General features: G+C 42.8%; 2 protein-coding genes across 5 annotated transcripts in view; both read right to left on the bottom strand.

The window, feature by feature from the left end:
* Window positions 1-26,050: 26,050 nt before the first annotated feature.
* LOC137372381 (activin receptor type-1B-like) lies at window positions 26,051-128,177 on the bottom strand. The gene is made up of 10 exons (XM_068036270.1): window positions 128,171-128,177; window positions 94,753-94,998; window positions 83,588-83,821; window positions 77,668-77,898; window positions 65,453-65,620; window positions 63,055-63,211; window positions 44,791-44,915; window positions 41,531-41,661; window positions 29,943-30,046; window positions 26,051-26,072 (listed from the first exon to the last, which is right to left on the bottom strand). Exons 1-10 carry the CDS (start codon window positions 128,175-128,177, stop codon window positions 26,051-26,053), a joined length of 1,425 nt encoding a protein of 474 aa, XP_067892371.1.
* A 12,951-nt stretch (window positions 128,178-141,128) lies between these two features.
* The window catches only part of LOC137372021 (activin receptor type-1-like), a 138,199-nt gene continuing 135,148 nt past the window's right edge, over window positions 141,129-144,179 (bottom strand). For all 4 annotated transcript variants that reach the window (XM_068035291.1, XM_068035290.1, XM_068035292.1 and 1 more), the window contains one exon: window positions 141,129-142,492. In XM_068035291.1, the coding sequence (XP_067891392.1) occupies window positions 142,358-142,492 (135 nt within the window). In that variant the 3' untranslated portion in view covers window positions 141,129-142,357. The remainder of the gene's footprint in view (window positions 142,493-144,179) is intronic.

Raw genomic sequence — 144,179 nt, 5'->3', positions numbered from 1 at the left:
GAGACATGATAGAGGTTTGCAAAGTTATGAGTGGCATGGACAGAGTGGATAGTCAGAAGCTTTTTCCCAGGGTGGAAGAGTCAGTTACTAGGGGGCATAGGCTTAAAGTGCAAGGGGCAAAGTTTAGAGGGGATGTGCGAGGCAAGTTCTTTACACAGAGGGTGGTGAGTGCCTGGAACTTGCTGCCAGGGGAGGTGGTGGAAGCAGATACGATAGCAACATTTGACATATACATGAATAGGATGGGAATAGAGGGGTACGGTCCCTGGAAGTGCAGAAGGTTTTAGTTTAGACAGGCATCAAGATCGGTGCAGTCTTGGAGGGCCAAGACTGTTCTTTGTTCTTTGTTCTTTGTACTGCCATCTGCATAGTTCAGCCTTTCTAACCCCTAAGGTAGGCACTTTCATACATAGGGTTTGCCACATTTCATCCGTCACTGTCGAATAATCAAGGCATGCTTCTATTTTGGCAAAACAGACAGTGTATCATTACAGGACTATGGAGAATTCAGCCTTATGGAAGATACCTAGCACTCTGGCCATTTCTCCCTGGGGTCCTCTAGATGTACTGCTTGTATCTAGTGAAGAATACATTGATAAGTTGATGAATGCAGCAATGCATTGACGATTGACTGATGCTTGCAATAGCCCCCACTTGATACCTCGCAAGGCAAAAGAAATTCAAGATTGTAACCACCTTGACTGACTGACAATGCTGTGCTAGCTGTGGAGTGTGACTGCACATCCTCCTTCACAAGTCAGAAAGCTCTCAGACTACCCCCCAGTCGAACCTCAGCCTGTGAAGACACTACTAATTGTTAACATGTAGAAATGTACTGTGGGCATGATAATTTGGGTGACAGAGTGACGCCGTCTTCCTCCTTTGATGTCTTATCAACCTTCCATCCACAATTCCTTCCTGTGAAGTTTCTTCTTCCTCCAAATAAAATATAATGTGATCCCCATAGGGATCCCCACACTGCTGAAAGGCACCCTCCAACAATCCCCCAGCTGTCTAAAAAACGTTGGGTGGAAGTGCACTCATTGTGCAGTAGCAAATGTCATCATTTAAGCAAACCCCAAGGTTCAAAATGAATTTTGCACTAGCACAGAACTAACGGTCTGCATCTTTAAAGGACATTATTTTAAAGACAATGTTGAGAGCTTCAACAAGGAGTTTAAATGAGAATACCCTATATCTTAATTGTAACCAATGGAAACAAGCAAATGCATCACCGGGGCATAATTTAAAAGCCATTTTGAGATTCAACACTGCAGCCCCTGCTCAATCCGCAGAGGAAGTACGTGGGCAGCACACACCCAGTGTCATGTGTCTCCACCCAATTTTCCACTGCATTGTGACATGAAAACAGACTCATTTGAGACATAAAAAAGAGGAATAGTGCTTCCTTTCCAATTTATTTCTCTATCGTGCTGAACAAATTGCATCATTCAAAACTAAAATATTTCTATAAAACAAAAATGTGCTTTGCTTTTTTTATTTGTAAGGATAAAGCAATCAAAACAGTAAAGTGCATTTTTAAAAAGGAAAATGTCATATTGATCCCATGAGGACAATCAGCTTTAATTAGATCACATATTATTTCATCACATCCTGAATATTTGATTACTAGTACATAAATAGCCTCTGTACAAGGTCATCAGCAAGTCAACAAGCAGTTTTACATATTAAGACATCACTCAGACTAATTATTCTCACACTTTATTGTTTTGAGGTGGTTACAACATCTATAGAGAATACATACAAAATAATATTTGGGATCACTCACATAGCAGAATATATTATCATCGATCCGTATCAAAAATGTATCAGTCCATGTTTATCACCATTTGAGAACTGCCCTGGAAATGATAGGATATGACCCTTTCTCCTGGAAATTACTACCTGCTTGGAAGGTCATCTTATCAGATCTTTTGGGCCTCCTTATCTCGAGAGACAATGGATACGCGCCTGGAGGTGGTCAGTGGTTTGTGAAGCAGCGCCTGGAGTGGCTATAAAGGCCAATTCTGGAGTGACAGGCTCTTCCATCTTATCAGAAGAACTGTAAAATTAGTACGAATAACATGTTTATAAAACTTTGAAGCAAGAAAGACAAGTAATAAAGAAAAATTGAGTATAAATTCTACATATTCTAATCTTTATTAAATCAAGCACTTCAACAAAATTATGAAATTTACAAAAATACTGTAATTATACTTCATATTTTAATACCAATTGTCAACCAGTTGAAAATTACTTTCTTGTTCAATTTGTAAGGTCAGAAAGAATGTTGGAGATTCCTGAAAGATAAAGATAAGTTAAATTCATGTGTAACCCTTTGTTTACATCTAAGGCCCAATTTTAACTCAGTGTGGGAAATAAGCAAGCGGGGATGGAGACAGAGGGCAAACTGTCGACAGCATGAGACCCAAAAGATTTTAACGTCCAGACCTAATCTGCTTGACCCAGCCAGTTTCTTGATTGAAACTGGCAGGCAGTGGCAGCTGGACAATAGGCGGGAACACTCGCAGGAGCTGCCCCCGGAATTCAGTTGAGTAGGGTATCTTTTGCTGCACTTCATGATTTGGGTAGGGGAGAAGCCGAGGCATGGGAACAATTTTGCTTCTCCTAGCCCACAAGCAAAGCTAAAAATCAAATAAATGAAGATTTACCTTTAGGGCCTCTTCTAGCCCAGAATCCTCTTCCCACAAGGTGGGAAGGAGCTAGTGGTAAAACCATAACCAGGGCTATGGTTAAAATAGCTGTTGGGCCTCAACCTGAAATTTAAAGGACTATGACTGCTTCCAGGACATACCTTTCTTATCTGATCAGACTACAGATATGCCAACTTATCGCATGAGACACGATTTGTCTGCAAAACTAAGCCTTTCTCGCAATCTCATGCAAGGGGTCTGAAGTTTTGGGGCTTTTCACAGGCTGCTACATCCTTAAGGACACGTTTTCTACTCACACAAATACGAATGACTCCTTTCAGGTGGGAGACTTCTTAGAAAATATTAATTCACTTTAGAGGCACAACATTAAATTGGAAGTTCAGGGAACACATTAAAGCTGTTAGCAATTGTTAAATCATTGATCAGTTTGGCTGACTCCAGCACAACCTCTGCACCTTTACATCAGGTTAGAATTGAAGTGAAAACAAGACAGTAGCTACTACTCCACATTTTCCAGCATTTCCTTTCCATTAATATAAAATCAAAATGCTGCAGATGCTGGAAATCTGAAATAAAAACAAAAAGTACTGGAAAGACTCAGTAGGTCTGGCAGCATCTATGGAGAGAGACGCAGAGTTAACATTTCAGGTCTGTGACCTTTCATCAGAGGGAGGACCTTCCACTTGAGGGAGGAGGTCCCGCCTCCGTGAGCTGCCAGCCAATCAGTGGGCCGGCAGCTCTTAGTCCCAGCAGCGCCACCGAGAGCGGTGGCCACTGCTGGGACTGCAGCCCAGCCGACGCCAAGGAGCCTGGAGGGAAGGTAAGTTAAGGTTGCCTCACCAGAGGGATTGGTCCTTCCCTGGTGAGGCTGGAGTGGTTGTTTGGGGGGAGGGGGGTGTCTTGGGTCCCGGTGGGTTGGAAGGTGGGAGCGGCCATGAATCGGGAACACTGTGCCTTATTGCCGGCAGCTATCGCTGGGCAGCCTTTCACGTCCCCAGCATGCCCACTTGCCACAGGTAAAATACCCGTGGAGGCGGGCGAAGGCCCTTAAGTGGCCGTTAAGTGGCCACTTAAGGGCCTTGATTGGCCTCGGGCGGGCGGGCCGTTTCCCGCCACCCGCCCAACGCCGTAAACCTGGCCAGAGGCGTAAGCGGGGCGGGTAGGCCTCCCGGAGCCTGCCGCTCAATTTTACATCACTCACCACGCCACCATCCGACCCGCTGGAGTGGCGTAAAATTCAACCCACTGGTTGTATAAACAATTGCAGCATTACAATTACTGAAGAGTTTATACATGTTTCTTAACCCAACTTTTGCATAACTATGCATAATATGACAGCAACTGGTATATTTACTAAGTAAAACAATATATATCATTGAACATATTTATGGCATTGATCGATTTATAATCAATTTTTTTACGATGACGTTCATTTAACGCTACGTCCGTACTTTAAAATGGTAAAATACCGAATATGATTTTCTGATCAAAATATTCATCTAAACACAAGGAAAATAATGATTTTAGTGTCCAGATGATTAAATGCTGAAGCATGGTCATGTCAATGTCATTTCTATCTGCTTATATGGCTTCCATTACTAGGATGGTCTATATTGATGGAGATGGAGTGCCATTAATGGTATTTTCATATTAGTGACCCCATAATCTGGAGATCCAATAGTACTGGAGACCTAGTTTGTCCTGAGTCTTGATGATGACATTAGGCCTCCATTTACAACTAAACACGCTTCTAAATTTGGCTCATTTGCCGTTCTTAGGATAGTAGAGTGACATCTGTAGCTTGGCTTCCTATGTTTACAGAGAACAAAGCAATCCCGCAACCAATGGATCATATCAAAGCTCTACCACATCCAGTCATGAATGGTGGCGGAAAATTAAACAACTAATAGGAGGAGGAGGCTCCACAAACATCCCCATCCTCAATGATGGAAGAGCCCAGCATGTGAGTGCAAAAGACAAGGCTGAAGCATTTTCAACCGTCTTCAGCCAGAAGTGCTTAGTGGTTGATCCATTTTGGCCTCCTCCTGAGGTCCCCAACATCACAGATGCCAGTCTTCAGCCAATTCAATTCACTAACATAACACCAATAAACAGGTGAGCACACTAGCTACAGAAAAGGCTATGGGCCCTGACAACATCCCAACTGTAGTGCTCCAAAACTAGCCACACCTCTAGCTAAGCTATTCCAGTACAGCTACAAAACTAGCATCAACCCGACAAAGTGGAAAATTGCCCAGGTACGTCCACCAAAAGGAAGACAAATCCAATGTGGCCAATTACCGCGCCATCAATCTTTCAATCATCAGCAAAGTGATGGAAGGTGTTGTCAACAGTGCTATCCAGCAGCACTTGCTCATCAATAACCTGCTCACTGATGCTCAGTTTGGGTTCTGCAGGACCACTTGGCTTCAGACCTCATTACAGCTTAGCACAAAGGAAGATGGTTGTTGGAGACCAATCATCTCAGATCCAGGACATTGCTTCAGAAGCTCCTCAGGACAGTGTCCTAAACCCAACCATCTTCAGCAGGCTCATCAATGGCCTTCCCTTTCTCACAAGGTCAGAAGTGGGGATGATCGCTGATAATTGCACAGTGTTCAGTTCCATTCGCAACTCCTCAGATAATGAAGCAGCCCATGCCTGCGTACGGCAAGACTTGGACAATATTCAGGATTGGACTAATAAGTGGCAAGCAACATCCACACCACCCAAGTGCCAAGCAATGACCATCTCGAATAAGAGAGAATCGAACCACTTCCCCTTGACATTCAATGGCATTGTCATTGCTGAATCCCTCGCTATCAACACACCAGTGACCAGAACTTAACTGGATCAGCCACATAAAGCTGCTAGAATAGGTTAGAGGCTGGGAATTCTGCAGCGAGTAACTCATCTCCCAACTCCCCAAAGCTTGGTCACCATCTACACGGCACAAGTCAGGAGTGTGATAGAATACTTTCCACAGACCTGGATGGGTGCAGCTCCAACAACATTCAAGAAGCTCAACACCATCCAGGACAAAGCTGCCAGCTTGATTGGTACCCCATCCACCACCTTAAACATTCACTCCCTCCACTACCAATGTACAGTGGCTGCAGTGTGTACCCATCTACAAGATGCACTGCAGCAACTTACCAAGGCTCCTCCAACATCACCCTCCAAACCCATAACCTCTACTACCCACAACCTCTATTACATAGAAGTACATGGGTAGGAGGCACATGGGAACACCACCACCTGCAAGTTCCCCTCCAAGTCACACACCATTCTGACTTGGAAATATATCACCATTCCTTCACAGTCCCTGGGTCAAAATCCTGGAACTCCCTCCCTATCAGCACTACTGGGCCAGGATTTTGAGTCCTGTGGCATTTCTGACAATGGGAAGTTGGCTTCCACTTCTGCCATTTTCCCGTATCCCACGTGATTCACTATTCAAATGAACAATGCAGCGATGGGCATGGGAGATATGTGGGATTATATGGTTGGGACAGCCTTTCATTGGTGGAACCCACTGTCACTGGGCCAAGCACCATGATCACCATGGATATAAAGCATTCTGTGCTTGCAGCCTCAAGAATCAGCAGCCTTCCTGTCATGTCTCTTCAGCGTAACCTAAATTAAAGCTTGTACTAAACTCAAAATTCTTTTGTCTCCCTTTATTTATGACTGGTGTTCCTCCCAGTCCTCTGTCTGCAGAAAATAGCCATGTCTCAGTGCCAGGTTGTGGAATGCACAGCAGACAACGATGACTCATGAGACCCTCTCTGGCGTGTCATGATGAGCCCTTCCAGTCCTGTCAAGGCAACATAAGGGCATTTTAAAAATGACAATGCTGTCAACGATTATAGCTTTGATGGATGCATGAGCAGCTTTGCATCTCTCTACAGCTCCACTTTGGGGATGACATACTGGTGTCATCAACCAGGTACAAAGTGGATAACCCTCATCACGTAGGATCCAGCTGTCCACTTAGGCTTGTTCTTCAAAAACTTCTGGCAGTTGTGATTTTCTCGAAATGCATGTGTTTTGACAGCTCCTATTCACAAACCTGCATTATTTTTCTCCTGTGGTTGCAAACCAGTTGTACGTTCAAATATTGGAAGCCTTTGCGAATCACAAATGCAGCAGTCTGCTTCCAGGGAGCCACATGAGTGTAGCAGTTCACCCCTTGCATTCTAGGGAACCCAGCAATGGCAGCAAGGTGCACAGACCTTACTGCATGGCTGTCCTCATCTACAGGTAAGCAGGTGAACTCATTGGCATGAAGAAATAGGGTATAGGCCACCTCTTTGATACATCTATGGGATGCCAACTGTGATATGCCTCATATGTCACCCATTGATCCCTGGAAGATGCTGGTAGGCAATCGATTGAGTGCAGCAGTCACCTTGAGGGAAGGTGGCCTGGGTTTACCACCAAACCCAGATAGCTGCAGGTCATGCGGCAGGATCGTAGAGTTTTCTGTGACCATTTCACGATACATCCTTATGCGTCTCTGGCATTGCCTTTCTGACATTTGAAGGTCATTTTTCCTTGTTCTGAGAATGCGATGACATGCCAGCACCCATTTTCAGAAATGTCATTCCTGCATGTTGTCAGTGGCCCCATCCTCACCTTCCTGTTCTACCTGTTTCTGGCATTCAGCCATCATGCGTTGGGGGAAAAGATCCATCTTTAGTCGCTCCCTGTGCTCCTTTTCCCATGGAATTAGAAAATGAGGGTATGACACCCATGTCGCTGCAGTTTTGCAAATAATGAAGTGAGAAGAACATTCCAAATCAGCCTTCTGATGCCAGTCAGTGGAAACATCCAGGAAATGTGTGTCTTCTTTTTGGTGCCTTAGAAATGCAGCCTGGTTGAGTAAGCACCCACAATCATTTTTCTCCTCCCACTCACCTTGCAATCCTCAAATGGCCACGTGGTTTGCATTATCGGCCGATAAAATGGTGTAGGTTCACTTTAAGGCGTCTCCCTATCTTCCAACCTCCTCCTTCCACCTTCCAGCCTGAACCCAATATGCTTGACCTACAAAATGTAACCTTAACCCTTCCCTCTGTTACCATTGAACCTCTCCCATTACTGTGCACAGTGTCACAATTCATTCACGCCATCTCTCCCCCAATTCCAACCAAAATGCCTACTCTGACCCTTGATTCTCCTGAAATCAAACTGAATATTACTGCTAAATCTCCTTCCCCCCTCCCTATGATGCCATAGAGTACCCAACCCTAAGTCTCGACATCTCCCCCTACAGAATCCATTGGCTCCCATTGACTGTGACCATTCTCTCTGCCAGCCAATAGTCTGAATTCAGCCCACAGGTCCCCGACGTTGACAGCACTCACCCCTTCCTTTAGGTCCTTCATGATCTTCTGTTGACTGTAATACTCAAATCCACCCAACAATCCCGCAGCCACCCACAGCCAGCATAAGCAGCAAAAACAGCTAAGAGGCTGGATGGCCCCCGTCTCCCTCCCATGCTCCTCCATGCACCTGATCACCCCACCCTTTGTTCTACCCCTCCTCTTGCCCCTGCTCCTCCATGTAGACCTGGTAACCCCACCTTGGTTCTCTCTGAGTAACCTCCCCTGGTCCTCCATGTAGACCCAGTAACCCCACCCTTGGTTCTCCCCTCCCCCTGCTCCTCCATGTAGACCCGGTAACCCCACTGTTTACCTCGAGTAACTGCCCCTGTTCCTCACATAGAGCCAGTAACCCCACCCTGTTAACCCTGAGTAATCTCCCCGGTCCTCCATGTAGAGCCAGTAACCCCACCCTGTTAACCCTGAGTAATCTCCCCGGTCCTCCATGTAGAACCAGTAACGCCACACTGTTCACACTGAGTAACTTCCCCTGCTCCTCCATGTAGACTCACCCATGCCTTTGCCACCACCCCCAAAAAGAATTGCTCTTGCTGGTGTCAAGCCTGAAGGCAAACATCCATTCCAATGCTGGCATTCCTTTTGACGATGGGTTTGAAAGAAAAACACTGACCTCAGACTCAACTGCACAAAGCCGGCTGTTGCATGGCACGTTCAAATGAACGTGAACTGGGTGGCATGGGAATAGCTCTCACTTAACCTAGCAGGTAAAACTTAATTGGAACTAAGTGTAGGCTTAGTACAGGGGGAACCTGGAATGCCACAAACATGCCGCCGACTTAATTTTAGTAATAACCTACCATTGGAAATCCGAACAAACACCTCCTGCCTAATGGAATCAACCTGAATGCCACCAAGTCCGCTCTTTCAGGGCCCATAAAATTCCTACACCACCCGAACTGCAGCAGTTCAAGAATGTGACTTACCACCACCTTCTCAAGGGCAATTAGAAATGGACAATAAATTCTGGCCATATCTGTGATGCCCACATACCATGAATGAATAAATAAACATGAGGAGAAGGGTGCATGGAAAACAAGGTTCCTTAAGCACCAAATACTGGGTCTGCTTTTATCACTATGACTAAGTATAACTTTGTAATACCTGCTAAAGATTAAATGAGCCACTATTGAGGTTTATAAACCAATCGTCAATCTATATTGGTTTACATTTGGTAAAAAAAAGCAACTCAAGAATTTTACACCAAATCTCTTGATTTTTTTTTAAAGAGTTTGTCTCCTGATTTATGAGATGGTGGGATTGACATTACTGAGACTAGCTTAAAATGATAGCATGTACAGATGAGTGCTGGCCATTAGTGGGCCAGTCCTGTGGATGATTTTAGCCAACTGCCCAATTTCTACAAGCTGGACAGGGTTAAAATTGCCCTTCTAAACTCAGTAGCCTGAATTTTCCTCTGCTTGAGCACAACGTTTGAAGAGCGTCATGCCCAGTACAGGCAAGTCCTATTCATAACTTTACACATAGACTATATTCGGCATAGCATCGTCTGGAACTGAATTTTCTTTTGATGTAAATGAACCACAATGGACATTAAAAGTGGAAATGGGCTGCAAAGATGAAATCCATAGGTCAGCTGACTTTCGGCTTGTGTATTCAAGAACTGACTTACTGTCTGAAAGGAGAAAGAATACCTTCTAGACTAAGAGGTGTCATCAATGCCCATCCCGAAACCATAGGGAAAGATTCCTAAATTGAAAGGTTTTCTTCTGAAAAAAAGGTGATTGTCTTAACCCTCCTCATGATGTATGTCTTTGAACAATAAACAGAATGAGGCTAATCAACCTAGACTCGCACCATATTTGGAGAAGGAAATGAGAGAAGTCACATGGTGGGGCAGCCATGTTGGGGTCTCCTTTTAAAAATCTTTAAAATACAGACTGCAGAAAGAGCAGTTGGCAGACCAGGCTGTACCATTGTGCCTTGGAGGCTGTAACATCTTAAAGTCTCCAAACCTGCTCCATTTCAATTCCAGCAGTGCAGAAAACCAATCTCCTAGTAATAAGTCTACAAGCAACTAATTTCGTGACCTGCTGAAAATCCACCTCTTCGAGAGAATCCTGCAACGACTTTGATATATGACTCCGGCTATTGAATCCACCTCTGTCCATTTCAGGAATGAAAACGGCTTCTTCAGCGGGCCCGCAACGCATGCCTTTTCCCCAAAATGAGCCAAATCACATGACTTATTTCTTTTCTTGTAATCTTTTTAATGGTTTTCTTCCTCAAATATGTGTGCATTTTTTAAAATTCATTTTGTGGGATGTGGGCATCACTGGCTAGGCCAGCATTTATTGCCCTTGAACTGAGGGGCTTGCTAGGCCATTTCAGAGGGCATTTTTTTAAGAGTCAACCACATTGCTGTGGGTCTGGACTCACATGTAGGCCAGACCAGGTAAGGACAGCAGATTTCCTTCCCTAAAGGACAGTAGTGAACCAGATGTGTTTTTACAACAATCAACAATGGTTTCATGGGAGCATTTAATTCCAGATTTACTGACTGAATTCAAATTTCACCATCTGCCATGGTGGGACATGAACCCATGTCCCCAGAACATTAGCCTGGGCTCTAGATTGCTAGTCTAGCGACATTACCACTACACCACCACCTCCCCGGTGTGTGTGTGTGGTGAGTAACGTAGTGCTAGATTTTTGGGGTGAACGTGTCAATAAAAGTAATGCTCTTTATTTAAACCCATGAAAAGCGTGCCGCTGGTTATTCAAATTGGTCATACACTCAGAGGTTAAGAAACACACACATCTTCCTGGTCAAAAACACACTGATCACGGACAGTAAAGGGAAAAGAACTGGGCATTCAATTCTCTCGGCATGTAATAAAACCCTTATTGATTTAGGAACAAATGGAATATCTAATCATAAATAAATGTATCTTTAATTCATAGCAATCCCGGACCACCTGTTCACAAGCATCTTTACATTGCTAAATTTAGCAATGCCTGCAGTCATTTTCACAGCATGGAACTAAACAAGAACCACAACAGCAACTGCTTAATCAGACCTTTAATGACAGAAAATTTAAAACCAGAAAGGTAGCTTCTGTTAACACTGAAGCTTCTACAAAATTAATAGATGAAAATGGCTTTTTATCAAAAACAATTATAGTGGAACTGGAAAAGAGTACCATTTCTTCAAAATGAATAATTCATTGCTTCACAAATTTTAAAATTATTCCACAGCCAACTTGCTTTAAAAATCAATTTATTATAAACCAAAATACAACGCACAAAAGCTTCTCATATAATGAATATTTATAACACAAATACATTCAGCTATACACAAGAAAAGTAATGCATGATGCAAGATATTTTAAAATTTCAAAATGAGCAGCTGTTTAAAAAGGGTCTGCTTCAAATCCATTAACTAGCAAAGAAATTCATTCGATACTACAACATTAATTTGCAGTCATTTGACTCGACATTAAACATGCCATGTTTTAAATAGAGCCTAGGTAGCATTGAATCCATCAAGATGTAACAAAATAAAGTGCATTTTCCTCTCCGTTGCATTTGGGAAACACTCAGATCCCAGGTTCAACAAAGAGGAAAATGGCAGGGAAACCAACTGCATCAGTTCCCTCCTGAAACTCTATGGCTTCAAGATTTTCTGGCAAATCTCAATTAAATGTAACCAGGCCTACACCTGCAACAGAAGCAGGCACACTATTGCTATCAGAATGAAGAGAGAGGGTGTGTTCCCATCCTTCCTAATTCAGTTTTCTATGCGTCTGCCCATGGGGTGCCAAAATCCCTCAACAGCTGGAAATTGGCCTTTGCCAGGACCCTCTTCATACAAAAGGATCTGAGGGAGTTCCAGGAGGACCCTGAAGATGTTTACTGGCCCCAAGCAGTTGTTGAATTTTCTTCAACACAATAGTTGGGTCTCAGGGCCTTCTGATCACTGCTCTCTGAAGAGTCCTGGAGCTGCACCCCTGGTACTGCAACTCCACCCCCATTACCCAAACCCCAGCCATATCCCATTCCTGACAAAAGACCCTGCCCAGACCATGTTAATGATTTGGGCCTGGAACCTTTCCTGTTAATGCAACAAACCTCAGGTACTCTATGCCTGTCTAGCACTGGCAAGGGGTTAGACAGCATTAATGGCCCCTATATGTTTATCATAAGCAGATTTTTAGGTTGTGCGCAGAATAGGTTCAAAATTGTTGGTGCACCCTTTCCGCCAGCCCACAGACAGTCAGGAGGCCTGAGCCAGTCTAAACAACAGAATGCTATATTCAAATGAAGCTGGCTTAGGAACCCAGGATGATTGAGAGGCCACTCCAGGACTGCAGTCAGTTACTCCAAACTATTGGGGGAATCATTCCTCGAGGTTACTAATTCCAGTTTCAAACTATGAACTTAAATATCACTCACAAATAAAACATTTGACAAAAAAAACTGAAGTAGTAATACAGGCATTTTATTAAAGAATTTGCATTTATCCATGGCCTTTCATGACCTCAAAATGTCCCAAAATGCTTCACAGCCAATGCAGTGCTTTTGAAGTGTAGTGACTACTGTAACATTAGGAAACATACCAGCCAATTAGTACACTGCAAAATTCAACAAACAGCAATGAGATAACTGACCAAATAATCAGTTTTGATGGTGTTGGTCTCTTGACAAAACATATACCTCAAATAAGGAGAATTCCTAGGCTCTGCTTTCAATAGTGCCAATGGATCTTTTATGTCCATACGAGGGGGCACATGGGGGTCTCAGTTTAACGTCTTCTTCAAAAGGTGCCACTGCCTGCACTGAACTGTCAGCCCAGATGTTGTGCTCAAGTCTCTGGAGTAGGGCTTGAAACCATAATCTTTAAACTCAAAAGCTGGTGCAGACACGACGGGCTGAATGGCCTCCTTCTATGCTGTAATTTTTCTAAGGTTCTAAGTCAGAATGATACATCAATCATACACAATTGGCAGGGCCAATGGAAAAATCCAGCTGTGAATGTTTAGCAAAGCCAACAGAAATAAAGGAGTTTGATCATCTCTGTGGAATTACATTAAAAATGATCTGATTACTAAAACCATGGTTGATTTGAATTTCATTCTCCAGAATAGTCACTGTTCCTCTGGGGGGCAATCTAGGACAATGGGGTAAAATCTAAAAATTAGAGCCAGACCATTCAAGGCTGAAAATAGGGAACACTTTTTAGTGGAAATGTGGAACTCTCTCCATGAAAGACTGGAGATGCTTGGTCAATAGAAATTTTCAAGACTAAGATGGACATATTTTTTATTAGATCAGGGTATCAAGAGATAAAGGGCAAAGGCAGGTAAGTAGTCTGAGGTAAAGATCAGACATGATCTAATTAAATCACAGAACAAGATCAAAGGGCTGAATGGCCTACTCCTATTCCTATGCAAAAAATATTGAACACATGCACAGATTTATATACAGGTGAAGAGAAATACCAAAGAAATTAAGAAGCATTCTTCCACAGTTATAAAATCAAAATGGCATCACAAAGCATCTTAATTGATTTTTATGGACAATAAAGTCCATAAAACAATGGCCCAGAAATTGCTGGGAAAGTGAGTGAGTTTTTATTGAGTACATTGTTATTAATGCAAACAATGCAGCAATTTGTGGTGAGGAAGAAATACACTGGGCTGGATTTTGTTTTCCCACCGCCAAGAGTGCAGTGGGCGTAAAATATGGTGCCACGATCCTGAGCCCGGCGGCTCATTCGAATATGCAGGGTGACCGCCCCACCTCCCACCTCCAATCACGTGGCCAGGGCAGCCTCGACAACGCCCTGAACGGTGTCAACTATCTCTGTGCAGGCACTGGCACCATTTTTAAAGGGCTACCAGCCCTGCGTAAAGAGTGCAGAGTTTCCCCGTCCCCCCGGCCCATTACACTGAAAATAAATTTTTGCCCCATTTCCCCCCACCCCCACACTAAAATTGCAGAGTTGGCCCCTTCTCCCCTCAACTGCACTAAGTGCAGAGTTGACCCCTTCCCCAAACCCCCCACAACTGCACAAAGTGCAGTTTACCCTTTCTCTCCTCTCCACTAAAAGTGCAGATTCGCCCTGTCTCCCCACCCCCACCCTCCCCCACTGCACTTCAAATGATGAGTTCCCCCCCCCTTCCCCACCTTGGCGGCGCCAACGTTCCGTGGACGGGAAAGTGAAGGCGCGTGAGTGCTTCCTGTCACGCTGAAGAACTGCAACTGCAGGTAAGATCATGAGTAATTCAATTTAAATGTATGCAAACAGGTAATTTCAATATTTAAAGCACAATCCCGCCGCCGCAGAGTTGTGGAAAGCCTATCATGGTGGTTCCCCATTACTGGTAAGATCTGTCCTTGCAATCCCGGTGCTGGGCTCCGTGGCAGGTCGGTGCCACTCTGATCATCCGGCACCCCCGCCATGGTGCCCGGCATCGGGAGATGAACAAAATCCAGCTCACTGTGAGTTGCAATACTCCACAAATTGCTGGACAAGTTGTGCCACTCTGCTGTTAGCCTCATTGCCAACCTCCCCGTGAATTTCAAGAAATTGCTGCAGTTGCACTGTTGAAACAAATTAAACTCACCACAGAAAGTTAGTGCGGGTACTGAATGACATAAGGACACCTTATACTTGCAAGATTTATGACCCTGCAACACGACTCAATCCCTTAGGCCCAGAAAGAGAACAACTAAAACTGGAGTTTCATTTCTGCATGTCATAAGTTGCTCCAAAGACTTAAAATTTAAAATTATGATTTTTTTTTTCAATGCTTTTCCTTTCTTTTTTCTCTCTTTTAATCCAATATTTATTTTCCTCTTTATTTTTCTTCCTGTATCTAATTTGATTCTAATTCATCTTATTTCCTTCACCAACATTTCTCTGCTTATTTCTTAATCCTTAAATCTTGTTAGTTAAGGGGATAATCAGTTCGGCCCATCACTTATCAAGGTCTCAGATGCACCAATGCTCACTGTGCTGTTGCAAGCACAAAGATATTTGGAGCTGAAGGGTGAGGGGGAAAAAAAAATGAATTGTGAGATTTCCCAGCAAATTCTAGGCAATTAATTCAGTTCAAATTGAACAAGGATAATAAATAGAATGTTATGACCATCCAAAGCATGACATGTGGCACAACTGTGACAATCACAGGTTTTCTTCATGTCATAAGAAATATTTTACTATTGCTTTATGAAGATTCTGTAGTGTGTCAGTTTGTGGTTACTTCTTAAAGGCTTCTGAAAACTACATTTTGGAGGAAATACACTGCAGACTGGATTTCCCCACATTACTGAGAAAGAACATGAACAGAAGCACTTCAAAGGCAGGTGACTCATCTCCATCTAGGTGTACAGCCAAACTAGCAACACAGATGACCAGACCACCAGGGAGCAAGGCTTCATTCTCGTCAGAAAAAACCTGCGATTTACAGTTGCATTTCTGAAAGACAATCTTCTGATCTACCTTTGTCCCAGTGACACTTCGAAGGGGGAGGGAATAATTGGGACCTCATCTCAAAGTTTCTTCAGTGAATATGTGCTTTGTCAAACAGCTATAGGTTGGAGCTAGTGAAATACTCAGTGAATGACTTCTTTTATAGATAAACTTGGCTGGATAAATGTTGGACAAACTATACTTCCAAGGTCTATAACAGTTTGGAAACATTTTAATAGTTTTATAACAATTCTGTAAGTGAAATGAACCACTGACATGTAGCTCCTTTCTGCTAGTTTATGCTCATTTATTTTGTCCTGAGATATGGCCTGGATATTTATGGGAAGGCAGCAAGATGACGGGGTAGAGCAGAATTGAGGAAAACCCAGGGAATTTAATGGCAAGATCTTATTGTACTTTCATTCTTCAGTTTCCCAGACAGCAGACAGCCAAATTGACAGGATGGTCAACTGACAGGCCAAATTAAAAGTGGCAGAAAACCCGAGCCAGGGATCCATGGGGATGGTCCCCAGGAGGGATGGCTCTTCTTGGCTCCCATGTTAGTTGATATTGTTAATGGTTCTCTCTCCTCAGGTACTGCCCCCCCCCCCCCTTTAAATCTGCCATCATCATCTACCTCCCCAAACAAAGACCCTTAACCCTTCCTTCCTTGCAAACTATCCACCCTACCCCATCTCCAACCTTCCTTTCCTCTCCTATGTCCTCGAACATGCTGTCGCCACCCAAATCTGTGCAAATCTTTTCCAAAACTCCATGATTGAATCCCTCCAATCAGGTTTCCTCCCTGCCACAGTACAAAAACAGCTCTTATCAAAGCCACAAATGACATCTTATGTGACTGCGACAGTGCTAAAATACTGCTCATCCTTCTCGACTTATTTGCAGCCTGGCATGGTTGACCACATTATCCTCCTTCAACGCCTCTCCTGGTTCCACTCTCATCTATTTAATAATAGCAAGAATACGACTTGCAATGACTTCTCTTCTTGCTCCCATACCATTATCTCTGGTGTCCCCAAAGGATCTATCCTATTTCTTATTGCTATGCTGCCCCCTTGGTTACATCATACTGTTATGAAAGTGTTTCTATTTTTTAAAATATTTTTCTTTGAGAACTCATATTTTAGAATTATGGGCATTGGTTTATTTGGGAATACTGACAAGACTCCATCGATTTTTTTTTTCAAGGGTCACAGAGAGACCTTGTTTGAAAACAAACCTTCACTGGCTGTCACATGCCTTAAGCTCAATAAACAACAGAAATCTTGGTGACGTGGGGGAGATGTTTACAGAGAACTAGCATGTCACGATCTATGATGGTCATGAGGTCGTTTTTGGGATATTGTTTTGACTTTCGGGTTGGGGTGTGGACTGTGTTGAAAAGCAGTTGGAGGTCAACATGCCAAGGGAAAAACACCCATCTCATCATTCCTGCAGCTCTCTAAGAGACCTGGAGAAATCCAGTGAGTCAGCTTCTCTTTCTCTACCTCTTTGAAAAACCTGTGAATCCAGAGTGGAATACCTGAAACCTGATGCCACAATTCTCCAGGAAAGCCTACCAGACTATTTCTTGACATCTCCAGAACTAACTGCTCCAGAAAAGATCCAAGTGATCCGTCTCCGTATACCCAACCACCAGACCACTAGGGACGACTGACATCCTTCCATATCTTCTCTTTTTTCTTCAATTAACAAGTATTTGACCAAAGTATTCTGTTTTTTTTGTTTTTTTTTGTAACCTGTGTGTGTGTGTGTGTGTGTGTGTGTGTGTGAGTATTTGAAAAGGGAATTTTCATATTTCAATCTGTGTGTTGATGCTTTGCTTTGTTACTGGATAAGTCTTGTTTTATAATAAACTGATAGTTTTGTTGTTTATTTGTTTATTGAAGAAACCTGGTTGGTGTATTTATTCGGGGATAAAAAGTAGTCTATGATTGACCGTATCGGTAACTGAGTAAACATTTAAAAATATGTTGTGACCTGTGGAGAAGTGGAACTAGAAAAGACAGTGCACTCCTCCCACCTTAGTCGTAGCAAAACAAATTAGGAGTAGGAGTAGCCACTTGACCCTTCGAGCCTGCTCTGCCATTCAATAAGATCATGGCTGATCTGATTGTAACCGTGACTCCACATTCCCGCCTACCCCCAATAACCTTACAGCCCCTTGCTTATCAAGAATTTATCTACCTCTGCCTTAAAAATATTCAAAGACTCTGCTTCCACTGCCTTTTGAGGAAGAGAGTTCCAAAGACTCACGAACCTCAGAAAAAATTTCTCCTCATCTCTGTCTTAAATAGGCGACCCCTTATTTTTAAGTAGTGATGCCTAGTTCTAGATTCTCTCACAAGGGGGAACATCCTTTCCGCATCCACCCTGTCAAGACCCCTCAGGATCGTATATGTTTCAATCAAGTTGCCTCTTAATTTTCTAAACTCCAGTAGATACAAGCCTAGCCTGTCCAATCTTTATTCATAAGACAACCCGTCCTTTCCAGATATTAGTCTAGTAAACCTTCTCTGAACTGCTTCCAATGCATTTACATCCTTCCTTAAATAAGACCAATACTGTACACAGTACTGCAGATGTGGTCTCACCAATGTGCTGTATAACTGAAACATAACCTCCCTACTTCTGTATTCAATTCCTCTCACAATAAACAATAACATTCTATTAGCTTTCCTAATTACTTGCTGAACCTGCATACTAACCTTTTGTGATTCATGCACTAGGACACCCAGATCCATCTGCATCTCAGAGCTCTGCAATCTTTCACCATTTAGAAAATATGCTTCTTTTTTATTCTTCCTGCCAAAATGGACAATTTCACATTTTTTCACATTATACTACATTTGCCAGATCTTTGCCCACTCACTCAACTTATCTATATCCCTTTGTAGCCTCCTTATGTTCTCTTCACAACTTACTTTCCTACCTATCTTTGTGTCATCAGCAAATTTAGCAACCATACCTGCAGTCCCTTCATCCAAGTCATTTACATAAATTGTAAAAAGTTGAGGCCCTAGCACTGATCCCTGCGGCACACCACTTATTACATCTTTCCAACCAGAAAGTGACCCATTTATGCCTACTCTGTTTCCTGTTAGCTAGCCAATCTTCTACCAATGCCAATGTTACCCCTATGCCATGAGCTTTTATTTCCCACAATAACCTTTGATGTGGTACCTTATCATCCGTAAACATGGCATCAGTTTCCATGTATATGCTGATAACACCCAGATCTATCTCACCACCATCTTGACCCCTCGACTGTCTCAAAATTGTCAAACTGCTTGTCCGGTATCCAGTACTGGATGCACAGAAATTTCCTCCAATTAAATACTGGGAAGACCATGCCACTGTCTTCAGACCCAGCACAAACTCTGTTCCCGAGCCACTGAATCCATTCCTCTGCCTAGGCTGAGGCTGAACCAAACTGTTTGCAACCTTGGTGTCATATTTGGCCTGAGATGAGCTTCCAATCACATAGCCACGCCATCACTAATACCGCCTACTTCCACCTCTAACATTGTCCGACTCTGCCCCTACTTCTGCTCATCTGCTGCTGAAATCCTCATCCATGCCTTTGTTACCTCTCGACTTGACTTTCCAATGCACTCCTGGCCGGTCTCCCATGTTCTACCCTCCGTAAACTTGAAGTAATCCGAAACTCTGCTGCCCGTGTCCTTACTTGTACCAAGTTCATTTCACTCATCAGTTCAGTGTTCACTCACAGACATTGGCTCCCAGGGGCTCCCAGTTAAGCAATGCCTTGATTTTAAAATTCTCATCCTTATTTTCAAATCCCTGCATGGTCTTGCCCCCGCCCTATCTCTGTAATCTTCTCCAGCCACACAACCCTCCAATATATCTGGGGTCATCCAATTCTGACCTGTTGAGCATCCCTGATTTTAATTGTTCCACCATTGGAGGCCATGGCTTCAGCTGCCAAGATCCTAAGCTCTGGAATTCCCTCTCTAAACCTTTCCGCCTCTCTACCTCTCTTTCCTCCTTTAAGACGCTCCCTGAAATCTACTTCTTTAACCAAACTTTTTGTCATCTGCCCCAATATCTCATTTAGATGTTTCAGTAAGAACAGAGAAGATGGTAAAAGAGGGGGGGGGGTGGCATTGTTAATCAAGGAGAGTATTACAGCGGCAGAAAGGACGTTTGAGTACTCGTCTACGGAGGTAGTATGGGCCGAGGTTAGAAACAGGAGAGGTGAGGTCACCCTGTTGGGAGTCTTTTATAGAGCTCCAAATAGTTCCAGAGATGTAGAGGAAAGGATAGCGAAGATGATTCTCGACAGGGGCGAGAGTAACAGGGTAGTTGTTATGGGGGACTTTAACTTTCCAAATATCGATTGGAAATACTACAGTTCGAGTACTTTAGATGGGTCAGTTTTTGTCTAGTGTGTGCAGGAGGGTTTTCTGACACAGTATGTAGACAGGCCAACCAGGGGCGATGCCACATTGGATTTGGTACTGGGTAATGAACCCGGCCAGGTGTTAGATTTAGATGTAGGTGAGCACTTTGGTGATAGTGATCACAATTCGGTTAGGTTTACCTTAGCGATGGGCAGGGACAGGTATATTCCGCAGGGCAAGAATTATAACTGGGGGAAAGGAAATTATGATGCGATTAGGCAAGATTTAGGATGCGTAGGATGGCGAAGGAAACTGCAGGGGATGGGAACAATCAAAATGTGGAGCTTATTCAAAGAGCAGCTACTGCGTGTCCTTGATAAGTATGTACCTGTGAGGCAGGGAGGAAGTTGTCGAGCGAGGGAGCCGTGGTTTACTAAAGAAGTTGAAGCGCTCGTCAAGAGGAAGAAGAAGGCTTATGTTAGGATGAGACGTGAAGGCTCAGTTAGGGCGCTTGAGAGTTACAAGCTAGCCAGGAAGGATCTAAAGGGAGAGCTAAGAAGAGCAAGGAGAGGACACGAGAAGTCATTGGCGGATAGATTAGATTAGAGATACAGCACTGAAACAGGCCCTTCGGCCCACCAAGTCTGTGCCGAACATCAACCACCCATTTATACTAATCCTACACTAATCCCATATTCCTACCAAACATCCCCACCTGTCCCTATATTTCCCTACCACCTACCTATACTAGTGACAATTTATAATGGCCAATTTACCTATCAACCTGCAAGTCTTTTTGGCTTGTGGGAGGAAACCGGAGCACCCGGAGAAAACCCACGCAGACACAGGGAGAACTTGCAAACTCCACACAGGCAGTACCCGGAATCGAACCCGGGTCCCTGGAGCTGTGAGGCTGCGGTGCTAACCACTGCGCCACTGTGCCGCCAATAGGATCAGGGAAAACCCTAAGACTTTCTATAGGTATATCAGGAATAAAAGAATGACTAGAGTTAGATTAGGGCCAATCAAGGATAGTAGTGGGAAGTTGTGTGTGGAATCAGAGGAGGTAGGGGAAGTGTTAAATGAATATTTTGCGTCAGTATTTACAGTAGAGAAAGAAAATGTTGTCGCGGAGAATACTGAGATTCAGGCTACTAGGCTAGATGGGATTGAGGTTCACAAGGAGGAGGTGTTAGCAATTTTGGAAAGTGTGAAAATAGATAAGTCCCCTGGGCCAGATGGGATTTATCCTAGGATTCTCTGGGAAGCTAGGGAGGAGATTGCAGAGCCTTTGTCCTTGATCTTTATGTTGTCATTGTCGACAGGAATAGTGCCGGAAGACTGGAGGATAGCAAATGTTGTCCCCTTGTTCAAGAAGGGGAGTAGAGACAGCCCTGGTAATTATAGACCTGTGAGCCTTACTTCGGTTGTGGGTAAAATGTTGGAAAAGGTTATAAGAGACAGGATTTATAATCATCTTGAAAAGAATAAGTTCATTAGCGATAGTCAGCACGGTTTTGTGACGGGTAGGTCGTGCCTCACAAACCTTATTGAGTTTTTCGAGAAGGTGACCAAACAGGTGGATGAGGGTAAAGCAGTGGATGTGGTGTTTATGGATTTCAGTAAGGCGTTTGATAAGGTTCCCCATGGTAGGCTATTGCAGAAAATACGGAAGTATGGGGTTGAAGGTGATTTAGAGATTTGGATCAGAAATTGGCTAGCTGAAAGAAGACAGAGGGTGGTGGTTGATGGCAAATGTTCATCCTAGAGTTTAGTTACTAGTGGTGTACCGCAAGGATCTGTTTTGGGGCCACTGCTGTTTGTCATTTTTATAAATGACCTGGAAGAGGGTGTAGAAGGGTGGGTTAGTAAATTTGCGGATGACACTAAGGTCGGTGGAGTTGTGGATAGTGCCGAAGGATGTTGTAGGTTACAGAGGGACATAGATAGGCTGCAGAGCTGGGCTGAGAGATGGCAAATGGAGTTTAATGCGGAAAAGTGCGAGGTGATTCACTTTGGAAGGAGTAACAGGAATGCAGAGTACTGGGCTAATGGGAAGATTCTTGGTAGTGTAGATGAACAGAGAGATCTTGGTGTCCAGGTGCATAAATCCCTGAAGGTTGCTACCCAGGTTAATAGGGCTGTTAAGAAGGCATATGGTGTGTTAGCTTTTATTAGTAGGGGGATCGAGTTTCGGAGCCGCGAGGTCATGCTGTACAAAACTCTGGTGAGACCGCACCTGGAGTATTGCGTGCAGTTCTGGTCACCGCATTATAGGAAGGATGTGGAAGCTATGGAAAGGGTGCAGAGGAGATTTACTAGGATGTTGCCTGGTATGGAGGGAAGGTCTTACGAGGAAAGGCTGAGGGACTTGAGGTTGTTTTCGTTGGAGAGAAGGAGGAGGAGAGGTGACTTAATAGAGACATATAAGATAATCAGAGGGTTAGATAGGGTGGATAGTGAGAGTCTTTTTCCTCGGATGGTGATGGCAAACACGAGGGGATATAGCTTTAAGTTGAGGGGTGATAGATATAGGACAGATGTCAGAGGTAATTTCTTTACTCAGAGAGTAGTAGGGGCGTGGAACGCCCTGCCTGCAGCAGTAGTAGACTCGCCAACTTTAAGGGCATTTAAGTGGTCATTGGATAGACATATGGATGAAAATGGAACAGTGTAGGTCAGATGGTTTCACAGGTCGGCGCAACATCGAGGGCCGAAGGGCCTGTACTGCGCTGTAATGTTCTAATTCTTAAAAAAAAAATCATGTGGCTAGGTGTCAAATTTTGTTTGATAATGCTGCTATTAAGCACCTGGGACATTTTATTACATTAATGGTGTTATATAAATGCAAGCTGTTATGCCCCATCTCACAAGGAAGGAAAGAAACAAAGACACACACAAAATCTGAAGTCAGGATTGAAAAAAAATCAGAAGAGAGTAACAACAGAGTTGTATTTGTATTGAGACCTTACACATTGCTGGAAACGGTCAGTCAAAAACCTACCATAGAAGTCACTAAATTAATTCCACTGCTTTAGCTCATCCCTTTGGTTTACAGCTTCTTAATCTTCAGAACCAAACATAGCTCTAAGATTTTGCCACTGTAAATTGCAATGGTTTTCTCCTATCTAATGATCTCCTTAGCTGATAAAATTTTTTTATTCTTTCATGGGATGTGAGCGTCGTTGACAAGGCCAGCATTGGTTGTTCATCCCCAATTGCCCTTGAGAATAATTAAGACCACATTTGGACTACGTTAAATGATTTATTAAAACTATACCGCACTATTTACTAGTTTCATTGGTGTACATTAGTAACTTTTTAAGAAAATTAGATACTTAACATGTAAAAATTTTCAAAATGTGCATACCAGTCTCTGTGCACATAAGAAAACAAATTTGAAGACCCTTCTCCAAACTCACTTTGCACTTCACATAACTTACCCTTGGGTTTCTACAACCTTTCTCGCTGCTTTGCTGATTTCACCTCCATTGAGCTGACAAAAGTAGGACAAATTAATGCAAACTCTACACCATTATGCTCACTCATGGAATCAATTTTGTTTCACCCATTGCCCCATTAAATCTAATTTCATGTCTGTTTTAGTCCATTTGGACTTAAATATGGGAGGCATGATTGGGAAATTTGATGATGACTGAAGAGGATAACCGTAGACTCCAAAATGCTATCAATGGTTTGGTTGAGTGGGTGGAAAAGTGCCAAATGGAATGCAATCCAGAAAAGTGTGAGGTAATACATTTGGGGAAGGCAAATAAAGCAAGGGAATATGCAATAAACAGGAGGATATTGAGAGGGATAGAAGAAGTGAGAGACCTTGGAGTGCACGTCCACAGGTCCCTGAAGATGGCAGGACAGGTAGATATAGAGTGGTGAAGAAGGCATATGGAATGCTTTCCTTTATTGGCCGATGTATAGAATACAAAAGCAGGGATGTAATGCTGGAACTGTATAAAACACTGGTTAGGCCACAGCTGCAGTATTGCATACAGTTCTGGTCACCACATTACAGGAAGGACAAAATTGCTCCGGAGAGAGTACAGAGGAGATTTACAAGAATGTTGCCAGGGCTTGAAAGTTGCATCTATGGGGAAAGATTGGATAGACTAGGGTTGTTTCCCTAGAACAGAGGAGGCTGAGGGGTGACTTAATTGAGGTGTACAAAATTATGAGGGGCCTAGGTAGAGTAGACAGGAAGGACCCGTTTCCCCTAGCAGAGAGGTCAATTACCAGGGGGCACAGGTTTAAGGTGATTGGTAGAATAATTAGAGGGAAAATAAGGAAAAACCTTTTCACCCAGAGGGTGGCGGGTGTCTGGAATTCACTACCAGGAATGGTGGTGGAGACAGAAACCCTCAATTCTTTTAAAAGGTACCTGGACATGCACCTAAAGTGCTGTAACCTGCAAGGTTATGGACCAGGTGCTGGAAGGATTAGATAAGTGGCTAGTTTGTTTCCCAGCACAGAATGATGGGCTGAATTGCCTCCTTCTGTGCCAACATTTTTCAATGATTCTATATCCAAAAGAGGTCTGGCTTGCTCCTTCAGTTCACACAATGGGGAAAATATAGAGGAACAAATTTGCAAGGAAATTACAGAGATGTGCAAGAACATAGTGGGGGGCTTTACTTATCCTAATATAGACTGGAATTGTAATAATATATAAAAGGCGGGGCAAGGGGAGTTTATTAAGTCTGTTCAGGAGAATTTTCTGTATCTATATGTTTCTGGTCCAACAGGGAAGAAGGCACTACTGGATCTGGTTCTGGGGAATGAGGTGGGACAAGTGGAATAAGTGTCAATAGGGGAACATGTAAGGAACAGTAATCACAGTATCATAAGATTTAAGCTAGCTAATGAAAAGGACAAAGAGCAATCCAGAGTAAAAATAATTAATTGGGGTAGGGTCAACTTCAATGGGGAGAGAAGAGATCTGGCCCAGATAAATTGGAATCAAAGTTTGGCCGGCAAAACTGTAATAAAACAATGGGCTGCCTTCAGAAGTGATAGGTCGGGTACAGACAAGGTACATTCCCATGAGGGGTAAATTAGGACAAACACAACGAGCGGTCCTTGGATGACAACAGTGATAGAGAGTAAAATGGAGCAGAAAAACGGTGCATATGACAGATGTCAGGTAGATAATATAATTGAGAACCAGGATGAATATAGAAAGTTCAGAGGGGATGTGAAAAAAGAAATTAGAGAAGCATAGAGAAAGTATGAGAAGGGACTGGCAGCTAACATCAAAGAGAATCCAAAAGTCCTCTATAAGCATATAAATAGTAAAAAATGCGGTAAAGGAGGAGTAGGACTGATTAAGGATCAAAAAGGGGATTTATTCATGGAGGCAGGGGGCATGGTTGAGATACTAAATGAGTACTTTGCATCTGTCTTTACCAAGTAAGAAATTGCTGCCAAAATTACAGTGAACGAGGAGGTAGTTGAGACACTGGATGGGCTAAAAATTGATGAAGAGCAGGTATTGGAAAGGCTGGCTCTGCTGAAAGTTGATAAGTCACCAGGGCCAGATGGAATGAATCAGAGGATACTGAGGGAAGTAAACATGGAAATTGCAGAGGCACTAGCCAGAATCTTCCAACCCTCCTTAACTATAGGGTTGGTGCCATAGGACTAGAGAATTTCAAATGTTAAATCCTTGTTCAAAAAGCAGTGTAAGGATAAGCCCAACAACTATAGACCAGTCAGTTTCACCTCGGCGGTGGGAAAACTTTTACAAACTATAATTCGGGACAAAATTAACAATCACTTGGACAAATGTGGATTAATTAAAGAATACCAGCACGGATTTGTTAAGGACAAATCATGTTTAACTCACTTTTTGATGAGATAACAAAGAGAGGGTCATGCGGTTGATGCGTTGAAAATGGACTTCCAAAGACATTTGACAAAGTGCCACTTAACAGGCTTGTCAGGAAAGTTAAAGCCCATGGAATAACAGGGACAGTGGCAGCAGGGATATGAAGTTGGCTTCGTAAAGAAAAAAAATTCTTCATGTTGCTATTGCTTCTTTTGCCAATCACCTTAAATCTGTGTCCTCTGGTTCTCCACCCTTCCGCCAGCGAGAACTATCTACTCTGTCCAGACTCAAGATTTTGAAAACTTCTATCAAATCTCCACGTCATCTTCTCTCCATCTATCCACATAACTGAACTTCCTCATCCCAGAACCATTATCGTGAAATGTTTCTGCACCTCTCTAATGTGCATAATGTGCATCCTTCCTAAAGTGTGGAGCCAAGAAATGGACACAATACTCCAGCTGAAGCTGAGCCAGGGTTTTATACAAGCTCTTCATAACTTCTTTGCTTTTCTACTCTGTACTCCTTTATAAAGCCCAAGATCCCTTGTAGTTGTGCAAGTAGTTGTAGTTGTGAAAGGTTGTTTTTCAGATTGGAGGACAGCATATAGTCGGGTTCCCCATGGGTTGGTATTAGGACCAATGCTCTTCTTGATCTATATTAACGATCTAGATTTTGGTGTACAGAGCACAATTTCAAAATTTGTGGATGGCACAAAGCTTGGACGTATTGTGAACTGTGAGGAGGATAGTGATAAACTTCAAGAGGACTTAGACAGGCTGGTGGAATGGGCCGACAAGTGGCAAATGAAATTTAATTCAGAGCAGTGTCGAGTGATTCATTTTAGTAGGAAGAATGAGGAGAGGCAATATAAGTTATAGGGTACAATTCTAAAAGGGGTGCAGGAGCAGCGGGATCTGGGGGTATATGTGAACAGATCATTGAATGTGGCAGGGCAGATTGAGAAAGCAGTTTATAAAACATACAAGATCTTGGTCTTTATAAAGGAGTATAGAGTAGAAAAACAAGGATGTTATGAAGAACTTGTATAAAACCCTGGCTCAGCTTCAGCTGAAGTATTGTGTCCATTTCTGGGCACCACACTTTAGGAAGGATGTGAAGGCATTAGAGAGGTGCAGAAATGTTTCATGATAATGGTTCTGGGATGAGGAAGTTCAGTTATGTGGCTAGATTGGAGAAGAGAAGATGACGAGGAGATTTGCTAGAAGTTTTCAAAATCATGAGGAGTCTGGACAGAGTAGATAGCGAGAAACTTTTCTCGCTGGTGGAAGGGTGGAGAACCAGAGGACGCAGATTTGAGGTGATTGGCAAAAGAAGCAAAAGCAACATGAAGATTTTTTTTTATGCAGTAAGTGGTTAGGATCTGGAATTCATGGCCTGTGAGTGTGGTGGTGGCAAATTCAATAAAGGCCTCCAAAAGAGAATTGGATAATTATCTGTAGCAAAAAAATTTGCAGTGTTACAGGAAAAAGTTGGGGAAATGGGACTAGGTGAATTGCTCTTGCAGAGAGCCAGCATGGACAGGACTAGCTGAATTACCTCCTTCTGTGCTGTAACCATTCTATGATATGAAAAGAGATGTTCAAGTTCCAATGAACACCTTAAAAGATTTGTTTAAATTACATATTTTGTTTACTTGAGGCTACAGAATGTACTTGATTGAGGGGCAGTCATCTGGAACAGCCAAGTTTGAAAATTCAGGTTCAAGATTGCTGGATGATACTTTATATTAACTAGCTGTGGTATTAAAGACATAACAGAAAAACTATAAGTTATAATTTGGCTCAAATATTTTTACACATGTTTTCCACACAATTATTTCCCAATCTCAGCAGCTGTCACAAGATGTCCCAGCTGGCAATTCTTTAAGGGAGGCACTTAAAATTAGAGAAAGGATTTGACTCAAATCACTCATGCACACATTCATGTGACTTATGGTAAAATGATAAAGGCAAGAGATGTGAGGAGGCTGCTTTATTGTAGAGGAAGTGTTACATGATAGTAGGGATAAAAAGCAAGAAAAATTGATATGTATTTTATCTTAGAAATCTGGGAGAATCCCTGAAAGCGATTTTCAAACAGGATTTTTTTAAAGAATAAATGCATCTTAAGATATATTTATGTAATCTGGTACATTGATTAAGCAGTGATAAAATGATGTGTATAAAATGTTATCCCTCTTTCACAATTACAATCTTAACAGAATAGGCTAAAATTTGGAATAATAATTATCAGTACCAGGATACATCAGACACAGTTCAATTTAATTCCAACAGAACAGAGAACAATGTGTTTATTTTGTTTGAACTATCCTAATTTCAGTAATGGTCTCCATGTGCAAGCTAATGAGATCAATCGTGACAAAGCATCAAGATTAATTTATGGATGAACTGTTGAGTTATCAACTCATATTACAATGACATTAAAAACTTCACTCACATGCTCATTTAAATGATTTAACACTGGTCTCACACTTATAAAGCATAAAAACCATAGAAAAATTATAGCACAGAAGGAGGCCATTCAGCCCGTTGTGTCTGTGCCATCCGAAAAAACTAGCTGCCCAATCTAATCCCACCTTCCAGCACCTGGTCCATAGTCTTGCAGGTTACAGCACTTCAGGTGCATATCCAGATACCTATTAAATGAGTTGAGGGTTTCTGTCTCCACCACCATTCCTGGCAGTGAATTCCAGACATGCACCACCCTCTGGGTGAAAAGGTTTTTCCTCATGTCCCCTCTAATCCTTCTACCAGTCACCTTAAATCTGTGCCCCCTGGTATTAGACCTCTCCGCTAGGGGAAACAGGTCCTTCCTGTCTACTCTATCTAGGCCCCTCATAATTTTATAAACCTCAATTATGTCACCCCTCAGCCTCGTTTGTTCTAAGGAAAACAACCCTAGTCTATCCAATCTTTCCTCCTTGTTGCAACTTTCAAGCCCTGGCAACATTCTTGTAAATCTCCTCTGTACTCTCTCCAAAGCAATTTTGTCCTTCCTGTAATGTGGCGACCAGAACTGTACCCAGTACTCCAAGCTGTGGCCTAACTAGTGTTTTATACAGTTCCAGCATTACATCCCTGCTTTTGTATTCTATACCTCAGCCAATAAAGGAAAGCATTCCATATGCCTTTTTCACCACTCTATCTACCTGTCCTCCCACCTTCAGGGACCTGTGGACATGCACTCCAAGGTCTCTCACTTTCTCTATCCCTCTCAATATCCTCCCGTTTATTGTGTATTCCCTTGCTTTGTTTGGCCTCCCCAAATGTATTACCTCACACTTCTCTGGATTGAATTCCATTTGCCACTTTTCCGCCCACTCAACCAAACCATTGATATCATTCTGGAGTCAACATCTATCCACTTCACTACAACTACACAGCCAATTTTTGTGTCAGCAGCAAATTTCCCAATCATGCCTCCCACATTTAAGTCCAAATCATTAATATATACCACAAACAGCAAGGGACCCAACACTGAGCCCTGTGGAACGCCACTGGAAACTGCTTTCCATTCACAAAAACATCCGTCGACCACTACCATTTGTTTCCTGTCACTGAGCCAATTTTGGATCCAACCTGCCACATTCCCCTGTTTCCCATGGGCTTTCATTTCTCTGCCCAGTCTGCCATGCGGGACCTTGTCAAATACCTTACTAAAATACGTTTTGTTTCCCGACAAAAGTATTGCTCTCAATGGAAACAGGCACTTGTAATTGACAATTACAATGCTCTTACCATCACAAATCAGAAGCTTTGTATCATTCCATACTTGTTTTCATAGTGCAATGTCACAAAAAAGCTATAATAATTTGATCAAGCCAGCTAATTTACCCTGAGAAGCTAATTGGCCTGTATGTGTGTTTATTGGTTGTACTTATGCCAAAATGAAAAATCCATATGTGCTTAGTGTAACGATTCTTCTCATGTCAATTACTAATTTCACAAATGCGTTTTTTTTATTGCTGAGTGTCAAATGTTGTTGTTACGCTATTTAATTAACTTGCCCAATCACACTTTTTGGCACCTATTAATCTTCATTCAGATTTGTCACGATTTCACCTTTGTAAATATGGATACTGACAGTACCTAGTCCTCAATTTATCTCAATACTGAGATTTGGACACTTGGCAGTTGTGAGGTAGCATAATGACCATTGGATGCTCCCTATTTCTGCACATTTAATTGGGAGAGGGTTTTCTTGATGCGAAGTGCTGTCAATCGTGCTGCTCCATTGGCATACCAACATTCTCGCATGATTTTACCCATCATCCGTAGTGCCTTTAAAAAAAAAGCAAAGTTATACATTTATTTGCTTCAATTGCTAATAATCAGCCAGCACTTTGTTGGGATTAGAGCAAGCATTGCAATTACTAATAGTTGTAAAAATAGTAAGTTTCAGTATTACCTTTAGGCACTGTTTATATTTCCCAAGTTTGTACTGGTAATTGTTTAATTATAATTTTTAAAAATGGTTGGATCAAACAAATGCAGATCTGATCTCATTCACTTTATATAAATCATATCCATACAACACTTTGGGACAAAAGCTGTTGTGCTCTGTTTTCAGCTCAGTTCTTCTCAAATAAATATCCATTTCTTAATCCAAACAACATTGGCTGAATTCCTGAGAAGAGCAGGATGGTTTTATGGAGTGAGCTGCCAGAGTCTGCTGATGGTACTTGACCTATATTTCCCAGGCTGTAGTGCAGCATGAATGATTATTTTCGAAGTAAATTTGGGGAAATGAACTGTACTTCCGGTATAAACACCTAAAGTAGACCTAATTTTCTCTAAAGACATTTTAATACCACCCTCCTGTGAACCAAATCTGAGCAATTTGTAGGAAATGCTATAGCCAATCAGACAGCACATGGTCAATAAATCCTGACAGGTTCAGTGATGAGGATCTATTATGTGACTGGATATATAACAGGAAGGAGAAAAGAGGTGTAAATTTGCAGGCACAACAGAAAGCTGCAAGAACCACAGAGTAGTGGTAATGGGGAACTTCAATTATCCCAATATAGACTAGGATTGCAACAGAGTAAAAGGCAAAGGTTGTGTGGGTGAGTGGGGGGGAATGAATTCCTGAAATGTGCACAAGAGAAGCTTCCTGATTAGTGTGCTTCCAGCCCAATAAAGTAGGAAGCAGCACTGGATCGAATTCTGGGACTGAATTAGGAGAAGACAGCATATGGGGAACCAGGATCATATCATCAAGTTTAGTTGTTATGGAAAAGGACAAGAAGCAATCAAGTGTAAAAATGCTTACCTGGAGGAGGGCTAGCTTCTGTGAGTTGAAAAGGGAGCTGCCCCAGGTGAATTAGGATCAAAAATTGGTAGGCAACAAAAATAATTGAACCACAGGAGGGCTTCAAAGAGGAGATGATTTGGTACAGAGTTGACACATTCTTATGAGGGCCAAATGGAGGGTAGAACCATAGAAAAGTTAGGGCACAGAAAGGTGCCATTCAGCCCATCGTGTCTGTGCTGGCTGAAAAAACTAGTCACTATCTAATCCCACCTTCCAGCACCTGGTCCATAGCCTTGCAGGTTACAGCACCTTTTAAATGAGTTGAGGGTTTCTGCTTCCACCACCAATCCGGGTAATGAATTCCAGACACCCACAACTCTCTGGGTGAAAAGGTTTTCCTCATGTCCCCTCTAATCCTTCTACCAATCACCTTAAATCTGTGTCCCCTGGTAATTGACCTCGTCGCTAGGGGAAACAGGTCCTTCCTGTCTACTCTACCTAGGCCCCTCATAATTTTGTACACCTCAATTAAGTCACCTCTCAGCCTCCTCTGTTCTAAGGAAAACACGTCTAGCCGATCCAATTTTCCAGCCCTGGCAACATTCTTGTAAATCTCCTCTGTACTCTCTCCAGAGCAATTATGTCCTTCCTGTAATGTGGTGACCAGAACTATACACAATACTCCAGCTGTGGCCTAATCAGGGTTTTATACAGTTCCAGCATTACATGCCTGCTTTTGTATTCTATACATCAGCCAGTAAAGAAAAGCATTCCATATGTCTTCTTTACCACGTTATCCACCTGTCCTGCCACCTTCAAGGATCTGTGGACATGCACTCCAAGGTTTCACACTTCCTCTACCCCTCTCAATATTGTCCCATTTATTGTTTATTCCCTTGTTTTGCTTGTCCTCCCCAAATGCATTACCTCACACTTCTCCGGATTGCATTCCATTTGCACTTTTCCGCACACTCAACCAAACCATTGATATTTATTTTTATTTTTTTATTTATTTAGAGTTACAGCACTGAAACAGGCCCTTTGGCCCACCGAGTCTGTGCCGACCAAGAACCACCCATTTATACTAACCCTACAGTAAGCCCATATTCCCTACCACCTATCTACACTAGGGGCAATTTACAACAGCCAATTTACCTATCACCTGCAAGTCTTTGGCAGTGGGAGGAAACCAGAGCACCCGGCGAAAACCCACACGGTCACAGGGAGAACTTGCAAACTCCACACAGGCACTACCCAGAATTGAACCCGGGTCCCTGGAGCTGTGAGGCTGCGGTGCTAACCACTGCGCCACTGTGCTGCCCCTTTCATTCTGGAGTCTACAGCTATCCCCTTCACTATCAACTACATGGCCAATTTTTGTGTCATCTGATGCCATAGATACATTGAGTGAGTGGGCAAAGGTCTGGCAGATGGAATACAATGTTAGTAAATGTGAAGTCATTCATTTCGGTAGGAGTAACAGGAAAAAGGATTATTACTTGAATGGTAAAAAGAAGCAGCATGCTGCTATGCAGAGGGACCTAGGTGTCCTTGTGCATGAATCGCAGAAGGTTGGTCTGCAGGTACAGCAAGTAATTAGGAAGGCAAATGGAATTTTGTCCTTCATTGCTAAAGGGATTGAATTTAAAAGCAGAGAGGTTATGTTGCAGCTGTATAAGGTACTGGTGAGGCCGCACCTGGAGTACTGTGTGCAGTTTTGGTCTCATCACTTGAGAAAGGATATACTGGCACTGGAGAGGGTGCAGAGGAGGTTCACTAGATTGATTCCGGAGTTGAGGGGGTTGGCTTATGAGGAGAGACTGAGTAGATTGGGATTATATTCATTGGAGTTCAGAAGAATGAGGGGGGATCCTATAGAAACATATAAAATCATGAAGGGAATAGATAAGATACAAGTAGAGAGGATGTTTCCACTGGCAGGTGAAGCTAGGACAAGAGGGCATAGCCTCAAGATTAGAGGGAGCAGATTTAGGACTGAATTAAGAAGGAACTTCTTCACCCAGAGGGTTGTTAATCTATGGAATTCCTTGCCCAGTGAAGTAGTTGACGCTTCTTCAGTAAACGTCTTTAAAGCTAAGGTAGATATCTTTTTGAACAATAAAGGAATTAAGGGATACTGTGGGAGCGCGGGTAAGTGGATCTGAGTCCACAAAAAGATCAGCCATGATCTTATTGAATGGCGGAGCAGGCTCGAGGGGCCGGACGGCCTACTCCTGCTCCTAGTTCTTATGATCTTATGATCTGTAAATTTCCCAATCATTAAAGTCCAAATCATTAATATATACCACAAACAGCAGGGGACCCAACACTAAGCCCTATAGAATGCCATTGGAAACCACCTTCCATTCGCAAAAACATCCGTCGACCATTACCCTTTCTTTCCTTTCACTGAGCCAATTTTGGATCCAACTCACCACATTCCCCTGTTTCCCATGGACTTTTACTTTTCTGACCAGTCTGCCAAATGCCTTATTAAAATCCAGGTAGACAACATCCACTGCACTACCCTCATCAATCCTCCTGGTTACTTGCTCAACAAATGTAATTAAGTTAGTAACACACGACCTCGCCTTAATAAATCCATGCTGACTATCCCTGATTAATCCATGCCTTTCTAAGTGAGTTTATCCTATCCCTCAGAATTTTCCCACCACTGAGTTCAGACTGACCTGCCTGTAATTATGTGGCCTACCCCTCGCACCCTTTTTAAACAATGGTATAACGTTCACAGACCTCCAATCCTCTGGTACCTCGCCTGTATCTAGTGAGGAATTGAAGATGATTCTCAGAGCATCGATATTTCCTCCCTGGCTTCCGTTAACAGCCTGGGATACAATCCATCTAGCCCTGGTGATTTATCCACTTTCAAGGATGTCAGACCCTCTAGTACTTCCTCTCTCATTATGCTTATCGTATCTAATATTTCACACTCCTCCTCTAACTACAATGTCTGCATGGTCCCTCTCCTTTTGTGAAGACAGAGACAAAGTACTCATTAAGAACACAGCCCATATCTTCTGCATCCATGCATAACTTACCTTGTGCATCTCTGATAGGCCCTACCTTTTCCTTAGTTATCCTCTTGCTCTTAATGTACTGATAAAAAATCTTTGGGTTTTCCTTGATTTTACTTGCCAATATTTTTTCATGTCCTCTCTTTGCTTTTCTAATTTCCTTTTTTACTTCACCCCTGCACTTTATATTCTCCTCTAGGCTTTCCTAATTATTCAGTTTTGGCTGCGTTGGCCGACAACGCAACCACTAGGTGGCGCAGTACTGACACATGCATAGATGCAGACTTATCGACTGAAATGTCACTGTCTGCAACATCTCAGGCAGCTGCCAGTATTAGAAATGGTGATGCTCAATTTATCACAAAAATGAATTAAACCCAAACCCCCTCAATGGCTGCAATCGCTGCCTCCATCCCACCCCAAACAGTATCCCGCTACCTCCTGCCATCGCCGCTTCTCTTCACTGCTCCCTCCCACGCCCGTCCGCTCACTGCTCACTGCCTGCATCAATGCTTCCCCTCCTCAGTCACACGGTCCCCACCTCACCGCTTCCCCACCTCAGCTGCTCGCTCCCCGCTTCCACCACCACCCCCCCCACCCCCCACCAGCCGTTCGCTCCTGGCCTCGCACTTCCCACCCTCGGTCGCTCGCTCCCGGCCTCGCCACTTTCCCCATCTTGGCGGTACGCTCTCCCCGTCGCCCCGTCACCCCTCGGCCACTCGCTCCATCCTTGGTGGCTGATTCGCTGCCGCTTATCCAGGCGGCATGGCAGGGAGCAATTGACCAGGGTGGGGAAGCGGCAAGCGAGTGGCTAGAGTGGCGAGGCGGGGGGCAAGCGGCCGGGAGGGGGTGATGGGAAAGTGAGGAGATCTGGAGCAAGTGGCTAAGGGGTTGTTGGGGGTGGGGAGCAGCGAGGTGGGCAGGAAGTGAGCGGCCGAAGCAGGGTACTGTTGAGGGAGAATGGAGGCAGCGATTGCAGCCATTGAGAGGTGAGGCAACGTTCAGACATCATTACATCTGGCATCATTACATGGTGACGTCAGTGTGCACATGCACGGATTCATACCCGTAAGCTGGCAAATGTTTGGATGCACTGATGACATCAGTGATTGCTCTGCCCCTGCTCTGCAGTGTCAGGAGACACTCTGTTAAGCTTTTTGTGACTGTCATAAGCTTTCTTTTCCTGCTTTATCTTACCCTGTTTCTTTCTAGATAATCAAGGGGCTCTAGATTTGGCAGTACCACCCTTTTTCTTTGTGGGGACATGTCTACACTGTGCCCGTAGAATCTCACTTTTGAATGCCTCCCACTGGTTTGCCACTGATTTTCCTTCAAGTAGCTGTATCCAGTCTACTTTTGCCATATCACCTCTCAGCTTCGTAAAATTTGCCTTTCCCCAGTTTAGAACTTTTACTCCTGTTCTATCCTTGTCCTTTTCCACAATACTGCTAAATTTAACTGTATTATGGTCACTATCTCCAAAATGAACTGTTACTTCATCCACTTGCCCTGCTTCATTTCCTGAGACTAAATCTAGAATTGCTCCCCCTCTCATTGGGCTTGTTACGTGCTGGCTAAAAAAGTTCTCTTGAGTGCAGTTCAAGAATTTCGTGCCCTCTGTGCCCTTACACTGTTTGTATCCCAGTTGATATTAGGGTAGTTGAAATCCCCAACTATTCTTGCCCTATTGTTTTTGCACTCAGAAATTTGCCTGCATATTTGTTCTTCTATCTCCCTCTCACTATTTGGGGTCTATTGTACCTTCCTTGTAGTGTGGCTGCCCCTTTTTTATTTCTGAGCTCAAATCATATGGCTTCATTTGATGATTCATTTAGCCTATCATCCCTACTCACAGCTGTAATTGATTCTTTAACCAATAATGCTACATCTACCCCCTCTTTATCCTGCCTGAAAACTCTATATCCAGGGATATTGAGCTGCCATTTTTGCTTCTCTTTAAGCAAAGTTTCCATTTTAGCAATATCATGTTGCCATCTGTCAATCTGTGCCCTCAGCTCATTGCCTTTATTTGCTATACTCCTTGCATTTAAATAAATACCTTTTAATACTAGCAAATTTCTGTGCTGCATGCTTTTAACCTTTGCTTCTTCTGTCTTTCAGAGTCACTTGCTAATTTTCTGCTTCTCGTTATCTGCTCTGTATTTGTCCTATCTGAAACTGGCCTCAGGTTCCCATCCCCCTACTATACTAGTTTAAACCATCCCCAACAGCACTAGCAAACCTTCCTGCAAGGATATTCATCCTGGTCCTGTTCAGGTGTAGCCTGTGCGGTTTGCACAAGGTCCCACCATCCCCAGAACCTGTCTCAATGCCCCAGAAATCTGAAGCCCTACCTCCTGCACCATCTCTCACACATTCATCTGGTGTACTCTCCTATTTCTATACTCACTAGCATGTGGCCTTGGGAGTAATCTGGAGGTTACTAGATTGGCCGAGTGGTTAACAGTGAGGTGGAGTGTCTGAGGTTACAGAAAGATATAGACGGGATGGTCAAATGGGCAGAAAAGTGGCAGATGGAAGTTAACACTGAAAAGTGTGAGGGGATACACTTTGGAAGGAGTAATGTGACACGGAAGTATTCAATGAATGGCCTGACACTGGGAAGTTCCGAGGAACAAAGGGACCTTGGCGTGTTTGTCCATAGATCTCTGAAGGCAGAAGGGCAGGTTAATAGGGTGGTGAAAAAGGCATATGGCACACTTGCCTTTATCAATCGAGGCATAGATTACAAAAGCAGGGAGGTCATGTTGGAGTTGTACAGAACTTTGGTAGGGCCACAGCTGGAGTACTGTGTGCAATTCTGGTCGCCACATTATAGGAAGGATGTGACTGTACTGGAGGGGGTGCAGAGGCGATTCACCAGGATGTTGCCTGGGATGGAACATTTAAGCTATGAAGAGAAGTTGGATAGGCTTGGGTTATTTTCGCTGGAGCAGAGAAGACTAAGGGGTGACCTGATCGAGGTGCACAAGATTATGAGGGGCATGGACAGGGTGGATAGGGAACAACTGCTCCCCTTAGTTGAAGGGTCAGTTACGAGGGACACAAGTTTAAGGTGAGGTGCGGGAGGTTTAAGGGGGATTTGAGAAGAACCTTTTTACCCAGATGGTGGTGACGGTCTAGAATGCCCTGCCTGGGAGGGTGGTAGAGGCAGGTTGCCTCACATCCTTTAAAAAGTACCTGGATGAGCACTTGGCACATCATAACATTCAAGCTATGGGCCAGGTGCTGGCAAATGGGATTAGGTAGACAGGTCAGGTGTCTTTAATGCATCGGTGCAGACTCAATGGGCCGAAGGGGCTTTTCTGCACTGTATAATTCTGTGATACTACCTTTGAGGTCCTGCTTGCTAATCTCTTTCCTATAGTTAAGCTAAACTCAGCCTGCAGGACCTCAACCCTTTTTCTACCTATATGTGGACCATGACCTCTGGCTGTGCACCCTCGCCTTCCAGAATGCTCTGTAGCCTCTCAGGAATATCCATGACCCTCGCACCAGGGAGACAACATACCATCCTGGAATCACATCTGCGACCACAGAAATGCCTGTCTGTTCCCCTAACTATAGAATCCCCTACCACTTTTGCTCTCCTGTTTTTTCTCCTCCCTCCCTGCACAGCTGAGCCACCCATGGTGCTCTTGTCATGACTCACTGCACTCTCCAGCGGAACCCTCTCTCCCATTGGTGCTCAGAACTGAATACTGGTTAGAAAATGGGATGCCTTCCATGGTATCCTGCACTACTTGCCTTGCCTGCTAGCCACCCAGTCCCTCTCTGCCTGCGCTCTCTTAAGCTGTGGGTTGAAATGTGCTACCCACGTATTTCTCATCCTCGCAAATGCACCTCAGTGACACCAGCTGCTCCTTGAGTTCCACGATTTGGTGCTCGAGATTTCGTATTTGGTGGTACCTTCTGCACATGTAGTTGTCCAGGACATGGGCAGGGTCCTGGAGTCCCCACATAGCACAGGATGTGCATTTGATGGGTGTGAGAAGCCTCAAATTAAAGAAAAAAGAAAATAGGAAAGTAAAAAAAGTAAGAAAATACCCACCAGATACTCACTGACTAGTTCCCTGTGCCTCGCCGCTCTCTCTCCCCTCTCGTGCTGTTTGTAGCTCTGAAGTCTCACCCAGCCAATCACCTACCTGCTTCCCTGTGATGTCCACTTACCAAAATTAATCTACCTTATCACTATTAATATACCCTACCAATATTAACATGTTACCAATAGTAGTAATGACCTCAGCAATAAACCTTACTGCTTTAAAATAAAACAGAACACTAGGCTCACCAGCTTTTCCCTTCTGCTTATGTGCCTTAATTCATTAAAAGGTAGTTACATAAATTTTAATTTTAAGCTTTTTTCTAATTTGTAGCTATTTACGCACGCACCCTAACAGTAGTGTACTAACCCAGCTATTTACAGATACTTCCTAACTGCAGTTACTCACCAACCAATCACTTTTCAGCTTTCCTGTGATGTCAATATTCACTTTTCTTTCAAACTCAGGTGTGCCTGGACTTCTGGAAGGTAAGTGCTGTAGGCCGTGATCTTTGGGCTTCGTTTAACTGCTCCCTGCTCCATGTTCCTCCAGCAGGCTACTCCAGTCCGCTGCTCTCCTGGAAAGTAAGTGCTGTAGGCTACAATCCTTGGGCTTCATTTAACTGCTCCCCGCTCCATGTTCCTCCCACAGGTCCACTCCAGTCCACTGGTCTCCTGGAAGGTATGTACAAACGGTATCCAAAGCTAAAGTTCCTTGGATAACTGAAGATATAGAGGTTAAAATGAAATGGAAAAAGGAGGCTTTTGACAATTGTAAGGTTCAAAATACAGTAGAGAACCAACCTGAATATAGAAAGTACAGAGGAGATCAAAAAAGGAATAAGAGGGGCAAAGAGGGACTCTGAGAATCGATTAGTGGCTAACCTCAAATGGACTCCAGAAGTCTTTTCTAAGCAATAAGTAATAACCAGATAGTCAAAGAAAGATTAGGGACCAAAAGGGACATCTTCTTGTGGAGGCAGAGAGAATAGTCGAGGTACCAAATGAGTACTTTGCATCTGTCTCCACTAGAGAAGAGGATGCTGCCAATGTAGCAGTAAAGGAGGAGGTAGTAGTGATCTTAAATAGGATAAAAATGTAGAGAATGCACTTAAAAGGTTGGCAGTCCTCAAAGTAGAAAAGTCACCCTAGGATGCATCCTAGGTTATTGAGGCTTGGCAGCTGAAGTCACGACCACCTATGGTAGAATGATAAAAATCAGGGATGTTCAAGAGGCCAGCATTGGAGGAGCACAGATATCTCAGAGGGTTGCTGGGCTGGAGGAGATCACAGAAATAGAGAGGGATGAGACCATGGATAGATTTGAAAACAAGGATGAGAATTTTAAAAATCTGTGTGTTGCTTAACTGGGAGCCAACGTAGGTCAGTGAGCATAGGGGTGATGGGTCAACGGGACTTGCTGTGAGTAAGGACATGGCTGCAGAGCTTTGGATGACCTCAAGTTTACAGAGGGTAGAATATGGAAGGCCAGCCAGGAGTACATTGGAATAGTCAAGTCCACAAAGTGATTCATAGCCAATGAAGTATTTTTAATGTGTAGTCACTATTGTAATATAGGAAACACAGCAGCCAATTTGCAACTGCAAGATACCACAAACAGCAACATGATAATCACCAGATAATCTTTTTTTAACGATGTTGGTTGAGGAATCAATATTTGCCAAGGTACTGAGAACAACTCCCTTGCTCTTCTTCGGAATAGTGCCATGGGATATTTAATGTTTACCTGAGAGAGTTCAATACTGTGCCCGTCAAACTTTTGCAATGTGGCTTATTTGATGACAGACAAAGGGAAGGAACTACAAACTCCCTTAATAGCTACTGGAGTTATTTGTCTGGGCCTCTATTGAGATACTAACTACTGTTTCCCGTCTCCCCCAAATGTACAATTGGCTCTATGCCAACTGGAATGAAATATGATTCTTCACAGTCAAATCCACCACCTTCCTCTTATTTCCACACCATCAGTCTTCATACTTGTTTATTCTGTTCTTCCACCTATTACTTAGTATAATTGTGCTGCCCTCTTATCGGCTCCCTGCCTGGTAGACTGTGGATGTACCCTGGAGGCCAACAGTGCTGCAATAGATGCTTCAACAGCACACTTTCACAGAGCTTTACAAATCTGATTTGAACTATCAATCTATGATGACACTGACCAATAGCACCTTACAGCCTATGCCCAAGTCCGATAACTGCAAGGGGTGGCTGTTGATGGCAATAAGACAGCTTACTTAATGTCTCAACAAAGCCTGCACATGAGGGAGCTTCAGACATGGGCCCAGCTTTTTTTTTATTCTTTCATGGGAAGTGGGTATCACTGACAAGGCCAGCTTTTGATGCACATCCCTAATTGCCCTTGACACCCGAGTGACTTGCTAGGCCATTTCATAGGGCATTTAAGAGTCGACCACATTGCTATGGGTCTGGAGTCACATGTACACCAGACCGGGTAAGGACGGCAGATTTCCTTCCCTAAGTGACATGAGTGAACCAGATGAGTTTTTACAATAATCAATGATAGTTTCATGGCACCATTACTGAGACTAGTTTATAACTCCAGATTTTTTCTTTTTATTAATTAATTGAATTTAAATTCCACCAGCTGCCATGGTGTGATTTGAACCCATGTCCCCAGGGCATTACCCCAAGCCTCTGGATTACTAGTCCAGTGACATTACCACTATACCACCGTGTTCCTGTCTGCCCATGCTACAAGAGAAAGACTGCAGGAAGCTGATCCCTCTGGGGCATCAGTTTCACTGAGACAACATTCACTTCAGACCAGCTTTAATGAACGCTTTTGTCTAAATCCAGCCTTCTCTTACCATAGAGTTCAATTTTATTTACATTTGCTTCATTTTTGAACTTGAAAGATGGTAGGAGAAAGGTAGACTTCTGTCTTATGAAGGAAATAGGTCAAAATCTATAATATGTTACGGATGGAAAGACACAATCTGAAACAAGAGTGTTATCTTCATCTTGCACATTAAGGAGAAATTAATGGAATACCTGATATGCATGTGTGGTCGAAGTATAATTAATGACTGACAAGATTGATAATTGATTGTATACTTTGCTGATTAAGTAGATGGGAGCGTGTTAGTTCTATTTGAGGAAATTTTTTTTTTGCAGTCAATTAGCATAGCTTGGCTTAAATGCCCTTTTTAAAGTGCGTGCCTTAAATGGAAATTGGTGGTTTTAACCCACTTTTGCAAACTACATTGAACTATTTGGAAAATACATGTTGATGAAAATATACATCCTTGGTGTTAATAAACGCAAGTTGGTAGCTGATTTTGAACATCAATAGGTTCTCCACTATTAATAATGAAGCTAGTTGAAAATTGTATACATCCAAAATTACAAATATTAATTGTTAAACATACCTCAGAGCTTTGCCATTGATTTGGAATGCTTGGCCTAAGTTTTTGATCACAAACTACTTTTTTCATGTCTTCTATGGAAGGATCCGAAGGAACAAGATCATAATAAGGCAACTGATACTCATTGTGGAGACCTATATAAAATTATAGGCACGTGCATCATTGATTATCTTACTGCCACAATGTTGTCACTTTTCTTATAAACATATTAATATTAAAATATTCATATATAAATTCATTTGAAGATACGCCAATAAAAAAATCTATTTTGAACCATTATACAAGCCCCTCCATATGATCATAGATATCTACAATATAACAAATTATGTCTGTATTTACATGTGAGCCTACCTCATGACCTGATAACATCCAGGTTTGAGCTGACAACTAGCAGTCTGCATTTGCACCACAAGTACGCCAACCAATCATCTCCAGCAGGAAAAGGCTCAACCACTAGCCCAGTACCACCATCACTTGAGTAACCACCACCAACATCTCCTCCCGACTCCACATTTAAGATGCCACCATAATTGACACTGCTTCTCGTCCCCTCACCCCACCACCAACCCTTGCAATCCCTGGCTTTCAATCATCGAACCCCCATTTTCTTAGTCTATGATTCCCTTGGGCCTCCGATTCTCATTATTTATTTGTTCATGGATGTGGGTATCAATGGCAAGGCCAGCATTTATTGCCCAGTCCTAATTGCCCTTGAGAAGGTGGTGGTGAGCCACCTTCTTGAACAGCTGCAGTCCGCATGGTGAAGGTTTCCCACAGCGCTGTTAAGTAGGGAGTTCCAGGATTTTGATGCATCAACAATGAAGGAACAGTGATATATTTCCAAGTTAGGATGGTGTGTGATTTGGAGGGGAACTTGCGGGTTTTGATGTTCCTATGCAACTGCTGTCCTTGTCCTCCTAGGTGGTAGAGATTGTGGATTTGGGAGGGAGAACTGCTGAGACGCTAGCAGTGGGCTGATATTCGATCATTCTTTGCTGGATTGATGGTAATGAGACCTGAGGCTCAATGTTGAGAGCATCTTGGGCCCTACCATTCAGACATTGGAGCTGCTATTTGCATCCTCTGCATGCCCAGAGTTTCTATCCCATAGCATTCAAAAAACCCTGTTCCTTGTACACATCAATAGTGAAGAAAATTCAAATAAATCGAGCAAAAGAAAAAAAATTGTTCACGTCCGAAACAGAACCCCTTCCTTAACCTTAACTTCTTTATGTAATCCTTTTCACCCCTTGACTCAGCTACATAGCTTCACACAAAAACATTTTCATAGCATCTCTTCAAATTTGATCAAAGAGCTTTGGTTTTCCTTTCAGTATGAAACCAAAATGTGCAAAATTTGTGTTTACTAATAATGGACTCTATCAATAAGATGAAGATGACAGTAAACTGTACTCGCTATAACCCCCCCCTCCCCCACCCCAAACCAACACTGGCACACAACTTGGAACAGGGTGACACTTCAACACGGCAGGAAACCCTGCAAAAAAAGGTCAAAACATTAATCATGGGGTATTTCATATACCCAGGTAACTGCAGTGGAAAAATTAAAGGGGTTGAATGTTTCTATGGTAATGCAGGATCGCTTCCTTACTCAGTAATGACAAGTTCTTAAATGCCATTAAATTATTCTTTTCCTGGCATCTTCCTGCCCTGCACATAACCAATGTGAAATGAAAGGTGGGCAACCTGCAGCCAAGCAATCTATCAATGTCTCTCTAAACTAACCACTAGGGAATACACAGCAGTAACCCGCAACAACTTTGCTTCCAAGTTTGCCTTACTCTCCTCCCCGTGAGACAGTACTTTGCCTCAGCCCAGAAGTTCCCAGCAACTACATAGAAGTTCAGCATGTTGGGGCTGGGTCAATACTCAGCAATCTATAGCACAGCTATAGCATAGCCTACTGTGCAACAGCCCCAACAAACAAATTTCTCTGCAGCACCTGTGGAAGAGCCTGTCACTCCAGAATTGGCCTTTATAGCCACTCCAGGCGCTGCTTCACAAACCACTGACCACCTCCAGGCGCGTATCCATTGTCTCTCGAGATAAGGAGGCCCAAAAGGATAGCACAGCACACAGGTATTCTCAAGCTCTGTATTCTGTGCCACCAGTCTAGCCAAAAGAAAATAATGATTTTATATAAACGCTCCTGGTAAATTTCACTCTCAATTAAATTCACTGTCAATATTTCCTACTCAGAAAAATTATAAAACCACAAAATATTCCCAGTGTTGGATGGATAATGGTAAACCTTGATTTTTCTACAGCAAGATTCCACCAGTATACAAAGAGAAACAAAAAACTAACAGTTCAACATTGTTAATGTGGAATTATATTGCAAATTATACAGAACACCTTACCAGTTTTATAAATCAAAATAGGTTATCTGCTGTGAATCACACCCAGAACTTTTTTGTATTGTTACACAGTATACTTCTAAAGTATTGGGGCTTGATTTTTATGCCCCGCGGAGGCCGGGAGAAGAGGTGGACAGATGCTAAAAACAGCACCGTTAGTTTGCACGCCAGTTCCTCGGCTCCATTCAGTCCTGAGACAATTACACTGAGGGGGGATTGGTGGGGGGGGGGGGTGGGTTGTGAGGAGGTTGTGGGTGCGGCAGCGCTACCGGCCCACACATGGCAAGAAGCCGACATGGCTCATTAAAGGCAGTTAAAGGAGGCTGACTGGGATTTTCCACTCGGTTTCCAGGTTCCCGCAGGTGGTAGCAGCCAGTTTAACTGCCTGGAGACAATCCCACTGGCAGCATACCGGGGGCCACCATTCCAGGCAGGCCTAGAGGCCCTCCCTACCTGTCTGGGTGCTGCAACAGCTGCAGGCCACCCTGTGGAGGGACTTTCCCCCTCAGTGATGGCCTGGCTGCAAAGGCTATTTTTTAGTTTACATTTTAAAAGTTGGAGAGAGGGCACCTCCATTTTGAAGCGCCCTCTTTCTTACTTACCGTCCAATGCATCCTGCGGCTGCTTTCCGGCTGGAAGGCCTCTGATTGGTTCTCCAGCTTAGAGAGCCTGCCCGCCATCCTTAATTGGACAGCAAGTCTGCCCTCTGGCCATTAATTGGCCAACCCGGGGAAAATCACAAAGAGTAGCATTTTCCCCCACTTAATGCGGGCTTTTCACCCATATTTCAGCCGGACGGCGAGGTTCGAACGCCCACAGGGAAAATCCTGCCCTTGACGTCTATTGATATTTACCTCTCAGTTTTCAAATCTTAAAATTGATTACCTCCAGCAGAGCATCTGTGTGCTATCTCCCAATAAACCAGACCCAAGGCATACATGTCTACACATTTGAATGAATCAAAATGCCTCATATTGATAGTATCATCAATAATTTCTGGTGCCATGTACCTGAAATTCAATAACATATCAACTATTATCATGAACTTCAATTCAGCACAACAATATATGTAACCAATCTCCGATCATTTAAACTTAGGCATATACTGAAACCGTTCCATTTAAATTAATCCATTTCAAAGAGCATAGCCATAAAACTGAACATTTAAAATTAGGAGGAACATTATTATGCATGTTATTTACCATTTCCTGAAAGGCCTTTCTACAAACCTTCTGATAAAATGAGTTAATAAACGGGAGCAGATTTCTTCTGTTCAGCATTTGCGATTCATTATTAAATCCTAATACAACAAATGCATTTACAAATTTTGAAGGGATGATTAGAATTGTCTATCAGAGGCCCAGTAGACATCATCTACTTCAATTTCCAAAAAGCTTTTTAATAAAGTATCACAGAAGAGATTGTGCAAGAAAATTAGATCTTGTTGTTTGAGGAATAAAATAAGAATTAAAATTTTACAAAAAGAGGAGAGTGTACAACTGTCTTTTAGAGTAGCTTCCCAATGCTGGCCACCCATAAATGCATTGTCCCAGGATTCATTGCTGGGTCCCTCCTGCTCTTAACGTTCATTAAAGATCTGGAGGAGGGCATAGACACCACATCAGTTACATTTTCAGGCACATCAAATTATACTGCAGATGAAAATAGATTGAAGCTGGGTTTGACTAGATTGGGAAAGTGATTTCAAGGGAAAAAATCCTTCAAATGTAGTCAAGTATGCAATTAGGTATGTAAATGCACATAATAAGTAAGTGTTGTCAAAACTCAGATAGAACTTTGATGAAGGATGGCATCCTGGAGCCTAGTCCTCATTCACTTACAAGCTTTTATTTACTGAGACACACATTGCATACCATGCACCTCCAACAACTATCCCTTCTTTCAGTCTGCTCCAATATATACAAGAGCAGGTGCATCCCCAATTAAAACCCACCACATAAATACAATTAACACCCAATTGATATACAATTAACACGTCAGTTAAAAGTAACTGTGAAGGAGAATGATTTTGGGAGTGATCATTGGTCAATCCCTCAAAGTTCATACTCAATACCTGGGGCACGTCCAAAGCAAATTAGCCATGTGCTGTATTATCCAGACTAGTCACTACAAGACTGTGATCACAATATTGGGATATATAAAGCATATCCCATCATGGTCCAAATTTGGTCCCCCAAGCTCAAGAAGGACAATGGGGGAGAACATTGTATGACATGCACCTGTTCTTTGGCCATAAAATGCACATCAAAGGGACAAATTTCCAGGGAATCGGCAATTTTCAAGTGCCTGGTCGCCCTGTTAAAACTGGCGTTAAAACCTTGAATAATGCTGATTAGAAGCCTCATACCTGTTGCAGGACTCCGATGTCAAATTCGGCCCAAATTGGGTAAAGCATGTGCCGAGCATGTTCCACTTAGTTTTTGTAGGTCTACAATGACCTAACCACAGTCCTTAAAGAGACCACTGGCAGCTACAAAAATAGGAGCTAAGTTTTCCTTTTTCACTTTGCTCATCTAGTTCAATGTGGAGCCAGGGGGAGCAGGAATGCTCCTCCAGAATCTATACCAATATTGTGGGCCACTGCCAGCTCATTTTCACACCCTCCCTCCCCACCTCAGTCTTATCTGCAAGCAGATTTGGATATTTTGGGAAGTCCCTAACTGCCAAGCTGCATCAGGTGCTCAACTGGTCTCCGCAGCTCACTGGTATTGTAGAGACGAGATCTGAGGCTTAGTTTGCAATGAGCTTTGGGCCTCCTTCTTCTATTCTAGACATGTCACCAATTTCACACTGATTCCCTGTAATAATGAAGTTACTCAGTTATTTATGTCCCAAATTTTCCTCTACTATATGTTAAAGATTTTGGGAGTGATCATTATCAATCCCTCAAAGTTCATACTCAATACCTGGGGCATGTCAAAGGAAATTGGCCATGTGTTGTATTACCCACACTAGTCAGTACAAGCACACTACAAATGCAAGTTGCTGTTGCAATACTGCTGATAATTATAGGATTAAGTAGAACAACTTGCCAACCAAACAAATTGAGAAAGCAGGTGTTGAGGTTGTATGTTCTGAAGCCTTACTTTCCCCAGAGGATGCTGACCTGTGAAACATGATTCACGAAGTGGCAATAAAGTCTGATCTATTACAGCCTTTCAAAATGATGTTAAATGATGTCAAGTCTTAAGATTTTTGACCATTTTTAACATAATTACTTTTGTTATTGGATCTTTATAACATGTTTAGTTACACTATATTTTTAAAGAAAGGTTGAGATGTAATTAAGATGTTGATGAGCTGGAGTGTAAATAAAAGATAATAACATAAGAAATAGGAGCAGGAATAGGCTATTTGTCCCTTCTAGCCTGTTCTGCCATTCAACAAGATCATGGCTGATCTTCTATCTCAACTCCACTTTGCCGCACTAGACCCATAATCCCTTAATTCCCTGAGTATCCAAAAATCTATCAATCTATGTCTTGAATATACTCAATGACTGAGCATCCACAGCTCTCTGGGGCAGAGAATTCCAAAGACTTACAATGCTTTAAGTGAAGATATTTCTCCTAATCTTGGTCCTAAATGGCTGACCCCTTATTCTGAGACTGTGATCCCATGTTCTAGATTCCCCAGCCAGGGGAAAACCTTTTTCAGCATCTGCCCTGTCAAGCCCATTAAGAATTTCATACTTTTCAATGAGATCACCTTTCATTCTTTGAAACTCCAGGGAATATATAGACTTCTGGACTCAACATTGAATTCATCAATTTCAGAGCATGACTGCCTTTTTTAATTTAATTTTATTTTTTGGGCCTGTCTTAAATTTGTTTTTCAGGTTTTTGCTTTGGACAGAGCTGATCATTATTCCGCCAATAACACTCTCTATGGACCAATGCTTTGTATTTTAATACAACTATTAGCACTCCCTTTGCCTTTGTTCTGTGACATCTTTGTCATTTAATCTTTCCTGCCCTCTGCCCTATCACACACCTTCCCTTTTGTTCTTCATCCCTCTCCCCCTTTTCACTTGCTCAAAGCCTTTTACATTTCTAACCTTTGCCAATTCTGATGAAAGGTCACAGACCTGAAACATTAACTATATTTCTCTCTCCAGACCTGCTGAGTATTTCCAGCATTGTTTTGTTTCAGATTTCCAGCATCCACAGTACTTTGCTTTTATTATTATGCATTTTCAGATGTTCAGTGGTCATGAAAGGCACTGTGTAAATGCAAGTCTTTCTTTCTTTCTCTTGGATTCTTAAACAGAAAGGAAGCAAATTTTCAACTAGTGTTTTCGAAAAATGGAATTTACAGCAAATGCAACTGACCATTACTAGATCCTCTAATATGAGCAGGAATAGGAGCAGGAGGACCCCCCACCAGGCCATCAGAGAGGCACCTGCTTTTGTCAGGCGGCTTTTCTCGGGCCTGGAACACCCGCCTGCCAAGGGTAAAATCCCTGTGGAGGTGAGCAGAGGCCCTTAAGTGGCCGTTAAGTGGCCACTTAAAGGCCTTGATTGGTCTGGGGCAGGTGGGGCCAGTTTCCGCTGCCGTCCTGCACAAAATGGCGGCGGAGGCGGGAGCGGGTTGGGAAGGGCCCCGGAGCCTCCCGCTCCATTTTATGCCCCCCCCAACAACAGTGCTACAATCAAGTAATATTATCATCCGAGTTTAGCAAAGCATGTTCCTTGGTGTGGTGAATGAAGTTGTGAAATTGAGGACAGAATATGTTTGAAGTTTTAAGTTAACAAGGCTCAGGGGTATGAAGGGCTATTTGAATTCGAATTATTTGAAGAGACAGCAGAATCAAGAAGTACAAGTATAGCGAGAAAAGGGAGAAGGTAGAAAGTCACTTGATCACTTCAAGGCAAAAGTAAACAAATAACAAAGAAGAAAGGCATTATAGATACAACTGCTAGGATGGGAGGAATCAGATCGATCTACAAGGGCTGATATTCCTCCTTTCCCCCTCGCCCCCTCCCCTCCATCCCACTGGGTGAAAATCAGACAGATTGGATATAAATAGCATTCCACTTGACCTGACACCACCTTTTGTCCTAAGTTCAGATCATTACCCTAGGCCCAGCATTCCTCTGGTATAGAATTAGCCCTTGATGGGGCCTTACATCTGGAAGCTGGGAAAGGAAATTCACTGCAGCCACAGGCCTTTCATCTACCAGAAAACCTCCAGTCCCAAATACTGGGCTTAATCTGTAGAAAAAAGTGCAAACCATTGTTTTGCTGTTTTGTTTTTTGCATGCATTGCAAATGAAATGAGCAATAGAAATCACATCAAGTTCTTATACATCAAAATATTAAGCTAATGGCAGCAGTGTCCAACAGACTTTGCTGACCGACAGATTGCAATTACAAGATTTCTTAATAGAGAATGATGAGCAGGAATAGGGAGGATTAGTTATGGATGTTAGACAGCACCAGAGCTGTCCTATCCACACCAATATGTCACCCACAGTATCTACAAGTCCAGACACAGCTAAGTGGCAACAACGAAGGGAGCTGCCTCCAGGGAAGGCAGTTAGAGTTGTGTTGTCTGTTTCAAGTGACAGTGCAGTACTGACAGCTCTGATAGCTTATGATCCCTGATGTGAGAGAGGTTGGCTGATCTGTAAAGTCCACTTCATATGCAGTGCATGAAAGTAATATCATCAGCTCTTTCCTTAACCAATAATACTCCAATTTCTGTGAAAAGCCTCACTGCAAATCATAGAATCATACAGTGGTTAAAGCACAGAAGGAGGCCATTTGACCCATCGGGTCTGTGTCGCTTCTCTGCGAAAGCAACTCAGCAAGCCCATTCCACTTCCTTTCACCCACAGCCCAGCAAATATTTTCTCTTCAGATAATTATCCAATTCCCCTTTAAAGCCATGATTGTGGTGGAGGCACATTCACTCTCAGGCAAGTGCATTCCAGATCCTAACCACTCACTGGTTCTTTTGCCAATCACTCTAAAATCGCTGTTCTCTGGTTCTCGACCCTTCTACCAAAGGGAATAGTTTCTCCAATATCTACTCTGCCTGGACCCCTCATGATTTTGAAAGCCTCTATAAAATCTCCTCTCCACATTCTCTTTGTTAAGGAAAACACTAGCTTGTCCAATCTATCCTCAACCCAGAACCATTCTCGTAAATCATTTCTGCACCCTCTCCAACGCCTTCACACCCTTCCTAAAATGCGGTGCCTAGAACTAGACAGAATACTCCAGTTGAGGCCAAACTAGTGTTTTATAAAGGTTCACCATAACTTCCTTGCTTTTGTACTCTATGCCTTTAATTATAAAGCCCAGGATCCCGTATGCCATATTAACCACTTTCTCAACCTGCCCTCCTACCTTCAACAATTTGTACACATATACCCTCTGTTCCTGAACCCACTTTAGAATTGTATCCTTTATTTTATTTTGCTTTTCCTTGTTCTTCCTACCAAAATATATCACTTCACACTTCCCTGCATTATATTTCATCTGCTACATGTCCTCCCAATCTACCAACCTGTCTATGTCCTCTTGAAATCTATCACTATCCTCCTCACAGTTTAAAATACTTCCAAGCTTTGTATCATCTGCAAATTTTGAAATTGTCCCCTGTACACCCAAGTATAGGTCACTAATATAGATCAAGAAAAGCAGTGGTCTAATACCGACCCCTGGGGAACCCCACCTTCCTCCAGTCCATAAAACAATTGTTCACCACTACTCTCTGTTTCCTCTCACTCAGCCAGCTTCGTATTCATACTGCAACTGGATCTTTCATTCTATGGGCTTCAACTTTGCAGACAAGCCTCTGATGTGGCATTTTATCCAATGCCTTTCGGAAGTCCATGTCCACTACATCAACCACATTACCCTCATCAATCCTCTCTGATACCACATTAAAAAAACTCAATCAATTAAAAATGATTTGCCCTGAAAAAGTCCATGCTGGCCTTCCTTAATTAATCCACAGTTGTCCAAGTGTCTGTTAATTTTGTCCTGGACCATCATTTCTAAAAGCTTTCCAACTACAGAGGTTAAACTGACTGGCCTGTAGTTGCTGGGCTTATTCTTACACCTCTTTTTGAACAAGGGTATAACATTTGTAATTCTGCAATCCTCTGGCACCATCCCAGTATCTAAGGAGGATTGAAAGATTATGATCAGTGTCTCTGCAATTTCCACCCTTACTTCCCTCAATATCCTCAGATGCATCCCATCTGGTCCTGTTAACTTATCCACTTTAAGCACAGCCAGCCTTTCTAACACCTCATCTTTCTCAATTTTCAGTCCATCCAGTATCTAAACTACCTCCACTTTCACTACAACTTTGGCAGCATCTTCTTCCTTGGTAAAGACAACTGCAACATGCTCATTTAGTACCTCAGCCATGCCCTCTGTCTCCCTAATCGGCCCTACTCCTCGTTTTACTATTTATACACCTACAGAAGACTAGAATTCCCTTTTATTTTGGCTGCCAGTCTCTTCTCATGCTCTCTTTGCTGCTCTTATTTCTTTTTTTTCCACTTTCCTCTGAACTTTCGATATTCAGCCTGGTTCTTGTTGTGTTTCCTTCTATCCTTCAAACACATATTCACCAATCACTCAGGTAGGACTGGTAAACTATATTGTGAGTTCCTAATTCAAAGATTACACTACTATATACACATTAATGGAGAGCTCTTACTGGTATGTGTTGCTTGGTCAACTAATAGTTCAACAACTGTCACATGACAGATGACATCATATCCTGTCTGATGTATACAGATTATGAACACACCCACTTAAAGACAAACTACAACATCCTCCTTTTCTCTAAACTTGAGATTACACACATAACAAATAAACAGATAATAACAAGGCTGTCATAACACTATTTACATTAAGTAAAACTTATGTGCATTGTCAGTTCACAACTTTACTAGTTTATAAGAAGTAAAGGTGGTTTGCTAACATGACCTGATTGAGTCATAGTAAAATTTCTTTGAGATCTCTGACTGTTATCACAGTGGTCTGGATTCGTAGGTGTGTTGCTTTTTTGCACAACGACATCACGTTGGTTGTCTTCACCATGATTTTCCACAGTGCTATGTTCAGTTCTCACCTTTAAAATGTGTTCTATTTGTGTTAGGCCTGCTGGGTGTTGTACAATTGGACACTTCCCTGAGTTGACATCGATTTCTGTGTAATGTCACTTTATTTAGTGTCACTACTTCATATGATTTCGGCTCTCGAAAAACCTCAACTATTTCAGCTGAAACCAGGTTCCCTGTCAGATGTAGAACCTGAACTTTTTGTCCCATGCTCAAACTTGGCAATTTTTTATCTTCATTACGGTCATGCATATCCTTTACCCTCCCCATTTTTCCAGTAAATCTTCTTGTACAACTGTACATTTGGTGGATGATGGCTTGGAAGAGTCGTTCGGATTCACCTCCCAAACATGAGCTTAGCAGGTGATGGTAAACGTGCTCTCAATGGCATTGCCCTTAGATGTAGCATTGCGAACTGGAAATCCTGCTTCATTTCTCAGCATTTAATAATCAAGGACTTGACAGTATGAACCGTGCGCTTCTCATGGCCATTAGGTTGAGGATAATGTGATAATGACGTAATGTGATCAAGGCCCACTTCACACACGTCTCAAAATGGCTTACCCGTGTACTGAGGACTGTTGTCTGAAACAATTTCTTGTGGCGTCCCAAACAAACTGAAAATGGCACTCAGTGTATTGCCAACGGCTGCACTTAATGTATCGTGTAGTTGTAGAATTATTGGGAACTCGGAAAAATAATCCGTCACTAGTAGAAAATCGTCATTACGAACATGAAATAGGTCTGTAGCAATTCTGGTCCATGGGTGCGATGGAATCTCATGCGGTATCAATGGCTCTTTGTGCTGGCTTTGCTGGTGTGCCTGACAAGATGGGTCTTTGGATGTCTCTTCTTGTAATTGTTGACATTTGTGTTGCCCAAAATTCATCAAATCGACTTGCAACACATCTTTGACTTCTGTATCTGGTGTCGGAGGGTTATTGATGGAATTGCATCTTCTCATAGGTGTAAGACTGCATCCTCTTTAAAACTACCGATTGTATTGGACCAGTCTGAGAATTGGCCTTTATAGCCACTCCAGGCGCTGCTTCACAAACCACTGACCACTCCAGGCACTTACCCATTGTCTCTCGAGACAAGGAGGCCAAAGAAGAAGAAGAAGAAGAGTCTGAGTATTTAGATTTCAAGTCGAGGATTGACTCAATGTGGTCGTTCTTGATACCTGGTATCCCCACTGGTACCTTGTTGATCTCATGAATAGTAATGAGCTTAAGGTCTTTGCATGCTGGTGGGCCTGCTATAGCTGGACCTTGTGTATCAATGAGATAAAAGACCTATGACAATCAGTGTTGTCGTAACATTGCAATGAATCGGTGATCCATTCTATGGAGTTAACTTAGCTGAGTTGGTTGAACCATTGTCTCCCAATGCTGGAGGTACATATCTTTAAGTATCCTTAGGGGAAGGATATTGGTGTTCACCCCGGTGTCAATTTTGACATGCAATGTGTGCTTTCCAATCTCCCTCGGATGCACAATATTAATGGTTGAAAAAGCTTCCGGTGGTGTGATTGTAAACATTACCAGGTCCATAGATGCAATGTGGAAAGCTTGCACGCTCTCCCTGGTAAGAACTTGGCCATCATCATTTTCTATGACATCTGCTGTGTTGGCGACTTCGTGCACACGCTCACTTCTATGCCTGGCATGCTCTGTATTGCTGCTAGTGTGCTGCATATGTTTTCTACTTGGCTGTGGCTTGCAGTTACTTCTTGCCACAGTTTCTGAACTGGGTTTCTTACATTAGTGTGCCCAATGCCCTTTAATACCACATGCCTTACAGTGATCCTGGTACGCTGGACAGCTTCTCGCTCAATGCAAATGTTCACATCGTCCGCATGGCTTGTTCGGTTTCACCATATTGGCTACTGTGCCAATCGTTGAAGCCACACCTAGTGCGTGTAAACTGTCAACCTGCAAGGATATTAAGCTGAATTTTACCAGGCCCTCGATGTCGTGGGTCATGGCGGGGGCGGGGGCCCGTAAAATACTTGCAGGAGAGGCTCGCCACGACCTATGATGCCAAGAAGGCCCCATCGCATATTACCGGCGGTGGCGATGCCTCGGTGCACCCCTCACCCCACCCCATCGCCTTCATTTAAATATTACAATTAGTTAAATAAAAATGCAGGTGAACCTATCTGGCCCCTGAGTTCCAAGGCAAGACATTGGTCAGGAGGGAAAGAACTGAAATTAGCAGGGCAGGGGGAGGCAGAAGGAATAACACATCTTATTGGTAGTGGGGATGGTGGGAAAGGGTTGAAGGGCAAATATTAAGAGGTTGGGTGGGAAAGTTCAGGCTGGGAATAAAGATCCTTTAGATGATACTGCCCTGAAAATAAACATTGGTCGGTGGGGGGTGGGATGGGGGCGGTGCAGGGAAAGGGCTTCCAGTATTTTTAATGCTGCACAATATCACTTTAAATATTAAAATTTTTCCTGAGGACTTGCAGTCCTTTAAAAATGGCATCGGCACCTGCGCTATGGCGCCGGATGCCGTTGCTGGGAACGCAGTGGCCGCCCCCTCTACGTCATGGAGGGCGGCCATTCCGACCCCTCCATTTAAATGAACCCCCGCACGTAATATCGCAGGGGCTCAGGGATGGCGTATCGGCGCAGGATGCACGCCGCCATCAGAGTGCGCCGCCACAAACCGCGGTGCACTCGTAAAACTCAGCCCATCGTATTTTTATTTACGCCCATCTTTTAATAAAGCTTCAATGTCGAGGCCTTTTGGCTTTTCTAGGGGGTCCTTTTGAAAAGTTTCAATGGGTGTCGACGCTATTACCAGCTCTGCGATTCTTTCAGATAGCTCAGCTTTGGAAACGTCACAGTCCCTGCCTTTGTTCCTGCAGCGACTGACAAATTGGTTGATTGACTCTTTTAGTTGCTGCCTATATGACATAAATTCCAACTGATATATCCAGAAATTGACTTTCACATGTAATTGGTCCTTCTACAGTGGACCATATTTTCTTCAGGTCTTTCTGACCATCTTCCGATAAGCCTGAGGTATTCAGCTTAAGAAGACCTTCGTTTCCAACAGTGATTTTACTTTGACTTCTTGTTTATCTGGTTCTGATACAGCCAAATCAAGGAACCACAGCTTTAATCTTTGTTGGAAAATTTGAATTCGAAAAGAATACCCACTGCTTTCCAATTCATACACAGGAATTTTACTGACATCTTGCTGATGTTTCCAGGATTTTCCAGGATTTCCTGGGTAGGAAGACGCTTTCCTGCTTTCTTCCACAAGAAGGTTTCAATGTGCTGCAGATCTGGCTGCCTGCAGTATCTGTATTTTCCACACACTATTTCTGAACTGTTACAAGAGTACTTTTTTTTTTGTGAAATATGTTTTGAGGACTTAGTTGAATTATGGACATTGATTCATCTGAAAAGATGTAAAGGTGGTTTGCTAATATGACCTGATCATAGTGAAACTTCTTTGAGATCTCTGACTGCTATCACAGCAGTCTTGATTCGTCAGTGTGTTGCTTTCTTGCACAACGACATCGCATTGGTTGACTTCACAACTCAAGGCTGAACCTTTTTTTTAAAGAAGTCACCAGAAGGTTCCTGGATTTGGCTTGTAAACAAGATTTATTGGAAGGCACCTGTCTGTGGATAATCACCCAGCAGGGTTTGTTTATGACTTGGGGAGCTGTTTACAAAGAAGTGACGGGTCAAGATTTATAGAGGTCAGGAGGCTTGACTTCTGGACTGTTTTTAGTTTCCGTTTGAACTGTTACAAAAGACAGTTTTTTGCCTGCCAAAAGAAGGAGACCCAGCTTTCTCCCTCTCTCAAACAGAAATCCTGCATACAGTGGGCTGAATTTTATTAGTGCACCATGCTCCACGGCGGCGCACTGTGAGAGCAGCGGCCTCCCGACATGGAAGGGACGCCACACAGCCACTGCGATATTACGCGCGGAGGCTGATTTAAGTAAAGGGGGTGAGGCGGCTGCCCCCGATGATGAAGAGCGGGCAGCCGCTGCATCCTCAGCAAGGGCGTCCAGTGCCATCGCGCAGGCGCCGGCTCCATTTTTAAAGGGCTTTGAGCCCGTAACACAGATTTTAATTGATAAAGTTCCAATACTGCAAATTTTTTTAAATAAACTATTACGATATAGAGGCCCTCCCCCAACCACACCCGACCATGGTCTTTTAATTTCCCGTCATTGACAAAACTCACTTTATTCCCTACCCGAACTTTGTCCCCCAGCCTATCATTTGCCCTTAAACCCCTCCCCACCATCCCCACAACTAATACAGTGTTTTCCCTGGTCCTGCACCCCTCCCGCCCTGAAAATTTTATTCTTCCTCCCTCCCCTCTAGGCTCTTGCCTCAGAAAACTGTACAGTGTACTGAAGGCATGCGAAGGATGAACGGCAGCAGTAAAATCAGCGTGGAATGGCTGCCACCATCTGGTAAGTTTGTTTACATATCATTTAGGTTGATTTAAATATGCAGATGAAGGGCCCGCCGCCAGTAATATGCGGCGAGCCCTTCTCAACATCACCGGTCGATGCGGGCCTCTCCCCGCAGAATTTTACCGGCCCCCCACCGTAACACATGGCATCGAGGTGCTGGTAAGATTCAGCCCAGTTTGTCAGCTTTCTATTTCCAACTGTATTTGAAGAAACCCTGTGTATTGAATGTGTGGGAACTGAAACCTCCGTTGCCACATTTCTGCTGCAAGACCTATCGGAAGCCTCTGTAGCTGAATTCCTTGGAAAGCCTACCTAAACTGATCTTCAATATCACCTGGCAACAGCTGTACTAGGAAGATCCCAGTGACAGCCCTCAATATGCATTTGGGATGCCAAACCAAAACCAAGGATAAGTATTCCGCCTAAGTGTGTTTTTTTGGTAACAGCGCTATAAACAAAAATCCCTTTTATTTTCCCCGGTTAACTGATGTGTGTGTGTGCGTGGACGCATGTGTGAGGGGCTAAGGTAAATAAGAGGCTTTAATATTTCAATGTGTGTGTGTATATATTACCTCATCATTGGTTAAGACTGGTTTTATAATAAACTGATAATTTTGCTGTTTATTAAAGGAACCTGGTTGGTGCATTTTATTCTGGGAAAATATGATTGACCATATCGGTAAGTGAGAAAATTTAAATATATGTTGTGACCTATGGAGAAGTGGGACTAGAATAAACAGTGCACTCTTCCTGCTTCAGTCATAACAGAATTCTATAGTACTGCGGGTCTATGGCGCTGTTGTTCCCCTTTGCTTCCTTTTTCAGGCTTCGTCCACGAAGCAGTGTTTTAGTGTGAACAGCACCACAATGTCCCAAATAGCTGTAATGGGCTGCAATGGCCTTTTTTTCCCCTTGAGCCTTTCTTTTAAGCCTGACTTTGAAGCAAGCAGCAGTGGCCTAATGGCTTTTTTTTCTTTTTATGTCCTGATCCAAATCGACTGATCACATCCCTTTGCTATCGATTCCATGGCCCTTTTGTACAGTTACTCACTGTTCCCATCAGAGTACTGCCTGCTGATAGTGCTTCACCTCTCGAAGCTCTGTTGGCAGCTTCTGCTTTCCTCACAGACTACTGGTGTAGTCCCAAGCTGAATCTGATGCTCTCCCAATGTGCCTCAAAAACTCAAAATATTTGAACTCCCAAATGTTGCCACTCTGCTCTGTTTTCTTCTATCCTTTGTCATGCTCAGGAGAAGTGCAGCAATGAAAATACAGGACCAAACTGAAGAGTTCTAGAAAAATTGACTTTTCCTTTTAAAAAGTGGACAATGTGCTGCAAAATGGCCACTGTCGACCAGCTGACTTGGCCTGTATATTCAAACTGCTTTACTGTTAAGGACAAAAGGATACATTCCAGGATAGGCAGCATCAATTACACCCATCCTGAAACCATCAAGAGACATTCCTGAATTGAATGGGTTCTTCTGAAACAAAGAAGGTGTGGAGTAGCCACATCTTAGGCCATTGTGTAGTCACAACAGGGAGGAGGGGGCCATGCGTCTAACAGAGGTTAATGTGGGAGAGTTTTTATCTTAAAAGGTAGCTCTCTGGAGAGAGCAAGAGAGAAATATCACAAGAACATCACAGAAAGGAAGTCCAGCTAGTGGTTGTGGAAAGGCCAGCCAAATCAAGAAAGGAGCCCTGTTGTGAATTCTACACTTCAGCTTGGTGCAGAAAACAATTGAAAGTAGCCAATTCCTCCAGTCTGAAGTCACATGACAGATGATATCATATCCTGTCTGATGTATACAGATTACGGACACATCCACTTAAAGACATATTACAGCAGTTCTCATTTGTATTATCAACCTAACATCTGTCATACGCATGCTTTTTCGGCTTCATCTTATTCTATCTCTTTTGTCATCCAGGGAGCTCTGGGTTTGTTTATCCTACCTTTCTCTCTCGTGGGAATGGATCTTGACTGTACCCAAAGGATCTCCTCTTTAAAGGCAGTCCATTGTTCAATTTCAGTTTTGCTTGCCACTTTTGATTCCAATTTACCTGGGCCAGATCTGTTCTCACCCCATTGAAATTGGCCCTCCCCCAATTAGTTATTTTTATTCCCAACTGCACCTTGTCCTTTTCCACAGCTAACCTAAACCTTATGTTACTATGATCACTGTGCCCTAAATCGTCCCCTACAGATACTTGATCCACTTGTCCCACTTTATGCCCCAGAACCAGTTCCAGCAATGCCTCCTGCTTCATTGGACCAGAAGCACACTGATCTAGAAAATCTCCTGAACACACTTCAGAAACTCTTCCCCTCTCTGCCCTTTACACTATTACTATGCTAGTCTATAATAGTATAATTAAAGCCCCCCATTATAACTCTATATTTTTTGCACCTCTCTACTTTCCTTGCAAATTTCTTCCTCTACATCTTTCCCACTAGTTAGTGGCCTATAGAATACACTCATTTTTTCTTAGCTCGAACCAAAGAAATTCTCTCCTTGACCCCTCTAGGGCATCCTCTCTCTCCAGTACGGTAGAATTCTCCTTAATCAATACTGCCACCCTGTCTTCTTTCTATTGTTCCCTATCTTTCCTTGTATGCAGCAATATTTAATATCCAGTTGTGTCCTTTTTTGAGCCAGGTCTCCGTTATCACAATGACATCGTATTCTTACGTGGCTACCTGTGCTTGCAACTCACACACTTCGTGCATTCACATGCATGCACGATGTGGGCCACATTACATTTCCTCTTACTCTAACCCCGCCTATGTGCGTCTTCCAATTCTTCGTGTACCTTGTTTTTTCTCTCTAATGCTAACTCCTGCTTCCCATCCCCTACCAAGTTAGTTTAAACCCTCCCCAACAGCACTAGCAAATCATCTGCAAGGACATTGATGGCTCTATTCAGGTACAACCTGTCTGGCCTGTACAGGTCCTATTGCCCCCAAATCCAATCCCAAGGCCCCAGGAATCTAAAGCCCTCCCTCCTACACCATCTCTTTAGCCACGCATTCATCTGCTCTATCCTTGTATTTCTATAAACACTACTGTGTGTCACTGGGAGTACTCTGGAGATTACTACCTTTCTGTTCCTGCTTGCTTCTTTTTTTTCTAGTTCCCAAAAATCTGCCCACAGGACCTCATCCCTCTTTCTACCCAAGTCATTGCTACTGGTATGGACCTCCCCCCTCAGAGTGCTCTGCAGCCGCTCAGTGACATCTCTGGCCCTGGCACCGTGCAGGCAACATACCATCCTGGGTTCACGTCTGTAGCCACAGAAACGCCTGTCTGTTCCCTTAACTATAGAATCCCCCGATCACTATTGCTTTCCCAACCATCTACCTGCCCCTCTGTACAGCTGCGCCAGCCGTGAACTTCACTCTGGCTGCACTCCCTAGAGGAACCACTCTCACCAGTATTCAGAAATAAATACAGGTTGGAGAGCGAAATGTACTTAGGGAACTCCTGCACTGCCTGCCTGGTGCTGCTCGACTGTCTGGCAGTCACCCATTCCCTCTCTGCCTGCACACCCTTAAGCTGCCAGGTGACAACCATCCAGAAACATGCTGTCCATGAAACTCTCAGCCTCGTGGATGCACCACAGTGATGCCAGCTGCTGCTCAACCTCTAAAGCCCGGAGCTCAACTGTTCTAACTCAACACTTCCAGCACATATGGTTATACAGGACACAAGAAGCGTCCTGCAGTTCCCAGATGGAACAGGATATGTACTTCATGGGTCCAAGATGCCCTGCCATGCCTCTATTTATTAGACAATTAACTGAATTAACAGAAATAAACTTAAGACTTAAGTAAATACACACTCACCAATCAGTTGCTTCCCTTATGCTGATGTCAGTTTATTTTGTAGGGAGTTAACTTAAATGTTTTTACTTAACTCTCACTAGCTATATACCTCAGATTTTAATTTACTGAAAAATTCTGAATTCTTCAGTGTTACTATCCCTTGCTATTAATTTTTTAATTCCCTACATCTGATTAATTAATTGAACACTAATTTTAATTATAAAGCATTATCAAAATGCCTTTAGATTTTTATGCTAATTAATTGATCTGGTCTTACTTTATAGTTGATTAATTGAAATTAAATTAAATTAAAAGCTGACCAGTTTACTCACACCACGCGACTTTTTGTCCTGTGACATCACTTTGCAATTTTTTTTTTCTTGTCCAGTTCAGACTCGCAGTCCAGTTACAGTCCTACTCATCCAGGCCGCCCCTTTTGGCCTACTCCTCATCTGGGCCTCTCCTTTTGCGCTACTCCCCACCCACGCCGCGCTCCTGTTGGGCTGCTGCTCGCCCAGGCCTCTCCTTTTGGGCTACTCCTCGCCCGAACCGCTCCTTTTGGGCTGCTCCTCGCCCAGGCCTCTCCTGTTGGGCTGCTCCTCGCCCAGGCCTCTCCTGTTGGGCTGCTCCTCGCCCAGGCCTCTCCTGTTGGGCTGCTCCTTGCCCAGGCCTCTCCTGTTGGGCTGCTCCTCGCCCGGGCCTCTCCTGTTGGGCTGCTCCTCGCCCGGGCCTCTCCTGTTGGGCTGCTCCTTGCCCGGGCCTCTCCCGGGCTGCTCCTTTTCAGCTGTTCCTCGCCTGGCTCTCTCCTTTTGGGCTGCTCCTCTCCCAGGCCTCTCCATAGTCTGTGTGCAAAAGGGAACTGTTCACTGAAAAGCCCTGAGCAAATTAGAAGCAGCATCTGAAAGTGGGAAGTGCAAGCCTCAGCATTCCAGAAATTGCTGCACCCTACTGCTCACTTGCTGCCATCATAAAAGGATTTTTCCTCTTGTGGAAGAATCTAGAACTAGAGGTCACTGTTTAAGAATAAAGAGTCACCCATTTAAGACATGGATGAGGAGAAATCGTTTCTCTCAGAGGGTCATGAGTCTTTGGAATTCTCTTCCTCAAAAGGAGGTAGAAGCAAAGTCTTTGAATATTTTTAAGGCAGAGGTAGATAGATTCTTGATAAGCAAGTGGGTGAAAGGTTATTGGGGGTAGGCAGGAATGTGGAGTTGAGGTTACAATCAGATCAGGCATGATCTTGCTGAATGGCGGAGCAGACTCAAGGGGCCGAGTGGCCGTCTCCTGCTCTGAATTCGTATGTTCGTATGTATGTCCGTATGTTCGAAAATGCATTATGCCAACATCGTTTCCTAAACTACGTTTATGTATTTATCATAGAATCCTTTCTTCTATTGTGAATTGACACATTGCAGGAGACTGTAACAGGATGCAGAAGTAATTTCAACAAATAATCACAGAACTTAAATATATTATTTATTTATTTTTTATTTTATTTATTTAGAGATACAGCACTGAAACAGGCCCTTCGGCCCACCGAGTCTGTGCCGACCAACAACCACCCATATATACTAATCCCATATTCCTACCACATCCCCACCTTCCCTATATTCCCCTACCACCTACCTATACTAGGGGCAATTTATAATGGCCAATTTACCTATCAACCTGCAAGTCTTTGGCTGTGGGAGGAAACCAGAGCACCCGGCGAAAACCCACGCGGTCACAGGGAGAACTTGCAAACTCCGCACAGGCAGTACCCAGAATTGAACCAGGGCCGCTGGAGCTGTGAGGCTACAGTGCTAACCACTGCGTCACCCAAGAAAATATACTTTTGTAAAAAAAACTTTGCAGTTTCCCAAAGAACACATTCTGTTAACTCCTTTCATATTGGGCAACTCATCTTACAGCATGTGAATTCTTATTCTTAGCTGAAGTGGGACCAAAGGCTCAACATAAGAGGATCGGCACTAATAGAGTTAGCATTAGAATGCATTAATAATCTTAGAATAAATGCTGTAGTTGTGAAGGACTCTTTGGATGATGGGATACTTGACCACTGCTCTGGGAATGTTCAGCTCAACTGTTGCCTGTGTAAACATGCTAGTCCTTGCCACAGAAAGGAGAGAGATAAGGGGAACTGGAGGCCAGATCAACAATAATGTACCATAGAAATCAACAGACTCAAGGTTGGAGGCTGAGTTACCAGGAGACATCTGTTGATCTTGAACAATCCGGATTATTGCGACCTATAAATGTGTGCTATAAACGTTGCATCATTGAGAAGGCTCTTGGGGTAATGGAGATCGTCTCCCTTACATATGCTCGAATAAAATCTTTACTTGCTTGAATACCGTGGACTCGAGAGTGGATAAATTTCCCATAACATAGCCAAGGGAATTTTCCTTGCACTGCGAGAAAAGATAGACTACTCTCACAAAAAATTTTATTCCACATTTGCAATAAACCTCATTACAACATACATTTTAAAAACAAAATATCCATATATCGGATGCATAAACAAAATAAAACATGGGGAATCGTGGAGTATTGAGTTTATTTTTCCTGTAAGGAAAGCTTCATGACTTTTTCTGGCTGTTTCACTTAGGATTTATCAATGCTTTTTCATGCATAGACAAATAGTTATTACTGAGTACCTTCTACATATGTAAGTAATGGAAAATCTCCAATCTAAAGATGTACAATAGCTAAGCCAATAAGCAAAAAACATGAAAACGATATAGAATGATATGAGACAATACCTCTTGGTTCCCACTCTGTGATTATGTGATATATCGATGGTATCTGTCGCTGAATCATGTCGTACTGCTAAACCCAAATCAGCAATGGCACATGTTCCATTCTTTCTCACAAGAATATTTTTTGATTTGAGGTCACGGTGTGCAATAGCAGGTTTACCTGTTACATGAATCATGATTTATTTAAAGTTGTTATTCAATCACTGGCCTTTACATTGTCATTAATTTACACATAATGGTTCTTTTTACAAGTCTGTGTGGTGGGAAGCAAGCCACAGTAATCAAAAGTGTATGTTGGAAATTTGGAACCCAACTGTTTTGTAAAATTGTGAGCAGTGCACATCCAAATTTACAATATGCGACCATGGTGGGCAAGGCTCCTTGCCTACATTACAGATTTGTAAGTTTAACCTAGAATGTTTGAAAGGGAATAATGTTCTGTTACAAAGGTTTTACATTTTGTACTCAGTACTTAGGTATCTATGTGTTTTTAAAAACTGAGAAAAGGATTTTTCTTGCTCAGTGGAAGACACCTGTAAATATTTGGAATTCCTGCAATGTTTTGAAAGGAAGTTCATAACAAGAGTTAAACTTTATGGGCGTTTTGAAAGGAAGTTGAACTTGTACAAGTAGAGGAAGGCCAGCAGTTTCAAGGAAACCACAGGAGTTTGACCTTTCCTCAGAGCTGTTTTTTGAAGGACAAGAGACACTGGGCTGAATTTTATGCCGCCCCAGTGGGTCAGATGGTGGCATTGGGGCAGCATAAAATTGAGCGGGAGGCTCTGGGAGGCCTATTTGCCCCACTCCCGCCTCCAGTCAACAGCAGTCGGGTGGGGGGGGGGGGGGGAGGGGAAGACGGCCCGCCCACCCGAGGCCAATCACAGCCCTTAATTGGCCACTTAAGGGCCACTTAAGGGCCCTCGCCCGCTTCCCATGGCAAGTGGGCGTGCTGGGTACGTGAAAGGCCACCCAGCGATAGCTGCTGGCCTTTCCACGCCCTGGGGGGGGGGGGTGGCGGGGCTGGTGGTGGGGAGGCCATGGCAGTCGGGCACAGGGTGCCCGATTGAGGGCCACCCACACCTTCCAACCCAAACCCGGGACACAAGACGCCCCCCTCCCCCCCAAACAACCACTCCAGCCTCACCAGGGAAGGACTGATCCCCCTGGTGAGGCAAGCCCAACATACCTCGTCTCCAGGCTCCATGGAGTCAGCTGGGCTGCAGTCCCAGCACGGCCACCGCTCTCGGTGGCGCTGCTAGGACTAAGAGCTGCCAGTCTGCAGGACCTCAGGTGGTATTTACTCTAGTGGTAAATTTTCCCACTTACCAATACGGTCAATCATAGACTCTATTATTATCCCAGAATAAAACATACCAACCAGTTTCTTGGTTGTTTCTTTAAAAAACAATAAAATTATTAGCTTATTACTAAACAAGTCTTAACCAGTAATGAAGTAAAGTATAAACACACAGGTTGAAATATTAAAGTTCCCTTTTTACCTTAGCCCCTCACACCCACACATACACACATACACCGGTTAACCGGAAAATAAAGAGATTTTTGTTTTTAAGAGCTCTACTACAGACAAAAAAACACTTGGGCTGAATACTTGCACATTCTTGAACAAACAGCAGATGAGATATGTTGTGCTCAAAATCTGGCATACAGTCTGGCCTCCGAGCATACGTAAACAAGTCACTGGGATCTTTTCAAACACAGTGGACTTCTCAGGGTCTTTTAGAGAGGTGCTGGAAAGCCGAGCTGGGTTGTGGATTTCTCTTCTTCCTTGGAAGTTCTCTTCTCTCCTTGGAAATCTCTCCCTTTTTATACAGTTCAACCCCAATACAAAACAATTCAAAAGCATAACTGACAATAGGAGTTCAACCCTTTGACTTCCATCAATCTTGACCTGTCACTTCTTTGTAAACAACTTCTTCAGGTGTCCAAAGTCCTCTGTTGTTTATTGAGCTGGAAGTCAGGTGGTTTCCCAGAAAGGCTTGTGGTTGTTGCTGGAAGTCAGGTGGTTTCCCGGAAAGGCTTGTTTTCCTCACAAGACCTCTCAGTGCCCCTTTTAAAAATCATTTCCAGGGACTGTTTTTCAAAGTTAAGTGGCATTTACATGACCCCCTTTGAAAACCCCAAAGTTTAACATTTCTTCAATCTTTCAAAAATGAATCCTCAAAAAATATATTTAACAAAACACAGTGGCACTTTTGTAACAGTATTATTCTGCCTATTCCTATTCAAATTTTGAACACATTCTGACTGAATGAATTTAATCAAACCTAGTTGGTTTTATAAACATTACCATCAAGTAAAATTCTGTAATAGCTATAGAAAAAATACAAACAATAACCCCCATTTCAACCATTTGCTTAACTTGGAAACAGAAATGTTTTACCTTGTGTGCCAACTATTTCCATATGGAGATGCGCTAGTCCACTTACAATAGAGAAGGCAAGTTGCATCATACCATCTACCGTCACAATGTATCTGTTTAAGTAGTCAAACAGTGAACCATTCTCGTGATAATCTGACACAAGCCAAAGCTGAGTCCACGTGCCATTATCTGACAGAAAAGGAAAATTTAAACAATATATACAATTGTTAAGTAACTCAGAATATTTCATTTAAGAACACCACTTTCTTTTTAAAATCTGTAATTAATATATATTGTTTGTTAAATGCTCATTTCAATTAGATTAGTAACTATTCAATATTTAAGTCACACACACAAGTGTGACTTTAAACAATTCCACACAGAAGGCTATTATTTTTTTTTATTCATTCCTGGGATGCAAGCATCACTAGCAAGGCCTGCATTTGTTGCCCATCACTAATTGCCCTGGAGAAGGTGGGGTTGAGCCATCTTCTTGAACCGCTGCAGTCCATCTACAAAGGATGTAATAATATAAGAAATAGGTGAACTAGGACATTTGGCCTCTCGAGCCTGCTCTGCCATTCAATAACATCATGACTGATCTGATTGTGACCTTAACTCCACTTTCCTGGCTGCCCCCGATAACCCTGTACTCCCTTGTAGATCAAAAATCTGTCTAACTCAACCTTGAATATATTCAATGACCCACCCTCCAATGCTCTCTGGTGTAGGTACACCTACAGTGCTGTTAGGAATGGCGTTCCAGGATTTTGACCCAGTGACAGCAATATAGCTCCAAGTCAGGATGGTGTGTGGTTTGGAGGGGAACTTGCTGGAAGTCAGGTGGTATTCCCATGTTCTTGCTGCCCTTGTCCTTCTAGATAGAAGAGGTCGCAGGTTTGGAAGGTGCTGTCAATGGAGGGTTGGCGAGTTGGTGCAGCGCATCTAGTAGATGGTTTATGATGAGGACATGACTAGTATATCAATTTTAGGGCAATTAAAGCACAAAACTACAAATAAAATATGGTGTAACTGAAAAGAATAACCCTTGCTCCAAGAGTGGTAAATAATACTTTGTAATAATGATTGTTAAAATACCATATAAGTTTTTGAAGAAAATATCTTGTGGGGAACTAATCGAACTCCATTCCCTTAAGTCACAATAGTAGCTAACAGTTCAGCTCACATAAGGTGGCCTAGATGTTGCAATTAACACCAAAGTTAAGCCATTAATTTATTTGATTTAATGACAGTATTAAAATAATATGGATTGTTAGGCTAGCATGTCTGAAGTGTGCCATCAGTTCTCATCTTACTTAGAACATAATGGCATCTCACCTATAAATGAGTGTCTCCTGAAATAGCATAGTTATCACAGGCCATGTGAAATCTGTAAACTGTTCTCCAAGCTAACAATCACAGTTGGATGCAATTAGTGGTATGAGTTTAAAAGAAAAATAATGGAGAATATTAAAGAAAAAAGAAATAAGATCAGTAGTCTCTAAAATTGAAATCAAATTCTGATGGGTGTACTAATTTGTTTATACTGTTCAGATCATCTCTGGTTATGCCATCCTATGTGCACAATTTTCGACTGTTCTATATTGAGAATCATTATGAAAATGAATTGATATCAATTGCTATTAGTTTGACACAGGGGACCAGCAATTACTTTGAGTGCAAATTTGATTTCCCTCAGCTTTCGTGTTACCTTTCAACTCCAAAATTTGAGTCATGCAGCTGAATATGCAACTTGGTTCCTGTTCCATGTGATGCATAAAATGGCTACTACCCAAAAGCCTTCATTTAAATATCATGACATCAGAGGTAACATGTGTACAACGTGTACAAAAGTATTTATCCAAATATGCCCATTTTCATTTTTATAAAAGTCTGTTCTTTCTTGTCCTTTTAAAGTTGTCTGTCACAACACATGCATTGCACACATAAGCTTCAAAGTGCTCAGGTCATTTTATGGTATGCGTGCAAGTTGTTGGCTGTTGGTCTGCTGGTTCCTTGAGTGATGTTACTGGTGTTCCTTCTTTGGTGAATGTTGCTGCTGTGGTGGTTGTTGCTGCTCATCTGTTGCGTTGGTTGGAGTATGGTTGACCTCTGGGACTGATGGTTGTTCAGTTCCTTGTTCAGTTGGCAAACTCAGATCTGTCTCATCAGCCTTTGCTATGAAGGAGCAGCTTCTCTGGTTGAGCATGGATGTCTGCGGTTGCAACAATAGATCTGGTCGCTCAATTTCACCTGATATGATCAAGGTGCCAACTTCTTAATGTAAGTCCCAGTTGCCGAGGAGGCTGAGTGCGTGCATTAAATCTTTGTACTCTGACTCTCCAACGCTCAGCTCTGGCAATGATTTGGCAGTTTTATCAAAGTGACATTTGACTTTGTTGTTTCACTATGATTTTGTTCCTCACACCTGTTACTACTTCTGGTTTCAGTAGTTTCTTAGCTGTTGGAAGAGTCGGCTGGGTGCAGCGTGACATTCGTCACTGAGCTGGACTGTTTGCCATGCCTTCAGTCTGTGTGTTTCTCCACTCTAAAGATTTCCTTGTACACATCTGTGCCAGATCTATCGGATGTCTTTATGATCTATTTGGCAATTTTCACTGCTGCCTCAGCCTTTCCAGTATGGAGATGATGTGTAGTGCTGAATCGTTCATGAAGCATCTGAATTCTTCACTTGTGAATTGAGAGCCACTGTCGCTCATCACACTGTCAGGAAAGCCATGAAGACAGAAGAGTGCTTCGATCTCATTGGTAGTTGTTGATGTCAACTGGTCTAACTTCCAGTAGTCTGAATAGTAGTCAGCTGTGGCAAGATAATCAATTCCAGTGAGAGCGAAGAGGCCTACTGCAAGCTTCATCCCTGGTCTGTCAGGAATATCATGAGTCATGAGGGACTCTTAAGCTTGCTCAGCTTGATATTCATTGCAAGCATTGCACTGGCTGAAGTGGTCCTTAATCTCATTGCTCATGTTTGGCCAGTAGAGCACTTCTCTTGCCTTCCTCAGATTAGACTCGATTCCTTAATGGCTTGCGTGGATGCACTTCAGCATCTCTTTTCTCATCTCTTTAGGGATAATGATCCTAGTCCCTTTGTACAAGATACCTTCTTGGTTGGGGGAGTGGGAGGAGGGTGGGGTGGGGTGGGGGGGGTGGGGGTCACTTAATCTCCGTATGCCAAATACTCTATTATAGCAACAGGGGTGTCCTTGATGGTTTCAGGCCATCCTTTCATCACAACTTCCTGTAGCACTTGAAGAGTTGCATCTTGTCACCTAGTTTGCTTGATCTGAGCAAGATGCTGTCTGTCAGATTTAATGTCTCTGCTGGGTTGATGACTTTCAGAGTATGTCGTGCTATTACTTCTTGATGAATCTGCAAGATTTCACTCTCTGTGCTAGCATCAAGTTCCTTCAAAGGAAGCACAGCTCTCAACAGTATATCATCAATGTGCATCGCTTCCCTTGCTTGTGCTTCACTTCCAAGTGATATCTCTGCAAACAAAGTAACCCATCCTTTGAAACACTTTGGAGCAGATAGAAGCGGTTTGAGAAATATGTTTTGAAGTGGCTTGTGGTCAGACTCTACCATCACTTTCTTTCTGCCAACCAGGTAATTCACAGGCAAAGACAATAGCCAGGCATTGTTTCTTCAACTGTGCATCACATTGTTCAGTTTGCGTTAATGGTCTGGATGCAAACACAACTATTTGTCCTTGCTGCATGAGGCTGGCTCCAAGTCCTGTTTCACTGGCATCACACTGCAGGGTGACTTCCTCGTTGACATTATAGTATCTCAGCACTTGTGTTGTCATCACTAGTTGTTTGATGCAAGTGAAAGCTGCTTCTTGTTCTGTGCCCCAATACCACGGAACATCCTTTGCAGTGAGTTTGCATGGAGGTTCATTTTCTGATGATAGATTGGGCAAGAACAGCTAAATCCAACAAATCGTTGAACTGCTTTCACCTCTGTTGGTTGTTGCATCTCTGCTACACCTCACACCGTATCATGATCACGGCAAAATCCTTTAGCTGTCAGTACATGACCTATGTATTTGACTTCAGTCATCTTCAGCTGCAACGTTTTCTTGTTCAGCTTCAGATTCATCTGATGAGCTCTCTCTCGAGCAGTCTCACTAGATGTCAATCATGGTCTATGATGGCATCTTCTATCATATCATCACATTCATTGACTGGAAGATCAAAGACGATCACTTTCACTCCTGGTAGACCATTGACTATCTCATGCTGTCTGTGCTGGTACTCCTCCAGAGCAGTAGAAATGCCAAATAGCATGCGCAACCATCTGTACCTCTCAAATGGCATCCTGAAAGTAGTCAGAAAGCTGCTGTTTCATCCAACTTCATTTACCAGTATCCATCCTTAGCAACTAAGGTAATAAAATCCTTTGCCTTGGCGAGTTGATGCAGAATCTCTGCAATGGTTGGTATAGGGTAGTGAGATCTCTTCAAAGCTTTATTGAGTTCCTTTGGATCTAAACACACTCTCAACATTCCAGGGTTTTTTCACTGCTATCATTCTGCTAATCCAGTCTGTAGGAGTTGTCACTTTCTTGATTATTCCCATCTTTTCAAACTTCTCTATCTTGTCTTTCAGGCTGGACTTGAGGGCAGCTGGAACTTTTCTTGGAAGGCACTGAGTTACCCTCACACTCTTATCTATTTTGAGATGATAATCACCAGGAAGGCATCCAAGACCTGTGAAAACATCTTTGTAATCTGTCAGGATTTGTTCAGCTTGGTGTCATGCAGAACACTGTAAATCTCTTCTGGTATGTAGAGGGTTTGGAGGGTTACCAGTCCAAGCTTTTGACATGTTTTAGTCGAGATTGACGGAAGATTGCTTAGTGTCCACTATCTGGAACTGAAGTTCTTCTTTCTTCCCATTGACCTTTGGCTTAGTTTGTCCTTTTTGGGGTGAGCATCATTCCATCATAGAGCATCAACTTTACCTTTGACAGCTTCATATTTGGGTCACCACCTTGTGTAATTTCACACAATTCTGCAAAGCTCATGACGTTGCAAGTAGAACCAGTGTCTATTTGACACTTCACATCAGCTTGATGCTCTCCTTCGGCTGTCATCATTCCAACAGTTACAAACCACTTTCTACCTCGAGACTTGATGACATCAACACGCTTTAGGGTGTAGAGTTATTTGTCAGAATCATCGTCTAACATCTCTCCATCAACCATTTTTACAGGCTTGCTTTTCTTTTTTCTAGCAAAACATTTGTGTGTAAAATGTTTCGGCTTTTCACAGTTAGAGCACTGCTTTCCCCACACAAGACATACTTCCTTTTGCTTCTTGTGGTGTCTCCGACAGTATTTACATCCAGTACTCTGGCCTTCATCTTTCTGCTGGTCGTTCTGAAAGTTGTCCTTCCTTTTCATCATTGACTTGTGCTTGAAAGACTCGGACTGCCTCTCAGCATAGTGCACAGCCTTGTCAGTTCTCCCATCAATACTCTTAAGCTGTTGATTAGCCACCTCAGATCTTCTGCATGTCGATAGTTTTCTTGGGAGTAAGCTTCTCTTTTCTCAGTAGACGTGCTCTCACAGCAGGATCTCTTGGTTCCTAAGACAATCCAAACTCTAATGAGATCTTCCTTCAGTTGCTCAAACTCAAGACTCAGCTAGTGTCTCAGTACAGTCACATACTGTTCAATATTCTCCCTCTCTTCCTGAGCTCTAATGTTAAACACATAGTGTTCATAAATGACATTAGCAAAGGGTCAAAGTGGGTCTTCATCGCCTCCAAAATCTCCCAATTCTTGCTCTTCTTCTCCTAGGGTACATAACAGCTTGTAAACATTCCTTCCTCATTAATGGTAACAGAGTTGCTACTCTTAGCTATTTAGGTTTCTTATCCAACTCAGTGGCAATCTCAATTTTGCCATTGAGACTGGAAGAATTGCTAATTTCCTCTCAAATTTTCCTTCACGTCCATAGGAGCAGGTACTGGAAAATTTGAAGCAAGAATGACTTGCCCCCAACTGTTGATGTCCTGGGCAAAGTTGCAGACAAGAGTTATTTTGAATTCTGATGTCTTGCACATCTGCTGATACAGCTCTCAAAATTCTCTCAAATCCTGGCTACTCACTTCTGATACCATGTTCCATGTGGTGCATAAAATTGCTACTGCCCAAAAGCCTTTATTTACATATCATGACATCAGAGGTCACACGTGTATGGCCAGCCAAAGTGTACAAAAGTATTTATCTAAACAGTTCCCGGTATGTTTCGTACCCCAAGCATGAAGAAACTAGACTCTCAATGTATGTGCGTGTGTAGGCTTTATTCGAGGTAGCTGCCCGGACTGGTCTTAGTTTCACTCTGGGAACCACCTCCCTCAGAGTTGACTGACAGCATAGTAAGCAGTCTTACAAACACAAAACACAGCAATTAAACACAACGTATTTTCCCCTTTGTAGACTAAGGAACTAAATAAATTAAAGGATCGGAATTAAACCTGCATAAGCAAACAGATATATATTGAGTCATTTCATCTAAGTGCACAAATAATCTTTGAGATATGCAGGTCTCCGATAATGATGCTGACTTGGAAAAAGACATGGTTGAAGTTCAGCGCAATCATTTTGAGGTGGATGATAAACATCATGATTGCTAATCGGAAAAGGAAATGTATCCTTGCAGTCACAATCAACAAAATCTCCAGGTCTTCTCACATTCAAGTGTCTCGCGTTTCACTTGGTGTTGTCATCTAAGAGATAAGTGTTGGTACCAAGCACCCACTAGATTTGCTTAGGACGTGATAGATACGACTCAAGCTTGTAGTTGTGACTTGAACATTTGATGCAAACCCAATTGCCAACTGAGAATCGTGGTTTCCTTGCGCATGTTTGCTTATCGGAGTATGCTTTTACGTTGCCTTGTCGCTTTGCAATTTCTTCAGCTCTCGCTCTGACATTCACATTGAATGGCGGTGATGGCTGAAGATTGGTCAGCCGCATGTGAATGTTGTAACCAATCATAGGTTCAGCCAGTGTCTTTCTGGTCAGAGAGCGTAGGGTGGATCAATATGCGCAAAGTAGGATATGAAAGGACTGTTCAAACGTATTCCCCTCCAACATGATAGCTCTCAAACTGTCCTTGATCATATTGTTGAAATGGTCAATGCCACCATTCAATTGCGGGTTGTATCACAATGTCAGATGGTGGTGAATTCCATAGCTTGCTCGGAACTCCAGGAACTGACTGGAAACAAACTGTAGCCCCTTGTCCATAGTGATAGTGTCCAGCAAACACCACTTTGTAAACAACTTGTCTAGAATGTCAATGACCGAAATGGTCGTTAGGGAATTTGTTGTTGCGATTTCCGGCCACTTGCTAAGTAGATCATAAACAACAAGCAAAAAACATTGATTGTTGTGGGCGCCATGCAATCCTCCAAAAATATCCAATTGGACTTGTTCCCATGGTTTTGTTGGCCATGGGGTCGGTTGTAAAGGTGTGGGACACAGTTTAGAAGAATTTTCACTGGAGTGTACATGCTACACAGTTTCTGATTAACTCTTCTATGCAGCGATCTATTGCTGGCCATCAGACTGCTTCACGGGATCATTGCTTCACCTTAATGACATCCAGATGTCCTTCATGGACAAGATGCAACACCCATTGCTGTAGCATTTTCAGAATAATGGCTCGAATTCCATGTGCGATACAGTTGTCAAACAATGCCAGCTCATTGTGTATTCTAATAGGGGATCAGTTCTTCTCCTATTTCACGAGGCCAGTCGGTTTTTTGCTACTGGTCTACTTTCTGCTGTACGCTATCCATGGCCAATTCTGCCTTCAACTCCTCTCATATCACAAGATTCGTGGTCTCGTGCAAAATCACTGCGAGTACGTAGTCTTCAATGTCACAAGGCGCTTCGCTATTACTAATGCTGTCTGCGATAGTAATGCGGTTAAGCAGTTCAGCTACTCAGTAGCGTGAACCTAAGAGACACTGAACCTCGAAGTTATACTGATGAAGGTGATTAAACCATCGGTAGATGCGTAGAGGTCGATGACCAGATCCTGACGTGGCTAACAATGTGGTCAGTGCTTGGTGATCGGTGCGGAGAGTGAACTTCCTACCATAGAGATACATGTGCCTATGTTCACAAGCGTAGATGCAGGCTAGTGCTTCCCACTCTCCAGTGGAGTATTTGCATTCAGTTTCCAACAACGGGCGTGACACGTACATGATCAGTTGTTTGCTTCCTGAAATGCACTGAGAGTATAGATCCTATCGTATTTCCTGACACGTTTGTTGTGAAGTATGTTTCTGCATGTGAGTTGAAATGTGTGAGGACTGGCAGAGATGCCATCTTTGCCTTTAATGTGTCAAACACTGTTGGCGGAGCAATTGTCCATTCCCATTGTGTATCTTTGTGAAGTAGCTTTCAACGATGCTCCAAGATCTCCATGTATTGGGGCATAAATTCGTGATAAAGATTGGTAGTGGTGAAGAATGATGCCAACTCTTTCGTGTTAGATAGGGTCAGAAGCAGGTGAATGGCTTTGATGTTGTCACACGTTGGCTTTACTCCAGCACTGTTACTTTGTACCCAAGAAAATCAATCTCGGATGTCACGAGTGTGCATTTGTCCTTGCTCAGTGTCAAATTGCATTATTACAATGGATGACAATGTTGTCGAGAGGTTGAGCATCCCCACGACGTCTAGCAAGACCCAAGGGACCATCTTCTGGAACACACTAGGTGCTGAACTTAGTCCCTAGAACATTCTGCTGTACTGAAACATTCCGCTGTGTGTAACAAAGGCTGGAAGATGTCAGCTTCACTCCACCAGTGGTATCTGAAAATAGCTCCATCACATGTTGAGCGTCGTGAAGACTGTGGAGTCATGAAACGATGCCAATAGTTTCTGTATCATAGAGAGTGGATATTTGTCTGGAATAATTGCTTTGTTGAACGACTTAAGGTCAACGCATAGTCTAAGTTCTCCATTTTTGAGTTGTGCAATGACCAGGTTCGATATCCATGGGGATGAGTTCTGATTCACACAATGATACTGTCTGCTTAATGTCATTTCAGCTCCTGTGACACTTCAGCACAGACTGCCATCTCAAATTTGCGAAATAAAGGTGGAATTGACGTGTTGATGCGAGGAGCATGACAGTACCCCTTAATCTCCCCAAATCCGGTGAATAAGGAAGGATACTATTGTGCATAGTCTGCATCATCAATCACATTAATATGTGCACTCCAGTGGGTTCTGCAAATTTGAAGCTGAGCTTACTTTTCTACCCCCATAAGGCTCCTGCCTTTGGCCACTTAGAATGTGAACTTGTCTAGGTTGGCATTTTTTTAGTGCAAAGATTGTCCCAAAGACTGGAACAATTGAGTCATCATAAGCTTGAAGAGATTCTGTCGCGGGAATGAGAGAAAGTTGTGGAAAATGACAACAGTAGAAGTCTTCGCTTAATATGGATACTTTTGTACTCGCTCCAATGAGAAGTGACATTGAAATATCTGTGATTGCAATCCTTGAAACGATCAGGCACTTTACAGTCTGTGATAATATACACATGCAGTATTTCACTCTCAGGAATAGGTTCCTCCATGTGTTGAACTGATGAAGTCTTCTTCTTCAATGACCTGCATACCTTTGCAAAGCGATTCATCTTGGAGCATGAATTGCACTTTATCCTCTTGTGGCAGAAATGGTGTTTTGAATCCATGAGTACCCCCACAATTTGGGCACATTTTTCAGGGTGTCTGACCGTGATAGGGCAAGTGTTGATGAGCCTGCTGAGGTCGCTTTGTCTGTAACCTTTGCACTTGAGCTAACTGCTGACGCAGCTCACCCAACCCTGAGCCTGAAGGTGTGTTTTGTGTAACATTTTCAAATCTAACATGGCGGATTTGATTTGAACAGCCAAGGTCATGACCTTTTCCAAAGTCAAACCAATCATCTTCCATGAGTAGGTATTTCCTAATTCATGGGATTGATGATTTTTCAATTAGTTGGTCATGAATCAGTTCATTAGTTAGTGTGCCAAATTTGCATGTAGAAGTCAACTGACACAATGCTCTGACATATTGTTTTATCGGCTCACCATTTAGCTGGCATCTCTGGCGGAACATGCATCATTCAATCATCGCACTTTTCTTAACGCCAAAGTATTTCTTGAGAGCACTTACTGCCTTAGCAAATATAGACATATCATCTGTTAGCTGCTCAAAATGCGCTGGCTCTCTTCTGAGGTAATGCACGAGTATCGCCTTCTTGCGGGTCGCTGCTGCATCCGGACTGTACATACCCAAAGCAAACAAGTAGGTTTCAAACCCAAAAATCCATCTGTCCCACGGAATGGGGGGATCTCCCAGTGGTGACAGGAAAGGCGCTGGGGCTGGTAAATTTAAATTACTCGCCATTTTCGTTGGCAGATGTTATGTTTTGTACCCCAAGAATGAAGAAACTAGACTCACAATTTCTCTGTGTGCAGGCTTTATTCAAGATGGCTGCCCAGATCTGTCTTAGTTTCACTTTTGGAACCACGCCTCCTCAGTTTGACTGACAGCATAGTGAACAGTCTTACAAGCACAGCACTGAGCAACCAAATACAACAGTTCCCATTACCATTTCATTGTGAATTACAAAGATTGCACAAGTGCACATTTAACATTCCTCTGGGGGAATTCCTCACTACTAGCACATCAAGGATCGAACAAATGAGCCATTCTCCAGAGGACTAAGCACCAACTTCCCCAAAGACTATTGTACAGTCAAGTATCTGTTATAAGCCAAAACTCAGACTATCAAAGATTAGATGCAGATTTCAACAAGAGTCATATGCCCCATTCACTAGATTTATTCCAGAGAGTTCACTGGATTGATTCCAGAAATGAGGGTTTTGTCTTATGAAGAGAGTGTGAGCAGTTTAGGCCTTTACTCTCTAGAGTTTAGAAGAATGAGAAGAGATCTAATTGAGGTATATAAGATGATTAAGGGGATTGACAAAGTAGACGTAGAGAGGATGTTTCCTCTGGTGGGGCAATCTAGAACAAGAGGTCATAGTCTTAGGATAAGGGGTAGCAGATTTAAAACAGAGATGAGGAGAAATTACTTCTCTCAAAGGGTCATGAGTCTGTGGAATTCACCACCCCAGAGTGCGGTGGATGCCGGGACATTGAGTAAATCTAAGGAGGAGATAGACAGATTTTTAATTAGTAATGGGTTGAAGGGTTGTGGAGAATGGGCAGGAAAGTGGAGTTGAGGCCAAGATGAGATCAGGCATGATTGTATTGAATGGCGGAGCAGGCTCGAGGGGCTGAATTGCCTACTCCTGCTCCTAGTTCTTATGTTCTAATGACTCCAGTGTTCCTTTGTTTATGATTCTAGCTGTAGCATTACAACCCAGAAGGGCATTTACAGTAGAATACGCAAACCAATAGTATACATGCTCAGAGAAACATCTTCTGTAAAATGATAGGACACTTTGAACAAAAGTTAAGTAATCACAAACAATCTGACATGTTAGTTGGTCCTTTGTTGTGCCCCTAAGGACTACTAAGGTTAGTTTAAGTTGCTTCCCTTGTTATGGCTCTCTCCAGTTCACCCAGATGCAATTACGCTAAACAAGGAGCAAAAAAGGATAAATTTGGTGCAATTCAGATTTTCAATTAAGTTCAGGACTCACTCCTATTAGTTCCTCTACCATTTTCATAATATCGTTTTCACACTCTGTGATGCATGAGGAAGACATCTGAACACTATCAGGTTTTTGCAATTAGCATATCAAATTAAATACCACCTTGGAGCTTTTATTTCCCCATTCATTACCTTGTATAGTAAACAGAACCCAACGTTCCTCTTGAAAAACTAACAATATGCATTGATTTAGAAGTAATTTATTTTTGGGTTTCAAGGATCTTGTACAAGAAAGCAGAAGACTGGTTTGATACATCACAGACACGATGGATTACTCAAGGTAAAATAGCAGATACTATAGGGAATATCACTGTTAGCATTTGTCAGAGCTGCTGCACAAAGTAGAGTTAGGCACTAAAATATGATGGGTCTTGTAACCGACAGCATGCAATCTTTTCCTTTGATTGCATGCACATTTTATACACTTGGTATGAGAAATTAATCAACAAAACTAATTAGCATACTTGGGAATGTGATTCATTTTAAAATTCCTTTCGTTTAAACTTATGAATGCATTACCTTTATTGTCAGCACCAATGAATCCCAGGATATTTTCATGTCGTAGCATGACAGTTTGGTAGATTTCTGTCTCTCTGAACCAGGACCTCGCTTCACGCGATGAGAAAATTTTAACTGCTACATCTTCCCCATGCCACTTTCCATGCCACACTTCACCAAACCGTCCTTTACCCACAATTTCATGAAGAACAATTGTTCTGGCTATTGTCCTTTGGACAAGTAGTGGCAAGCCTGACAATAAAGTATTTTAGATTCAGTATACAATAGAACTATTTTGAGTTTTGACATTCATAGAAGTCTGCACAGAAGTACTATATTCAGTTTCTGAAGAGTAAATTCTTCGGCAGATATTTAATACACTCAACATTTTCTTAGTTGTTACATTCAAAAATACCTATAGCAAAGCAAATAATGGATATAAAGAAAAATGACTCAAAGAACATTGTAAAAGCAGAAGATACTGAAAATTTACAGCAGGTCCATCTGAAAAAAGACAGGTTTAAGTTTTAGGTAGATATCCTTCATCAGGAAGGGGGAAAATAAAGTAGCATGGTAGGACTGACCAAAACAGAAACTACAGGTAAAGGTCAAGAATTAGATATGCAAATTACTACTAGGAGTACTACTAGGAAACGGCAGAGCTTTAATAATGTCACAGGGTTTTAATAAACAAACTGGTAGGGTGTAAAATGCTGGTGATAAAAATAATTTCAGTAAGACGGTGGAAAGGTTTCAAAATAAATAAGGGTGACTGAACCAGCTCCAAAGTGGAAGGGAGTGAAACTGAATGTGAATATGAGAACATGCCAGGGAAAAAAAAAACTGTAAAGGTCTGAAGTTTCTCTAAAGTTTCCTGTCATTCTCCTTCCTGCACAGATGTCAATCCTGCTCTAAGCTTCTCCAGCTAAGTTCCGAAGGGTCACTGACCCCGAAACGTTAACTCTGCTTCTCTTTTCACAGATGCTGCCAGACCTGCTGAGTGGTTCCAGCATTTCTTGTTTTTATTTCAGATTTCCAGCATCTGCAGTATTTTGCTTTTATTATAATATCTACCCTGATGTGCCAATTTTCTGCAAAAGATTCCAAAATGTCCTTTATCCTCCACTGAGGTCAGCTAGTTCCATTCTTATCTATCCAATTATAGCCAGGCAAACAAACAAGCAAACAAACAATCACCTGCAACAACAATCATGTCCAGAGGCAGCAAAATGTGGACAACATCCAGGCTTGGGCTGACAAGTGGCAGGTAACATTTGCACCACACAAGTGCCAGGCAATGACCATCTCTAATGAGAGAGAATCTAAACATTTCCCCTTGACATTCAATGGCATTACAATCACTGAATCCCCCATGATCAACATCCTGGAGGTTACCATTGACCAGAAACTGAACTGGAGTAGCCATATGAATACCATGGCTACAAGAGCAGGTCAGAGGCTAGGAATCCTGTGGCGAGTAACTCACCTCCTAACTCCCCAATGCCTGTCCACCATCTACAAGGCACAAGTCAGGAGTGTGATGGAATACTCTCCACTCGCCTGGATGGGTGCAGCTCCAACAACACTCAAAAAGCTTGACACCATCCAGGACAAAGCAGCCCACTTGCTTAGCACCTCATCCACAAACATTCACTCCCACCCCCACCATGCACAGTGGCAGCAGTGAGTATCATCTACAAGATGCACTGCAGCAAGTCACCAAGGCACCTTAGACAGCAACTTCCAAACTGGTGACCTCTACCAACTCGGACAAGGGCAGATTCTTAGGAACACCACCACCTGCAAGTTCCCCTCCAAGCCACACACAATCCTGACTTGGAACTATATCACGTTCCTTCACTATCGCTGGGTCAAAATCCTAGAACTCCCTTCCTAACAGCACTGTGGGTGTACTTACCTCACATGGACTGCAGCAGTTCAAGAAGGCAGCTCACCACCACCGTCTCTCGGGCAATTAGGGATGGGCAATAAATACTAGTCTGGCCAACAACGCCCCATCCCATGAACGAAAAAAAAATCAGGGTTGGGCATTAAATGCTGGCCTCACCAGCAACGCCCACAACCCACAAACAAATGTTTAACAAAAAGGCTGCAACATTACCCCTGGGGTCCCACAAGGATCTATTTTTGTCCCCCTCCTATTTCACATCTGCATGCTGCACCTTGGTGACATCATCTGAAAATACAGCGGCCAGCTTCCACATTGACGATACCCAGCTCTACCTCACCACCACCTTTCTTGACCCCTCCACTGTCTCTAAATTGTCAGACTGCTTGTCAGACATCCAGTACTGGATGAGCAGAAATTTACTCCAACTAAATATTGGGAAGATCAAAGCTATTATCTTTGATCCCCGCCACAAACTCTGTTCACTAACCACTGACTGAATCCCTCTCTCTAGCAACTATCTGAGGCTGAACCAGATTGCAATTTGGCCCAGAAATGAGCTTCTGACCACACCATCACTAAGATAGCCTACTTCCCTTTCTGCATCATCTGATTCCACCCCTGCCTCAGCTCACCTGCTGCTGAAACCCTCATCCATGCCTTTGTTATCTCTAGACTTGACCATTCCAATGCACTCCTGACTGGTCTCGCACATTCCACCCTCTGTAAACCTGAGACACTCTGTTGTCTATGTCCTAACTCGCAACAAGTTCCCATTTACCCATCACCACTGTGCTGGTTCCTGGTTAAGCAATGCCTCGATTTTAAAATTCTCATCCTTGTTTTCAAATCCCTCCATGGCCTCACCCCTCCCTATCTCTGCAATTTCCTCCAGCTCCCCAACTCTGAGATAACTGTGGACATCCAATTCCAGCCTCTTGAGCATCCCTGATTTCAGTGTTTTTGGCTGCCAAGGCTCTAAGCTCTGGAATCCATAAAACCTCTCTCTTTGACAAAGCTTTTGGTCATCTACCCTAATATCTCTTTATGTGACTTAGTGTCAAACTTTGTTTGTTAACATTCTTATGAAGCGCCTTGGGACATTTTACTATGTTAAAAGTGCTATAAGTACAAGTTGTTGTTGTTCCCTTGTCTGTGGTTAATAAGGTCCTTGGCCACATCTACTCATTTCTAAAGCTCCACTCTCACAATGATGTGAACCCCCCTGTTTCACCTTTCATCCTACAATCTTCTGCATCCACCATAGAATCATACAGCACTGCAGGCAACCATTTGGCCTAGCATGCCTGTGTCTGCTGTTTGCAAGAGCTGCCAACTAGTCCCATTACTCTGCTCGTTCCCATAGCCCTGCAAATGTTCCTTTTTCAAGTACATATCTAATTCTCTTTTGAACGTTATGCTGAGTCTGCTTCCACCACCCTTTCAGGCAGCACGTTCCAGACCATAATTCACTACACACAAAAAGAAATTCCCATCACTCCTCTGGTTATGCAGTCAATTATTTTAAAATTCCAGATTTGCCAATGTTTTGCCAGATAATCTTCTGCTGCTTGCAATGTCCCGGATTTTACAGGAGAAATAAGCAAGGCTATCAGCACTCACCATTATTAAGGAGTAAATTGGGCAGCAACATCTGGTATCCGTAATTATGCTGTTAAATGCAAAAGCTTGCCCAGCTCATCCAGAAGCTTCACTATAACAGCATCACATTGAGTGACTCAGCATTCACATACATGGAAGGATGCCAAGTTGTGGTTTTTACCCACTAGATATCCACTAAATATGCTGGAAAAATGTTAGGGTTTGTTCATTCACATGTAAGTTTTTTTAAAAACAGCATGTTATATCTTAATTATTGTCAAACCACCTCTCTGACACTGAAAATTAACTTTTAAAAGTGTGGCGTCTCATTCCTTCAGATTGTAATTATTATTGGAGACTTGAAAAATGTAATCTTATTTCACTTTTTTGTCTCTTTTATCTCTTTTTCTCTTAAGCACATCCTTCTTTTGCTCTCTGTGATTTGACATTGAATTAACTGTTCCAATTTACACTTCCTGGTTTAGTGTCTGTGATCCTGATGTTTATTGGGGAGGGATTTCCAAGCCAGGGGACCACTTTTGAGGCTGGGAGAAGAGTTCTGGTCCAGGTTTCCCAGAGTTTCAACTCCACAATGTGCAGGTTTTTAAAAAATATATAAACAGACTCCCAGCCTGGAAGCCCACCAGTTTGACAGGCTTGACCCCCTATCAAGTGGGGAACTCTCCAGAGGGGCTGCAGCCCAGGAGCAGACAAGTTTCCAACACCAGCATCTTTACCCCTGATCTCGCTGTAAACTGTGATCACCCGCTGACCCTCCAAACCACGCTGTAGCTACGCCCCATGACGTTAGTAGGACTCCAAGTGCCATTTTGGTTTGGAACTGGTTGCAGCTGCATGGAAGATGGAACCAAAGGCTTGCTAAAGTTAACCCTTTGTTCTGGACTCCCCCAATCAATTCTTATAAATATGAGCAAATTTACTACTTGAATTTTTTTGTAATTCTCGTACTACATTAGAAAAAATGGCCCAGAATTTGCTGAAAAATAACGCCATATAAATGACATACATGGTTATTAATGTGCAAATTGGTCAGCATCTTGTGGCAACCAAGGGACACCACATGAATTGCAAATTGCCGTAAGTTGCTGGCCATTTGCACAGTTCCAATATTAGTCTCAAAGAAACGGTATCTCACCCTTATCTTCTCCATGATTTTCATGAAGTTGCTGTCATTGTACATTAATTGTCCATTAAACTTGCCACAGAGTTAAGTTTATTTATTAATAGCATAGTACCCTTTTAACAAGATAATTGTTAATGACTGACAATCAACCTCCGACTCAAAGCGAACAATTAAAAGTTTGAAGTCTCATTCTTTCAGGTCGTGAATTTTTTAAATGTCAAGTTTTAATTTCTTTTTAATAACTCATACTTTTTTTACTGTCTCTCTATTTTTCTTTCTCCAGCTGATTTGATATTGAAAACATTGACTCTAATTCATCCACTTTCTCAATCCTTCCTCTGTTTATTTCTCAATCCTTAAATCTCGTGGGTTAAAGAGATAACCCTGTTGGTCCCATTGTTCACCAAGGGCCCAAGTGGCCTCGCTGTGCTGTTAGCAGGTTTCACTTCCAACAACCTTGTAGGCATAACCTTTTTGAACGAAAGGGTTCAGGAACAAGTCTAACTAACAGGGCATGGAACGAGATGCCCTGCTCCCAAAGATTCTGGGCTATTAAGTATATTTTGAAGTGTTGGATAACAAAATATTTAAAAGAGTTATAATGCTCAAGCAATCGACCAAACATTCAGAAGATGAGGAGCAAAAACAAGAAATGCTGGATTCACTCAGCAGGTCTGGCAGCATCTGTGGAAAGAGAAGCAGAGTTAACGTTTCGGGTCAGTGACCCTTCTTCGGAACCTTCCGAAGAAGGGTCACTGACCCGAAACGTTAACTCTGCTTCTCTTTCCACAGATGCTGCCAGACCTGCTGAGTGAATCCAGCATTTCTTGTTTTTGTTTCAGATTTCCAGCATCCGCAGTATTTTGCTTTTATTACAGAAGATGAGGAGGACTGGTACAATTTAATGTTCTTCCTACTGGTCACTTATCACTATGTGGACTGAAATCAGAGGATTATAGGGCTTATTTGTGAGGGTACAGCATTTTAAAAAGGTGATGGTGGTGAAACAGCCTATACAAATCAATGTCAGGAATATAGGAAATGTAATACAGCAATATAGCTCATGAAAGATTAAAAGTTATGTCACTATGAGAAATCTTGCAGAATAAGATACTTTTAGAGAGAGTGAATGAACAGCAGAATAACATACTTTTAGAGAGTGAATGAACATAATGAAGAGTATTAATTAATTTGATCAAGTTGAGAAAAGCCAAAAAAATGAATAGAGATAATCCTACTGCACATAACAACTTTCCTACCAGTTTGTTAACCTGCTTTCAACCTACCAGAGCCTGATCCTGTAGTCATATTTGTGATAAGACCCTTCAGTGTTTCTTTTGCTGTAATATAGCTACAACCAGAGTCCTCGTCATCATGCCTCCTTTCTTTCACATAGGCACATAGTGCGCGCCTTTTGTAGAAAACCGTTACCAACAGAACCAAGCATAAGAAACCTACAGGCGTAGTTATTACAGCTGCCAGCTCCATGGGTCCCCAGTTCAATTCACTAAGGTGGTTATCTATAAAAAGAGAAAAATGAAAACACATTTTAGTCTTTTTTTAAAAAATAACATACATCCTTTAAGATATTAGCTATTCCTTTTCCATTATACATAGCATCTCGTCAGATTGAATCCTAGATGCAACACATCATTTCTCAGAAAAACTGACCAACTCCTTCCAGACCTTTCCATTCATCTCTGTAACTAACAACAGAGAAAGAGATGGTCCATGTTCATGTGACTTGCTGTCAAATTTTCCCTGCCACCCGCCATGAGCAAATACTTAGATTCCCCTGGTCGTATTTGTCACATTACCCTGCCAGTGCAGATAAGATGGTGGACATCAAACTGTATCTTATCACCCTGATGCAACTTGTTTGTACACCAATTTAGTACACCTTTTGAATTCCTTATTATACAATTAGTCAGATTACATAGTTATGTTGATAAATTTTGCCAGTTTAGCAGTTCTAAACAGGCAACGGACTGCCTCTACCAAGCTGCAGGTTATAAGGAACAGACAGGTGTGGAGATGCAAAAATTGAGAATGGAAGGTCCTTGTTGTTTTTGTTGCATGTTTGTTGGTACGCTGCCACTTTAGTTAGTCTAAGAACAAAGAACAAAGATAATTACAGCACAGGAACAGGCCCTTCGGCCCTCCAAGCCTGCGCCGATCCAGATCCTCTATCTAAACATGTCGCCTATTTTCTAAGGTCCTGTATCTCTTTTCTTCCTGCCCATTCATGTATCTGTCTAGATACATCTTAAAAGACGCCATCGTGCCCGCATCTACCACCTCCGCTGGCAATGCGTTCCAGGCACCCACCACCCTCTGCGTAAAGAACTTTCCACGCATATCCCCCCTAAACTTTTCCCCTTTCACTTTGAACTCGTGTCCTCTAGTAATTGAATCCCCCACTCTGGGAAAAAGCCTCTTGCTATCCACCCTGTCTATACCTCTCATGATTTTGTACACCTCAATCAGGTCCCCCCTCAACCTCCGTCTTTCTAATGAAAATAATCCTAATCTACTCAACCTCTCTTCATAGCTAGCGCCCTCCATACCAGGCAACATCCTGGTGAACCTCCTCTGCACCCTCTCCAAAGCATCCACATCCTTTTGGTAATGTGGCGACCAGAACCGCACGCAGTATTCCAAATGTGGCCGAACCAAAGTCCTATACAACTGTAACATGACCTGCCAACTCTTGTACTCAATACCCCATCCGATGAAGGAAAGCATGCCGTATGCCTTCTTGACCACTCTATTGACCTGCGTTGCCACCTTCAGGGAACAGTGGACCTGAACACCCAAATCTCTCTGTACATCAATTTTCCCCAGGACTTTTCCATTTACTGTATAGTTCACTCTTGAATTGGATCTTCCAAAATGCATCACCTCGCATTTGCCCTGATTGAACTCCATCTGCCATTTCTCTGCCCAACTCTCCAATCTATCTATATTCTGCTGTATTCTCTGACAGTCCCCTTCACTATCTGCTACTCCACCAATCTTAGTGTCATCTGCAAACTTGCTAATCAGTCCACCTATACTTTCCTCCAAATCATTAATGTATATCACAAACAACAGTGGTCCCAGCACGGATCCCTGTGGAACACCACTGGTCACACGTCTCCATTTTGAGAAACTCCCTTCTACTGCTACTCTCTGTCTCCTGTTGCCCAGCCAGTTCTTTATCCATCTAGCTAGTACACCTTGGACCCCATGCGCCTTCACTTTCTCCATCAGCCTGCCATGGGGAACCTTATCGAACGCCTTACTGAAGTCCATGTATATGACATCGACAGCCCTTCCCTCATCAATCAACTTTGTCACTTCCTCAAAGAATTCTATTAAGTTGGTAAGACATGACCTTCCCTGCACAAAACCATGTTGCCTATCACTGATAAGCCCATTTTCTTCCAAATGGGAATAGATCCTATCCCTCAGTATCTTCTCCAGCAGCTTCCCTACCACTGACGTCAGGCTCACCGGTCTATAATTACCTGGATTATCCCTGCTACCCTTCTTAAACAAGGGGACAACATTAGCAATTCTCCAGTCCTCCAGGACCTCACCCGTGTTTAAGGATGCTGCAAAGATATCTGTTAAGGCCCCAGCTATTTCCTCTCTCGCTTCCCTCAGTAACCTGGGATAGATCCCATCCGGACCTGGGGACCTGTCCACCTTAATGCCCTTTAGAATACCCAACACTTCCTCCCTCCTTATGCCGACTTGACCTAGTGTAATCAAACATCTGTTCCTAACCTCAACATCCGTCATGTCCCTCTCCTCGGTGAATACCGATGCAAAGTCTAGCTTAGAGAGATTCTTTAGTCTGGTGTAATTAGAACATTAACATTGATGACATTATAATTATGTGCATCTTCACTCTGTGTGACGCCTTCAAAGCCACTGTTAGGTAAACCTGCCAAGACTGAGGCACACATTATTTCACCACTTGAACATTAAAAACTTTAAAATTGCAAGCCCCTGACCGGAAAGACGTTTCCATGGTAACCGGCAGTGTTGGAACAAGGGACGAAGGGCCATGCCCTGACTCATTCAACCAACAATGAACTTCTGATTACCAGATGTTGAAGGTGGGGGAGCTAGCATTCCAGAGATTGTTAAGATACAATCCACAAACCTCGCAGGAGAGACTGTTCCATATAAGGAGCCAGTCACATGACTAATCTGCTGGGCAACCTGGGAGTCTTTTTGAATTTGAACTTCCAACGAAGATATTGGAACACAGAACACCTTGTGCTCATGGACTGAGAACATCTCCTCTCCTGTCTGCCTGCCTTCATCTCTTTCCCACAGAACTGAATCTTGTGAAGACACGTAAACTCAAAGAGAGAACAGTTTCCTACATGAAAAAGGTTTAAGGCAAATACTGGGCCCCAACGAAATGCAAGACCATATCTTCAATCAAGGACTACAGTGAGTTCGAGAAACAGTAAAAAGATATTGCCTCAAACTGTTCTACTTAACTTTTCTTCTGCTCTTTTCTGCCCCTATTTGCATGTGTGCATTCTAGCATGGGTGTGTCATATATCCATAGGCGTTAACTGCATTAGAGTTTAAGTTTAAGGTTTAATAAATTTCATCTTTCTTCTTTCAACCACAGAAAGCCTGTTTGTGCTCATTTTCTTGCCTTATAATTGGAAAACTGTGAACAAGGATTCACAAAAAGGGGAGCTCAAAACAGTGTGTTTAAAATTAAACCCTATTACAAAGACCAGGTGAAGATAGTAACAGATCCCTAGACACCTTTTGCACCTGGTCGTAACACTACGCTGCATCTATCTTCAATTCTCTCTCACATGTGATCGCTTAGATCATCATGGTAGACGGTATTCTTGACACGCTTTCAAGATTAACCCTTTCAGACCCTTATACTACAGTTATAAAACTCAATTGTTTATTACTCAACATGTCCACTACCACAGGTTACTATAGACTCATCAGTCTTACTTTAGTGTAAAACAATAGAATAAATGATCAGGTATAAACTTGAGAATTATCTATACAATAATAACCTGGTAACCAATAGCCACCATGTATTCAGAAGGGGAAGATCCTGGCTGACCAACTTCAACCTTTGAGGAAATAACAATTCAAGTGGACTGTGAAAAGCCCCTAGACATGGTGGTCTTAGGGAGTAGTGCAAAATAGGCAATATTAAATCAACAGCTTGTTTTATACCCTATTGTGGCAAAGAAAAAAAATCAAGTGGGGTGTAAAACAGACTGATGATTTGCCAATGCCTGTTTTGCATTATTGTCCTAGACCAATGTAGTGACACTTCCACACAAAAGGCCAATCAAATTCAAATCTGTGAGGATACAGGGCAAACCTTAGGATAAATAACTGGCTATAGGGGAGGAAATAAATACCAGATACAGATATTACACTGGGGCAGGAAGCTGTACTGAGTGGAGTGCCTCAGGGATCAGTGTTTAGACCACTACTATTTCTAACTTACATAAATAATCTTGGCCGGAATTTTACGGCACCACGAGTGGGCTGGTCACGGAGGGGGACCAGGGGGGTGCCATTCCCGACCCCTTGTTGACCCGCTGCAATTTTATGTGGGTGGCAGTGGCGAGAAACAGCCCGCCAGCCCCAGGCCAATCAAGGCCCTTAAGTAGCCAATTAACTGCCACTGAAGGGCCTCCTCCCACCACTGCGGGTATTTTATCCTTGGCTGCCGGACAGTAAAGGCCCAAGAACACCGCCTGGTAAAACCAGGCGACCTTCTTGCAGCCCCGGGGGGGTGGGGGGTGGGGGGGGGCCTCCTAATCAGGCACCCTGCTCCCCATGGAGGGCTGCCTCCAAAGCCCCAACTGCCCCCAACGTACAACACTTCCCCCACCCCCCTAACCAGCCCTCTTGCCTCACCGGGGCCCAGCCAATTGTCCCCAGGGAGGCCCTAAAAACCAACCCGACTTCCGGATCCATCCTTCCTCTTGCCTCTGATGGTTGGGTGTAATCCCAGCAGTGGCCACCACTCCCTGTGGCGCTGCTGGGACTAAGAGCTGCCGGCCCGCTGATTGGCCGGCAGCTCCTTTAGGCGGGACCTCCAGTCTCAAGGAGGTGGAAGTCCCGCCCAAGACCAATCAAGGGCCTGGGGAGCAAAAAATATGGCCTGGTTCCCCAGGCCCAGCAGAGGTGGGCTTGCCATTGACTTTTCGGCCAGTGGGCAGGCCCTCCCGCCCAATGTAAGATTCTAGCCCTTGATTCAGAAACTCAGTCCAAAATGGCCGAATGTATAGGCGAGACCAGAATAGGATTGGGAATGGAATTAGAGGAGGCAGCTACAAAATTATGGAACAAGTTAGAAAACTGGGGGAAAAAGCTGGGTGTGCAAGGAGCAATCCCTACACCTGAAGAAGCACCCAATATTGGGCCTTGAAACCCACTAGTTGCCAGTAAGGTGCAGGCACCCAATGGACATTGAAGGGCTGCTTGCCCCAATGATCAGGCCACCGCATCGCAAGCAGGCTGTCCTCAGGCAGGTTCGGGAGAGGGGTGCAGTGGCCAAGATAGGGAGGATGGTCAGTTGGAGCTTATTGCTTGAATGTAGAGTCAGGAGGAGCAATCCTGCTCCTTCCAGCTCCCCATTCAGACAATTATATTTTAAAATCTTATCTTTTTAGTACTTGTTAGGCCACTTATAAACCAACCCAATTTTAAAAAGAGGGGTCTCAAACAAACCCCTCATTTACACATATAAAGGACCTAATGCTTGTGTCAGGTGTGGGCCTCGATGCCTATTTTTATGCCGAAACATTGAGTGACACATTTCCAGCTCATAATAAGCGTACGCTCTTGGCCCATCGTATTGGAAGCTTAAGCACCCGTTTAACCACAATTTACAAAATTTTGCATTTTTGCCAGCTTTCTTCCCACAGTACAGTAATATTTCAGAGCCAACGAGGCAGAAAAGCAATGATTAAAATTTAAAAATGTAGGTTAGAAAAACAAAGTTAAGATTTCCACATCACATTTTAACAAATCATGGCATATTGGTTTTGCTGAAGAAAGATTACAAATCTTTACCAATAGCCTCACACTATGAACAGCATGTGAACACAATATGAAAGAAAGAGAGATAAAGAAATTGCATTGATATATTGCCTTTCATGACCTCGGAATGTCCCAAAGCACTTCACAGCCAATAAAGTACAATGTCCATGTGCAAGTGGCGTGATGATCGGAACATAGGAGGAGTAGGCCATTCAGTCCATCGAACCTGCTCCGCCATTCAATGGCTGATTATCCACTTCAATGCCTTTTTCCCCACACTATCCCCATATCCCCTTATGTCATTGGTATTTAGAAATCTGTCAATCTCTGCTTTAAACATACTCAATGACTGAGCTTCCACAGCCCTCTGGGTCGAGAATTTCAAAGATTCACAACCCTCTGAGTAAAGACATTTTTCCTCATCTCGGTCCTACGTGGCGTCCCCCTTATTTTGAAATTGTGTCCCCTGGTTCTAGACTCCCCAAGCAGGGGAAACACCTTACCTGCATCTACCCTGTCTATCCCTTTAAGTATTTTGTAGGTTTCAATGGGATCACCTCTCATTCTTCAAAACTGTAGAGAATATGGGCTCAATTTCCCCAATTTGCTGAACATTCCTTGCACTCTCTCTATGGCAACAATATCCTTCCTAAGATAAGGGGACCATAACAGCACACAGTACTCCAGGTGTGGTCTAACCAAGGTTCTATACAATTGAAGCAAGACTTCACTACTCCTGTACTCTCATCTTCTTGCGATAAAGGCTAACCTGATTGCTTGCTGCACCTGCATGTTACCTTTCAGTGATGCATTTTCATATGCTACATACATAATGTTTTTGTATAAACCAATATTAATAATTTTAAAATGAATTCAAGTAAGTTTTATCTTCAAGAACCATGACTGCCCCCATGTGGTTCAGTTCTCTGAAAACAGCTTTCCATAGTTCTAACATGATGTATAATTTTGAGCAGTGACGATATGATTACCACAATCACATTCTTTAACTTGTACCATTTCCAGGCAGGATTCAGCATGACTTTAGTGCTGCTTAGTTATTTCAAATGGAGCTATAACAAAAAGTGTAAATACTTGCTGTGCTTCAAATACAAATACAAGTAAGAGGCATTTCCCTTTTAACTTATTAGGTTTACTCTGATTTTGCAAGTTTTCTTTCTAACATCATTCTCCATTAAGTTAAGGCAGGTAACCATCCTGCACTGTTCTGGCCAACAAGAGACATTTTAACTTCACTCTACATCTCCACAACAGCCTTGCTAAGATGTATAACTCACATTTGAGCGCAACATAACTAAATACAAGAAAAATCTAAACTCTTCTAGAATTTATGCAATCGTAGATTCTATCCAAGTAAACTAACTCTGGATAAACCTTCAGGAAGATAAAGATCTGTGAAATTTTGGCCTTAAAAAAAAAAAATGGGGTTATGAAATCAAATTTACAACACGTGCTATCTACCTCTGATCAGTTCCACAGTCCCAGCAACACAAAAATCAAATCAAGTGCCACAAAACAATTGATTACTTGTATCCATCCTTTACCAGATTTTTAAAAAAATATGTAATTGGCAAAATGAAGTGCTATTGAAGTGTCTATTTCAATACTAAGATTGCTAACTCTGATTTAACATATTATTGAAGATTTTATCATGTAATATTTGATCACATAATATTCAGTCATATGAACCTGCTCACGTGAGGCCTTATCACATTACATTTGATCAAGCGACATTTGCAAGTTTGCATTTATTTCAGTTGCATGTATTAGTATTATCAAGCTCTGAATAAAATATTTGACTTTTTTTTTTATAGTAAACGAATAACAATTTAGAAATCAAAGAACAAAAGGTAATAGAAATATTGAAAGGATACGTAATGTTTAAAAACACCAAGTAAATATCATTGATTCAACAGAAACATTGATATAAGTAAAATATTAATGACATTTTACAATGCACAGCAAGTTATAATAACTAAAACCAAAACCAAACCTACTTCACTAACTCACAGTACTCCACCCCGAAGCCCATACGTGAAAATCCAAAGAGTCCCTTTGGCTTAAAAGCGGCCACTCATCTTTTTGGGCTCTGTTGTCCTTGGTGATTAGTGGTTCAAAGTCTAGGCCCATTGTCAACTTTTTCCAGGCACAACAAAAAGAATGTTCTCTCCATTTCATAGCAGCTCTTGGGCTGTGCCAATTGCGAATTTAGGTCCTACTTCAGCCAAATCCCCAAAAGGAGGTGGGGACCTGAGGCCATGGGCTTCCGGTGTCTGTTTCCTAACACTTGCAACCAAGCATAGGTGTTCCCTGGGCACTGAACCCCCAGCCCCCCACAAAAAAGAACCCCTACCACCATTGCCAAAGAAGATCTTTTCACTAGGCTTGCATGGAAAATGCATATTTTTTATAGTTGAAAAATGTTGCAATCTGATTCATTTTAAGCACAGTCATATTTCAAAACAGATTTTTAAATCTTGAAATGCCATTTGGATTGTCAGCAAATCAATACATACCATAAGCACTACCTGACATCCAGCAACAACCCCATACCCAGTTCAAAAGGCAATTAATGGCTCTCCAGACCCAATTCACAAAGACAGTGTATGGATCCAGACAGTTCAGAGACACGAGCTTACGTTGGAACATGTAGCATCCATTTTTCAGGCACTCTGCGGCCTTCTAAAGTCCCAAAATACCAAGAAGGAAACAAGCGAATGCTTACAACCAGCCATATTGAATAGGGACAAACAAGAGGTATCTTTTATCCAGGCTTGAATCAGGCATTAAGTCTCTTTGCATATGCAAATAAAGGGCAGAACAGCTGCTTCAGATCCTTAGCCCAACATTGGTTTTCCAGCACTGGCTGCATCAGGGCAAAACACGAACTATCGCATAAATTTTAATAAAAAGGTAAATGCTTGCCACAAGAGCCGTTGCACCAAATCCAGAGATCCCTGACTTCTGACCTCCAGGCCAGGATCCTGACCTCAAACCCCAGTGTCCCTCCCTTTCTAAGATGCCAAATCCCTCCACAACACTGCCCCCGATCCCACATCTGACACTCTGCTCTCTTCCCAATCCATAGGCCGCACCTCCCCACCCTGCCTGATTCCACCCAGAGGTCTTTGATTAAAGGTTTAACACCCCCAATCCTTCCTGATCCCAAATGTTACCATAGACCCCTGACCACTTACCTGGAGCAATTGTCTTGTGCTGCCTCCTCCCACAGCACCATCTTCATTATAATGAGATCAGAGATCCAATATCCAGGGATCCTCACGCTTCACCATTTGTGCGCAGGATCACCAACAATCTTCCCAGTTCATACCAACAATCTTCCCAGTTCATACCAACACACTCTCCTGCTCTAATCCAGCTCAAGTTGGTACACATCTTCGACCCTCCTGCATTTAAGACGACACTCTGCTTCCACTAACTGAGGCAAGCTGACAGTCTACTTCGCCTCTAACCCTCTTAGTACAAGCTCACACTCAGTTCACATTAGCACTCCCTTTTCCTCTCCTGTTTAATGTTAGTGTTTGTAGAACACTGGGACCAGTAGCCTGACAAATATTTATCAAAGGCATCAGATGAATTCGTAACCCCTTCATCTTAACTCATCAAGGAGCCATCTGGGGTTTCCTGTCTAGCCTACATCCAGTACTGAATGACGCCTACATTTGGCTCACCGTACTATGCTACAGTCAGTCAGTTCGGATTGTATTTGCATTTACCTAACCAATCTCCAATTATGGAGGGGTCTCCTTCCACAATGGTAGCCCAGAAGCTGTGGCCATTTAATTGAAAAGTTTGTAATGTGTTGAGAGGGCATCTCAACATGGAGTCCGATACACACAGACACAGACACACAGACAAAGACACACACACACAGACACACACACGAAATGGCAGGCGTCATCTCTTTCCATGCTAGAGGGCCTCCTATTGGAGAGTCCGCCCACTGTCCTTAATTGGAAGGCGAGTGCTTTGCAGTTCCGGGAAAAATCACTGCCTGATGACTGTTGCTCACACAGTGCAGGGTTGGCACCTCCATTTGACCCAGACGTTGGTGTCTCGACGCAAAACCCAAAATGTTGCCCTTAGTCATTACAAGGTGCTTAGTTGAGCTGGTTGTGCTGTCTTCCCTTGGGATGATAATGGTGAATTCTTGGGTGCAAACGATGAACCTCCTTCTGCAGGAGGTGGCATCCATTCCTCTTGAATCTTCTGCTGCTGAGTCAATCTACATTACTGCATCCAGGCTAGTTGGATTACATCTCACCTATCTTGATGACAACAAAACTTCCACCAATAAATACCACATTTATGTCTGCCTGTAACTGTACAATGTGACTTCTGTAACATCTCCTTCTTTCTCTATCAGAAATACATTTTAACCTTTTACAGAGACACCTGCTACATACATTAGGTAAAGACTATTATTAAAAAATGCAATCCTCTTAAAGACCCTTGATTTTCAAAGGCACATCCTTACAGTCAATTGACCGATCTGAGTGACATGATTAATTGCAGAAGATTTCACCTCTTTTGAGGTCAATCACTTGAAACAACCTGTTAGTCACCATGGTAATATCAGGTTGCTGGTAGTGATTCACTTCACCTAACTTCTCAGTTTTCAATTCGAGAGCTCTCTCAGAATCTGTGGCCTTAAAATACATATCTTACTCCAACGTCTGTGAAAATGCTTTGTTCTTACAAGCTCTCATTCAGTAGCCCACTGTTCTATTTGGCTACTGACTCCACTTTGAGGACATCCTTATGGCAATTTTCAGGGCATTGTATGTACAACTTTGCTCCCCAGTCCAAATCAGTTAATAAGGAATTTTCCTTCCTTTTCTAACCAAAGGCTAATTCTATCCCAGCTAATTCCCCTTCATCAGCACCCAATGCTCTTTGGAAGTGATACCAGTACCTCTCAATGTTTAAAGATGTTCCGTGCCAGTCAACATGTTATTTAATAATTCATGAAAACTGATCATGGAAAACAGCTTGCAAAATTGCGAAAAACAGCAACCATAAACAGAACAGGTTGAAAAAAAATGTCATTAATACAAACTCAAGAACAAAATCAAATGCTGCATAATTACACAGGGTTTATATATAGCTAATCTCACCTTTATAGAATCCAGTAAATAATAAACAGCAAACTCAACAAAAATAAAGGGAAAAAATCAGTGAATAGTTGATGATACCAACATTTACCAATTAGATTATGTTTCAGTATGTAACGTTAATTACAAGCAAAACATTCAGTTTTTTTTTTACTTGGAACAAGATTTATTTTTCAATTCATGAGAATTAACATTCTTTCAAAACTATTTTTAAATTCTGTATGAAGATTAATAACACTTTCAGAAACTTGAATTCTTACCTTTGGGTTGTGGCAGCTGTACATCAATACTGTTACAATAGTCAGTGTCACAGCAGAATGTTTTGGACACATTTTTTGAGTTGGTACAAAAGAAGGGTTTCCCTGGTGGAATCATTTCCCACTGATGCACACAGGTCTTCCACTGTTCTACTATTCCACCAACTAGAGTGGCAGAAGCCAGGCAAACGCCATCTGTTTCACAAGTGTAATTTTTATTCACACAGGTGATGCAGAAACATTTCAGGCCTAAAATAATGAAAATTAACCAGCGTTAGAATATGAACATATAAAGAAATGGGCAGAAGAAAGGGGAAAGGGCAGAGGGGGAGAAGAGAAAGCGAGAGGGGTATACTGTGACATAACTCAGGCAACCTACACTTAAAATGGTGAGTGTTTTCATTCCTGAACTGGAGATGACAACAGCAAGCAGAAGCAATGGACAATTACTTTGGCACTTATGAAAACAATTAACTGTCCCTGGTGGCCCCCCCACCCCACAAGGTCTTGTACAAATTGAGTGCTGTAGTGTTGTTGAACGACATTTTGGAGGCTTACGAAAGGGTTTGCAGGTTCTGTGCCAGCAGATAGCAACTCTCACCACCTCCCTTTAACCTGGATTATCCACAGTCATCGTTTTTCCCCTCTAGGTCCAAGAACGCTCATCAGGGTCTTTATACCCTTCAGCCACATAGATGAGATGATGCACTCTTTCGCTGGTCCAGACTCACCTGCTGTGCATCCAAAATTGGGTTCCTGCTCATCCTCAACCAAACAACAAATATAAAAAAGATAGATTGCAAGCTTGACCCTGTCCCTTCCCCAACCCAAACCTCCATGATGCAGCTTTGACAGATGTCTTCACAATTGCTAAAAGTTTCTAGATGCATAATCCCTTTAAAGGTTACATTAGCGAAGCCGAAGTGAAGTTCATTAAGAAATTTTAAACTTTTTCCAACTGAAAATTCTTGCTGACTCAGGCTTCACGGTGCATAAAATGCTTTTTAAGTAATGCTTTTTGTGAAAGATTTATAAACAACCTGCAACCATTATAAAAATCTAGAAATCAGATTGCAGGTCGTCATGACAATGGCCTGGACTTTGCAGTCAGCGGCAAAGGAACGCCGCTTACAAAAGCATGGTAACTTGCTGTCATTGGGTGGCTGATCCAGTGCAGTGCCCTCTACAGGAGATCTGTGGCAAGTGTTGGCAGAGCAAGCAATAGCAAGGCTCTGCAACCAGATTGAAGAATCCTCACTGAGACATGCAGAGTCTAAACTAGAAAGTATAAATCAGAGCATTTAATTCATTGTAAAATCATGTACAGATAGCAAAACAAAGAGAGGGAAAGAAAGATGGGATTGCGAGAGGGAGAGAGAAGAGACAGAAAAAGTAAAAAAACAAAATCTCCAACAACAACTACATTCTGATAGAATGAGACTCCACATTGTAAAATTTAATTTTCAGTTCCAGAGACGTTGTTTTGGCAATAATAAAGACTTGTAGATATTATAATTATCTTTTCACAATCTAATTCAGTCCCTGCCACTTAAACCACCCACTTTTAAATTGAGCTAATAATGCAAATCATTTCCCATTACCATTATTGTCAATTACAAAATCTCTGTAGCTACTTTGGGCATAAACAGGTGAATATTGAATTGGTCACAACTCATTGCAATGCAATTACCTATTGTACTTAATTACCTCCAAGAGTCAGGATACAGCTAGGATTAGGGTGACAGCTAGCACTGATTGCCGTAACTGTGTAGTTAGCACTTCGTGAAGGTGCAATTATTTTGTATACTTAATTCCCTCTAAGTGGAAAGATATTTATTGAAGCACTTTAGCTGGCCTTGAAATATTAAAGTGAATTTGCAAGTACAGTGAAATCTTATTGCATTTAATAGCTTAGGCAAACAAAAATGTTGTGCATAATTAAATTCATCATCATAGTATAACTCGTATACCAGGCAAGTCGCGTTAGCACAAACACACCTTCTGTTGTGTGGCAGGAACTGGATTTTCATTACCTAACCACAGATGCTGCATATGGTAAGCAATTTTTTAATATTCATATTTAACGTAACATAAACAGCAAGCAGATGGTAGTGAGCTTAAAGCTGAAAACAATCTTGGAGGTTCTGTAGCCAATCAAATCTTCTCAATTTTGTCCACATATAAAAAAGGTCAGTAATATGGTTTACCTTGAAAAGTGTGTGGAAACAAACAAACATTCAGACCATTTTTGGCTTATTAACAAATGAACTGCAGCCTCCAACATCAGTTGTTGGGAAAATGCTAGAAACTATTCTAAAGGATGTGTTAAATGGACACTTGGATAATAATGATCTGATTGGGTATAGTCAACATGGATTTATGAATGGAAAATCATGTTTGACGAACCTGTTGGAGTTTTCTGAGGATGTTATTAACAGAATTGATAAAGGGGAGTCGGTGGACGTGGTATACTTGAATTTTCAAAAGGCCTTTCATAAAGACCCCACAGGAGGTTGGTTGGCAAAATTAAAGCACATGGGATAGGAAGTAATATGGCATGGATTAAGGATTGGTTAACACGCAGAAAACAGAGAGTAGGAATAAATGGGTAATTCTCGCGTTGGCAGGCTATGACTAGTGGAATACTGCAGGAATCAGTGCTTGGGCCCCAGCTGTTCACAATATATATCAATGATTTGGATGTGGGGACCAAATGTAGTATTTCCAAGTGCGTGGATGACACAAAACTAGGTGGGAATATGTGTTATGACGAAGATGCAAAGTGGCTTCAAGGGGATTTGGAAAGACTTGGTGAGTGGGTGAGTACGTGGCAGATGGAATATAATGTGGAAAAATGTGAGGTTATCCACTTTGGTAGGAGGAACAGATGTGCAGAGTATTTCTTAAATGGTAAGAGATTAGAGAGTGCAGACGTACAAAGGGACCTGGGTGTCCTTGTCAATAAGTCACTGAAAGCTAGCATGCAGGCGTAGCAAGGAATTAAGGCGGCGAATGGTATGTTAGCCTTTATTGCAAGAGGATTTGAGTACAGGAGCAATGAAATCTTGCTTCAGTTGTATAGGAGGTGATGGTGTAGTGGTACTGTCACTGGACTCATAACCCAAATACCCAGGATATTGCTCTGGGGACATGGGTTCGAATCCCACCAGAAGGTGGAATTTGAAGTCAATGAATAAATCTGGAATTGAAAGCTAATCTAATGATAGCCATGAAACCATTATTGATTGTTGTAAAAACCCATCTGGTTCACTAATCTGCTTGACTTGTCTGGCCTACATATGACTCCAGACTGACAGCAATGTGGTTGACTCTTAAATGCCCTCTAAAATGGTTTAGCAAGCCACTCAGCTGTATCTAATTTTAATGAAGTCAATAAAGAATGAAACTGGATGGACTGCCTGGCATTGACCTAGACACTGGAAACGACAACAGCAAACCCAGCCTTGTCGACCCTGCAAAGTCCTCCTGAAGAACATCTGGGGGCTTGCACCTGAAATAGTCATACTCACGGAATCATACCTTACAGACAATGTCCCAGACACTGCCATCACCATCCCACTGGCAGCGGCACAGTGGTATACAGGTGGGAGGGAATTGCCCTGGGAGTCCTCACATAGACTCCAAACCCCATGAAGTCTCATAGCATCATGCCAAAAATTGGCAAGGAAATGTCATGCTGATTACCACCTACAGCCCTCCCTCAGCTGATGAATCAACACTCCTCCATGTTGAATACCACTTGAAGGAAGCACTGAGGGCACAGTATATACTCTGGGTGGGGGACTTCAATGTCCATCACTAAGAGTGACTCGGGAGCACCAGGACTGGCCGAGTCCTAAAAGACATAGCTGCTAGACTGGGTCTGCGGCAGGTGGTGAGGGAACCAAGAAGAGGTAAAAACATACTTAATGTCATCTTCACCAATCTGCCTGCCGCAGATGCATCCGTCCATCACAGTAATGGTAGGAGTGACCACCGCAAAGTCCTTGTGGAGACAAAGTCCCGCCTTCACATTGAGGATACCCTCCTTCATGTTGTGTGGCATTATCATCATGCTAAATGGGACAGATTTCGAGCAGATCTAGCAATGCAAAACTGGGCATCCATGAGGCGCTGTGGGACAGCAGCAGAATTGTATTCGACCACAATCTGTAGCCCGGCACATCCCCCACTCTGCCATTACCATCAAGCCAGGAGACCAACCCTGGTTCAATGAAGAGTGCAGGAGGGCATACCAGAAGCAGCACCAGGCATACCTCAAAAAGAGGTATCAAACTGGTGAAGCTACAACCCCAGGAATACTTGTGTGCCGAACTGCATAAGCGGCATGCGATAGACAGAGCTAAGCAATCCCATAACCATCGGATCAGATCTAAGCTCTGCAGTCCTGCCACGCCAGCTGTCAATGGTGGTGGACAATTAAACAACTAACTGGAGGAGGTGGCTCTACAAATATCCCCATCCTCAATGATGGGAGAGTCCAACACATCACTGCAGAAGATAAGGCTGATGCATCTGCAACAATATTCAGCCAGAAGTGCTGAGCTGATGATCCATCTCGGCCTCCTCCTGAAGTCCCCAGCATCACAGATTCCAGACTTCAGCTAATTTGATTCACTCTGTGTGATATCAAGAAACGACTGAAGACACTGGATACTGCAAAGGTTATGGGCCCTGACAATATTCCGGCAATAGTACTGAAGACCTGTGCTCAAGAACTTGCTGTGCCCCTATCCAAGCTGTTCCAGTACAGCTACAACACTGGCATCTATCCAGCAATGTGGAAAATGGCCCAGGTATGTCCTGTACACAAAAAGAAGGACAAGTCCAACCCAGCCAATTACTGCCCCATCAGTCTCCTCTCAATCATCAGTAAAGTGATGGAAGGTGTCATCGACTGTGCTATCAAGTAGCACTTGTTTAGCAATAACCTGCTCCATTGATGCTCAGTTTGGTTTCCACCAGGGCCACTCAGCTCCTGACCTCATTACAGCCTTGGTTCAAACATGGACAAAAGAGCTGAACTCAAGAGGTGAGGTGAGAGTGACTGCCCTTGACATCAAGGCAGCATTTGACCGAGTATAGCATCAAGGAGCCCTAGCAAAACTGAGGTCAATGGGAATCAGGGGGGAAAACTCACCATTGGTTGGAGTCATACCTAGCGCAAAGGAAGATGATTGTGGTTGTTGGAGGTCAATCATCTCAACTCCAGCACATCACTGCAGGAGTTCATCAGGGTAGTGTCCTAGGTCCAACCGTCTTCAGCTGTTTCATCAATGACCTTCCTTCAATCATAAGGTCAGAAGTGGGGATGTTCGCTGATGATTGCACAATATTCAGCACCATTCGTGACTCCTCAGATATTGAAGCAGTCAGTGTAGAAATGCAGCAAGACCTGGACAATAGCCAGGCTTGGGCTGACAAGTGGCAAATAACATTCACAACACACAAGTGCGAGGAAATGACTATTTCAAACAAGAGAGAATCTAACCATCTCCCCTTGACATTCAATGGCATTACAATCGCTGAATCCCCACTATCAACTTTCTGGGGGTTACCATTGACCAGAAACTGAACTGAACTGGAGTAACCATATAAATACCGTGGCTACAAGAGCAGGTCAGAGGCTAGGGATCCTGCGGCGAGTAACTAACCTCCTGACTCCCCAAAGCCTATCCACAAGGCACAAGTCAGGAGTGTGATGGAATACTCTCCACGTGCCTGGATGGGTACAGCTCCAACAACACTCAAGAAGCTCGACACCATCCAGGACAAAGCAGCCCACTTGATTGGAACCCCATCCACAAACATTCACTCCCTTCACCACTGATGCACAGTGGCAGCAGTGTGTACCATCTACAAGATGCACTACAACAATGCTCCAAGGCTCCTTAGACAGCACGTTCCAAACCCATGACCTCTACCACCTAGAAGGACAAGGGCATCAAGTTCCCCTCCAAGCCACACACCATCCTGACTTGGAACTATATCGACGTTCCTCCACTGTCACTAGGTCAAAATCTTGGAACTCCCTTCCTAACAACACTGTGGGTGTACCTACCCCACATGGACTGCAGCGGTTCAAGAAGGCAGCTCACCCCCACCTTCTCAAAGGCAGTTAGAGATGGGCAATAAATGCTGGTCTAGCCAGCGACGCCCACATCCCATGAATACATTTTTAAAAAACCATGGTTAAACCGCACCTGGAGTACTGTGTGCAGTTTTGGTCCCCTTACCTTAGGAAGAATATTATTGCCATGGAGAGAGTGCAATAAAGGTTCACCAGACCGTTTCCCAGGATGGCAGGACTGTCCTATGAAGAGAGATTGGGGAAATTGGGCCTGTATTCTCTAGAGTTTTGAAGAATGAGAGGTGATCTCATTGAAACCTGCAAAATACTTAAAGGGATAGACAGGTTAGATGCAGCTAAGATGTTTCCCATGGTTGGGGAGTCTAGAACCAGGGGACACAATTGCAAAATAAGGGAGAAGCCACTTAGGACAGAGATGAGGAGAAATTTCTTTACTCAGAGGGTTGTGAATCTTTGGAATTCTCGACCCCAGAGGGCTGTGGAAGCTCAGTCATTGAGTATGTTTAAAGCAGAAATTGACAGATTTCTAAATACAAATGACACAAGGGGATAGGAGGATAGTGTGGGAAAAAGGCATTAAAGTGAATATCAGCCATGATCGTATTGAATGGCAGAGCAGGCTCAATGGGCTGAATGGCCTACTCCTGTTCCTATGTTCCATGCCAACCAGATTGCCTTAAGTAGGGTATGTAATGAGGAAAACTATTCATTCTGACATTTATGAAAAAAATGTATTAAGAATAGTGTTACAGGTCAGTTTATAAATACTCAATTTTTGCTTTATAAATTTATTTTTAAAATTCATTTAATATTTATGCATACTCTGTAGAATGTATATTTCGATTTCAATTTTAAGATCACTGGCTTATGAGCAATACATTAATTTGATGGTCTTTTAAGTATTTATGCTCAAGCATAAAATATGTATTAATGTATTTAAAAAATCTAAAGCAGAATGAAAATGATTAGTAGATCTGCCATTAAACAGACAGTAATTAAATGGTGCAGCAAATTATTTGTAAATTCCACAATGCTTCCACTTAAATTTTTATTACCTTTCTTTCTGAAGTTTGTTTCTGCATGTTCCTCTGTGTGTATGTCATCCTTATTTCATTATTCATAAATATAAAGCAGAATGTCAGCATACATAACAGAGGATATTAACGGATCCACATTTTCCCAATGCATTCAAAGAACCTGAAGTGCATAGTAATTTCTGGTTGGATTGTTAAGGAATTCTACAAAGTGTTTTCTGAAAGGGAAAGACAATAAATCACAAGTGAAGCCAGCTGGTGCCATTTTCTTACAGCCTGTTGCAAAGAATTGCAGATCAGCACTCTGGTCAAACATGTGTGTGTGGGTGTGGGTGTGTGTGTAGGTGGGTGGGGTGTGTACCTACTCCCACAGAGAATAGGCGTCCTTAAATGGGGATTATATTTTAGGAAAGCACATGTCAGTAAGGGGAATTGTTTTATTGCACGGAGAACAGCATTCATACCTCGGTACGATATCAACTGCTTCACTAGATGGCATTATGGTAAGGAAGAAAATTATCTACTTTGTGTGAAGTTTATCTATATCAACAGAAATGCATCATATATTTTGTCAGGAACTAAAAGAAGATTAATGTCAGCTATTAAATGCCGACTAGCCCAAACCCAATATTTATGTGTGACAGTAATGGAGGTCATGACAAGTTATGTGACACCTTATTACCAGAAACATGTTCAGCATTTGCACATGTGCGAGCTGCTGTAGAATATTTTCCATTTTAGACATATAATGGTGATTGTTCATTCACATTCCTGTAGACTCTGCCTTCCCTGCCAATTACAGCAATCCATTTCAGATCTTAGAGAAAAGTGCTATGTAGCTCTTCTTGGATCATTTCCAAATGGAGTCTGTTTTGTAAGTCTTTTCAATATTTAAACAAAAAGTATTTGCCTTCCAATAGAATAAAACAGAAAAATTAATAATTTAAAATATTCTGCACATGCTGAAGTTGAATGATGCAAGGTAGCCTGAATGGCCTTTCCTCATCCATAAAGAGGTATCTAAAATTTCAATGTCTGCATTTATATCGTTCAAAAAAAAATTGCATCCACTGGATATACAGGGTGAAAGGAAGGATGCGAAAGCTTCAGAGAGGGTACAGAAAAGATTTACAAGAATGGTTCCAGGGCTGAGGGACTTCAATTGCATGCATAGACTGAAGAAGCTGGGGCTGTTCTCCTTAGAGAAGCGAAAGTTGAGAGATTTGATAGAGGTGTTCAAAATCATGAGAGGTCTAGATGGAGTAGATAGTGAGAAACTGTTCCCATTGGTGGAAGTGTCTAGAACCTCAGAACACCAATTTAGGGTGATTGGTAAAACAACCAAAGTTGTTTGCACTGGAGTGCTGACTTGGGTAGCTTTAGAATGCTAAAGTGAGAGTTTTGTGACTGAGGGTAATTAAAGGTTAGTTTTATCTGTAGTCTAGTCTTTCTTTTATTTAGCAAATTAACTTTACAGTTGCTGTTTGGGTTGGAGAAGGTGAGTTTTAGACCAGCTTTAAACAGAGTTCACTCAGGGTCTGCTTGCAGCTGCACCTTGTTAATTAGATAAATGGCTTAAACCAGTTTTCAGGGACTAGAGTCAGACGGTATAAAAGTGGCCCATCTTACAGTGCTGACTTGGGTTGCATTAGTGTACTAAAGTGGGAGTTTTGTGACTGAGGTATTCGGTGAGGAGGCGGCACAGTGGTGCAGTGGTTAGCACCGCAGCCTCACAGCTCCAGCGACCCGGGTTCAATTCTGGGTACTGCCTGTGTGGAGTTTGCAAGTTCTCCCTGTGTCTGCGTGGGTTTTCTCCGGGTGCTCCGGTTTCCTCCCACAAGCCAAAAGACTTGCAGGTTGGTAGGTAAATTGGCCATTATAAATTGCCCCTAGTATAGGTAGGTGGTAGGGAAATATAGGGACAGGTGGGGATGTGGTAGGAATATGGGATTAGTGTAGGATTAGTATAAATGGGTGGTTGATGGTCGGCACAGACTCGGTGGGCCGAAGGGCCTGTTTCAGTGCTGTATCTGTTTAAAAAAAAAATTTCCTGTCCTCAAAGAGCGTGAGGGGAGCCGAGAGTTTCCACAGAGCACAGCTGACTGGTAAGTCCAGGTGGGTATTTTTCAAGCTGCATTCATTGTTTTAGCAAGACTTAGTTGATTTTTTTTTTTTTACTATAATAGTCTTCTAAAGTTTTAAATTTAAAGGGTTTAGTCATGGCAGGAGAGCTTAAAGCCATGGTTTGCTCCTCTTGCTGCATGTGGGAATCCGGGAACATTTCCAGTCCCCGGGACCAGCATGTGTGCAGGAAGTGTGTCCAGCTGCAACTCCTGGAAGCTCGGGTTTCAGAGCTGGAACGGCGGCTAGAAACACTGTGGAGTATCCTCGAGTCTGAGAGCATCGTGGATAGCACGTTTAGAGAAGTGGTCACACCGCAGCTGAAGGGACTTGAGGAAGGAAGGGAATGGGTGACCACCAGGCAGTCCAAGAGAATCAGGCAGGTAGTTCAGGAGTCCCCTGGGGTCCCGCTTGCAAATTGGTATTCCATTTTGGAGGCTGATGAGGCTGGTTCCTCCAGGGAGTGTGGACAGAGCCAAGCTTCTGGCACCACAAGCAGCCTGTCTGCACAGGAAGGGGGAAAGAGAGGAAGAGCAATAGTAATAGGGGATTCGATAGTCAGGGGAACAGATAGGTGCTATTGTGGCCGTAAAGGTGACTCCAGGATGGTGTGTTGCCTCCCTGGTGCCAGGGTCCGGGATGTCACTGAATGGCTGCAGGGCATCCTGAAGGGGAAGGCTGATAAGGCAGAGGTCATGGTACATGTTGGTACAAATGACATGGGTAGAAAGAGGGATGAGGTCTTGCATCAAGAATTCAGGGAGTTAGGCAGCAGACTAAAAAGCAGGACCTCTCAGGTTGTAATCTCTGGATTACTCCCAGTGACACGTGCTGGTGAGCATAGAAATAGGAGAATAGCACAGATGAATGCGTGGCTTAAGAGTTGGTGCAGGAGGGTGGGTTTTAGATTCCTGCGCCACTGGGACCGTTTCTGGGGGTGGGACCTGTACAAGAGGGACAGTCTACATCTGAACCAGAGGGGGACTAACATCCTTGCTGACGGGTTTGCTAGTGCTGTTGGGAGGAGTTTAAACTAATTTGGCAGAGGGAGGAGACGCAGACTCCTAGCAGAATAGGGACATAGCTAAACACAGGAAAGCAAACAAGTCAGAGGGAATACAGCGGAAGTAAGTTTCAAGGGAGTAAGACCAGATGGATGGCCTCTACTTTAATGCCAGGAGTATTACAGGTAAAACGGATGAGTTAAGGGCAAGGATTGAAATGTGGAAATGTGATATAGTAGCCATCATGGAGACATGGTTGAGGGAGGGGCAGGATTGGCAGCTCAATATCCCGGGATATAGAATCTTCAGGCGAGACAGAGGAGGGGGTACAAGAGGAGGGGGCATTGCAATATTAGTTAAGGAGTCAGCTACTGCAGTAAGGAGAGATGATATCTTGGAGGGGGCATCAAATGAAGCTTTATGGGTAGAGTTTAGGAATAAAAAAGGGACAGCCACATTGCTAGGTGTTTATTATAGACCCCCAGATAGTCAGCGGGAAATTGAGGAGCAAATATATGCACAATTTGCAGAGGTGTGTAAAAATAATAGGGTAATTATATTAGGTGATTTCAACTTTCCCAACATTAATTGGGATAGTTATCATGTTAAGGGCTTAGATGGAATGGAGTTCTTAAAATGTATACAGGAGAACTTTTAAGCTAAATATGTAGAAGATCCAACTAGGGTAGGTGCAGTGCTGGACCTAATTCTGGAGAATGAAGCCGGACAGGTGGCTGATGTGTTGGTGGGGTATCATTTTGGTGATAGCGACCACAACATGGTACAATTTAAGCTTGTTATGGAGAAAGAAATAGACAAATTGCAAAAAAAGGTTTTGGATTGGGGGAGAGCGAATTTTAGTAAAATAAGGCAGGATCTGGCCAAGGTAGACTGGAAAGAGTTACTTGTCAGGAAATCTACAGAAGAGCAGTGGGGGGCATTCAAAAAGGAAATGGGGAGGGTACAGGCCCAACATGTTCCCTCTAGGGTAACAGGTAGGAGCAACAAGCCCAGAGAACCATGGATGACCAGAAACATTCAGGGTACGATGAGAAGGAAAAGAGAGGCTTTTAGCAAATACAAGGAGAGCAAATCAACGGAAGCATTAGTGGAGTACAGAAAGTGTAGGATGGAGCTTAAGAAAGCAATTAGGAGAGCAAAGGGGGGATATGAGAAAGCTCTGGCTGGTAAAAGTAAGGATAATCCCAAGATATTCTATAAGTATATCAATGGGAAGAGGATAACCAGGGAAAGAGTAGGACCCATTAGGGACCAAGGGGAAAATTTGTGGGTGGAGCCAGAGGACATTGGTAGGGTGTTGAACGAATACTTCATATCTGTCTTCACCCAAGAAAATGAGGATGTAGATATGGAACTTAGAGAGAGAGACTGTGAGGTTCTTGAGCAAATTGTCATAGGGAGTGACAAGGTATTGGAGGTTTTGGAATGCTTAAAAGTGGACAAATCTCCAGGTCCGGACGATTTGTGTCCCAGGATGCTGTGGGATGCGAGGGTGGAGATTGTAGGGACTCTGACCCAATTTTTAATTCCTCTCTGGCCATGGGGAAGGTGCCAGAGGACAGGAAAACAGCTAATGTGGTCCCACTATTTAAGAAACGTTGTAGAGATAAGCCAGGGAACTATACACTAGAGTCTCACGTCAGTGGTAGGGAAACTATTGGAGAAAATTCTGAAGGAGAGAATCTATCTCCACTTGGAGAGGCAAAATTTGATTAGGAATAGTCAGCATGGCTTTGTCAGAGGGAGGTCATGCCCAACAAATTTGATTCAATTTTTTGAGCATGTGACCAGACGTGTAGATGAGGGTAGTGCAGTTTACATGGATTTCAGCAAAGCTTTTGACAAGGTCCCACATGGGAGACTTATCAAGAAAGCAAATGCACATGGGATACAAGATAACTTGATGAGGTGGATTCAAAATTGGCTTAGCTGTCGGAGACAGTGTGATGACAGACGGCTGTTTTAGTGACTGGAAGCCAGTGTCAAGTGGCGTACCACAGGGATCTGTGCTGGGTCCCCTATTGTTTGTCATTTATATAAACGACATAGATGACTATGTGGGGGGTAGGATCAGTAAGTTCGCGGATGACACAAAGATTGGCCGAGTGGTTAACAGTGAGGTTGAGTGTCTTGGGTTACAGGAAGATATAGACGGGATGGTCAAATGGGCAGAAAAGTGGCAGATAGAATTTAACCCTGAAAAGTGTGAGGTGATACACTTTGGAAGGAGTAATGTGACACGGAAGTATTCAATGAATGGCCTGACACTGGAAAGTTCCAAGGAACAAAGGGACCTTGGTGTGTTTGTCCATAGATCTCTGAAGGCAGAAGGGCAGGTTAATAGGGTGGTGAAAAAGGCATATGGGACACTTGCCTTTATCAATCGAGGCATAGATTACAAAAGCAGGGAGGTCATGTTGGAATTGTATAGAACTTTGGTAAGCCCACAGCTGGAGTACTGTGTGCAATTCTGGTCACCACATTATAGGAAGGATGTGACTGCACTGGAGGGGGTGCAGAGGCGATTCACCAGGATGTTGCCTGGGATAGAACATTTAAGCTATGAAGAGAGGTTGGATAGGCTTGGATTGTTTTCACTGGAGCAGAGAAGACTGAGGAGTGACCTGATCAAGGTGTACAAGATTATGAGGGGCATGGACAGGGTGGAAAGGGAGCAGCTGTTCCCCTTAGTTGAAGGGTCAGTTATGAGGGACACAAGTTTAAGGCGAGGGGCAGGAAGTTTAAGGGGGACTTGAGGAATAACGTTTTTTTACCCAGAGGGTGGTGACGGTCTGGAATGTACTGCCTGGGAGGGTGGTAGAAGTGGGTTGCCTCACATCCTTTAAAAAGTACCTGGATAAGCACTTGGCACGCCATAACATTCAAGGCTATGGGCCAAGTGCTGGCAAATGGGATTAGGTAGACAGGTCAGGTGTCTTTAATGCATCGGTGCAGACTCAATGGGCCGAAGGGCCTGTTCGGCACTGTATTATTCTGTGATTCTGTGACATGAGGAAACAATATTTTTATGCAGTGAATGGTTACGATCTGGAATGCACTGCCTGAAAGCATGAAGGAGGCCGATAGAATTGTAACTTTCAAAAAGAAATTGGATAAACACCTGAAGGGGAAAAAAGTTGCAGAGCTACAGGAAAAGGGTGGGGAAGTGGGACTAGATAAATTGTTCGGAGCTGGCAGAGGGTCAATGGGCTGACTGGCCTCTTTCTATACTGTAACCATTCTGTGATTCTATCTACTCATATGAAGTGAAATTTAAAAGTGCAAAAAATTCAATGAGGAAGTTCATAAAGTATTAATTACCTAAAAAGGATGCATTCAAATGCAAGCCTATAACTAATCCTTTAATTTCCTTTAAAACACTGCAAAAAATGTGTGAAGTTCACATAAACAGTTTAAGTAATTTTTATTTGTTTATGAACTCAGTATTAATCAATGGGCACACTTCAAATGTACAACTACATAAGTGTCTACACATAGGCCAAAGTTACTGTTACACAAAATCATATCTCTACTATCGCAGAGCTACATGATTAAATGAAAATACCAACTCCCGTGAGGTTCACAGCAATTAGAATGTATGGCAACAGTATTGGCTGGGGGTATTTAAAGAAGTTATCTCCTTCACAGGTCAAGCTCATAATTGGGATACCTCAGCAACTAAAGGCAATTAAAATATGCAGACTTTTTTGTTGTTACGTAAACTTAAGACAGTAAATTAGGTTTGCATTAGTCAGGTTTCAGTAAACAATTTGATGTGTTGCAAGATTGTGATTTCGGTTTACACACATTTAATTATTTCTGTTGCATTTGAGACTTGTGAAATTTAACAAACAAGACTTTTTTTTTTAACAAAAATGTATCTCTCTCTCTCCAGGATGGGTATTCCTTTCCTGGCAATAAAGCAAGTTTCTAAGATTATTCACATTCATCAGTCCCTAATGCATGATTGAAACATTGAAAACTAGTTGCTGGAATTCATCTCAAGATTCCAAAAGATGTATAACAAAGGGGAATGTCATCAATGCCTGCAATTTTAATCATGTGCTTGTTTACATGAGGGAAGATCTGCTGTCCATTATGTGTAACAAAATCATAAACCTGTTCTTTATAAACTGTTTTACTATTTTTCTGTACATAGTACACAGAAACAAATCTTCCATCATAATTATTACTTGAAGGCGGTTATAATCATGCATGTAATTTAAGTGAAATAGATATAGAAATATATCTATATTAATCGATATATCACGTCATTCCATGACAATATGAAAGGCACAATTCAGCATAGTGGCACAATTCAGCAGACCCCTTTCCAATCCTGAGTGGCGTGAAACAGGGCTGTGTTCTCGCACCTACACTGTTTGGGATCTTCTTCTCCCTGCTGCTCTCACATGCATTCAAGTCCTCAGAAGAAGGAATTTTCCTCCACACAAGATCAGGGGGCAGGTTGTTCAACCTTGCCCGTCTAAAAGCGAAAACCAAAGTACGGAAAGTCCTCATCAGGGAACTCCTCTTTGCGGACGATGCTGCATTAACATCTCACACTGAAGAGTGTCTGCGGAGACTCATCAACAGGTTTGCGGCTGCCTGCAATGAATTTGTCCTAACCATCAGCCTCGAGAAAACGAACATCATGGGACAGGACGTCAGAAATGCCCCATCTATCAATATCGGTGACCACACTCTGGAAGTGGTTCAAGAGTTCACCTACCTAGGCTCAACTATCACCAGTAACCTGTCTCTCGATGCAGAATTAAACAAGCGCATGGGAAAGGCTTCCACTGCTATGTCCAGACTGGCCAAGAGAGTGTGGGAAAATGGTGCACTGACACAGAACACAAAAGTCCAAGTGTATCAAGCCTGTGTCCTCAGTACCTTGCTCTAGGGCAGCGAGGCCTGGACAACGTATGTCAGCCAAGAGCGACGTCATTCCATCTTGGCTGCCTCCGGAGAATCCTTGGCATCAGGTGGCAGGACCGTATCTCCAACACAGAAGTCCTCAAGGCAGCCAACATCCCCAGCATATACACCCCACTGACCCAGCGGCGCTTGAGATGGCTTGGCCATGTGAGCCGCATGGAAGATGGCAGGATCCCCAAGGACACATTGTACAGCGATCTCGCCACTGGTACCAGACCCACCGGCCATCCATGGCTCCGCTTTAAAGATGTCTGCAAACGTGACATGAAGTCCTGTGACATTGATCACAAGTCGTGGGAGTCAGTTGCCAGTGATCGCCAGAGCTGGCGGGCAACCATAAAGGCGGGGCTAAAGTGTGGCTAGTTGAAGAGACTTAGCAGTTGGCAGGAAAAAAGACAGAAGTGCAAGAGGCGAGCCAACTGTGTAACAGCCCTGACAACCAATTTTATCTGCAGCACCTGTGGAAGAGTCTGTCACTCTAGAATTGGCCTTTATAGCCACTCCAGGCGCTGCTGCACAAACCACTGACCACCTCCAGGCGCTTACCCATTGTCTCTCGAGACAAGGAGGCCAAAGACAAGACTAGACTAGACATAGAAATAATTTTTCTTTCAGTATATGGTTAGATGCTGGCACAAAGATACCCAAATGTAGAAACCTAAGTATATCACCATAATATTATTGTATGATATACTTGCACTACAGTAAGTTTTGTCCATCAAGACAGATTGTAATAAAAATACTTCTGGCAGTTCCTAATTGAGTGACTTGCTTTTGCACTTACTTCAGAGTCTTTCACATGGACCAGCAACATTTCTAGTTCCACATACTCAGGGGTGATATCTGCTGTCGTTCAGCATGGGAATTACAAAAATAGAGTTGTTTCCCTGATGTTATAGCCAACATATTTTCTTGCTTGGTGCATGACAAGGCTCCTAATGGATGGCTGATACCAAACTATTCAGTTTTTCGCCTAGCCCAAGGTGAAAATTACCCGCTATGTATAGGGAGAAATTAAGTAGCATATTTATTATTTTATCTATCAAGAATAGTGGACTGTATGATTGTGTTTTATATCTGTGCTCCAGAACTAGCCAAGCTGTTCCAGCGGTAATGTGGAAAATTGCCCAGGTATGTCGTGTCCACAAAATGCAGGATAAATTAACCCAGCCAATTACAGTCCCCCATCAGCCTCCTGTCAGTCATCAGCAAAGAGATGGAAGGAGTCATCAACAGTGCAATCGAGCATCCCTTGCTCACCAATGCTTAGTTTGGGTTCCAGCTCCAGATCTCATCATAGCTTTGGTCCAAACATGGACACAAGCAATTCCAGATGAGGCGAGAGTGATTGCTCTTGATATCAAGACAACATTTGACTGAGTGTGGCACCAAGGACTCCTCGTGAAACTGAAATCAATGGAAAATCAAGGGGAAAACTCTCCAACTGGCTGGAGTCATACCTAGCACAAAAGGAAGATGCTTGTGGTTGTGGGAGGCCAATCATCTCAGTCCCAAGACATCACTTGAATAACTCCTCAAGACAGTGTCCTGGGTCCAATTATCTTCAGCTGCTTCATCAACATGTTAAAATATAATTCCCTTTTTTAGTTTACAGCACTAAGCTTTGCTAGATTGCAATTTAGTATTAAGTTTTGTTAGTGTATAGTTTGTGTGGGAGAATCTAGAACTGGGGTCACTATTTAAAAATAAGGGGTCACCCATTTAAGACAGAGATGAGGAAACAATTTTTCTCTGAGGGTTGTGAGTCTTTGGAACTCTCTTCTCAAAAGGCAGTGGAAGCAGAGTCTTTAAATATTTTCAGACAGAGGTAAATAGATTCTTGATAAGCAAGGGGGTAAAAGGTTATCGGGGGTAGTTAAAGTTACAATCAAATCAGCCATGATCTTATTGAATGGCAGAGCAGACTTGAGGGGCCGTGTGGCCTACACCTGCTAGTAATTCATATGTTTGTATGTTCATATGTTATTTTATTCTTTAGAATTAATGAAAAAATAGTGTTGAAACAATCAAGGTCCATACAGTGAGTCTTCATTTGCAAGAACAGATAACAGTTCGTGGAGTCTGAGTAAGAGATAAGAAGTCACAAGACGCTGTCTGCATCTGGACAAGTACATGCCATCTGTATGTTATTTCAGGTATAATGTTTGGAAATTGAGCTTTTGTTAGCATAGAAACGATCAAGACAATCATAGACAAGTAGCAGCAATGGGCATCCATGGTTCTGACTCCTACCCAAATTCAACCAGGTAATATTATTTCTTGCTCCAATTTATTAATTACTGCTCGGATACTTGTATGCATCGATCTCTGTTTCACTTCTCAAAATAAACTGTTACTCCAACCAATTAGGGTTGGTCTAACCAATTGGTCAAGAAAAGAGGCCTAAAAGTTAATTAACAACCTTCCCTCCATCATAAGATCAGAAGTGGGGCCATTCATTGATGATCGCATCATGTTCAGCTCCATTCAATAAAGCAATCTCACATTTAACAAGATCTGGACAACATCTAAGCTTGGGCTGATAAGTGGCAATAACATTTGTCCCACACGACTGTAGTATAATGTAATGCAGGATTGTTACTGGGCAGAATATGTAAATAATTTGGGAGTATCACAGGAAGTGATGTAACAGAACTTGTACAGATCCCTTGTGTAGAGTAAAAGTGGAAGCCATAGATGTCAGACGTATGTAAATAAATTCCTGTTCCTGTAACCATCTAGTTCTTAGATATTCTATTCTAAGCCTCAATAGCATCAGAATATTACATGGTGGCAACAGTAAACTGAAGGACAACTGGAAAAATCATTACCCTTACCAGAGAACTTCAAGAAAATAGCTGGACAGAACCAAGCAGAGGCGTGGCTGAAATGGGTCTGAAGGTTTGCTAGATACCATACAGCATTGTGTCTCGCACAGAAGCCAGACAAGGAGCCGGTCAGTGCGTTATTATGTGCCATGGAGGGGTGTGCAGACAACATCCTCATATCACAGGGCCTAGATGAAGAAAAAGCTATGTACATGGCAGTCATGAAGGCTCTGGAATCTTTAACTTAAGAAAAACGTAATTGTCAAGTGTGCCAAATTCAACAAACGTTCTCAGCAGAGAGGAGAAAGCATTGATTCATTTATTAATGACTTATATAAGCTCACTGAAGATTGCGAATACACCTGTTTGCAGGAAGAGTTAATTAGAGACAGGATCGTGATCAAAATAGTAGACGACACTCTCTGCAGGATCATCTGCAGTCGAGGGATGATCTTACATTACCCAAGGCGATTCAGTTAAGCAGGCAAGCAGAGGTTAGAAAATGTAAAGGTCTTGTTGTTAAAGGAGGCATGGAGTGTCCAATCTTGAAAGCACCAGACTCCATTGAATACTTAAAGTGAAGGAGAAAAATGGCAGTAAAAGGCAAGAAGAGCATCTAGAGGCAGCAGCATCTCATTGTAGTAGGTGTGGCCGAGTGAGGCACCGGCAGGAAAATTGCCCAACCGGAGAAGCAGAGTGTTTTGCATGTAAAAAGAGAGGGCACTTCCAATTGGTATGCTGCAGTAAGAAACCAGGGATTCAAAATATAAAAGGCAAATCCAAAGAAAATTTAAAAAAAGTTAATGAGGTACAGGATGCACAAATGTGTTGAATTTCCAGGAAAAATTCACAGAGCAAGTGAAGATTCCTGGACAGCAGAGATTTTTCTCGGTGGCTATCACACAAGATTCAAACTGGACACTGGAATAGCAGTTTCAGTACTAGCAGACACGGAACCATGACTGAAGGAGATAAGCATTAGACCTACAAGTAAAAAACTGCTCAGGGCTGGGGGCATCAAGCTGAATGTAATAGGAGAGTTGAAAACAATTCTGAGTTACCAGGGAAAAGAAATTCCTGAGATATTATATTTTATCAAGAATCAGAAAAGCTTGCATAGATTTACAGTTAATATGCAGAGTTGAAGAGCTTAAAGGTATGGAGGAACAGCCAAGGAATTTTAGGGTTGAATAATTTCAGGAATTCAAAGGATTGGGAGAACTATAAACAGCCTACTACATCACTTTAAGAAAGGATACAGAACCATTGTGTTTATATACACCTAGAAAATTTCCACACCCACTCCTAGAGAAAATTAAGAAGGAAATCGTGTTAATGACCAAACAGGTAGTCATCTCACCTGGTACTTTGCATTTTCCCCAATTACGGACTCCTTGTTTTAGAACCCAAAAATCTGGGAGGGCAAAACCCATTGTTGTTCAGGTGTTAGCGGTTGGAGTCTCTATTTTTCAGAAGACAGTCTGATCTGTGTTCTCAATTGTCCTGGCAACTGTTTGCAGAGTGGAGGTGAGATCACCTGACCTTCTGGACTCCATCTTAAAAATTGTGATTTTTAAAAGTTCAAGACATAATCATGTTGCAAGGCCCAGCATTCATAACATACAGTATACTGTATTCGCTGCTCACAGTGTGGTCTCCTCTACATTGGGGAGACTAAGCGCAGACTGGGTGACCACTTTGCGGAACATCTCCACTTAGTCCGAAAGCGTAACCCCGAGCTTCCGGTTGCTTGCCATTTCAACACTCCCCCCTGCTCTCATGCTCACATCTCTGTCCTGGGATTGCTGCAGTGTTCCAGTGAACATGAACGCAAGCTCGAGGAACAGCATCTCATTTACCGATTAGGCACACTACAGCCTGCCGGACTGAACATTGAGTTCAATAATTTCAGAGCATGACAGACCCCCATTTTACTTTCATTTTTAGTTATTTTTTCTTCCTTTTTTTTTTAAACATTCTTTTTTACATTTTTTACAATCTTTTTTTTTGCATTTATTTCATTTCATCTTTGTTTGTTCAGTTTGCTTACCCACTGTTTTTTTTCAGGTTTGCACTTGCTGCTGTTCAATATTCAGTGTATTTACACCTAATCTGTACTAATGCTTTGTCTTTCAACACACCATTAACATATTGTTTGCCTTTGCTCTGTGACCTTTTGGTCAGCTATGTGGCCTTGTCCAATCTACACCTTCTCCTTTGTTATCTCTTGCCCCACCCCCACCTCACTTGCTTATAACCTGTGACATTTTTAATATTTGTCAGTTCCGAAGAAGGGTCACTGACCCGAAACGTTAACTCTGCTTCTCTTTCCACAGATGCTGCCAGACCTGCTGAATGATTCCAGCATTTCTTGTTTTTATCCCTCTATGCCTTGTTCATTCAAGTACCTGTCCAGATGCCTCTTAAATGTTGCTACTGTTCCTGCTTCCACCACCTCCTCAGGCAGCTCATTCCAGATACCCACTATTCTTTGTGTGAAAAATTTACCCCTTTGATCCCCTTTAAACCTCCTCCCTCTCACCTTAAATCTATGCCCTCTAGTTTTAGTCACCCCTACCATGGGAAACAGACTCTGGCTATCAACCCTATCTATGCCTCTCAATTTTATATACCTCTATCATGTCCCCTCTCAGCCTCCTTTGCTCCAGGGAAAACAGACCCAGCCTATCCAATCTCTCTTTATAACTCAAGCCCTCCAAACCAGGCAACATCCTGGTGAAACTTTTCTGCACCCTCTCTAGCTTTATCACATCTTTCCTGTAGTGCGGCGACCAGAACTGCACACAGTACTCCAAATGCAGCCTAACCAATGTTATGTACAACTGTAACTTGACGTCCCAACTCTTGTTCTCAGTGCCTTGGCCGATGAAGGCAAGCATGCCATATGCCTTCTTCGCCACCCTGTCTACCTGTGTTGCCACTTTCAGGGAACTATGTTTTTTTTTATTCATTCGTGGGATGTGGGCGTCGCAGGCCAGGCCAGCATTTATTGCCCATCCCTAATTGCCCTTGAACTAAGTGGCTTGCTAGGCCATTTCAAGGGCATGTAAGAGTCAACCACATTGCTGTGGGTCTGGAGTCACATGTAGGCCAGACCAGGTAAGGACAGCAGATTTCCTTCCCTAAAGGACATTAGTGAACCAGATGGGTTTTTACAACAATCGACAATGGTTTCATGGCCATCATTAGACTAGCTTTTAATTCCAGATTTATTAATTAAATTCAAATTCCACCTTCTGCTGTGCTGGGATTCGAACCCATGTCCCCAGAGAAATACCCTGGGTCTCTGGGTTACTAGTGCAGTGACAATACCAGTATGCCACCGCCTTGCACCCCAAGGTGTCTCTGCTCAAGAACACTCCCCAAGGCCCTGCCATTCACTGTATATGGCCTGCCCTGGTTTAACTTCCCAAAATGCATCACTTCGTACTTGTCTGCATTAAATTCCATTTGCCACTCCCTTGCCCACTTTCCCAGTTTATCTATATACTGTTGTAACCTTAGACAACCTTCTTCACTATCCACTATACCACCAATTTTGGTGTCATCTGCAGACTTACTGATCATGCCCCCTACATTCACATCCAAGTCATTAATATATATGACAAACAACAGAGGGCCCAGCACCGATCCCTGTGGCACACCACTAATCACTGGCCTCCAATCTGAAAAACAACCCTCCAGTACCACCCTCTGCCTCCTATCACCAAGCCAATTTTGTATCCAATTTGCTAGCTCACCCTGGATCCCATGTGTTCGAACCTTCTGGACCAGCCTACCATGTGGGACCTTGTCAAAGGCCTTGCTAAAGTCCATGTAGACAATGTCCATCACCCTACCCTCGTCAAGCCTCTTGGTCACCTCCTCAAAAAACTCAATCAAATTCATGAGACATGATTTCCCACGCACAAAGCCATGCTGACTATCCCTAATCAGACCATGCCTTTCCAAATGCACATAAATCCTGTCTCTCAGAATCCCTTCCAATAACTTTCCCACCACTGATGTAAGGCTCACTGGTCTGTAGTTCCCTGGTTTATCCCTGCTTCCCTTCTTAAATAATGGCACAACATTTGCTATCCTCCAGTCTTCTGGTACCTCACCTATGGCTAACGATGATACAAAAATCTCTGCCAGGGCCCCAGCAATCTCCTCCCTTGCTTCCCATAGCATCCTAGGATATACCTGGTCAGGCCCTGGGGATTTATCCACCTTAATGCATTTAAAAACCTCCAACACCTCCTCCTTTGTGATGTTGATATGCTCCAGGACATCGCTGTTCCCTCCCTTGAACTCATTAGCTACCATGACCTTCTCCACGGTAAATACAGACGAGAAGTATTCATTTAAGACCTCGCCCATTTCCTGTGGCTCCACACATAGATTACCACACTGATCCTTAAGGGGACCTACTCTCTCCCTAGCTATCCTTTTACTCTTAATATACTTATAGAATCTTTTAGGATTCTCCTTTATCTTATCTGCCAGGGAAATCTCATGGCCCCTTTTCGTCCTCCTAATTTCCTTCTTAAGTGTAGTTCTACATCCCCTATACTCCTCGAGGGACTCGCTTGATTCCAGCTGCCTATACCTGACATATGCCTCCTTCTTTGTCCTGACCAGACCCTCAATATCCCTAGTCAGCCAAGGTTCCCTAAACTTGCCAGCCTTGCCCTTCCATCTAACAGGAACATGCTGGCCCTGAACTCTTCCTATCTCACTTTTAAAAGCCTCCCACTTGCCAGACGTCCCTTTACCTGTAAACAGCCTCTCCCATTCAACTTTTGAGAGTTCCTGTCTGATGCCATTGAAATTAGCCTTCCCCCAATTTAGGACTTCAACCTGAGGACCAGTCCTATCCTTTTCCATAACTAGTTTGAAGCTAATAGAGTTATGGTCACTGGTCCCAAATTGCTCCCCCACTGACACATCAACCACCTACCCATCCTCATTTTCTAAGAGGAGGTCGAGTGTAGCCCCTTCTCTAGTAGGGCCATCCACATACTGCTTCAGAAAACTATCCTGGACACACTTTACAAATTCTTCCCTTAGCACTAAGGTAGTCCCAGTCAATATTAGGGGAGTTAAAATCACCTACTATTACAACCCTATAATTCCTACACCCATCTGTGATTTCCCTACATATATGCTCCTCCACTTCCCTCTGACAATTGCGGGGCCTGTAGTATAATCCCAAAGTGATCACCCCTTTCTTATTTCTAAGTTCTACCCATATGGCCTCGCTGGACATTCCCCCCGGGATATCTTCTCTAAGTACTGTCATGATGTCCTCCCTAATCAATAGTGCAACTCCACCCCTGTCATGCTGGAAGCATTGGTACCCGGAACATTGAGCTGCCAGTCCTGCCCATCCCTCAACCACGTTTTCGTAATAGCTATAATATCACAATCCCAAGTAACGATCCATGCTCTGAGTTCATCTGCCCTACCTGTAAGGCTTCTTGCATTAAAGAAATGCAGTTGAGCCTCCCAGACCTTCCACGCTCCCTGTCCTGCCCCTGCCCGGCCTGCCTACTGGACTTACTTGCTTTAACCTCTACATTTGCCTCAACTATCTCATCGAAGAGACTACTACTTTGGGTCCCACCCCTCTGCAAGACTAGGTTAAACCCTCCCGAGTAGTACTAGCAAACTTCCCCGCAAGGATATTGGTCCCCTTCCAGTACAGATGCAACCCTTCCTTCTTGTACAGGTCACGTCTGCACCAGACGAGATCCCAATGATCAAGTAGCTGAAGCCCTGCCTACACCAGCTCTTCAGCCACGCATCCATTTGCCTTATTCCTACCCTCACGAACATGTGGCACAGGGAATAATCCTGAGATTACAACCCTAGAGGTCCTGCTTTTTAACCTTCTGCTTAACTCCCTATATTCACTTTGCAGGACCTCATCTCTCTTCCTGCCTATGTCATTAGTATCAATATGGACCACGACCTCTGGCTGTTCACCCTCCCCTTTCAAAATGTCCTGCAGCCGCTCCGAGACATCTTTGACCCTAGCACCAGGGAGGCAAAATACCATCCTGGAATATCGTTTGCGGCCTCAGAAACGCCTGTCTGCACCCCTTATGTAGAATCCCCTATCACTATAATGATACAAGTAACATCCCAGTATTAGCTGTAAGTCAGGAAATGGAAGGGAGGGAGGAACTCAAAGAAAGTTACAATCACCAGGGAAGTGGTACTGAACAATAGTTGGAGCTGTGGGCTGACAAGTCCCTGGGTCCTGATGGACTTCATCCTAGGGTGTTAAAAGAAGTGGCTAGTGTTTTCCCCAAAGCACAAAGCTACTTTCAGTTTCCCTTCCAAGTACCATATATTCTCTCATTCTCAAGCCCACATATACAATCATGACAGTGGCAAGGACAAATGCCCCTAGTTAGCAGGGTCCTCTTTAAATATGCATATCAGGCTCGGACTATGGTCATTAGCTGTGCCCTGAGGGGAGAGGTGGGGCGGGGGGGGGAAGCAGTGGTGGTTTGCCTGCCAGACCATACCTGTTATGAACAGCAGTCAGAACGAGAAAAGACCTAGCAAAGCAAACTTTATTTTTTCTTTAGTTTCCTGCGAACCAAGAGGAACAGGGGAGTTCCTCCAGACCTCACAATGAGACATTATGCTTCCCTGTCCCAAACTTTCTCCTCCCTCCCCCGACAGTGATTCCCAGAACATTTACCACCTGCTGGGAACCATACCCCTGGGTCCCCCAATAGCAGCATGATGCTGATCGATTTTTAACTGCTGTACAGCCGCTTCCCACTGATTTTCCAATCCTTTGCTAACGAGGCACGGCCATTGAAATGGGCCGAGCCTGCCAGCTGCTGCTCCTAGATGGGCACATTGTTCATTTGCTGTGTTCACGCCTGGAGTTAATAATCACATTCAAGGTGTTTGGGATCATTTTAAACTTTGACAGATATTGTGAAACAGCTGGAAGAAGTTAATGGAAATGAAAATCAAAAGAGTTGTATAATGGATGGGTGGTTGATCGGATATCAAATATTTTACCCGAATCACCCAAAGTCAAAATTACCCCATCAGTCTTGTGCGGCAAATGAATGCAAACGTTACCAACCATGTTGCAATAAAGGGAAAAGGAGTTTACAAATAAGCAGGAAAGCACCAATAGAATTTGAGAGAGAGAGAAACCAGCGATGCCAGTCCATGATTTTTTCTTAAACAGATCATCAGATTGGTAGTCAAAAACTTAGTTTATGTTAGTCATGGCTACATCACTAAAATTAGTACAAATTAGGTAACACACTACTTAATATCAACACTTCTGTTAATCTAATGCTGCCTATTGGCAGAACCAGGAGATTCTCAAGGAAAGAACTTAAAAATATGTTATTTATTTGCCAATTTTCCATCCATAAGCATGTACTTTGCATTTTCTCAGCATCTCAATGAACCCTGGCTAATATTAAGAACCCACCTGGGTAGGAAATTAGAGCATAGACACACCCTATCACTCTGTTACTTTAGACCAAAGTGCCACATCACTGGACCACTTATTTCATATTTTAAATGAACTGGATTGTTTAAGGTTACAACTTAGGAGTTAACACCTACCTTGATCAGGTGACCATAATAGTGGTGTATTTTATTGTTTGCTAATCATCTTTATGAAACCTGTGGCAGCAATGTTGGATAACAAAGAAACAGAATTCAATTGGAACAGTGTGTGCAATTTTTATAATTTTGCAATGATGAACTCACTTTTAAATCTGATTCCAGATATCTTGCATTTTGCCTATTGCTCTAATTCAAATCTTAGGTATACATTCTGGATCCTGATTTCAAATTAAAGTGCTGCAAGTTCTTCATTGGCTGTAAAGTGAATCAAGACCACCCAAGTTGTGAAAGGTGCTATATAAATGCTCATCACTCTGTTGATATGTAAACAAACATGGCAACTAATTTATCCTTGCCAAGTGTTCACTGTTATAAATTCAGATCTTCAGACACCTTCTTGGGTTCAGTGGTGTTACTCGATCCCATAAGTGGTCTGAGCTTACTTTTTATAGGAATTGACTCTCACTAGCTAGTGTTACTGTACCGCCTTGTGATCTGAACTGGATATTTATGTCTTTTGCACATGTATTTCTTCAATCTCTCCCAAGGCAGACTGATGAGATGAGACATAAGAAAAATCATTAAGCTGCTTTATTTCATGGTGAGTGAATATATATCAGTAATCAGGCTCACTTATTCAACAAAAACTTACAATGATATAAAACAAACAACAATTTGTATTTATGTACTGCCTGTAATTCTGTAAAATGCCGCAAGGTGCTTTGCACAAATTTAATGGAATTAATTTAGAGTAGGTGGGATGGGAATCTGATTCCATAGATGTATACTGACAACTTCTATCCTTTCAATGCAAAATATTAATCTAAAATGAAGGCTACATCATGTTTTCTCATATCATTGAGTCATCTTACTTGACTTAAACAAGAGGTCCTCCAACATTTCCAACCTCTTCACTGCAGTGAGAGGCCTCACAGCTTTCTCTTAAACAAAACCTGACTGTCCTTACAGTCTTACAGCTTCAAGAAGTCTTTTTGCCCATCTCTGCCAGGGAAAACAGGAACGACAGTGGATCAAACGACTTTTCAATCCAACAGGCACGAGGTGCTTTTCGACTACCCAGACAAGCTAATGAATTGTATATTGTTTAGTGTCCAGGAACTGATCTTCAATTAGCACATTAACCACCTTTCTGCATGCCTTTCTTAAACACATGGAATACATTTGGTTAAAAAAAAGCACTGAAAAATAAATCATTTTCAAATCCTGCAAAAAGTGGAGTGGTCAAACAAATCCTAAAATTTGCTAGCCACAAAGAGCAAATTAAAGATAGTGTTTTAGGTGGCCTTGGTTCAAGGAAAATATTTACCTGAAGAAGAGTATGCTGCTTTTCTTCAAATAATGTCACAAGATCAACAGGAAGACAGGATCTCAGATTAATGCATCATCCAAAAGCTGGTGCTTCCAACAGTGCAGCAGTCCCTTCAGATTTCACTGAAGTGTCAGCCAGGGTTGTGCGCTTATGTCCATGGTGGGACTTGAATGCAAAAGCTTCTGACTCAGAGGCAAGAATGAGCCAAACTGATAAAAGTATAAAACATTTCCCTTTATTGGATAATTGATTTTCCAGAATGTTTTATATGCTTGAGAGTTTTAAAAGCATATTAAATTAGGAAGAGTAAATTAAGTTTCCAGCTACTTCTAGAATGAACATATTTCACACAATTCATCAGTGAATGGGAGATCTTGACTCAATGGGCTGAATTTTCCCAGCCCATTGGCAACAGGCTGGGAGACTGGAGGGCTGACAAAATGCCAAATTGCCAGTGGCAGGAAACTTAGTGGCCAATTGCGCCACTTAAGTGGCCAACTGAGGGCCACTTTCCACCTCCGTGGGCACTTTGCCCACATCAGGAGGGCCTGCCGCCGCATGGGAGACTGCCAGGTAAACCCTGGCAACCTCCCAGCTGATTCCAGGGCCAGGGGATGGAATGCTCTTTGAAGGGAACTCCATGGCCCAAAGAGGGGCCGCCCTCATGGCAACAGTGCTGCTGGTGCTCCATGATGCCCCCTCACCCCAATTGCTGGGGCTGACCATCCCCGGCTTCCCCCAAACCTGCTTTGAGGGTACCCGCCATCGAGGCCCCTACTCCCTGGAGCTGCAGCCTCAGCATTGACCACTGCTAGCAGTGGTGCTGCTGAGGCTGCCGGCCCTCTGATTGGCAGCTCTTGAGGGCAGGCTGCCGTCCTTAATTGGGTGGCAGCCCCGTCAGCGACCTCTTAATTGGCCACCACTGGCAATATGCCACCCCTGGTCCTGTTGCCTGCTGAAGCGGGGTCACTGCCCACTTTTAGTCCTGGTAGGGAGACTTCCAGGTAAGTGGCAAAATTAAGCCCAATGTTGCTGCATGATGACAACAAATTAATATTTTGCATAGAAAGGATAGAATTTGTCAATCCACATTTAAGGAATCAGATCCCCAAGTCAACTACTCGACATTAATTCCATTAAATTTGTGCAAAACAAATGTAGCTGGAACAAGTATTTGTCAATTAAACAAGGTTCAAACACATACGGACTAAATTATGTGGTCTGCAACTAGGCTGGACAAAAACACTAGCAAATTAAAAGCTGCTCCATTTATAGTGCACAGCTAAATTTAATTTCCTTTAAACTTGAAGCATACATCATGCATTGGTTACATATATATGAACATAATGAATAGGAGCAGGAGTAGACCATTCAGCCCCTCGAGACTGGTTGATCTTCTGCCTCCACTCCACTTTCATTATATACATTCACAGAATTAGAACTTGATTTTTTATAAACTGGTATCTGGCAGACTCAGCAGATTTTTGAGACTAGGGGGTTAGGGAACAGACAGAAACAGGTCTTGGAAACTACAGTTGGAAGAATCTTACCAGACTTTACACCCAAGGAAATGATGAGCCCAAGTTTCATTATGACAAACTTGGTCAGCGGGGGGGGGGGGGGGGGGGGTCGGCACAATAAGTTCAGATCCATAGTACTGGCCTTCACTGTTACAAATCTAAAGGATGTAAGGGCACACGCGGTTAAGCAAATGTGGTTTAGAAACATATTTCTGTCCACAAACGAAACTTCAGCTCCAGCAATTAAGAGGCAAGTGAGGTAAGGTGTATATTTGCAGTAACAACTGCGCGCAAAACATAACTTTAAAAAAGGAAGCAACTATGAACAACGTTAACACTAGCGCTGGCATCAGTACGACCTGGCTGAGGGGCTCTCAATAATAACAGACCTGCAACATTACGAGAAGACAAGTCAACAACAAAAAATCACAGAACAATTCGCATTTGAAAAACATATTTAAACACTGACATTATCAGGGGTTTTGTTACGCTGAGTTTGAGGAAAGGTATTTATACAACTAAAGCATCTTACCTGTAGTTAGGTGAATACAGGTGAGAAATAGAACCCACGGCACACACCTCAGACTGGTCATTGCGGCACATCAAAAAGCAGTCAGACGTCTGACTTGAAGATGACTAGGCGCTGCTCATTTCAGTATGTAGCCCTCGCAGGCTCCAGAATTTGCTCAGTATCCAGTGGATGAGCAGGGAATTTATCTGCAGTTTGAATCAGGTGACACGAACTCTCAGGTGGACGGACGACAGTTGAGGGGCGCAGTCAGCTTCACCAGTGGAAATTAAAAAGGTCGACTGTAGTGTTTGCTGAGGATAGTGTTGGCTGATGCTACTATGCAGACCTGTCGAGTCCCATCTTTTTGTTTAAAAATCCAGCATAGTTCCATCACAATGCTTTTCAAAAGGTATCACATCTTAAAACGTAGCCACGTCTCTATAGCATCTTCGAGCACCTCAACAATTGAATGTCCAATTGACTAAACAGGAACCAGGAGGCCAAATACCAAGTAGTGGCCGGTTAAATTGTTCCCAAAGACACCAAGGCTGAACTGGCAAGCAGCAGAAAATGGCTAAATAAATCATTCAGAATGACTGAGAATTTGCTTTGAGCCACCACCTTGATTGTTCAGATAGTTGCAAATATGCTCATGTAACATTTAGTAGATAATTTAAAAAAAACAATCGTTTAAGATTATCACTTCAAAAAGATTAAAACAATTTCATGTAAAGTTCTGTACAATGTCGCAAATCTCGGGAAACCATGATGTGGCTTAGCAGTTTGGACCATTTAGCTGGAGCTTCAATGTTTGACTTGTTAAACTGCAGCATCATTTATTATGTTGCTTCCTTTATATTGGTTGGAACTCTAGCATTCCCTGATATATGGCTCCCAGATCCTTTTTTTCTGTTCATTCTTCAACATAAAAGCTCCTTTGGCTCTCAGTTCTCCTTCCAATACATTTCACTCCTTGCGATCCATTTTCCTGTTCTCCCAACCCCCTCTGTTAGCCAAGCCATTTCCTCTCCTCACCATTCATTTCTCCTAGTCCCATTAACATTTAAAAAAACTTACTATTAATCAAAACAACAACAAATGTGCTTTGTTGTGAAGAAACTTTAAATGAGATTGATTTATTGACTTACTTTCTCATCATTATGCTGGACACTGATTTAGTGAGATACTTGGCCTTTTTTTTTGCTTGCAGAAGTAGTCAATGTTTGTCCGCACACTTCTAGCAATGCGAAGCATTCCAGATTGATGTCCATCTGTCAAGGGTGATCTTAATCTCTCTCTCTCTGTCCCTGTGTTCCCCCCTCTGTCTCTCTGTGCCCCCTTCCCACTTTCTCTGCCCTCTCTCTCTGCCCCTCCTCTCTTCCCCACCCCCCATCTCTCTCTCTGCCCCTCCTCTCTTCCCCACCCCCCATCTCTCTCTCTGCCCCTCCTCTCTTCCCCACCCCCCCATCTCTCTCTCTGCCCCTCCTCTCTTCCCCACCCCCCATCTCTCTCTCTGCCCCTCCTCTCTTCCCCACCCCCCATCTCTCTCTCTGCCCCTCCTCTCTTCCCCACCCCCCATCTCTCTCTCTGCCCCTCCTCTCTTCCCCACCCCCCCATCTCTCTCTCTGCCCCTCCTCTCTTCCCCACCCCCCCATCTCTCTCTCTGCCCCTCCTCTCTTCCCCACCCCCCCATCTCTCTCTCTGCCCCTCCTCTCTTCCCCACCCCCCCATCTCTCTCTCTGCCCCTCCTCTCTTCCCCACCCCCCATCTCTCTCTCTGCCCCTCCTCTCTTCCCCACCCCCCCATCTCTCTCTCTGCCCCTCCTCTCTTCCCCACCCCCCCATCTCTCTCTCTGCCCCTCCTCTCTTCCCCACCCCCCCATCTCTCTCTGCCCCTCCTCTCTTCCCCACCCCCCCATCTCTCTCTCTGCCCCTCCTCTCTTCCCCACCCCCCCCATCTCTCTCTCTGCCCCTCCTCTCTTCCCCACCCCCCCATCTCTCTCTCTGCCCCTCCTCTCTTCCCCACCCCCCCATCTCTCTCTCTGCCCCTCCTCTCTTCCCCACCCCCCCCATCTCTCTCTCTGCCCCTCCTCTCTTCCCCACCCCCCCCATCTCTCTCTCTGCCCCTCCTCTCTTCCCCACCCCCCCCATCTCTCTCTCTGCCCATCCCCACCCCCCCATCTCTCTCTCTGCCCCTCCTCTCTTCCCCACCCCCCCATCTCTCTCTGCCCCTCCTATCTTCCCCACCCCCCCATCTCTCTCTCTGCCCCTCCTCTCTTCCCCACCCCCCCCCATCTCTCTCTCTGCCCCTCCTCTCTTCCCCACCCCCCCCCCATCTCTCTGCCCCTCCTCTCTTCCCCACCCCCCCATCTCTCTCTCTGCCCCTCCTCTCTTCCCCACCCCCCCATCTCTCTCTCTGCCCCTCCTCTCTTCCCCACCCCCCCATCTCTATCTCTGCCCCTCCTCTCTTCCCCACCCCCCCCCATCTCTCTCTCTGCCCCTCCTCTCTTCCCCACCCCCCCCCCATCTCTCTCTCTGCCCCTCCTCTCTTCCCCACCCCCCCATCTCTCTCTCTGCCCCTCTCTCTTCCCACCCCCCATCTCTCTCTCTGCCCTCCTCTCTTCCCCCCCATCTCTCTCTCTGCCCCTCCTCTCTTCCCCACCCCCCCATCTCTCTCTCTGCCCTCCTCTCTTCCCACCCCCCCATCTCTCTCTCTGCCCCTCCTCTCTTCCCCACCCCCCATCTCTCTCTCTGCCCCTCCTCTCTTCCCACCCCCCATCTCTCTCTCTGCCCCTCCTCTCTTCCCCACCCCCCCATCTCTCTCTCTGCCCTCCTCTCTTCCCCACCCCCCCATCTCTCTCTGCCCCTCCTCTCTTCCCCACCCCCCATCTCTCTCTCTGCCCCTCCTCTCTTCCCCACCCATCTCTCTCTCTCTGTCTGCCCCTCCTCTCTTCCCACCCATCTCTCTCTCTCTCTTCCCATCACAACCCCCCCCATCTCTCTCTCTCTGCCCCTCCTCTCTTCCCCACCACCCCCCACCCCCATCTCTCTCTCTCTCTCTCTGACAGTTGCAGGAGTGAGAGCAGTCAGCACAGCAGCTTTGTGGTTGGTCAATTTTTGTTTAAAACATTGTGCTGAGTTTCACAGCTGACAGGTGCTGCATAAGAGTGCAAACAGCAGTTTCCCAACTTCAGACAAATTCGGGGTTTTCCAGCAACCTTTTATAAAAGGGCGGGTAAGTGGGACTAATTAGAAGCTCTGCCAAAGAGCTGGCACAGACACAATGGGCTGCATGACACCTTCCATGCTGCATCATTCTATGGTGCTAGAAAATCTTCAGCCTTTTGTTTCATCATTAAAAAGTATCTACTGATAACCACAGCTGCTTGTCTACTCCTACAAACTCGTTGAAAGGAGGAGTGGGGCTGATTAGGAACCATAAAGGGGATTTACACATAGAGGCAGAGGGCATAGCTGAGGTATTAAATGAATACTTTTTGCATTTGCCTTTACCAAAGAAGAAGATGCAACACAGGCAATGTTAAAAGAGGTAAGTCAGAAACTAGAAGGGTTTAAAATTGATAAAGAGGACATATTAGATAGGCTGTCTGTACTTAAAGTAGATAAAACCCCAGGATCGGATGAGATGCAACCAAGGATACTGAGGGCAGTGAGGATGGAAATCACGGAGGGATTGGCCATAATTTTTCAATCTTCCTTAGAGTCGGGGGTGATACCAGAGGACTGGAGAGTTGCAAATATTACACCCTTGTTCAAAAAAGGGCGTAAAGATAAGCCCAGCAACTACAGGCCAGTCAGTTTAACTTTGGTGGTGGGGAAACTTCTAGAAAAAATAATTTCGGACAAAATTAGTAGTCACATGGACAAATGTGGGTTAATTAAGGAAAGCCAACATGGATTTCTTAAGGGAAAATCATGTTTAACTAACTTACTGGAGTTTTTTGAGAAGGTAACAGAGAGGGTTGATGAGGGCAATGCTGTTGATGTGGTGTACATGGACTTTCAAAAGGCATTTGATATAGTGCCACACAACAGACTTGTGAGCAAAGCAGTAGCTCATGGATTAAGAGGGACAGTAGCAACATGGATACAAAATTGGCTGAGTGACAGGCAACAAAGAGTAGTGGTTAATGGATGTTTTTAGGGCTGGAGGAAGGTTTGTCGTGGAGTTCCCCATGTTGGAACCCTTGCTCTTCCTGATATATATTAATGACCTAGACCTTGGTGTAGAGGGCACAATTTCAAAGTTTGCAGATGATACAAAACTTGAAAGCATTGTGAACTGTGAGGAGGATAGTGTAGAACTTCAAAAGAACATAGACAAGTTGGTGGAATGGGCAGACAGGTGGCAGATGAACTTACCTGTCATCCCACGCCGAAATTACAGCCTTTATTTGGCCTTAGTGCACCTTCGGAACTCTGCATGGAGCTCCGAGGCGAGAACCTGGTGGGGAGGGGGGAGTAATAAAAATTTCAGGGTGGGAGGGGTGGAGGAGCGGGGAAATCAATTTTATTGGTGGGAAGGGGTTATCGGCCAAATGTTATAAGTTTGGGGATACGGTTCGGGTAGGGAAAAAAGAATGTGTTAGTCATTTCGGGCATTGAATTGACCATTGGAGGGTTGGGGGAAAGGCCATCCACATATCAGTTTTGTTTCATAAAAATTTGATACTGCTGTCCATTTAAAAATTTAATGTAATTCTAAGGGCTTAAAGCTCTTTAAAAACGGCACCAGTTAAGGAGGCCACTCCTACATGTCATCGGGGTTTGGCGGTCCAACCCACTATTTAAATAAGCCCCCATGCAAAATATTGCGGGGGCTCCTTGGTGGCCGCTGAATGCGGGCACCCCGCTGAGTTCAAAGGACGCCGCCACGAAGCGCAAACCCAAATAAAATTCAGCCCTTAATGTGTTGTAGCAACTAATGCAACATCCTGATGAAGCAATGGACATGTACATAGTGTCACTCCAAACCTTAGCTGGTACAGGTAGCCATTGAATCTCTAGGAAAAAGTCTAATCAGAAACAGTGTAGTTACTGGGATTCAAAACAGTACTAGGAAGAGACTTTTATAAGAAAAGCTGACATTGAAGGCTTGCATTGGCAAAACTAAAGCTTGTGAATGAAAAGAAGCAGCTGAAAGAAAAAGTTAACCAAGCAGAACTGTAACAGTACAATAATAGTAATGAAAAAGTGCCTCAAAGTTTTAGAAATCTAGAAATAAACTAAATAATGTGGTAAATGTCGGGTCCAAAAAAATGCCCTGTTTGGGGTCAGGAGTGTAATGCATGAAAAGAACTAAAGTGTGATTCAGCCAATTATCTAAAGTCATGAAAGGAGAACAAAGACAAACAGTGATTGAGATTTTTTTTTTGTAAAATATGTCTTAAAGAACTTATAGTTGAATTCTGGACATTGATTCATCTGGAGATTGCTGAACTTTGTGGGTTTCTATTTTCAAAAGGAAGGTCACCAGAAGGTTTGGACTGAGGATGGAACTGTAAACTGTTACTGGAAAGCATCTGTTGGCAAATAACCCAGCAGGGGTTGTGCTTGTGACTCTGAAAGGATGATTTGACATTCCTTTGCAAACAAGATTTATGGTCGTCACAGGACTTGTTTCTGGAAAACATTAGTTTTTAATTTGAACTGTTAAAAAAGCCAGTTTTGCTTATTGACCTGCCAGGAGAACAGAAGAAGATTCAGCCAGCTCAGCTTTTTCTCTTGAAAAGACACCCTGCATCAAGTGCATTTACTACTTCCTCCTGTATCTGAAGAAACGTTTACTGCTACATTGCTGCTATAAGACCTAAGAAGATCCTTGTTGCTGCTTCCTGCTGTAAAGTCTGTGGGGAGCTTTCTGCGCTGCATCTTTTGGCAACCTACCCAAACTGATCAACATCGTCTGGAAAGAACTAGAGTCATAGAGTTATACAAGACAGAAACAGGCCCTTCGGCCCATCGTGTCCATGCTGGCCATCAAGCACCTATCTATTCTAATCCTATTTCCTAGCACTTGGCCCATACAGCCTTGTATGCTATGGCATTTCAAGTGCTCATCTAAATACTTCTTAAATGTTGTGAGGGTAACTGCATCTACCACCCCTTCAGGCAGTGTCTTCCAGATTCCAACCACCCTCTGGGTGAAAAAACTTTTCCTCAAATCCCCTCTAAACATTTTGCCCCTTATGTTAAATCTATGCCCCCTGGTTACTGACACCTCCACTAAGGGAAGAAATTTCTTCCTATCTATGCCCCTCATAATTTTGTATTCCTCAATCAAGTCCCCCCTCAGACTTCTCTGCTCTAAGGAAAACAACCCTAGCCTATCCAATCTCTCTTCCCCAGGCAACATTCTGGTGAATTTCCTCTGCACCCTCTCCAGTGCAATCACATCCTTCCTATAGTGTGGTGCCCAGAACTGTACACAGTACTCCAGCTGCAGCCTAACTAGCATTTTATACAGCTCCATCATAACCTCCCTGCTCTTATATTCTATGCCTCGGCTAATAAAGGCAAGTATCCCATATGCTTTCCTAACCACCTTATCTACCTGTGCTGCTGCCTTCAGTGATCTATGGACAAGTACACCAAGGTCCCACTGATCCTCTGTACTTCCTAGGGTCCTACCATCCATTGTATATTCCCTTGTTTTGTTAGTCCTCCCAAAATGCACCACCTCACACTTCTCAGGATTAAATTCCATTTGCCACTGCTCTGCCCATCTTACTAGCCCATCTATATCGTCCTGTAATCTAAGGCTTTCCTCCTCACTATTTAGGACACCACCAATTTTCGTGTCATCTGCAAACTGACTGATCATACCTCCTATATTCACATCTAAATCATTAATGTACACTACAAACAACAGGGGTCCCAGCACCGATCCCTGCGGTACACCACTGGTCACAGGCTTCCAATCACAAAAACAACTCTCGATCATCACCCTCTGCCTCCTGCCACTAAACCAATTTTGGATCCAATTTGCCAAATTGCCCTGGATCCCATGGGCTCTTACCTTCTTAACCAATCTCCCATGCAGTACCTTATCAAAAGCCTTATTGACATCCATGTAGACGACATCAACTGCTTTACCCTCATCTACACATCTAGTCACCTCCTCGAAAATTTCAATCAAGTTTGTTAGACATGATCTCCCCCTGACAAAGCCATGCTGTCTATCCCCGATTAATCCCTGCCTCTCCAAGTGGAGATTAATCCTGTCCCTCAGAATTTTTTCCAGTAGTTTCCCTACCATTCATATAAAACTCACCGGTCTGTAATTACCTGGTTTATCCCTGCTATCCTTCTTGAATAATGGTACCACATTCACTGTTGTAGGAAAATGCCATTGACAGCCGCCTATTCACCTTTGGGACACCTCTCCAAAACAAAGAACTTCCTTCCATACCTTCTTTTAAGCCTAAGCGGCTTTTTTTTTTTCTTTCCTCTATTTCTTTGTAACAGCTGTAAATAAAAATCCCTTTTCCCCCGGTTAACCAGTTGTGTATGTATGTGCATGAGGGCTAGGATAAATAAGGGCTTTAATATTTCAATTTGTATGTATGTTTTACTTCATTATTAGTTAAGACTTAGTTTATAATAAATGGATAGCTTTGTTGTTCATTAAAGAAACCTGGTTGGTGTGTTGTATTCTGGGAGAAAGAGTATCTGATTGGTTGTTTCAGTAAGTGGAAAAATTTAAATATATGTTGTGATCTGTGGAGAAAAGTGGGACTGAATTAACACCGCACTCCTCCCACCTCAGTCATAACAGTAATTGGGGGGTCTTGTCGGGATTTAAAGCCAACACCAACAATGTACAATTGCAAGTGGGGTAATAATAATTGAAAAAGGGAAATAAAAGAACCCGGTTCCTTGTGCAATAGGGTAAAGACCAGAACGTCTTCAGCAGTTGCTGAAGCTTTTCTAGGGAAGAAGGTTGTATCCCTCAGTGACTTGCGAAACTGAACCAAGGTTAAGCTAATAGCATTGGCAGTACAACTGGGGTTAGAATTGAAATCAGGAGCTAAAAATGCAGAGGTAATTGAAGTAATTGTCCAACATTTGAAATTGGAAGAAGAAAGTAAATTAGAGGGCAGTGAAGTTGAATTAACTAAAATGCAGGTACAGATGAAGCAACTGGAGCAATAAAAAACATGAACAGAAAAAAGAACTAAGAAAACATGAGCAGGAAATAGTAAAAATTAGTTTGAAAAAAAAGTGACAATGAAAATGCTTGAGTTTGAGGAAAAGGAAGGGGAAAGAGCATGAGAAAGAGGGGGAAAAGGAATTCAAATTTGAAGAAAGAAAACAAGTGGTCTTGATGCCAGTGAAGATTCTGGTGAGAAAAAATGAGAGTCCAGCCCAAGACCCAGTGGAAAGTTGTTGAAATTTATACAAGCTCTCCCTAAGTTTGAGGGGACATAGAGGTATTTTTCATTTCTTTTGATAAGATAGCCAGACAAATGAAATGGCCAAAGCTGGACACTGCTTACGTAAAGCAAGTTGATAGGCAGAGATCATGATGTTTATGCTGTGCTTTCTGAGGAGCCTTCTGCAGATTATGAGATGGCAAAAAAAGGCGAATCTCGCTGCATATGAAGTTAGTCCCTGAAGCTTACCGACAGAAGTTCCGAAACTTTGGAACTGGTTGGGCAGACTTATATAGAATTTGAGAGGGTAAAACAAATTAATTTTTATCGTTGGATACAGGCACTAAAAATGGAAGCCTTAGAGAACTAATTTTTTTATTTTATTTTATTTTTATTTAGAGATACAGCACTGAAACAGGCCCTTCGGCCCACTGAGTCTGTGCTGACCAACAACCACCCATATATACTAATCCTACATTAACCCCATATTCTCTACCACATCCCCACCATTCTCCTACCACCTACCTACACTAGGGGCAATTTACAATGGGCAATTTACCTATCAACCAGCAAGTCTTTGGCTGTGGGAGGAAACCAGAGCACCCGGCGGAAACCCACACAGACACAGGGAGAAGTTGCAAACTCCGCACAGGCAGTACCCAGAACTGAACCCGGTCACTGAGGCTGCGGTGCCAACCACTGCGCCGCCCATTAAATTTCACCATCTGCCATGGTGGGAAGAATTTAAAAATTCACTCCCTCCATTGGTACGAACTCAGGTAGAGAACCAGAAGATTTCACTGTCCAGACAGGCAGCAGAAATCGATTATTTTGAGCTTGCGTATAAGCCCTTTGTCTGTCACCCCCACAAACCAGAGAAGAATAGAAGGTGGGAGAGTGAAAGGAAGGCAAGTAGCCAGGGACAAAAAGGGACAACTGGAAATGCCCCAGGACCCCCTCCTCAGTCCAGAAAGGAAGGCGCTGAGGGTGGAAGTGAGATCCGCAAGCCCAAGTGTCAACATTGTCACGAGGTGGGACATCTTCGTGCAGAATGCTGGAAGTTGTGAGGTAAACCCATGGGACCTATTGGGGTGCACAAAGTCAATGCAGAGAAAGGGGCCCTGACCAAGAGTACACCAGACCAGGCTGTAACTTTGATGGCAGCTGTGAAGCCAAACACAAAAAGCAATGTGAGTGTAGGGGTTGAGAATAAGATACCCAAAAGTTATAGGGAATTCTTGTTGAAAGGAAAAGTAACTCCTTATCCCTCAAATGAGGCAGGCAAACCTATAGTTATTCTTAGGGATACCGGAGCCACCAAAACCATTTTGCTGGGGAAAGGCATAACATTTCCACCAGAGAGCCCACTGAATGCTGAAGTTTTAGTGAATGGTATTGGTGGGGAGTATATACCCGTACCTTTGTATCAGGTACACCTACAGTGTGACCTAATGACTGGGGTAACTGTAGGAATTGTCCATAGTTTGCTGGTAGACAGAATTCACCTACTCCTGGGGAATAATTTGGCCGGAGCAAAAGTAGTAGCTTCTTCCATAGTCACAGAGAAACCAAGTGAAGTTAAAGAGACAGAACAGTTACAAGAAAAGATCCAGGAATATTTCCTTCGTGTGTCGTAACCCAGGCAATGGCTAAACAAGTTCCATTGTCGGAGGTAAAATTGGCACCACAGACTGATAGCTGAATATCTGAAACTTTGTTTGGGATTTAGATAATCCAAAGGAAATGTTTAATAAGTCTTCTCTGATCACAGCTCAGCAAGCAGATCCAGAGTTAAATAAAGTGGCACAAATAGCTCTAACAGAAGCTGAGGCAAAAGGAGTTCCAGAAGGCTATTATATTAAAGATGGGGTTCTGATGAGGAAGTGAAGACTGCCTCACAGACCTGCGGATGAAGAATGGACGGTTGTTCAACAGATAGTGGTACAACCTAAGTATCGCCTGGAATATTAAGGTTAGTGCATGAAATTCCTATAGCCAGACATGTGGGGATCCAGAAAACCAAATCACGTATAAGTCAACATTATTACTGGCCAGGTCATTCCAAGGACATGGAGCAGTTTTGTAAAACATGCCATATGTGCCAGATTGTGGGAAAGCTGCAACTTGCCATAAAACCGGCACCTCTAATTCCCATACCAGTTATTGGGAAACCATTTAATAGGGTGTTGGCAGACTGTGTACGACCCTTACAGAAAACAAACGCGGGGCATCAATATATACTCACTATTATGGATATGGCTGCTCGATTCCCAGAGACCATTCCCTTGAGAACAGTTACTGCTAAGATAGTAGTACAGAAGTTAATCCAATTCTTCACTAGATATGGATTACCGATTTAAATTCAGTTGGATCAAGGTTCCAATTTTATGTCTAAAATATTTCAAGAAGTTATCGGCAATTTGTGTATAACACAGTTGAGGTCTTCAGCTTACCACCCGCAGACACAGGGAGCTTTATAAAGGTACCAGCAAACCCTCAAAACAATGATCAGTGCTTACTGTCATGAATATCCCCATGATTGGGAAAAGGGGCTAAACTTTCTTTTGTTTGCCACTAGAGATTCACCTAATGAGTCCACAGGTTTTAGTCCTCTTGAATTAGTTTACAGACATGAGATAAGAGGTCATCTAAAACTAATTAAAGAAAGGTTTTTAGAACAGAGGAATGAATCTTCTGCACCAGATTATGTATCCGTGTTCCGGGAACAGCTCACGAGAGCTTGTAATGTGGTTCAAGAATACCTTAAAGCTTCCCAAATAACAATGAAAAAATGGGAAGACAAGCATGCTAAGACCCAAACATTTCAACCAGAGATGAAGCGTTAAGATTATCACCTTTACAGAGTGAGCCGTTAAAAGCACGGTTCAGTGGTCCATATAAAGTGGTGAAAAGAATTGGTTAAGTAATTTACTTGATTGACAACCCAGATCACAGGATAAAGAATCGACTGTGTCACATCAATATATTAAAACAATATTATCGCTGGGAGGAGGATAAGCAAGCACAGGTATGTCAGGTAATAGGGACAGTGAAGGATGAAAGGGATAGTGAGGATGAGGCAGAAGGAGACCTAGATAATTCTCAAATTGAACCTCCTACTATCCAGTTAGCTAATACTGAATTGACAGGAAGAATGGACTCTATGCTTTCATATTTAGATGCAGAACAAGACCTAACAAGGCTACTCTCAGAATTTAAAAAAAGAGTCTGTAGGGATAAACCAGGATGCACAACCTTAGCCACACATGATGTGGATATAGGGGAATCCGTTCCTATAAAACATCATCCTTACTGCTCAAGTCCAGACAAACAGACCCAAGTAAAAGCATAAATCCAATACATGCTGGAAAACCACCTAACTGAACCCAGTCAAAGCAGCTTGAGCTCACCGATAGTATTAGTGCCTAAACCTGACGGTTCAACTAGACTTTGCATAGACTACAGAAAAATTAATGCAGTCACAAAGGCAGACTCCTACCCAATACCTCGCTTGGAAGACTGTATTGACTGGGTGGGCACTGCCATGTTTCTTACAAAGATAGATTTGTTAAAGGGATACTGGCAGATCCCTTTAACATCCCGAGCTAAAGAAATATCGGCTTTTGTCACACCAGACAGTCTTTTCCAATACCGAATGATGTCATTTGGGTTAAAAAATACCCCAGCAACCTTTCAAAGGCTAATGAATCAGGTGGTAGCCAGTGTCCCTGAATGTGTAGGTTACTTTGATGTAAAGTGACACTTGGAAGGACCACTTAAAACAACTAGAAACTCTGTTTAAAAAATTACAAACAGCTGATTTAGTGGTAATCCTGGCCAAAAGCAAATTCACAAAAGTGAGAGTAATCTACCTTGGGCAAAAATTAGAGCAAGGCCAAGTGTTTCCAAGAATGACAAAAATACAAGCCTTGGTAGAGTTCCCAACCCCTACGACTAAGCGAAAAATCAATAGGTTTTTGGGGATGTGTGGTTTCTACAGGAAGTTTGTACAAAATTTCAGCACTGTAGCTGCTCCACTAACAGATTTGCTACAGAAAAAGAAAACCAAGGAATGTGGTCAGGGGTGTGCCAGGCATCTTTTGAAAAGCTAAAGGCCATTTTGATTAATGAACCAGTGTTGGCTGCTCCAAATTTCACTAAGCCTTTCAAGGTAGCGATTGATGCTAGTGACCTGGGGGTCGTGCAGTCCTGTTACAAGATGATGAATTAGTCATAGAAAAGCCAGTGGGATACTTTTCAAAAAAAAACTAAATCGACACCAAAAAAGATATTCCACAGTGGAAAAAGAAACCATAGGTCTATTATTGGCTCTTAAACATTTTGATGTCAATGCTCCATGACTACAGAGAGACACTGATATATACTGATCATAACCCCCTCAACTGCGTTAAAAAATGTAAAACCCAGAAAGTTAGAATATTGCGATGGAGTTTACTGTTGCTGCCCTATCACTTAAAGATTGTCCACATTTCAGGCAAAAATATTATTGCAGATGCTTTATCAGGAATTTGACTTTGTTTGAATTAAATGAGTGCAAAGATGATACAAAGCAAAATTGTATTAACAACAGGTAAAGAGTGAATGGGGGATGAGTGTGAGAATGTTTTAAAATGTTTTCAACTTTTTTTTTACATTGTAATGAAATGCATTCAAAAAAGATGTTTCATTTCTCCAAGGGCGGAGGTGTTATGAGATTTCTTCCTTTTTTTTTGTAAAATATGTCTTAAAGAACTTATAGTTGAATTCTCAACATTGATTCATTAGGAGATTACTGAACTTTATGTTTTTTTTTTTTAAAAAGGTCACCAGAAGGTTTGGACTAAGAATGCAACTGGAAAGAGTTACTGGAAAGCATCTGTTTGCAAATAACTCAGCAGAGGTTGTGCTTATGACTCTGAAAGGATATTTGCAAAGGAATGAGAAGCCAAGATTTATGGTTGTCACAGGACTTGTTTCTGGAAAAGGTTAGTTTCAATTTGGACGGTTAAAAAGCCAGTTTTGCTTATTGACCTGCCAGAAGAACAGAGAAGATTCAGCCAGCTCAGCCTTTTCTCTTGAAAAGCCATCCTGCGTCAAGCGCATTTACTACTTCCTTTACTGCTACATTGCTGCTGTAAGACCTAAGATCCTTGCTGCTGCTTCCTGCTGTAAAGCCTGACTGGAGCTTTCTATGCTGCATCCTTTGGAAGCCTACCTAAACTGATCAACATCACCTGGAAAAACTGGTCTAGGAAAATCCCATCGTCAGCTGCCTATTGGCCTTTGAGACACCTCACCAAAACAAAGGACTTCCTTCCACAACTTCTTTTAAGCCTAATGTATTTTTATTAATTCTTTTGTTTCTTTTTAACAGCTGTAAACAAAAATCCCTTTTATTCCCCGGTTAACTGGTTGTTTATGTACGGGTGTATGTGCGCGTGAGGGCTATGACAAATAAGGGGCTTTAATATTTCAATTTGTATGTAGGTTTTACTTCATTATTGGTTCTACTTCATTATTGGTTCAGACAAAATTAATAAACACAACCATCTGTTTATTATAAACCAAACCTGGTTGGTGTGCATTATTCTGGGAGAAATAGAGTAACTGATTGACTGTTTCAGTAAGTGGGAAAATTTAAAAATATGTTGTCACCTCTAGAGAAGTGGGACTGAATTAACAGTGCACTCCTCTGCCTCTGTTGTAACATTATATACAGTAGATGAAGCTACTTGTGATTCAGATAAATGTTTTATCATAGCTTGAAGTTAATTAGCCAGTACAGCTGCAACACTGGCATCTACCCAGCAATGTGGAAAATTTCCAGGTGTGTCCTGTACACAAAAAGCAGGAAAAATCCAACCTGGCCAATTACCTCCCCATCAGTCTACTCTCGTTCATCAGTAAAGTGATGGAAGGTGTCATAATCAGTACTATCAAGCAGCACTTGCTTAGCAATAACTTGCTCAGTGACACTCAGTTTGGGTTCCACCAGGTCCACTCAGCTCCTGACCTCATTGCAGCCTTGGTTCAAACATGGACAAAAGAACTGAACCCAACAGGTGAGGAGAGAGTGACTGCACTTGACATCAAGGCAGCATTTGACCGAGTATGGCATGAAGGAGAAGGAGTCCTAGCAAAACTGGAGTCAATGGGAATCAGGGGAAAACACTCCATTGATTGGAGTCATAACTATCACAAAGGAAGATGGTTGTGGTTATTGCAGGTCAATCATCTCAGCACCAGGACATCACTGCAGGAGTTCCTCAGGATAGTGTCCTAGGCTCAACCATCTTCAGCTGCTTCATCAATGGCCTTCCCTCAAGCATAAGGTCAGAAGTGAGGTCGGTCACTGATAATTGCACAATGATCATTATCATTCGCGACTCCTCAGATACTGAAGTAGTCAGTGTAGAAATGCAGCAAGGCCTGGACATAGGTGGCAAGTAACATTCACGCCACACAATTCCCTGGCAATGACTATCTCAAACGAGAGAGAATCTATCCATCTCCCCTTGTTATTCAATGGCATTACGATCACTGAATCCCCCACTAACAACATTCTGGGGGTTACCATTGACCAGAAATTGAACTGGAGTAACCATATAAATACTGTGGCTACAAGAGCATGTCAGAGGCTAGGAATCTTGCAGAGAGTAACTCACCTCCTGACTCCCCAAAGCCTGTCCCACAATCTACAAGGTACAAGTCAGGAGTGTGATGGAATACTTTCCACTTTCCTGGATGGGTGCAATTCCAACAACACTCAAGAAGCTCAAAGCCATCCAGGACAAAGTAGCCCACTTGATTGGCATCCCATCAACAAATATTCACTCCCACCACCACTGATGCACAGTGGCAGCAGTGTGTACCATCTACAAGGTGCACTGCAGCACCAAGCCTCCTTTGACAGCACCTTTCAAATCCGCGACCTCTACCACCTAGAAGGATAAGGGCAGCAGTTGCTTGGGAACACAACCACCTGCAAGTTCCCTTCCAAGCCACACACCATCCTGACTTGGAACTATAACACCGTTCCTTCACTGTCGCCGAGTCAAATTCCTGGAACTCCCTTCCTAACAGCACTGTGGGTATACCTACCCCACATGGTCTGCAGCGGTTCAAGAAGGTGGCCCATCACCACCTTCGCAAGGATAATTGGGGATGGGCAATAAATACTGTCCTAGCCAGTGATCCCATGAATGAATAAAAAAAAAGCTGTAAATTGCCACACTTTTTCTGATGTCCTGGCCAACAATACCCCATATCTCAACCCCACCATCATAAACAAACTGGTCATTCATCTCATTCGCTGCTTGCTATACTTTGTGAACAAATTGATTAATGCAATTGCCATATTCGAAAGTAATGAATTGGCTTTTAAGCACTTATAGATGCCCTGAGGACATGATAAGGGATCATACAAGTGCAAGTTCTTTCTTAAATTGTCCTCAGTCCCCTGGAGTACAGCCAGATTGCCACTTTGACTCTGATACAACTGGACACGAAAATGAAAAAAAAATCGTCCTGGCTCAGGGTTAACAAATTGTACCTTGGTAACTAATGCTTGCCTGATGGGCAGTATCGATTTAATTATCTGACTTGGCATTCAGAAACCAAGAGGATATGACTGCAAATCTAAGATAGGATTGAGGTACTGGGACCATGATGGGCTCTGCTTGCATCCTCGTCCAGAATTGGGAAGGATTTGCAAGCTCTTCAATGGCAAAACCGATCTCATGCCTCCTCATTTGTTTACACATTTTCTTGTTCACAAGTGGTTGCTAAAGGAGTAAGAACTGTGGACTAACTTGATGTACATGTTGTTCTTAACAATCTAAGGAGTTCTTTCACCCTTGATTTAATCACATCTTCACAGAAGTAGGGACCCCTGGAACTTTTGTTGTAAATTACAAAATATGTTTTGAGCACTGGAGAGATATTGTTCATGACTGGTAATTGTACCAAACCCTTCCTGTTAAGTTTTGAAAATAGAATTTCATGCAAAAAATTAAGTTTCAATAAGAAGTCAGAATCAGTGGGGAAAAAGTGTCCAAGTCAATCCAGAGCCTCCATGGTAAAGGGTTCCTTATTCATAGAAGCAATGCAAATATGAATTATCTTCACAGAACCAAAATCCAAAGCAAGTATCCTCCATGATTTCGATATGGAGCAGAATGAAGTTGAAACAAGGGCCCAGATTTTGCAGCAGTTAAGGCTGTGAAATTGGTAGCATTTGCCGTCATTACTCTTCTGAAACTGACAACAGCTTCTGGAGTTCACAAATACGCAGTTAAATACTGAAATCCAGAAGTTATTGTCACTGATTCTATGCGTCCCCGCAGGGTGCACTGTTGAAGTCTACCTGGACAACAATCAAATAGAAATCACTGAACTGACGAGAACCTGCCCTTTTATGCTATTAGTTTCTCTGTAAAAAAAAAAGAGGGAGAAAGGAGAAGGGAAGAGAGAGGGAGGGAGGGAAGGAAGCCCCTCCCTCATGCACCAAACTCCCACTTTATATTTGTGCAAAGTCAAATTTATCCATTATGATTTTAAAAAATCTTTTTAAGCTTTGATATTTCAGTTGCTATCTTAAACCCATGTGTCTGTCCCGATCATGTATTTTCTCCTCCGTAAATACTCAATTCAGTCAAAAATTCAGTGCATTTACTTCCTGGTTTGCTTCCTGTGAAAATACATCACTGTGAGTGGCTGCTTACCCTACTTGATGGCATTACTGCTACTGGATCCCTGGAAATCCCCTTGCCTTGGCGCTAAATTCAAACTGACGTCAGAGAAGGAAAAATCTACTCCACAGGGATTGCAGCTTTTGAGGTCAGTGCGAGTGCCTTCGCTTTGCTGCTAACAACCAAATCTGGGCCATTAAGTAAACAGTTAGGGAGAAAGCTCAGAGGTTACTTCAAGGAAATAGCATATGCGGGTGCATTTATAAAATATTCTATTTAAATTATACAATTGACTACTATAGTATAAAATATAGATTAAAACAAAAATACAGTAATTAATTCTCTGGTAAAGTTCACAATGTACATTTTACAGATAAGACCTTGTACCACCAAAAGTTTTCACATTCCAAAAAATGTGATATTTCATTGATATATAAAATCACCTACACGTTGCTAGTGCACTTAAATTATTTTTGCTTCTGTGACAGAATTTATGATATGCAACAAAGCGCAAAGATATAAAAGAACAGGTTTATACAGTTTATGATCTAACAATGCAGGTAGAATATTTACCATGTTAAATGTAAACATTGTGAAATAGTGTACAGTCAATAATCTACCTATAAAAAGGGAAAATTTAACTGCTGTACCATTTCACAATTATGGAAAACAAATGATATTATTGGTATTATTGCAATAAATAATCCACAAATTTGGAAAGGCTGGTGTGAAAACATTTGGGTTAACATCAGTGCATGTAGCATATACCAATAATTAGAAAAATTAAGAATTTTAGCTGAGATTTTGTCTAAAATAATACATGTAATTGCCATCAGATAGGTGCTAAATCATATAAAAATTCTAATTTGGTTTGTTGAAAGATTTTATGCATGTAAAACTATAACATATACAGTGCATGTAAGGAAAGCAAAAGTCACTAGTGCAAAATAATTATGAAAAGGCCACAATGAGTACAATGTTTGGAGTATAAATATCAAACCATAAACTTAAACGACACTGTCAAGATTTTAAAACAGCAGATAAAATTTTCTTTCAATGACACCAAGGTGTGTTACTTTTGTAAGAAATTTTAAAATTATTTTCAGCTTTCTTTTCTGCCTACATATTAAACAGCTAAAATGATAGCATGTGAAACAATGGAAACACAAGCATATCAACATTGGTACTGTTGCAATGCTAATTTCTTCAAATAAAAGCTGCTTCAAAAATATTCATACGGGTAGACAAAAAAAAGAGAAATGAGTTGTGACAAGGATATATACCCAAAATGCTCATCTTTTTATCTTAAGATACTGACCGTCAAGCTGTATATAGCCAGCATTTTCTGTTTTCATTAGTTATACTGAATAGCTTTGAATATTGAGAAATAGCATTCCAGAAGCTACAAAACCACATTTCTTTTGTCCATAATATCCCTTTAAGTGGAAACACACCCATTATGCAACCTTCAGGAAACTGAATAATCAGCAGTCTGTTTTAAACTTATCAAATGAGTTGTCAATTTTGGTCAGAGTTTTTCTGATGCGTAGGGCAGTTAGTCTTGCAGATGGATTTTGATACCAGCATTCCTTCATCACCTTTGCAAGAGATGTTAATGTCTGTTGAGAAAGATGTAATAGAAGTTATTAAAATACTCTCCATTATTTCCCATGCAATTAGACTTTTTAAAATTCTTCTTTTCCAGAACTCTTGTTTTTTTTGAAACTCAAAGACAAAATAATTTCCCCATGACCATTCTCTTTGCCACTTAACTGACTGCCAAGTGTTGAGGACAACCATTATAATTTCACAGCTTGAGGGATGGCATTATAGCTTTGCAAGACAATGATGATGACAAAGCCAAGAACTGAAAACCACATATAACTGAAAGATTTAAGTTCAGCTGGGCAGAGAATCAAACTGATCATCATTTCAGTGAAGCATTGAAGACAGACTAGCTGGTAACCAAGGTCTTTTACAAGTCTGGTCCAAAAGGAGAACATTTTAATAGAGCCAAGTAGAAAAAAGTTAAATAGCCAGAAAAAAATTTAACTGAAATGTTTGCTGCGTGTCATAACATCAACAAGATGACTTTACACAGTGTTTTGGAGGTGTCAGTGAGAATGGGGCTTGCAAACCTGAAGCAAATTCATGAGTAAATCAGTGTTGTAGGAATGTACCCTAAAATGGATAGATCTGCTTTTCCAAGAATAACACATCCTACATGGAGTAAAAATCAAAAATTCAATTTTTACATTTCAACATTATGAAGTTCTAGTTTCTTTATTTTTCCTCATGTTTTCTCACGCAATTGTTAAATTTACATGTCTAAGAAATCAAATTGGGAATTTTCCCATGTTTTCTTTGAAACATCACAAGACATTATAGTAAAACAGTCGCGTATTTTCTCAGGATATCTTAATTATCTAATCTATAGTTGCTAAAAGTAGATGAGTTGCATTTTACCATTATTATTTTCAGCTACGGCAACTTCTACACTATTCCAGAAGCAAAATCATCCAACTAAATAAAGGCTATTTATGGTTACATTTTCTCATGCAGCATTATTTAGTACTGAAAGATTCAACTACTTAATTTTAACAAAACAAAATTCAATTCAAAACATCAAAAGGGAAATCATGAATTGAAAATGCTAACAGTTTCAAACAATATTGATCCAGTTCAAGTATTAAAGACGAAAAGGATACTAAAATGTGATAGGAGCCTACAGTGGTGCATCATTACCATGTAGGCTCCTATATTATTCATGTAATTATACACACATATGATACATATGTTCATATTTCAGAATCCACTTCCTGTTAACTTGCTCATTATAAATTCCTACATCCATAATGTTAATGAAAACTGCCCATGTAAATTTCTCATGCTGTTATTATATCCTATCATAGAATAGGATCATAGAATGGTTACAGCACAGAACAAGGCCATTCAGCCCATCAGGCCTGTGCCAGCTCTCTGCAAGAACAATTTAGCCAGTCCCATTTCCCCTGCCTTTCCCTGTAGCCCTGCAATTTTTTCTCCCTTCATGTGCTTATCCAATTCCTTTTTGAAAGCCACAATTGAATCTGCCTCAACCAGCCTTTCAGACAGTGCATTGCTGATCATAATCCCTCGCTCATGTTGTCTTTGGTTCTTTTGCCAACCACCTTAAATTGGTGTTCCCTGGTTCTCGACGCTTCTGCCAATGGGAACAGTTTTTCTCTATCTATCTAGACCCCTCATGATTTTGAATACCTCCATCAAATTTCCTCTCAACCTTCTCTTCCCCAAGGAGAACAACCC

This window comes from Heterodontus francisci, chromosome 7 (genome assembly GCF_036365525.1).
Source record: "Heterodontus francisci isolate sHetFra1 chromosome 7, sHetFra1.hap1, whole genome shotgun sequence".
In the NCBI taxonomy this organism is placed as follows: Eukaryota; Metazoa; Chordata; class Chondrichthyes; order Heterodontiformes; family Heterodontidae; genus Heterodontus; species Heterodontus francisci.
This window is presented reverse-complemented; position numbering and strand designations above follow the sequence as displayed.

Coding starts and splice junctions, on each gene's coding strand:
- LOC137372381 (XM_068036270.1), bottom strand. Junction 63,212..65,452: donor GGAAATAGTTGGCACACAAG/GTAAAACATTTC, acceptor TTCATGTAACAG/GTAAACCTGCTATTGCACAC. Junction 41,662..44,790: donor ACACAGATGCTCTGCTGGAG/GTAATCAATTTT, acceptor AATTTTATATAG/GTCTCCACAATGAGTATCAG.